Here is a 144,179-nt window from a genome sequence, read left to right as displayed (position 1 = left end):
TTTACGGATGCGGCCGGGTCCGACGGTTTTGGCGCGGTTTTCGGTAATAAGTGGTGTAGGGCTGAGTGGCCCCCCTCTTGGTTCGATAGGGGGTTAGTTAGGAACTTGACGCTGTTGGAGCTTTTTCCGATTATAGTCGCTGTAGAATTGTGGGGCCAGAGCATCAGCAATTGCCGTGTCTGCTTCTGGTCCGATAATATGGCGGTCGTGCAGGCGGTGAACAGCCTATCGTCTTCCTCTTTGGAAGTGTTAGCGCTCTTGAGACATTTGGTTCTTCGCTGCCTGCAGGCCAACATCTTTTTTCGCGCCCGGCATGTTCCGGGCGCCGATAACAACATTGCTGATGCTCTGTCTCGTTCTAATTTTCAGCTGTTTCGCTTGCTACACCCGTCAGCGGAGGAGGAAGGGGAGCCTTGTCCGGAAGCTTTGTGGAATTTGTTGGAGACCGTTTGATGGCGCTTGTGCGGCGGTCGGTTACCCCCGCCACATGGCGGGGTCACACTGCAGCGTGGAACGAGTTTTTGTCTCACTCTGGCGGTTTGGTACCCGCGGAGGATAATGCTTTGTTTCGCCTTATTTTGAGTTTTTTAGAGGTTCTTCGGGAAGGGGGAGTTTCTGCTGCTGTGGCAGCGCGTAGGTTGACCGGTTTAGCATTTGTGCTTAAGCTTCAGGGTCGAGTGGATGTCACCAAACGTTTTGTGGTTAGGCAAATTTTGAAGGGCTGGAGGAAGGAGGCGGGGCGGCGTGACATGCGCCGCCCTGTTTCCTTTCCGTTGCTGCAGAGATTGTTGTCTGCTCTCTCTTTGTTGTGCAGGGACGACAGCGAAGTGCTTCTTTTTCGAGTCGCCTTTTCCCTGGCTTTTTTCTGTGCCTTGAGGATTGGCGAACTCCTTCCGGCCAGTAGATTTTCCGGTGGGGGCTTACAGGTGGGTGATGTCGTCCTTTCTAGCTCGGATGTGCGGATTTGTATTAGGCGGTCCAAGACTGACGTGTATGGCCAGGGTTGTTGGGTTCCGATTCGTCCGACTGGGTCTCCGTTCTGTCCGGTTCAGTTGGTTCGGGAATTCGTCAGTAGCAGGGTTCCATCTCCGTTTTTCTTAGTACATAGCTCTGGCTTGCCTCTCACCCGTTACCAGTTTTCCTCTGTCTTTAAGTCCTCTTTGCAGTCTTTGGGTTTGGACCCCCGTGATTTCGGCACCCATTCCTTCCGCATCGGGGCGGCCACTACGGCCGACCTGTGCGGATTGGACTCGGAGTGTATCAAAAAATTAGGGAGATGGAAATCCGACTGTTTTATGCGTTATGTGCGACCTGACCTTTTGCTTGTTTAATTTTTCCCCATTTTGTTTATTTATGTCTTGCTTTCTGTCCCGTTTTCTTTCAGGTTTTTCCCCGATGTCGGTGTGGATTCTGGGCCACTCCTTCATTTATTGGGCGGAGCGCAGGGCTGCTGTGCGTCCGGTGGGTCCGTCACTCGGGTTTTCCGGTGTCTCGGTACAGTGGTTGGGGATCAGGGGTATGCGGTGGATTAGAGTTCTGGCTGAGGTAGCGAAGATAAGCAGGTCAGTGCCGGGTACGCTGATTCTATTAGTCCATGCTGGGGGTAACGATTTGGGAAAAGTCAAGCTTGGTGAGTTGATTTCGGTAATCAAGCAGGATTTCACTCGCATTGCTGAATATTTTGAACGTGTGATCCCGGTTTGGTCGGAAATTATCCCTAGATCTCACTGGCGAGGCGCTCGTTCCCATAGGGCCTTGGAGCGCTCCCGTAAGCTTTTAAATGTGAGGGTTGCGAAACATGTACGGGCCCTGGGCGGGGTGGCCATTCGTCATTCGGAGTTGGATGGAGACAATAGCAATCTCCTTCTTTCTGATGGGGTTCATTTGAACCCCATAGGTTTGGACATTTTTCTGTCCGGGCTGCAGGACGGCCTTGATAGGGCCCTTCTTTTGGCTGGTGGGGTTGGTCGGGGCCAGTAGTAGGTTCTTTACTCTGTCCCCTCCGTGGCGGGAGTTTGCCACGTCCCGTGGCGAGATGGTCGAGTACGAGGGGCCCGCTGTCCACCTGCGGGCCATAGGAGAGCCGTCATGGAGGAAGTCTTGTTTCCTTTCGTTTGCACTTTAAATAAATCTGTAAATAAAAGCTGTGGCCAACCCACTTTCAAACCATGCCGGAGTCTGGTATGTCTTTGTTGTTTAGTTACACTAAGGGGCGGTATTAAAGGGTAACCTCTAAGGGATCGGTCAGTCTCAGCAGTCTAGTGGCCCTTGCACTGCTTAAGGAAAAGGGGCTAAGACTGCTGTGCTGGGGTTGCTGGGTTACGGTTTTTTGAATTAATACACCCGCCCCTTGTTTTGATGAGGTCATTTGTTTTGGAAATATACTTTATATAATTCGGGGGCACGTGGGTATAGGCCTCTTACCCTTCGTCTTGGTCTGACGTGAGGAAACGCCCGCCCACCCTTGCCCTCGCGGTTTTTTCGGTTTGTTTTGACTATGTTTCTTATTGTCTTAGTTGTCACAGCACGCGGGAGTTTGCCACGTCCCGTGGCGAGATGGTCGAGTACGAGGGGCCCGCTGTCCACCTGCGGGCCATAGGAGAGCCGTCATGGAGGAAGTCTTGTTTCCTTTCGTTTGCACTTTAAATAAATCTGTAAATAAAAGCTGTGGCCAACCCACTTTCAAACCATGCCGGAGTCTGGTATGTCTTTGTTGTTTAGTTACACTAAGGGGCGGTATTAAAGGGTAACCTCTAAGGGATCGGTCAGTCTCAGCAGTCTAGCCTGTCTGAACAGTCTTATAAACTTCTGACCCTCAACTGCTTTCACTTTTACTTCTAACTAATGGATTACAGGAATGTGAACACCAGTTCTAGGAAATAGAAACTGTATTTTCCAGAAATAACAGACCTCATGGATCAGAGGGCAAATGTCCTACATCTTAGTAAGCTTAACTGTGTATAAGACTGTACAATAACCCTGATATTCACCCTTTAACTATCTAAGTTAAGGGGATATTGTCACTCCTTAGGGAGAGACCACCATATAGGTGTGTGGAGACTCATTAAGCCTTTAGCACTCCACTTTGCAAAGGACCATGGGAAGAATATGTAAATCTGTCTTCCATGATGTAATTAGGAAGTCAGATGCTGCCTCTGTATTGCAAACCAATAGAGGGCGCTCATTGGAATGTGCAAGTCTATCTTCCCTGAAGTAGTTGGGAAGACAGAATCTCAGTGATATAGCCCAATAAAGGTTGCTCCCTTTTGCGTCATGCCCGACCTTCCAAGAGGCCTTTATTTTGCAATGATGCTGGGATTATTACCAGGTATAGTCTCTCAATCGAGGACAGCTGTTTCGATGTACTTGCATCTCTTCAGCTCGATGTAGAGAGGACTATAACCTGGTAGAGGTGAGAGGCTTAGACCTCTACCAGGTTATAGTCCTCTCTACATCGAGCTGAAGAGATGCAAGTACATCGAAACAGCTGTCCTCGATTGAGAGACTATACCTGGTAATAATCCCAGCGTCATTGCAAAATAAAGGCCTCTTGGGAGGTCAGGCATGATGCAAAAGGGAGCAACCTTTATTGGGTTATTTCACTGGAATTCTGTCTTCCCAACTACATCAGGGAAGATAGACTTGCACATTCCAGTCAGCGCCCTCTATTGGTTTGCAATACAGAGGCAGCATCTGACTTCCTAATTACATCATGGAAGACAGATTTGCATATTCTTCCCATGGTCTTTAACTATCTAGTAGGGTTGAGCGATCGTGTTCGGAAAAGATCGGATTCCGATCGGCGATCAAGAAAATTTCACGATCGCCATCGGAATTCCGAACACGATCTTTTTATGTGGGATCGAGATCGGTGATTTTTCCCACAAAACATTGCTTAGCCTTCACACTGAGTATACGCTGTATATTCAGTGTGAAGGCTCCGCTGCAGTTCCATAGGAATGAATGGAAGCAGCCGACACACAGCCTTAACCCCCTGCGCGCCGGCTGCCTCCATTCATTCGAATAGAAGGCTAAACTAAATCTCTAGCAGCTACTTACCTCTAGAGATGGCTGCTCCAGTGCCCTCCTTCTTCTTGCCTCGCTGCCCCGCCTCCCAGGTTAGTGTTTAAAGCGCTAGGTAGGCGGGGCTTGTGGCTTAGAGTGTGGGCGGATACAGGGCGGGGAGACGTGACGTCTCCTCTCTCAGTACCCGCCCACACTCTCCTAACCTGCCCACACTCTCCAAACCTGGCAGGGAGGAGGCAGCGAAGGAAGAAAAGCAGCGTGGAGCAGCAGCGAGGCGAAGAATGAAGGCATGGGGCACAGGACCAGCCATCTCTGGAGGTAAGTGGACACCAGGGGCTAGGATTGCTTTTAAAATCCGATATCCGATTAATAAAAAAAAATCCCATTGACTTGCATTGGGATCGGAATTGGGATCGAGATCGGGTTCGAATGAAAAATGATCGGAAATTGGATTTTAAAATCGATCCTGAAAAGTCAAGATTGGCTCAACCCTACTATCTAGCTATCACTAGCTATCACTGTTTCAACAAGGTTCTGGATTTCATTGCAGGGGACCAACAGGTTGCTACTAGAGATGAGCGAGTACTGTTCGAATCAGCCGATCCGAACAGCACGCACCATAGAAATGAATGGATGCACCTGGTACTTCCGCTTTGATGCCGGCCGGCCGCTTAACCCCCAGCGTGCCGGCTACGTCCATTCATTTCTATGCGAGTGTGCTGTTCGGATCGGCTGATCCGAACAGTACTCGCTCATCTCTAGTTGCTACCACCAGGAGTAATTCTAGTTTAGTGATAAGTGACTAAGGCAGGTGTTGGGCACTGAATAACCAAGAAGAGACGAGGTCAGAGGTCAAAGCAGATAGAGTTCATGCAATATGGTGTTAGTGACAATAGGTCAGAAAGAAGTTATCAGAGAGGTCAGAATAGGAGGCACATGTATGTAGTCAGATAGTCAGGCTGAGGTCAGAACCCACAGAAAGCAAATAAATCTTTACACCTTCTCTTTGTTCAGGCACCTTCCCATAGAGGAATACGTCTTATGTACTGTGATAGGGTAGGGACAGATATGGCCTTGCATGCTAGTCCACTCAGATCCATTGGGAGCACCAGCATTATATAACCATTGCTAAGTTACCTTACCATGAAGTGCTATGCTGTGCTCTGTTATGGTTACTGGGAAATGCCAACATGTTAAAGGTGAGTATACAGTGCGTGGTATACCCTTGAGCAGGATGAGGTTAATAGTGTGTGGGGTACACTCTGTTACCATTAGACAAAACCCAAAGATTTCTGGAAGTAGTCGCATTATATAATCATGACGACAATGTAGCAGTCCCATGGATGAACAATTATTTACATTCTATACAAGTCTGACATAGAGCTGTAGGTATGTCTGCTACATCTCTTACAGTCAGTCAGGTCTAGAGATGGGTAAATGGATTTGTTGGAGTTGACCTAAATATTCCAAATAGATTTGTTTTTAAGAAAAATTGAATACTTTGTGATTCATCTCAGACAAACTAAAATGGCTATCGCGACATGCTTTACGTAGTGAAAATTCAGAAGAGACATGTGGATGTGATATCCTGGCTTCACCTAACATCATGTGTCAGCCAATAGTCAGTGGTAGGTGGACACTTTACAGTGCTGATGTGATATACAGTATATAAGGTGCTCTGGAATAGAACACGAGGCATTTCAGTGATGGTGGAAGTAGGGGGATGGATGTCTTATTCATCACAGTATGATATGGAAATTACCGTATATACTCGAGTATAAGCCGACCCGAATATAAGCCGAGGCCCCCAATTTTACCACAAAAAACTGGGAAACTTATTGACTCGAGTATAAGCCGGGGGGGGGGGGGGGGGGAATGCAGCAGCTACTGGAAAATTTCAAAAATTAAAATGGTCGGAGTTTTTGGGTGCAGGAGATGCTGGGTGCTGGGGAAGGGGGTGTTTTGGTTGTCTGTCTGCCCCTTCCCTGAGCTTGAGGACTGAGTTTTTTCCCCCACTTGTAATTCAGCCTGGCTGAATATTGGGTATCTGCAGTGCGCCTATTAACCCCTTTCCGACGGAACAGGAGCACTGCAGATCCCCTATATTCAGTAGACCGGGCACTCTCAGACACAGGGATACCTAATGTGTATGTGTTTCACAGTCATTTTCTACTTTTGCATGTATTTATTGGTGCAAAAAAAAGCGCCAGGGAATGTGGGAGGGGAATCGAGTTTTTAGTCAGTTTACCACGCGGTGTTCGATTCGATTCGAACATTGCGGACAGTGTAATATCCAATCGAACATGTGTTCGATAGAACACTGTTCGCTCATCTCTATTAGAGACCCCACGTTGCAGAAAAGCAATACAGGGACTCACTCTAAAAGGCTACTTCCATCTTGGTCAAACATGGCTGAGATGAGAATACAGCATTACTTCTCCCATCCCCTGGTAGGGGAATTATGTCAGCAGTCGCACGTTTCTGCACTGTTTCCTACAGAGGTAAATGGGGGTTGTGGAAACATAGTAGCACAGTGAGCTATACTGTTTCTGTAACTCCAACACTATGGGACACACAAAAAAGAGCAGAACAACCCTGCCCAGCTGTTGCTATAAGTCTTGCCTGAGGGGTCTTAGGAACAGTTATTCCCATATCACCAGTGATTTTCCAAGTGGTGACGTAGAAGGAAATAAATTCATGTGACATGATGATCCCTGCTCTGAGTTACCTGGGATGACACATGGAATTATATTGCTAAAATTATTTCCGGGAATTATTGTATGTCACATTTTTGCCATGTTTTTCCACATATCACAGCACCCGGTTAACCGTACTCCCTTGGCCAGCAAATTCCCCGGACTTGAACCCAATCGAGAATCTGTGGGACCACCTCGATCAGGTTGTTCGCGCCATGGATGCTCAACCGCGTAACCTAGCGCAGCTGGCCACGGCACTGGAGTCGGCATGGCTCAACATCCCAGTGATATCATCACAACATCCCCTCTCTTCCTGCACGTCTCGCAGCAGTCCACAGCAGTCACAGAGTTCTCCTCAAGCGGAGCTCAGAGGGTTTCATTGATGCCAAAAACACACTTATTATATGGTTTCCCACAGAGTTACTGAGACACTGGAACAATCACAGGCACAGCACAAAAAACAAGTTCAGCAGCAGACCAGCTTGACACCTGCCAAAACGCCAGAGCAACTCCAACAACATGCTCATTATATGGCTTCCCAGTAAGCTGCTGAGATGCCGAAACAATCACAGGCACAGCATGAGGAATAAGTTCAGCAGCAGGACAGTTTAAGAGCTGCCGAAACACCAGAGCAGGCAAAACATCAACGGCAGCAATTTGCTGAATATAGGCGGATCAACAACGCCAATAACCCGCAGACAAAGTCGTGGACAGAGGCTAGTACACCATATACATACATCACTACATGCACATGGTTGAGGGGGGGGGGGGGGTCTTTAGGACATGTTATATGATATGTCCTCATTAGGACTCTGCAGGTTATGCTATCAACAGAGAGGATCAGCCAAACACTTCTAGGCATCCTATTGATGTGGTCTTAGATGCAGAGTTCTCCGTTGCTTTATGGTGATGAGACACATTTGCACTTACACTGATCAGCTCCCCTTCAGGGTCATTGGAAAGTAGGGTTGGGCTATCAGAGTAAGGGTGCATTCACACTGAGTAAATGCTAGCTTATTCTGAACGTAAAACACGTTCAGAATAAGTGGCGTCTAAAGCAGCTCCATTCATTTCTATGGGAGCGGGGATACGAGCGCTCCCCATAGAAATGAATGGGCTGCTTCTTTCACTCCGTGCAGTCCCATTGAAGTGAATGGGGAGTGCTGGCGTGTACGCTCCGGCATGAGCAGAGCTTGCCGTATACGCCGGCACTCCCCATTCACTTCAATGGGACTGCACGGAGTGAAAGAAGCAGCCCATTCATTTCTATGGGGAGCGCTCGTATCCCCGCTCCCATAGAAATGAATGGAGCTGCTTTAGACGCAAACAAGGGGGGAAACTGCTTCAAGTGAAAATGAAAGTAACAGAAGTCAGAGACAACCTGACAGACAAGGAGGGGAAGGAGAGACGTGAAGAGACCCCTCAGTATACAGAAGATCCTGACCCCTCACAGACTAGGAGGAGGAAGAAGGAGAGACGTGGGAGCTCGAGGGGCAAAGACCCCCCCAGTATACAGAAGACCCTGACCCCTCAATGATAGGATCCTCAGGAAAAGACCACAGAGAACCAGGAGGAACAAGCAGGAGGAGCCCGAACACCAGTCAGGGGCCACACAGATAATACAGGAGGTAGAGACAGAGAAGGGGACGACATAGAGACACCTCCAGGTATATCCTGATACAGAGACACCTCCAGGTATATCCTGATACAGACACCTCCGGATATATCCTGATACAGAGACACCTCCGGGTATATCCTGATACAGAGACACCTCCGGGTATATCCTGATACAAAGACACCTCCGGGTATATCCTGATACAGAGACACCTCCAGGTATATCCTGATACAGAGACACCTCAGGGTATATCCTGATACAGAGACACCTCCGGGTATATCCTGATACAGAGACACCTCCGGGTATATCCTGATACAGAGACACCTCCGGGTATATCCTGATACAGAGACACCTCCGGGTATATCCTGATACAGAGACACCACGGGTATATCCTGATACAGAGACACCTCCGGGTATATCCTGATACAGAGACACCTCCGGGTATATCCTGATACAGAGACACCTCCGGGTATATCCTGATACAGAGACACCACGGGTATATCCTGATACAGAGACGCTTCCAGGTATATCCTGATACAGAGACATATCCAGTAGGGTTGAGCCGATCTTGTGATTTCAAGATCAATTTTAAAATCCGATTTCCGATCATTTTCCAGCCGATCTCGATCGTGAAATTTGCTCAATCGCCGATCAGAATCCGATCTTTTCCAATCCCGATCTTCAACCCTAGTCAATGCTTTTCTATGGGAAAAGTCACTTTTGAGGTTGAGCCGATCTTGAGATAACCTCCGATCTCGATCCCACTGGAAAAGATCCCGATCGCTCAACCCTAATCTCCAGGTATATCCTGATACAGAGACATCTCCAGGTATATCCTGATACAGAGACATCTCCAGTTACAGAGGGGGGTGAGATGTCTGGAGATAACAGAGATACAACGCGACCTGCAGGTGAGAGGGAGGAATCACAACCCAAAGATAAGAGTGATAGTGATAGACTGGGTATAGCGCCATCGACAAAAAACATCTATAAAGATAACCATGATACAGCGCCACCTGCAAATAACATGGATACAGCGCCATCTACATCTACAGGTTATATACAGCTAGAGGACACCTGGAGAACAAGGTCCACTGAAGGTAAGGTGTGAATTATATTGAATGCACAGTATATAGATAAGGGTCACACCTTACTTCATACTTTCCACAGCTGCGTACAGTGACTGATATATCTGTTGTGTATATATGTGCTGTAGTTACACCAGTCTTATATTTTACTTGCTGAGCCCAGAGTCTGGTGTATTCCTGATCTACAGACTGCCCCGCCCCCTGCTGCTGATTGACAGCTTTCTCTCTATGTATAGTAATTAGGACAAATCTGTCAATCAGAAGCAGAGGGGTCGGGGGGGGAGGGGAATGGCAACCATGAATATCCCAGAGTGGGCGCAGCATGAAGTAGGTGACAGGCCCCTGTAAAGTAATTGTATAATATGGAACGACCAGCGGGAAAAGGAAAAAAGGATCCGCTCTTACCCATTTCTTCAGGAAAGATGAACTTTATCAGTATCCACATTCCAATAAAACTCATCTTTCCTGAAGAACTGGGTAAGCATGGATCCTTTTTTCCTTTGCGTGCAGGTTGATCCTTATGTCTGGTACAACTTGTAGGCTCCTTCCCTGGCTATAAGGATCCTGCAGCTCAGTCCTGGTTTTCTAATACATCACTGCTCAGTTATTGTTGTCACTCGTCATAACATCTTATGTGAGAGGCCATCTATAACACTTGTGTCTCATGTCACTGTCTGTTCATTTTTCTCATTCAGGATTACGCTATTGTGCAGCTCCATTCTGCCTCAATGTTCTTTTGAGCTTTTACATCAGGATAAATGCTCAATGGCTGATCACAGCATGTAGTATGAAAGATATAAGATTATTAGAATCGCATCACTCAGTGTATACAGTGTATACGCCAATGGTCAATACAGCTGAATAAGGGTGGGGGGTGATCTCTGTAGTGACCATTCCTTCCCCATTGACTTTGTATTAACCTTTGTAATTTGCCTCTTACAAACCAGCGCCATTCTATCTAGGCTGAGTTGATAAGTTTTAATGGACTCTTAAATGTTCCACCTGATAACACAGAGACCGGAAAAAGTACAGAAAAGCAGAAGACACTAATGGAGGGAGCAATGCCATCTCTTACTGCTGAATTGAGGTAAGTAGCCTCCAGTGATCAACCTGGGATTCTAGATATGTTTACCTGCAAAATAGATATAGATCATTCTTTTCGATTTCTGTTGACAACTTTTCTCATTCCACATATTTCATATACATAAAAATTTGAAGGGTTTGATAAAATGACATCATCACTCTACAGTCATCTCAGCTCCCATTATCTATTTATCTATCTATCTATCTATCTATCTATCTATCTATCATCTATCTATCTATCTATCTATCTATCATCTATCTATCTATCTATCTATCTATCTATCTATCTATCTATCTATCTATCATCTATCATCTATCTGTCATCTATCTATCTATCTATCTATCTATCTATCTATCTATCTATATATCTATCATCTATCTATCATCTATCTATCTATCTATCTATCTATCTATCATGTATCTATCTATCTCCTATCTATCTATCTATCTATCTATCTATCTCCTATCTATCTATCTATTATCTATCTATCTATCTATCTATCTATCTATCTATCTATACATACATATATATAATGCCTGGCAGAGTGAATTCAAGGCCGGAAGAGGATGCGGGGAAGCTGCGCAGGGAGAAGAATCCAGCCCGACCCTCACTCATGGACTTGGTAAGTAGAATTTGATCGAAGGTTGCGTACCCCTGAAACAAGCATTTCCCCTCCCATAGACTATAATGGGGTTCAAAACCCGTTCGAACAGTCGAACAGTGTGCGGCTGTTTGAATCGGATTTCGAACCCCGAACATTTTAGTGTTCGCTCATCTCTAATGAAGAGATTACAAACACGATGAGAAAGCGATAAGAGAAGAATGGTGAAAAGGGGAAAAAAGAGAAGTATGGCGAGAAGAGGAAAAGATAAGAATGGTGAGAAAGTTGAGAAGAAAAGGATGGTGAGAAGTGGAGAACAGGAAAAGAGGAGAGAAGGATAATGAGAAGAGGGAAAGATAAGGATGGTAAGGAGGTGAGATGAAGAAAAGAGAAGGCTGGTGAAAAGGAGAGAACAGAAGAGTCAGGTATTGAGGAGGGGAGTAGAAACAAATGCTGAAAGGAGAGAAAAGGAAATTAGGAGAAAAGAAGAAGACATGCAGAGAAGAGATGGATAGTGAGAAGGGGAGAAAAAAAGAAGAAATGAGCGGGAAAATGAGAGATGAAATCAGAGCAAGGAGGTAGAGATGTAGAGGTAATAGAGAATCAGATGTGAAGATGGAGAGGAAGGAAAAGGAAAAAAAGAATAGGGGAGGAAAAATAGGAGAAAGAGGAGACAGAGAAAATAAGGGAATGGCAGAAGAGGAAGAAAAGGGAAGTGAAAAAAGCGAACAAAAGCAGGAGGCATTTAATACTTATACAAATAAAAAAAAATATTTTCTATATTTATATATCTATATTTCATCTGTAACTATTCTCCCTTGCTCCTTATCATTTTTACTTTTACATATTTTTACTCTTCCCTCCAGTATTTTCCCCTTATCTCTTCTACTTCCCTTTCCTTTTAATCTCTGCTTCCTCTTCTCTCCTCCTCTGCTTCCCTCCTTTCCTATTTCTTCCCTCCTCCCCTCCCTTCCATCTTTTACCCTTATCTCTCTTCTATCCTTTCCTTTTAATCTCTGCTTCCTCTTCTCTCCTCCTCTGCTTCCCTCCTTTCCTATTTCTTCCCTCCTCCCCTCCCTTCCATCTTTTACCCTTATCTCTCTTCTATCCTTTCCTTTTTATCTCTGCTTCCTCTTCTCTTTTCTACGACTGTGGAGGATACTGGAGATTGTACAGATTACTGGTGACTGTAGAGGTTACTGGTGACTATGGATTATTCTGGTGGCTTTAAAGCATACCGGTGACTGTCGAGATTACTGATAACTCTGGAGTTTACCATTGAGGTGACTCTGGTATTATGTATATATATATATATTAGTGACTTTAGAGAATACTGTTGACTTTGGAGATTACTGGTGACTATAGAAGATACTGGCGAGTGTAGATTTTACTGGTGACAGTGAAGGTTACTGGTGACTGTAATGGTCATTGTTAACGGTGATGGATATAAGCGACTGTACAGATTACTGGTTATTGTGAAGGATACTGGTGACTGTAGATTACTGGTGATTGTGGAAGATCTGGTGATTGTAGGGGTTACTGTTGACTGTGATGGATACCGTTGACTAGGGGTTACTGGTGACTGTGGTGTATACTGGTACCTGTAGAGGACACTGGGGACTGTGGAGGTTACTGTACCATGTTTGTGATCAGATGTTTCTTCTTTTATATTTCTTAGACAACGCTGTAATATAAAATCTATAGGAATCTTCTACTTGGACCTATATATAGATAAATTTCCACTGGTGGATTATCTGATACATGACATTGCCCCTTGCTCTGTAGTACCGCTCTCAATGGACAATGAAAGAGACTGGAGAAGTGCAGAAAGATTCACTTCAGTCATAATAATCTACACTTCACAAACATCAGCGGCACCAGAGTCATGCCTGAGAAGATTACTGGAACTCTGCACCAGAACACATGGTACGAAACTTCTCTGGCTGCTATAAATGCCCCAAGACCTTTTAAGACAACTAATGTAAGGTGTAAACTTGGATTACACACTCTAAGAATTCACCAGATTTATCAAACAATACTAGACACTTTCATAAATCTGGGGTAGTTTAAAATTGTATAGTCTGAGTTGGCGCTGTCTAGCTTTTAGACAGTATTAGGAAATCTGCATCAATATGTATGACATTACAATAAACCTATCAGTAGGGATGAGTGAATCCGTTCAGCAAGAATGGTATTTGTTAGAAATTTCCCAAATGTTCCCTACTTCGGCAAATCTGTATCTTTTTGGATTAGTCCCACATGAATCCATGAAAATGGTGGCCACCGTTTGGTGACTTGAAGAACTTCTCTCTAATGTCTTGTGGGCGCCTTTCCTCAAGAGCAGCCAATCATGAGGAACTATAGGTTTGAACCTCTGATTAATAAACAGCCTAACCAGTGCTGCTGGCCATAAGTAGTGGCGTTATGATCGCTGCCGCAGGGGGGCCTATGGGTTTATGGGGCCCATGGCCAGCTGGAGATGGCCGGAGCCCTGGTTCACTCTGATAGCGGCTGGGGAAAGCCTAGTTCCCTGATCGCTATACATACTGTTAATGGAAAGGACCCCTGGCATATCGCTGAACCCCTTTCCAATAAAAGCCATCCCAGGCAAGGCGACTCTTCCGTCATGTGACTGAGACCATGCTGGGACATGTGATTAGGCCCCAGCTGTCACATTATAAACTATAAATGATATATCGTATAAAGAAGCAATACATAATACATTATATACGTGAGCAAAACATGATACATAGTGGCGATAAATAATCCATTACTTACACTGTACATTGTATAATCTGAATGTAGAATTTTTGTTTGCTTTGTAAAGGATCAGAAAACATGATATTGGTGAGAATTGATCTGGAAGATACTGAATCAATGGAAAGAAAAAAATCTCAGTGGGGAAGTGGTCAATTATCCCGGTGTCCTCTGGTGACTCTAACCAAGACTGAGTTGGATGTGATGAATAAAGATTCTGTAGAGAAGAGAATGGCAAATAAAGTAACTGAGATGAAGAAGATCCTCCGGCCTGGTAAATGTCAAATATAGTTTTCTGCCTCTTATTTTTGTCTTCATTACGAGGAGCTTTGTTTTGCAGATTATGGTTGGACTATGTAGTGATGTGGACAGGAGAGGACCGGTCTGGTGCTGGGGGTCTAGGAATCATCTATTATATGGGGTTTGCATATTAGCGATCTTTGCAGAAATGAAAGTTCAGTTTGTAACACAGCTATGCTATAGGTCAACGCTCAACTCTTTAAATAGGGCTTGAAATATAAATGGATGCATTTGGGAACCCAAAAAAACGGAAACCTCATCCACTTTAAAAGTGGTTATCCACCCAGTTTCCGGTTTCCTTGCAGTACGTTTCTTTCTGCCTATTTTAAGTGGAATGGGGGAGGGAGTCCCCAAATGCTATTGTCAACCAACCCTTACAATGTTAGTCAAACCAAGTGGAGTCGAAGAACGGAAAACCGAACACGGGTGTGAACCTAGCATAACACATACTATGTAGCACAGAACGGCAGCATACAGTAATGGCAGAGATTCTACACTATACATTATACCCTACACTATATGAAACATTACATAACATTCCTTAAGCAAACAAATCGTGATGGGGATAGGGAGATGGGGAAAGGGTGGGGAATCGCAAGCTTTACTGAAATGCAGATCCCCAAGGGGAGAAGGGGAGGAGAGGGGTATAAATCTTCTTTTTCTTTGATGTCCAGACCTTCCATGATGGAATAATTTCTGAGAAGGTTGAGGATCAGTCTAGGGCAGACCTGGATGGACATCCTATTATAACCAGGCATCCTTAACACAGTTTTAAAGCTGCCAAGCTTCTAGGATACTGGAGAAGGGTAAGGAACCAAAGGTCCACTGGGGAAGAACTGCGCTCACTGGTGTGTGCAGGAAAGAGGTGAACCGGGATCCAGATAAATACGATTTATTGAATGATTTAAAATACAGCATACAAAACGACGCGTTTTGGGCCTAAAACTGGCCCTTTCTCAAGTGCAAAAAAACAAGAGCAGGTCCCGTCAGGTCAGACGCTTCTAGGATAGCCCCAATGCTTAATATCCCAGGGAAATGTTCATGGAGCAGCAATACACATACCTCAGACTGCTCCTGAGAACACTGTCTCTGAATTTATTTTCCAGGCATCCAACAAGTAGATGGTTGCTTCAAAAGGTTTGCCCTTTTTCAGTGCAGAGAAGATAACTGGTGTGGCTGGGTGAGGGGTCTTTCTGGGGTATTTGGGTGTGTGTGTGTGTGTGTGTGGGGGGGGTTGTTCTCCATTTGGAGAATGAAGTAAGCGTAAGTGGTAATTTTTATGATGACTGGCATATTCAATGCCAGTCTTCATATCCACTGCACTGCGCCTCATTTTTTGGGAGGTGGACACTTCTTCTTAACTCAGGTGCACCCTCCACCAGGCCGTGCAACTGCACACTGAAATCTAGGCCAGCTTGTAGATGTAAATAGGTGGAAATGGTAATAAATTTAGAGCACTGCCAACATCATGGCCCAACCATGAATGTGGTGTGGGTAGCACGAGGTAGAAAACGTTGCAAAGTTTTGTGGAAAGCTCGATAACTAACGTACAGGACATGGTGAATCAGCGCAAATGAGTCTTATAATGGTTGTCTGGGTAAAAGGATCAAATTATCTCTTCTTCAAAAAAAAAAGTAGGGAAAGACTCCTTATGTCTACTGGCGCTCTCTATGGGGAGACATAGCGCCCTCCAAACTGGCTTATCATAAATAGCATGGGGTGTGATTAACCCTGTCCTGACCACTGCCATGTACTGCTCAGAACTACAGTACATCAGCAAGGTTATATGTGTTATATTGTAGTGTCTCTTGTACTTATCACTGTTATTTCTTGTTCACAGGTCTATTCCAGCGACCCAGGGTAAGAAATAATACACATGATCTATATACAATATATAAATCATCAGCAATGTGTGAGAAAGAAGGAGGATCCGACATATTGTAGAGAGACTTGTCATATCTATAAATCTCAATGTGTGATGTCAGGAGTCTCCTATCACCTCTAGCTCCCCAGTCACCATATAGGGGTTGGAGTCCCCTGCTGCAATTCCCATGACTCTTAGACTGAATGGGTCAAAGTCAATGCTGCCCCCATTACCTGTGCCACGTACCCCAATAACTAGAGTAACATATAGAGATAAGTCACCCACAAAATTCCAAATAATTACGTGTATTCCCGCACCACAAAAGAGTGGAAATGTCTGACCACTGGGACACCCAGCAATCATGAGAACAGGGTCTGTAAGTGCACCCAAGTACCCATGTGAGTGGTGTGTATGCTCTAGTGTTTCTCAACTTTTTAAAGCGACGTTCCCCCAGTGAGAAAACGTTCCAACCAATGTGTCCCCAAAGTGATCACTACTGCAGACTTTGTGTGAAAACATTATCGAAAAAAACACAATGCGTTTCCACCGCAGCCATTTCAGCATGCAGATGTCCCCCGATGTGCCGCCCATTCATGGGCCATTCTTTGGCTGCTCCTTCATTAAATGAACAGGAGCCACGGAAGCAAGGGCAACAAAATAGGACAGGAATAGGACCTGTTGTATATTTTGTGGCCTGGACTATTGGCCCACACACGTCACCGTGTAATTCATGGTCATGTGTACGGGTATACAAAAATGAATGGGTTTTAGTGTTCTATCCATGAAATACACGGATAGCACACTGAGCTCAGCCATGGTCGTCTGCAACCGGCCTTACACTATGTAATAAGCCAATGTGGGGTTTGTATTGAACTTGTCTGACCTGTAACCACCCGAACCCAAAATAAAATGAATTTTGAGAGGTCCGTCTATCTCTACTCCCAACACTCTGGTAACACTACTGGTATAAAGTATATTGGGTAAGAGAGAGAAGTCAGGACATAGGGTAAGGGGGACACTGTGACTGTATCACCTACGGGCGCACATATACAATATCTGAGCATATGGAGATGGCCATACCTATTGGCTCTTCTCCTGCTCCATAAACTCCTGACCACAGGTGAGACTTGAGGTTCAGTAGGACAGTTTTCCTTTAATCCTATACCCTGTAGGGCTTCTTTAGTATTATTATTCCACAATTATACACTCACTGATAGAAACAACCTTTCTTGTGGTATTTTTACTTCCTTCACTTTAGCAACAAAGAAGACCTGTTGTCGGGATCTTCTCCAGAGATGCAGAGAGTCAGTATTCCTGGCTGGTGACCGCACTCACATCAGATATTTTCAAGGAAAACGTTGTTGAGGTCCAACTCTGTCATATCAGTAATTCAGGGTTCAATCAGTTCTGTGAGGTCGTATCTCAGTGCACATTTGGGATCTTGTATCACAGCAAGACCAGAGGAAGAGTCAATGTGACGGATGTGACTGGTTCTCTGTATGATGAAGAACTGAAGTATCTCTGCTCTAAACTTGGTAAGTGATGGACAATAGTATGGGCTAGAGTGATGATGGTCCTATGTATGTGGATGAGCTGGAACATCTCTACTCCAGTTATAGGAAGAGATGGAGGATTGTGTGGATGAAAGTGATGATCCTGTGTATGATTATAAACTGAGCATCTCTTCTCTAGATTTGGTAAGAGATGGCAGACTGAAAGGATGGGAGTGATGGTCCCATGTATGATGAACTGGGCCACCTTTACAATAGATTTGGATGAGAGCAATGGTACTATGACTTGGCAAAAGATGAAGAAATGTGTCAATGATAAGCATCCACTAATGTCTGAATCGGATATCCTTCATAGAGATTGGTTAACAGTTCGTACCTAGCTAGGTTCGACCCAAATTGTCCAAATTGTTCAGTTTTGTAACAAATGGAGATTTTTCTAGAATGAACCAAAATGGCTGCTGGTTATCGGCCTAGGAGATGATGTCATCATGCTCAGTGTGCCAATGTGACTACCGTGGCCCAATCACAGTCCTCAGATGTGACTCCTAGGGCCCATGACTTCACAGAAGAGCACCAGAATCCTCATGGGGGCCCAAAAAAGATAATGGAAGGGGACCACAATTCTGCCATTGACTTTTGCATTCTTCAGTCAGAAATCACGGTATAAGAGTCAACACTATCATGGATGTGATGGTGGATGAGATAAGTTGGCTAATGCACCCAGTGTGATGGCGGTGACAGGTGAGATGTAATGTGTGGTTATTAATACATCCAATGTGATGGCGGTGACCGGTGAGATGTGATGTGTGGTTATTAATACAACCAAGGTGATGGCGGTGACCGGTGAGATGTAATGTGTGGTTATTAATACATCCAATGTGATGGCGGTGACCGGTGAGATGTGATGTGTGGTTATTAATACATCCAATGTGATGGCGGTGACCGGTGAGATGTGATGTGTGGTTATTAATACAACCAAGGTGATGGCGGTGACCGGTGAGATGTAATGTGTGGTTATTAATACATCCAATGTGATGGCGGTGACCGGTGAGATGTGATGTGTGGTTATTAATACATCCAGTGTGATGGCGGTGACCAGTGATCTGGAATTTCCTCTGTACTTAGGTAAGCAGAATGTCATTGTGGTGATAGATGACTTGGAGAACAGCAGTGACCAACAGAAAATTTCAATCCAGGAGAATCAGCCGAGTATGAGGGAAAAGTCTGGGGATCTATTCCTCATCAGTCAGGAGGAGAAGAAATCAAACTATCAGAGACATCTCCTGGTGAACAGAGAAGTGGAGAGGAAACTGCAAAGTCTAAGAGACATCATTAGAAGGTGGAAAACTGGTAAGATCATCATCTATTACAGGAGATTACAATGTATTTGACATATTTGATCATATCTTCAGAGTGTTGATGGTGACCAGTGAGATGTGATGTGGGGTTATTAGAGATGAGTGAACACCGTTCGATCGAATTGGTATTCGATCGAATATCAGGCTGTTCGATATATTCGATTCCAATCGAATACCACGCGGCAAACGCAGTAAAATTCGTATCCCCTCCCACCTTCTCTGGTGCATTTTTTGCACCAATAACTGCAGGGGAGGTGGGACAGGAACTACGACAACGTAGGCATTGAAAAAAATTTAAAAAAAACCATTGGCTTCCGAAAACATGTGACCTCGGATTTATAAGAATAGCGGCCGCCATCTTCGTTTTATTTTGCGGCTTGGAGACGTAGGGACAGTCATGCTGCTGAGGACTAGATAGGGATTAGCTTCTGCTAGGCAGGGAAAAACCGAAGAACAACAACAGCTCTTTTCAGAGCTATACTGCAGGGAGAGGAGTCGATGTATGCTCAATCCAGCTTTGCACCGTGTGTCCCCCAAATTGCCAAAGTGGGATACACAGCACTTGTCAGGCTATATACGCTCAATCCAGTTTTTAAGGCTGTACCCCCCAAAAGCTAAGTGGTATACAGCAAATCCGTCAGTCCATATACGCTTAATCCAGTTTTTAAAGGTGTGTACCCCCCAAAACCTAAGGGGGATACACAGCAATTCATTCAGGCTATATACGCTCAATCCAGTTTTTAAGGCTGTACCCCCCAAAAGCTAAGTGGTATACAGCAAATCTGTCAGTCCATATACGCTCAATCCAGTTTTTAAAGGTGTGTACCCCCCAAAACCTAAAGGGGATACACAGCAATTCATTCAGGCTATATACACTCAATCCAGTTTTCCACGGTGTGTACCCCCAAAAACCTAAGTGGTATACAGAAAATCTGTGTATAGTATATATACGCTGAATCCAGCTTTACTGGTTGTATTCCTCTCCCAAATAAAAGTGGTATACAGCTAAATATAAAATAGCATCTCTGTTTATGGGCTGAAGCTGAATGGTGGGCCTGACACTGTATATGCTGCTGGGGCAATTGACAACTACAAAAGAGGGGTAAAAGAATTAATCCTGGGGGTGCCTGAATTGGCACTAATGGGCACAAAATAACACCTCTGTTTATGGGCTGAAACAAAAGAATGGGGCATAAACTTGAAATGCAGGGGCCCCAATCTGTCTGTAACTCAAGAGAGCATAGACATGCAGGTTCTATCATGCAGTTAAAAGTTTAAGAGTGGCTCAGCAAGTGACAGTTGGGGTTCATTGTGTACACTCTATGCCACCATGATTTTAAGGAGACATTGAGCCAGGGTTTTTATACTGACTGCTAGATTTGGAGTCGGCAAGGATTTTTTCCCCTGAAATGGGGAAATTGCCATAAGCCTCATGGGGTTTTTGACTTCCCCTGGATCAACACTGTAGGGATTGGAGAGTTATAGGGTTGACTTGATGGACTACCTCATCTACTATGTAACTATGTAACCAAAAAGGCTAACTGCGGGGCGTACTTGCACCCCCTCGCAAACTCACCCAAACCTCAGCTGGGGGAAGTCTCCACTCACCCCAAGAGCCACAGGTCCAACTTCTACACCCAATACGTGTAAGGTGCAAAGGGATCAGAGAGGACAGGGCTGTGGTTGGCCAGGTACTCACGCAACATGCGCCTATACTTTTCAATCCTGATGACACTAGGCCCCTCAGTGGCAGTAGTTTGGGCAGCAGGGGTGGGGGGCATTAACGTGTCCCAGAACTTGGAGAGTGTTTCCCTGGTAGTTGAGGACCAGATGGCAGTTGTTATCCTGTTGGAGGAAATCTCCTTTCTGCCGCCAGCGAGGGGTTAAGGAAACATTTCCATCATATTCTACACCAGTTGCTTGTGGCAATCATTTATGTGATTTTTCCTCTCCCATATCAGAACGAAGGACAAAATTTTTGTCTTATACCAGGGGTCGAGGATTGTAAAAATCCAGTATCCCTAACCTTGGGGGAATTGTGTTTTCTGTTGGCCAAGCTGATGAGCTTCAGCATGACCTGCTGACGTCTCCACACCCCAGTGCTAAAGCACTTACAGGTCGCAGGTGTGGTCGAAGTGGCAGCGGAGGAGTAGGCTTTCAGAGAGGCCCTGCCAGGAATTTTGGGCTGGGAGAGGAGATAGGCCACCCCAGTTGGCACCCCGGGCCCATCCTCAACTACATTCACCCGGCCTGTCATTACAGAGAAGCAGTGTCCCTGACCGCAGGCGCTTGTCCATGCGTCGGTGGTCAAGTGGACCTTACAGCAAAGCACGGAACTCAGGGCCCAACTAATGTTAGGGGACACGTGCTGGCGCAAGGCAGGGACGGCACACCAATAGAGGTAGTGACGGCTAGGGGCATCATAGCAAGGTGCCGCAGCTGCTATCAGGTCACGGAAGGCATGAGTCTCCACTAGCAGGAACGCCAACATCTCCAGGGCCAGCAGTTTTGATATGAGGCCGTTGAAGGATTGGGCATGTGGGGGGGTTGTGCTGTACTTCTGCCTGCAATGAAACGCCTGGGAGATGGGGAATTGCTGGGAAGAGGCGCATGATGGTGCAGGCGAGAGGAGCAGAAGCAGGAAAAGGGGCAGATGAGGGTGAACTCTAAAAAGTGTCAGAGGCAGATATTGAGGTGTCCAGGCTGGTGGTCTGGACTGCATCTCCAGCACTGGAAACTGTGGAAGAGTCAGTGTCAGCGTTTGCTCTCTCCCACTGAGACCAGGGCTTGCCTTCCAAATGACGGCACATGCCAGAGGTGGTAAGGTTGCTCTTTTCAGAGCCTCTACTCAGTTTTGACTTGCAAAGTGTGCAAACCACACTAAATTTGTCCTCCGCGTATACATTGAGAAATCTCCACACCATTGAGGAATGTGGCCTCAATGGGGGAGTTTCTCTCGGATGGCTAGAAGAGGAAACATCTTGGGCCATGCTGGCCCAGGCCTGGCTTCTGTGAAGCAGCTGTCCTGTGCCTGTGGACATGCCTCTGCCTCTAGCCACCTTTTTTGCTGTTGCGCTTGCCTCCACATCTACACTGCTTTCCCCCCTAGACATCATTCCTGTCCATGCCTCTGCTTCTAGCCACCTTTTTTCCTGCTTAGCTTGCCTCCACATCTACACTGCTTTCCCCGCTAGACATCACCCCTGAAAATGTTGGGTCGGTGGCCTCATCGTCCACCAACTCTTCTTCCAATTGCTCACTCTCCTCTTACTGCAAACCGCACAGAACCACAGCTTGCCCTGATGGCAACTGTGTCTCTTCATCAATCATCACTGAGGCCGAGAAACGCCGGTTGCGGTTCCACAACCACAAATTTGGTAGAAAAGGACGGATGCTACAGTATTGGGGCATCAGGACACACAAAGTTGTCTGGTAGCTCCTGGGATTCGGGAAGCGGTTCAACAGAGGGAGAGACAGTAAAAGGACCCAAAAAGAGATCCTGGGAGGGGGCAAGGCTGGGTCGAGTCTGTTAGGAAGATTGGGCATGTTGGGACGAAGGAGGGGCAGACTCTTGGGTATGAACACGACTGCAGGTAGTGGCTGACAGACTGGTGGAAAACAGCTGGAAGCATTATCCACTAGCCGTTGTAATACCTGTTCCTGGTGCTCAGACTAGGTCTGCGTTGTACCCTGTACCCTGATTAATGCAGCTGTCATATCAGGAATTGTGATGAGCGCATGTTAATGTTTCTTTCGGTTTAAAGTTATGTTTCTGTCCATATTAATGTAGAGGAAAGAAGGTTTCCAATTATTTATCCACTTTCATAGAGGTTCTAGTGAGTTTGTAAAGTGTCCAGTGGAAAGGATGGGATAGGATTTCACATAAGTCTGCCACCCATGGGCACTCATGGTGCAGAAACTGAGGGAGCTTACTTTGATGAACCCTTGGGTTTTGAAGATGGAACTCCATCAAAGGTCTCTGCTGCTCACACACCCTGCTCAACATATGGTATATAGGGTTTCGGCGTGTGGTGACCTCGCACAACAGCCGGTGCTTCAGGCAGATGTAGGCATTGCTAGAGTGTATTGAGACTAGCAGCAGCTACTGTAGATTTGCCAAAGTGGGTGCACAAGCGCCGCACTTTAACCAGTAGTTCGTGTAAATTGGGGTACGTTTTTAAAAACCGTTGCACCAATAAGCTAAAAACGTGGGCCAGGCATGGACCTTGTTGGAGGCTGCCAAGCTCCACAGCTGCTACCAGGTTCCGGCCATTATCACACACGAAAAAATGCCTGGGCCCAATTGCAGCGGCGAAAACCACATTGCCATATCATCCAGGATGGCATCCCTCACCTCGGAGGCAGTGTGCTTTCTGTTCCCCAAGCTGATGAACTTCAGCACGGCCTTCTGACGTGTCCCCACGCCAGTGTTGCAGCGTTTCCAGCTCATAGCTGGGGTCGATTTGACGGCGGCGGAGGAGGAGGGTGGTGTTTCAGCACTCCTGCCAGGAATGTTGGGCGGGGAGACAAGGCAGGCTGCCACAGTTTGTGACCCGGTCCCAGTCTCAACTACATTCAGCCAGTGTGCCGCGATTGAGATGTAGCGTCCCTGGCCGCATGCACTTGTCCAAGTTCCAAAGGACTCTGTGTTTAGATTTGGCTCAGTCACAGCTCCAGGACATGCCTTGGAAGGCAAGGTTTCCTTTAGTGGCTCCATCTCAGCAGGATGATGATGGTGAAGCTTGGTTAAATCTGGTGTCGGAAGGGAAAGTGGTTTCTGATCTACATCTAAAGTACTGGAGCATGTTGTTTGGAGTATTAACACCTGATCAGAACCCTGTAGAGGTAATGTAGAGTCCGATATTAGAGGACCATTACCAGTTGTAGTGGTTGCAACAAATTCTCCCCCTTTGCGGTCTTCTAAATAAAAGTTACCCCCAGGACTTGATGCCAAAATGTTATCAATTTCCCAATCAAAATCAAGGTCAATGTCTGGGTCCTCAGTCCAATCCACTGCATCAATCCAACACAATGAGAATGATGGTTCGGGAACCACTGTTTTAGGGGCAAAGAGTTTTAATGGGGCTAACACTGCTGGTGCAAGGTTTTACTCACTGCAAGGGCCAAAAACACTGCTGGTGCAAGGCTCTACTCACCCAAAGGGCAAAAAACTCTGCTGGTGGAAGGCTGAACTAAGTTAAAGGGCCTAAAACTCTGCTGGTAAAAGGCTGAAGTCACCTCAAGGGCCCCAATCTCTGCTGGTAGCTCAGCTTAAGAGCCTCTAACTTAATTTGGAAGGGCTCACGTTAAGGGCAAGAAAAGTGAATTTTGGAAGGTCTTACCACATCACATACACACACATCCACAATGACAGTTCAGGGTGGGTACTGTTGGATTTCCTATTGCCTATTCCATCTGTGGTTGTCATGAGCAACATGATTTAAAGGGGTGCTTGGTAATGTTTCTTTAGCTTAAAATTTGGGTTTCTGTCCATCCAATTGGGGAAGAAAAAAGGTTTCCAGGTATTTTTCCACTTTTTTGAGTGTGGAAAGTGTGTAGTTGATAAGCTGTGATGTTGGGGTTAAAATTGTGACTTGGGCTTGTTAGATGCCCCCAGCCATGCTTCCCCTGCTGTCCCAGTTGCATTTCAGAGGTGTTGTCATCATTTCCTGAGGTGTTATAGTAGATTTGGTGACCCTCCTGAGGTGAATTGTGGGTTCCCCTGAAACAAACGTTTTTTCCCAATAGACTATAATGGGGTTTGATAGTCGTTCGAATAGTCGAATATTGAGGGGCTATTTGAAACGAATATCGAATATTTCACTGTTCGCTCCTCTCTAGTGGTTATTAATACATTCAATGTGATGATGGTGACCGTGAGATGAGATATGTGATATGCGGTTATTAATACATCCAGTATGATGGCAGTGACCCATCAAATTTCCTCTGTACCTAGATAAGTGAAATGTTGTGATAGATGATTTGTAGGACAGTAGTGACCAACAAAAAATTTCAATCCTAGAGCATCAGACAAGTATCAGGGCAAAGGCCCAAGATTCATCTCTCATCAAACAGAAGGAGAAGACATCCAATGATCAGAGACGGTTCACTGTGAACACAGAAAAAGGGAAAAGGAGACCGCAGGGGATTGGAGAAAAATCAGAAAACGTTAGAAAATGGAAAACTGGTAAGATCATCATCTGTTACTGAATATTACAAAATATTTACTGACATATAGTGTTTCTAATTTCTGTGGCATTACATAAGACTGCAAAGAGTTATCACTATAACATAGTCAGTGGCGTAACTACCGCTGAGGCAGCAGAGGCAGCTGCCACAGGGCCCGACACGTCAGGGGGCATGTCAATTTTTTATTTTTTTTTTAACTTCTGCAAGAATGGGATAACTTGAAACTTTTTTTTTTTTTTTTTTGGGTGTGGGGGGGGGGGGGGGAAGAGGACATCTCCTGAGGCCAGGGCATCTCCGCTGTTAACTCTTACAGTGGAGATGCCGAAGCTCGCTATTACATACCCGGCATCCGAACCCTCCGAGTCAGAGGCAGAGTACTGGAAAGCGAACACCCCGCAAAGGCTAATGACCTATTCACCACGGTACAGCCTGTAAGACCGTCTTTCCAGTACTCAGCCAGGAGCGTGACGAGCATGACCTGCCCCGGTGTCTGTATGCTGCGTCGGAGGGCCGGGTATGTAATAGCGAGCTTCGGCATCTCCGCTGTAAGAGTTATCAGCGGGGATGCCCTGGCCTCAGGAGATGTCCTCTCCCCCCCCCCCCCCAAAAAAAAAAAAGGGTCAAGTTAGCCCCCGGCCCCATACCTTTAAAGTTGCAGGCCGGCTCCTGCGCGACGAGCTTGCAGGAACCGACCTGTTCAGATGACAGCCGGGAGCCTAATGAAGGATCCCAGGCCTGTCATCGCTATATTACTATTGCAGCTGGTCTCTATGACCAACCGCAATAGTAATGTATAGAATCTCCCATAGACGACAATACACTTGTATTGCCGTCTATGGGACTTGCAATCAAATGATTGCAGGTTCAAGTCCCTGGGGGGGGGGGAGTTTTAAAAAAATAAAATAAATAAAGGTACTTTTCAGTTATCAGGCCACTAAGGGACATAATACTGTGTGCAGGGGCCACTAATGGACATAATACTGTGTGCAGGGGCCACTAAGGGACATAATACTGTGTGCAGGGGCCACTAAGGGACAGCGCGGAGGAATGCGGAGGAGGGAGTCGGTCGAGGTCTTCGGTGTCGGTCGGGAAGGGGGGGGGGCCCTGTCAAAAGTTCAGCACGGGGCCCCGCCATTCCTAGTTACGCCACTGAACATAGTACCGAATTGTTATACCTTGTACTCAGACTCTGTGATTCTGCAACACTGAATATCACCGATGTTAAACTCATGGTTAGTATTAGTTGTCAGTTGTCATTGTTAGTTTTATGAATTTCCAATTGAAGAGCAAGGAAGAGTTGCAATTTTTCCATCTACACCGATAAAATTGTAACTTAAGTGTGCTAAAAAAAAAAAAAAAAAGAATCCTACAATTACACCCAAGGAAGTAGACTTTTTGCATTTTAACCCCTATAAATTCCACAGCTATCCACCTCTCTCAGGGATGGAGAAAATGAATGGAGATCTAGTCTTCCAGTTGTTACATTCTGACATTCCCCTAATAAAGTGTATGTGGTCAGTCTACCATCACAGTGTTTTTCATTCTGTAGCTACACTTTCACTAAGTGACTCCATACTCCTACTCTGTAGGCGTCATCTCAAATACAATAATTTAAGAACCTTTTGCTATAAATTGGAAATATATTGTCATCTTGAAGTACTTTCCTCTCCACATAAATCATGCGGACACCGTAGGGAATGACAGAGACAGTGAGTCCTAATGTTCGACCGAACACTAGTCCCTACCTACTTGCCTCAACGAACCTAGACGGTAGAGGACAACTTGCCTCAACGAACCTAGACGGTAGAGGACAACTGGGCGACAGTCACTTCCGTCAATACAAATGTAAACACAAAACTAGTAGTGAAGAGAGCCAAGGGTCAGAACCAATCGGGCAGCATAGTACGAAACCCGAACAAGAGGAAAGGTCAAAAGGAAATACCAAGGTCGGAAATATATCAGTAACAGATAATAGTGAGCACGCTCAGAGAAGCTAATAGCAAGCATCAAAGAGAGGGCTAGAAAACTAAATAAAGGAAATCCATTCTAGGCCCCAATGGCAAAGAGCAATGTCAATCAAATCACCACTATATAGCTATAACTCTTTAGTAACCAAATGAACTAATAGCACTAGCCGGACTGACACACAGCTGCGTACTGTGTGGAGGCTACTGTTGAATATATAATACTATGTGGGGGCCCCTGTGGAGCATGGGGGCTACTGTTGAGTATATAATACTATGTAGGGGCCACTGTGGAGCATATAATACTGTGTGTGGGCTACTGTTGAGTATATAATACTATGTGGGGGGCCACTGTGGAGCATATAATACTGTGTGTGGGCTAATGTTGAGTATATAATACTATGTGGGGGCCCCTGTGGAGCATATAATACTGTGTGAGGGCTACTGTTGAGTATATAATACTATGTGGGGGCCCCTGTGGAGCATATAATACTGTGTGGGGGCTACTGTTGAGTATATAATACTATGTGGGGGCCACTGTGGAGCATATAATACTGTATATATATATATATATATATATATATATATATATATATATATAAAATGTATATAACATATTTAAATAATAGCAACAATAATTCAACAACAATATTGATGATGATGATGATAGTAATAATAATAATAATACTAATAATAATACTCATCATTAGAGATGAGCGAACACTAAAATGTTCGAGGTTCGAAATTCGATTCGAACAGCCGCTCACTGTTCGAGTGTTCGAATGGGTTTCGAACCCCATTATAGTCTATGGGGAACATAAACTCGTTAAGGGGGAAACCCAAATTCGTGTCTGGAGGGTCACCAAGTCCACTATGACACCCCAGGAAATGATACCAACACCCTGGAATGACACTGGGACAGCAGGGGAAGCATGTCTGGGGGCATAAAAGTCACTTTATTTCATGGAAATCCCTGTCAGTTTGCGATTTTCGCAAGCTAACTTTTCCCCATAGAAATGCATTGGCCAGTGCTGATTGGCCAGAGTACGGAACTCGACCAATCAGCGCTGGCTCTGCTGGAGGAGGCGGAGTCTAAGATAGCTCCACACCAGTCTCCATTCAGGTCCGACCTTAGACTCCGCCTCCTCCGGCAGAGCCAGCGCTGATTGGCCGAAGGCTGGCCAATGCATTCCTATGCGAATGCAGACTTAGCAGTGCTGAGTCAGTTTTGCTCAACTACACATCTGATGCACACTCGGCACTGCTACATCAGATGTAGCAATCTGATGTAGCAGAGCCGAGGGTGCACTAGAACCCCTGTGCAAACTCAGTTCACGCTAATAGAATGCATTGGCCAGCGCTGATTGGCCAATGCATTCTATTAGCCCGATGAAGTAGAGCTGAATGTGTGTGCTAAGCACACACATTCAGCACTGCTTCATCAAGCCAATACAATGCATTAGCCAGTGCTGATTGGCCAGAGTACGGAATTCGGCCAATCAGCGCTGGCTCTGCTGGAGGAGGCGGAGTCTAAGGTCGCTCCACACCAGTCTCCATTCAGGTCCGACCTTAGACTCCGCCTCCTCCGGCAGAGCCAGCGCTGATTGGCCGAAGGCTGGCCAATGCATTCCTATGCGAATGCAGACTTAGCAGTGCTGAGTCAGTTTTGCTCAACTACACATCTGATGCACACTCGGCACTGCTACATCAGATGTAGCAATCTGATGTAGCAGAGCCGAGGGTGCACTAGAACCCCTGTGCAAACTCAGTTCACGCTAATAGAATGCATTGGCCAGCGCTGATTGGCCAATGCATTCTATTAGCCCGATGAAGTAGAGCTGAATGTGTGTGCTAAGCACACACATTCAGCACTGCTTCATCAAGCCAATACAATGCATTAGCCAGTGCTGATTGGCCAGAGTACGGAATTCGGCCAATCAGCGCTGGCTCTGCTGGAGGAGGCGGAGTCTAAGGTCGGACCTGAATGGAGACTGGTGTGGAGCGATCTTAGACTCCGCCTCCTCCAGCAGAGCCAGCGCTGATTGGCCGAATTCCGTACTCTGGCCAATCAGCACTGGCTAATGCATTGTATTGGCGTGATGAAGCAGTGCTGAATGTGTGTGCTTAGCACACACATTCAGCTCTACTTCATCGGGCTAATAGAATGCATTGGCCAGCGCTGATTGGCCGAATTCCGTACTCTGGCCAATCAGTGCTGGCCAATGCATTCTATTAGCTTGATGAAGCAGAGTGTGCACAAGGGTTCAAGCGCACCCTCGGCTCTGATGTAGGAGAGCCGAGGGTGCACTTGAACCCTTGTGCAGCCTCGGCTCTGCTACATCAGAGCCGAGGGTGCGCTTGAACCCTTGTGCACACTCTGCTTCATCAAGCTAATAGAATGCATTGGCCAGCGCTGATTGGCCAATGTATTCTATTAGCCTGATGAAGTAGAGCTGAATGTGTGTGCTAAGCACACACATTCAGCTCTACTTCATCGGGCTAATAGAATGCATTGGCCAGCGCTGATTGGCCAGAGTACGGAACTCGACCAATCAGCGCTGGCTCTGCTGGAGGAGGCGGAGTCTAAGATCGCTCCACACCAGTCTCCATTCAGGTCCGACCTTAGACTCCGCCTCCTCCAGCAGAGCCAGCGCTGATTGGCCGAATTCCGTACTCTGGCCAATCAGCACTGGCTAATGCATTGTATTGGCTTGATGAAGCAGTGCTGAATGTGTGTGCTTAGCACACACATTCAGCTCTACTTCATCGGGCTAATAGAATGCATTGGCCAATCAGCGCTGGCCAATGCATTCTATTAGCGTGAACTGAGTTTGCACAGGGGTTCTAGTGCAGCCTCGGCTCTGCTACATCAGATTGCTACATCTGATGTAGCAGTGCCGAGTGTGCATCAGATGTGTAGTTGAGCAAAACTGACTCAGCACTGCTAAGTCTCTGCATTCGCATAGGAATGCATTGGCCAGCCTTCGGCCAATCAGCGCTGGCTCTGCCGGAGGAGGCGGAGTCTAAGGTCGGACCTGAATGGAGACTGGTGTGGAGCGATCTTAGACTCCGCCTCCTCCAGCAGAGCCAGCGCTGATTGGTCGAGTTCCGTACTCTGGCCAATCAGCGCTGGCCAATGCATTCTATTAGCCCGATGAAGTAGAGCTGAATGTGTGTGCTTAGCACACACATTCAGCTCTACTTCATCAGGCTAATAGAATACATTGGCCAATCAGCGCTGGCCAATGCATTCTATTAGCTTGATGAAGCAGAGTGTGCACAAGGGTTCAAGCGCACCCTCGGCTCTGATGTAGCAGAGCTGAGGGTGCACAAGGGTTCAAGTGCACCCTCGGCTCTCCTACATCAGAGCCGAGGGTGCGCTTGAACCCTTGTGCAGCCTCGGCTCTGCTACATCAGAGCCGAGGGTGCGCTTGAACCCTTGTGCACACTCTGCTTCATCAAGCTAATACAATGCATTGGCCAGCACTGATTGGCCAGAGTACGGAATTCGGCCAATCAGCGCTGGCCAATGCATCCCTATGGGAAAAAGTTTATCTCACAAAAATCACAATTACACACCCGATAGAGCCCCAAAAAGTTATTTTTAATAACATTCCCCCCTAAATAAAGGTTATCCCTAGCTATCCCTGCCTGTACAGCTATCCCTGTCTCATAGTCACAAAGTTCACATTCTCATATGACCCGGATTTGAAATCCACTATTCGTCTAAAATGGAGGTCACCTGATTTCGGCAGCCAATGACTTTTTCCAATTTTTTTCAATGCCCCCGGTGTCGTAGTTCCTGTCCCACCTCCCCTGCGCTGTTATTGGTGCAAAAAAGGCGCCAGGGAAGGTGGGAGGGGAATCGAATTTTGGCGCACTTTACCACGTGGTGTTCGATTCGATTCGAACATGGCGAACACCCTGATATCCGATCGAACATGTGTTCGATAGAACACTGTTCGCTCATCTCTACTCATCATCATCATCATAATAATAAATTAATAACAATGGAGATCTAGGTCCCAGCAAGATCATGTCATCTCCTCATAGATCCCTTTGTATTTCCTTTCGCTGATTCATCAATGATCTATAACTTGTATCTTGTCTTCTTATATTTTAGGTCTACATTTACAGTTCTCCTCTCTACCCTGGGTGAGTATACTTGATCTAAACTCTCCAGTATCTTTGCATTATACATAGATTAAGTACAATCATCCAGGTCTACAGTATTTTGATTTGTAAAGTGCTATGGAATATGTTGGCGCTATATAAATACAGTTTATTATTATGTTATGTGTGTACTGATACCTGTCCTTAGATATAGCAGAGTTACTTTACATGTTGTAGTGCACTGTGGTAACTGCCATAAAGCCTTTGTCTATAGATATGAGTGGTGTCACCATTGTGATCGTGGACACTGTGGGCCACACAATGGGAAATGCTGTGTGGAGAGTTTTTTCTTTAGTCTTCTTGTGTTGGTCCATGAGAATAAGGACAAATGATGGTGATGATGAGGATGATAATGATAATAATGACCATGATTATGGGACAACTAATTCCATAAGACCATTAATGGAGCAGACAGTGAAGATAACATAGAGGATGAGGAAGGTGACATTGTTGGCAATGGATAATAATAGTGTATACTAATGACACTGATGAGAGTAGATGGTGATGATGATGGTGCTGTAGTTATCATCATCTTCATCATCTCATCATATATAGATCTCTTCACCTTCATTATCCTTGTTCCATTGGGGAGGGGGTTGTTAGGTCCAATGAGTGGTTTTGGTTCTACTTCATCACCTACTCATGGGTACATTAGTACTACATCTATATTGGGTTTATACTTATTCATTTCTCTTTCTTATCAGTCCCGCAAAAAGTCTGTTGGGATCTTCTCCAGATCCTCAGAAAGTGAATACTCCTGGCTGAAGAGGCTGCTAGAATCAGAGGATCTCAGGAACCACGTCAAACATGTCCAGGCCCATTATGTTTCCAATTCATTCTCTAAGTTCTGCAATGACGTGTCTCAGTGCGAATTTGGGATTCTGTATCACACCAAGAACAGAGGGAGAATCAATGTGACGGATGTGACGGACTCTCTGTATAATGAGGAGTTGAAGCATCTCTCCTCTGTGCTTGGTAAGCAATGGAGGATGAGAGTGATGATGTTATGTACGATGAGCTGGACCATAACATAATAGATGGGATGCACACCATGTAGAACAGCATTGTATGATTTATTTCCGTAAGACGTTATGATTGGAGTATCACGAGAGTCCACCCTGTGCTTAGATCGCTCAACCAGTTGTTGCCCTAGAAATCCCGTAATGCTTCCGTCAAGAAAAATCTGTGTATTCAGCATATAAAATAAACATTTTAAATGGAAGGTTATAGAGGGAGATTTATTAAGATTGGAGATTAAGATTACACCAGTCTTAATTGATTCTCTTAGGACATTAACAGTTTTCGAAAACCCCTCCAAGCGTTGTAGTTTGGCCGCGGCAGAAACACAGCGGGGAAAAAAAATGCGCCTTTTTATAATCCCTGCAAAGTGGATGAGTTTCTAGCAAATTTTATCCACATATTGCAGGAAAATACCCGCAGCAGACACATTGCAATTTCCAAAACCTTTGCATTTTTGGAAATCACAGCATGTCAATTATATCTATGGAAAGCGTGAAGTTCAAAGAGGAAACCTCTGTGGACTTTCTGTGAAACGCGTTGTCGAGATAAAACGTGATACATTGCCACCACAATCTTTCCCGCAGCGCTTTTATTTTGCGGCCTGCTACGTGGAGCCTTAGCCTAAAGATCTCCACATGTGGTCTGAGCTGTAGTAATTCTCTTTTGGGATCCCATACAGGAAAGAAGAACGTGGTTGTGGTGATTGATGATCTGGAGGACGCCAGTGATCTAGCAAAGGAAAGAATCCTCAGCCATCAGCCCAGCATACGGGAACTTGCTCAAGATCTAATTCTTGTGATGTCATCAGAGGAGAAGATGAGGGCAAAGAAAGATGCCATAAAAAATCTCTTTACGGACAACAAGCAATAGGTCAACAAGACACAAGACTCACCATAGTCCAGCCATATCTAAATATTGTATTTGAGAACAGGTGGCAACATCAGCTCAGGCCTGGTTCACATCTGCATTCGGTAATCCATTCGGAGTCTGCATGGGGACCTCCCGAACAGACTATCAAACGCATTGAGATGCTTCATGCAGTGAAACAACATGGACCCCACAACACGTTTGGTAATCCGTTCGGAGTCTGCATGGGGACCCCCCAAATGGAATGCCAAATGCATTGGCAAGCGGTGAGCTTATGAAAGCACATGGATCTTATAGATTATAATGGGGTCAGTGTGCTTTCCACGCGGTGTCCACACGAGTCATGCGGACAGGAAAGTAGATCATAAAGTACTTTTCTGTCTGCATGTTCCATGCGGACACCGCACGGAAAGTACACGGACCACATTATAGTTGATGAGATCCATGTGCTTTCATAAGCTCACCGCTTGCCAATGCGTTTGGTATTCCGTTCGGGGGGTCCCCATGCAGACTCCCCAAACAGATTACCGAATGCAGAAGTGAACCAGGCCTCAGATCACGACATACATGGTGATAGACTTCTCAGACAGGTCTCCTTTGTTAGATTTTGGCTTTATATGATGAGGTACACACACTTTAAAGAAATTCACCTTCCAATGGTCCATGAAAGTACCTGTGCTGAAATCTTCACCTGCACTGAAAAATCCATGCTCTTCCTCATGCCCAATTCAACAAAGTTTTGAAGGCAGGGTAAAAAAGAAAAAAAGCTGCAAATAAGTGTTTAGGTCAATTTTTATGGTAAACATAATTTTTTTAAAAAAACTGGTAATTTTTTTTAATTTTTTTTGAAATATTCCATACTGCAGTACTCATATTAGCCACTAAGCCATGTAATATGTCTTCTAAAGGAGATTTATTTGCGGAAGTCACCTCACTTACTGCATACAATATGTCAGTGACTAGTTCAGGTTTCTTCCCAGGAGCTCCACAGTTGTGTTTTTTGGCATGTTAGACCACCGATTTGGATCGCTGCTTACAATACAGATTCGCTTTATTGTAACAAATATCTATATATATCCAGTAATAAATCTTGTATATTGGATGGTGTAGTCCATAGGATTATTTTTGACTACTAGAATATCATGGAATGAACGAACAAATGAATATGTGGATGGAGTCATCACAAAATAGTATATTATAGTGTTAATATAGACAATATTATAGATCAAACTGGTGAGAATGTATCAAGACTAGCATTTCCTCCTTCAGTTTTAATTCATTCCCTCTGGAGAAGAGCCTCCGACAATTGTTGCCCACCTTAGGAGGTCCCAGGCACAAAAATTGAAATCTATGACAGACGGGACAGGCGCCAGTTTATTGACCTCAGTTACAGTAAATCTGTCAGGGTGACGGGTCCTGACCCAGCCCTCATTGATAGCCAACTCTTTGCTAAAAAGTGGCTAGCTGGTTAGAAAAAGGGGAAAAGTAGTGATTTTTTGGTCCAAATTTCCATGCACCGGTGTCACTTTTTCCCCCAAAACATGGCCTGCTTATTTTAGTAAATTCACCTATTGTTACTATTGATAACTGTACACATAATAACTGATAACTGCAAGTGTTGGTGGCAGGCATGTTTCGGTTAGGGGGTCAAGACCCCCAAGTTATGTTGTCGTAGGTCTAATTAAGAGTTAGGATATATTGAGCACGGGAAACACCACAACAGACACGGCTGTCTCTTTCAAGTGCTTCGTTTATTGTAAGGCACAGTGCATATTTATAGTCACAAGCAAGCTGCAAGACATTTGTCCTTATTTGGTCATGTTAAGATCATCGTGCCCTTAACTTGTAGTTTCTCCAGTTGAAAACTAGTTTGAACCATTTTGAACCAGTACTTATTTATCTCTTAAAGCTGATGACCTTTGTACACAGTTCTTATATTTTGTTTAACCCTTCACATTTCCGCTGGTGCTGGTAGCAGAATCTACATATGGTCATTCATTAGTTTGGACGTTTATAGCAAGAACTGCTTGCTGTGGATTCCTGCTATTTTTTTTTTTGGGGGGGGGACCCCAGAGAAAAGCTCTTTTGGACGTATATAGCAAAAACTGCCTGCTGTGGATTCCTGCTATTTTTTTGGGGGGATCCCAGAGAAAGGGTGCATTCACACTGAGTAAACGCTAGCTTATTTTGTAGAGTAAAATTACACTTGTAAATTTTGCTATCCCATTGACTTCAATGATATTTTTTTACAAGTGTAAAAATACGCCTGTAAAAAATACGCCTGTAAAAAATACGCCTGTAAAAAATACGCCTGTAAAAAATACGCCTGTAAAATGTCATTGAAGTCAATGGGATAGCAAAATTTACAAGTGTAATTTTACTCTACAAAATAAGCTAGCGTTTACTCAGTGTGAATTCACCCAAAAGCTGTTTGTCACGTATATGGCAACAAGTAACTGTTCTGTATCCCTGTTTTCCACCGTCCGTGGAAAGCTCCACTCCTCTCCCTGCAGTGTATAGCTCTGAGAAGAGCTGTTGTTGTTCTTCGGTTTTTCCCTGCCCATTAGAGATGAGTGAGCAGTACTCGATCAAGTAGGTATTCTATCGAATACTACGGTATTCAAAATACTCGTACTCGATTGAATACTACTAGCTGTTCGAAGTTAAGATTCGATGCAGAACCAGCGTTGATTGGCAGAATGCTATACATTGCCAATCAACGCTGGTTCTTCTCTTACCTTTAGAAGTCTTCTCCCTGCACAGCGTCCCCGCGTCCTCTTCCGGCTCTGAATTCACTCTGCCAGGCATCGGGCCTGGGCAGAGCCGACTGCGCATGTCCGCTTGTAGTGCGGGCATGCGAGGTCGGCTCTGCCCAGGCCCGATGCCTAGCAGAGTGAATTCAAGGCCGGAAGAGGACGTGGGGACGCTGCGCAGGGAAAAGAATCCAGCCCGACCCTCACTCATGGACTTGGTAAGTAGAATTTGATCGAATGTTGCATACCCCTGAAACGAGCATTTCCCCCCATAGACTATAATGGGGTTCGAAACCCGTTCGAACAGTCAAACAGTGTGCGGCTGTTCGAATCGGATTTCGAAACCCTGAACATTTTAGTGTTCACTCATCTCTACTGCCTATCTGAAGCTAATGCCTATCTAGCCCTCAGCAGATCTCTCTCCCTATCCCTGACTGCAAAAATGGTGAATACGGCAGACGCCATTCTTATAAATGGCAGGTGACATGTTTTTGGCAGCCAATGGGTTTTTTCAATTTTTTTCACTGCCTCCGTTGTTGTAGTTCCTGTCCCACCTCCCCTGCACAGTTATTGGTGCAAAAAACGTGCCAGGGAAGGTGGGAGGGGATAGGAATTTTTACTGCGTATGCCACGTGGTATTCGATTGGGAACGAATACCTCGAATGGCCTGATATTCGATCTCTAATTATAACAAATAGACACAGATCAGCCTATAAGATAGAATTATCGTAGAATTTACTAGAAATCAAATGTAGCAAATGTTACAGAAAAAGAAGAATTCTCAGAACTGGAGGAAACTTACTACCTGTGTAAAAGATGTCAATTATTAATACATTACATAACATCAAAATTTTGATTTATTCTTTTTTTTTTTTTTTAACTATGTCATTGGTTTATCTGTGACTCAGTTCGGGACAGTAACACAACACTCTGTGCTATTCACATAGATTTTAAGATATAAGACACTTGTTTGACTCAAGTTCCCTTATCCTTCTTTCTGCCTCTCTTCTCCTTTCTTCTTCCACTCTTCTTTTCTTTACTTCCTCTTCTATTCTCATTTCTTCTTCCTCTCTTGTTCTCTTTTCTGCCTCTCTTCTTATTTGTTGCTCTTTATTCTTCTGGTCAGCCATGTGGACATAATCCAGCAGGAACTTCTTCCTCCGCACCCAGTCTTCCCGGGGGTTTCTTTTCTGTCCCAGGCGAAATTTAGCATCGATCAATGCTTTGTGAATAATCATCAGGATATCTCGGGTTCTTCCCTGAGTCTTGATATGATCGTCCTTGGTGTAGTTCTCTATAGATATAATAACCTCAGCCCCTATGAGCCGGAACGCCTTTTCAATCTTTAGAAAATCTCCACTTTTTTTTTTGGTGATGACAATGATGGGGAAGACTCCTACAAGAGACAAATATAACATCAGATGCGTGATACAATTTACTAAGTAGATGATATACAGGACAGGACTGCATGTGATGTGTGCTACAACTTACTGTATCCAATATATATTAGATGAGATACAGGACATGGTGACTTGTTCACACCATATCAGTGCACACAAGCTTCCTATCTTTCTCATCACCTGTCGGTGCCTGCTATATAGTAATTTTACCCCCTTTTATACCAAAGCCTTCCCTGTGGGAATAAATGTATGATACTCAGACTGCCAGCCATCAAAGAAATTCTTTTAAGAATGGCCTCTGGTTAAAAAGCCAGTTGCCATTTCTGAAGTGGAGCACACTGTGTGGGGTGGGCATAACGGGGCATTATAGTGTATAGGGGATCAAGAATGAAAATTATACTGTGTGGTGGCTTAAGGGGCCATTATCTCTGCTCTCTAGTGAGCTCTGCTATGGACCCTCTCCAGTTTGCCGGTCATCTGGCAACTGTGAGTCCTCCACAAGAAAATGGCGCTCGGGCATGCTTACTGTTCATTTCCCTACCACCATGAATACAGACGCTGGAGGCGGTTACTCGCAAGGAGGAGGAGGACTTATAGAGCACAAGCAACAGAGGTGGGCGTGAGGAAGGTATGATGCTCAGGGGTGCACAGAAGGCCCAGGGTGCACAGAGGGACTCATTAGCATATCAGTTTTACCAATTAGCAGCACCTGAATAGCCTTTTTTAAAGGCTATTCAGGCATATGATTATCTAAAATTGCCAAAATCTAATGATAGAGCCCCTTTAAAGGATTATCTTATTTTATCATTATGAGTTACTCCAAACCAAGCATAGTGCAATTATGGTTCATCTTGGAGGTCCTTGTGCAAAACCACAAACTTTAGAATGGCCCCTTAAGCCTCCCCCCACATGACATAATGTCTGTTCTTGTCCCCTACATGCTGTAATGTCCAGATATGCTCATCCCATACATTATGAATGACCCTTTGTGACCTCATTTTAAAAGGACAGCTATTATACTAGTAAATCATGGCCGTACTTTTTTTGTAAATCTTCTGGGATTTTGGTGCATTGTTAGGTGACACCAGCAAGACACAGTTTTGGGGAGCCTTCCCATGGAGTAAACGCGCGTGTATTTTTGCAAAATACGCCTGTAAGAAGTCATTGAAGTCAATGGGAGTCTTATTTTTACACGTGTATTTTGCAAAAATACACGTGCATTTACTCCGTGTGAAGGCTCCCTTAGATACATTTTAGGACAGTTATCCAAATCTTGCCACAAATTTGGGGATTTTGGTACAAACCTAGGAAAACGGTATATTTGTGCATTAGGAACAATGTATACCAAACAGAATGGAAGACCTTCATAGATATGTCTAAGTTAAAGAATGGGATTCATATATTCAGGCAGTAGAAACGTAGACAGTATAGATAAATATGGGCCATTATATACGTGCATCCATTCAGTAATATAATACCTGTCATGTTCACGCAATTAATCAAAAAATTCTTCACGTCTTCGCTTTCAGCTCTTGGCAGGGTATTTGGAGATATCAATATCAAAAGAAATAAATCAATAAAAATTAACAAAAAATGATGGCAAATCCTAACCCCAGCAAGAGACCCTACCTGAGAGATTGTAGTGTCATACAGGTACACACATATGTGCAAGCACACACATGAAGACCCACTACTTACACGCATAGAGGAACACTCGCAAGCGTGCTCGCTTTTGTATACTCCCTACATACACACACAAATCACATACTCTAGTGGAAAATATGACCATGTCCATATCAGACGTAATAAATCTGGTAAAATTTGTGTTTTTTTTAATAACTTTATGAATCACAGTGACCAACGAACAATAGAAATGTGATGGAAAAGAAATCTTAGGACTTAGGGCTAGTTCACACGTAGGCAAAGGGGCGGATTTTGACAGCGGATTTCGCTTCAAAATCCGACCCTTTACAATGGTGGTCTATGTAGACCACATGCCCTTTCTTCAGGCGGAAGCCGCACGGGCTCAGCTGCCCGGCAGCTCCCTCCTATGTCAGCTATGTCAGATGGTCGCGGCAGGCGGGTTTTGACAAGAGAGAGACGCGGCTCACCGCGTCTCTCTCGGTGTCAAAACCCATGCGGGCAGTTCACGTGTGAACTGACCCTTATGCAGACAAATGGTGTTATCGTTTTTGTGTTTTCCATGTCCGCATGGAATGAGATAGCACTTGGTTCCTCTGCAAGTGATTGGCATCATATACACTTAATTATTTTCTGCAGGAGACAAGGATATGTCAATGTGTATTCCAAGATAAGATACCTACCTAAGAGTCTGAGCTCCACCATGGTCAGAATTGGCTCAGCTGGCTAAATGACCTGATTTCAGTATCTTCCGGAATAAGTTTGCTGCTTTATGCCTAAACCCAAATCCAGTTTGGAGACCCAGATTCCAAGCATTATATTGATCTATGATGCTTGGTGTCCCTGCCTCCCTGAAGATCCACCATCCCTTACTGTGTATAGTATGGGGCAGTAGAGGCACAGGGAAGCAGAGACTCCAAGCATCGTAGATTATGATTCTTGAAGTTTGAGCCTCTAGAATGGGTTTGGGCTGGGAAATCCGAACAATACATGACATGGAATTTATGGCCCATATTTCACCATGTGCAGGAGACCGTGTACATGAAGACTCTGTAGCCTAGTGAGTATAGGACAGCAGCTAAATACTAAACAACTCTGCAAACCCATATAATCTCCTTATTCTACAGAGATCCCTGCTCACCTGTATACTAGAATGGGGACAATCAAGTCGGAGTAGTTCGGATTCAGTTCAGCATCTTCCACCTTGCTCATCATGGCTGAGTAGTTATCTGACCACTCGACAACCTGACCGATGGGGATGAAGTTTCCTGTAACGAGAAGAACATCAGTAAATATCTCACGGGTAGATGAGTGCAGTAAAGATCCGGGTTATATCACAAGGCAGTGGCGTAACTAGGAATGGCGGGGCGAACTTTTGTCATGGGGCCCCCCCGACACCGAAGATCTCGACCGAGTCCCTCCTACGCATTCCTGTGCGCTCTATTATGTTCCATAGTGGCCCCTGCACACAGTATTATGTCCCTTAGAGGCCCCTGCACACAGTATTATGTCCCATAGTGGCCCCTGCACACAGTATTATGTCCCTTAGAGGCCCCTGCACACAGTATTATGTCCCTTAGAGGCCCCTGCACACAGTATTATACCCAATAGTGGCCCCTACAGGAATAAATACTGTCACGTCACCGCTGACCGCTATACCAGGACAAATTGTGGATAAAAAATCTGGTCATGTGTATTACAATTTAGTAACTCCATGTGCCTCATATTAACAGCAGTTAACCCCATCATGTCCCTCACATTAACCCCTGTGTGCCTCACCATAAGAGTTACTGATATGTGAGAGACATGGAGGTAATAATAAAGTATCTTCATTATTATTACCCCCATATGTCTCACACATCAGTAACTCTTATGGTGAGGCACACAGGGGTTAATGTGAGGGAGATGATGGGGTTAACTGCTATTAATATGAGGCACATGGAGTTACTAAAACACAAGTAATCACCCCATATGCCTGACATTAATAAGTAACCCCAGTACGTACCTGTGTAGCTTTAGTTTCATTTTCCTTCTTCCTTTCTTCCTCCAGTGCAGGACGGCAGGAGCTCGGCAGGGATAAGCCCCGCCTCCTCCTCTCATTGGTGGGCAGAGGACAGCAGAGAAAGGGAGGGGGGAGAGAGGGAGAGCGTCCTGAAGCGCTGACAGGAGCCAGACCTACATGCAGCTCCTGTGTCTCAGCCGTTGCTGCAGCTTCGGGGCCCCCTGTTGGTGGAAAGTATTCCACCAACAGGGGGCCCCGATCATTATACTCGGGGGTCTGAAAAGACCTCCGAGAATAATGATAGCAGCGGTAGCAGCTGTCACCGGGCCCCTGATGTCCCGGGCCCTGTGGCAGCTGCTACCGCTGCTATGGTGGTAGTTACGTCACTGTCACAAGGTTTAGTTCTGTCTGGGATGCTGGAGGAGAAAGTGGAAGGGCATAACCCCTAAATATATACAGGAAAGAAGGACGACATAGGGATACCCCAGAATATCAAAAGTGGAGGTTGAGGGTCACCTGGGTAATAGTGACTACAGCACAATACATTGTCCCTTACCCTTTAATAAGACATTTAGTGCAGGAGGTACAAAACATTAAAAATCAGGAAGACCATAAATTGAGGCAGTGTCCTAAAAAACCTTAGGTCTGACAGAATCTGAGATTTTGGGGGTTCACCACCCATCATAATTATATTCTGGAGTTTCTATAGGACACTAGTACTATAAGGCAACAGTGATAACCACTAAGCCACCATGCTACCTGCACATGGACATTAGCTTCTCCCTATACCATCACCTTATGCTATACCTATCACCTCTGTCATATGATGCTTGAAACAAAGTCTATTATAGAGTTTTCTACTCATGTTAATATTTTTAGGGTTACTTACCCAGCTGGGCGTACATTTCCGCTCTCTGAAAGCTGTTCATGGTGATGTACCCTCTGTTGTCCACTATGGTGATGTTTTTTGTGAGTTCATAAGCTTTTCTTGCCATGGTCATGGCTCCTCCACCTACTTTTTCTCCAGCATTAGCACATGGTTTAAATGTTTCACCCTTTTCCACTACATATTTACAGGAGTTGATGAAGGAAGATTTGCCATGACCGGTGTAACCGAAGAGCTGCAGGAGGACCCGGGAGTATCCCTGGTCACCATGAGGACCATCATCCAGGGTGAAGTTCAGGATAAAGTCTTGCAGTTGGAAGTTGTCCATTTCTTTATGGTGTCTTCCAGTCTTCCGCTCATTTATACCTTTTCGCAGTACGCTTATCTTCCATTTTATGACTAGGACTCAAGGGTGAGCTATAAATCTCTGATAACAAATAGGCTGCATTGAAGCAAAAGGGTCTACAAAGTGATCCTAGAATTGTTCTTTCAATTGCAAAAATACAAGCCATGACCCCGTAGTACAATGTGACATCATCTAAATCCTTAACTGTTATATTTTTAGATGATAGAATGATTTTTTGATCAAATCTTGAGATGAAGCTTGACTTATAACTGGCTGATGCATCTAAATATTAGAGATGAGCGAACTTTTCAAGGTTTGATTTGGGTTTGGGGTCAGTTTGAACAAGTTTGCTATGAACAGGAAGTGCAATTTTTTAAAATTTGCTTTATAAAGTTGTGTCTAACCCTCTGAGAGCTCATGAGACTGTTTCTATGGGTATGTTGACATGGCGGAAGCCTTTTCCACTGTGCGAATTTTCCACGCGACTAGCCGCGACGGGATTCTGACTAGTGCACCAGCATCGTGCCGCAGCCTCCCGCGCCTGATTAGACCTGAATGAATGGGCCTAGTTGGGAGTGAGTCTCACGACGCGGAATCCACGGGAAGAAAGATCATGTCGCTTCTTTTTCCCACTAGCTAAAAAAAATCGCTACCTAGGAAAAAAAAAGCGAGCGGCTCCCATTCAAAGGAATGAGTGCCTTTTTTTTGCAGGTGGATTTTGAGGCAGATTTCTCTAAATTTTGCATTTTACATGTCTCATTGGTGTTAATTTCCATTACCCACTGTATTTCAATAACCGATCCGAACAGCACGCTCCCATAGAAATGAATGGAAGCACCTGGCACGTACGCTTTGCCGGCGGCCGGTCGCTTAACCCCCCCGCGTGCCGCCCGCTTCCATTCATTTCTATGCGAGCGTGCTGTGAGCGTGCTGTTCGGAACGGCTGTTGCGAACAGTGTTCGCTCATCTCTAAAAATGACATAAAACCATGGGACAGTTTTAACCCCCTCTGAAATGTGTCAAAGGTGGTCATAAGTTTATACTCCCACATTCTCCTGTCTCTCTTCGATTTGAAATTCCTCCTTAACACCCAAATATTATGATTTTGATTGCAGAAGTGTTTTTGCAGCGGGAGGTCCATTCTTTGCTCTGTAGTCGTGTGAGTTCACCCGCATTCTGAGTGTCTGCCCTGTCTCCCCTACATAAAGACCCCCAGTGGGACACTTAGTACATATTATTAAATACATCACATTGAGTGTGCCGTAAGTGAAGGTACCTGGGATCTTGTAGTCCTGATTAGAGTTGGGATCTTTATTTTATCGGTAGTCAGTATGTGCGGGCAGGTTTTTCACTTTTTCTGTCTGCACGGAAATGTTCTGGTTGTAGGTGGAGGTGACAGTGGCCTCCTGATGGTCATATTTATGCTGGTTGTAGTTGTATCATTTTTGTTAGCCATTAAAAAGGTATCAACTAATGAAGACTCAACCTTTCTATTTCATATCCACTGGCTAATACGGTACAAAGCTACATTTTTCCTGATGGGAATTTCAACTATTCTTATGTGCTAAGAATGTCCTCCTGGGCCAGCAATGAAATAATCTTCTGCTTTAACACTACTTGAAAAATTACTGAAATTCCACCTTGTATACACTGTCTACCAATAAGTATGTGGACCCCTGTGGTAGAATAGAGAAACAACATTTATTCATATCCAATAGTTGGTAGAACCCAGCAGATGCTTCCTTACAGATGGGATTGAGTGACACAATACTCCCGGGTGCCTGGTGACACTCCTGGTGTATGTGAGCCATTGGTTGGGTGCGGTTTCTCTGCCCAGCGCTCGTCGGTCTCTATCTCCCAGTTTCGGGGGTCTGCCGACTCGGGGCACATTCCGACAATCACTGTTCACCTTCCACTGTTAAATCACATAGGCCACTATTGATTTTGGGTAATTCAGTTCTCTTGCTATGTCCCTTAAAGATCAACCATTTCTGTGGCACCCCACGATTACCACTTTCTCGAAATCGGACAACTCAGCACTTCGTGGCATCTTGAATTCAACTAATGCCAATGGGTCCTCTTTCCTGTAAATTGTCAGCTCTTATGGGCAGAGTCATCTCTCCTATAGATTGTCAGTTCTTATGGTCAGGGTCTTCTCTCCTGTACAGTTTAAACTCTTATGGGCAGGGTCCTCTCTTGTAGATCGCCAGCTCTTTTGGGAAAGAACCTAATTGTTTTATTTTATTAATTTAATTTTAGAATTTAATTTAATCTTACTTCATTGTTAGGGCTCGTTCACATCTGCGCCCGGTCTCCGTAATGCAGGTTTCCGTTTCCTGCATAAAACAGAGCAGGAGACGGAAACCTGCAGGAGGCTTTCTCACCCATTCATTTGAATGGGTGAGAAAGCTGTCCGGCCGTGAGCGGCGGTGAGCGTTTTGCGCTCTCCGCCGCGAAACCGGGTTTTTTAATCCGGACACAGAGTCGGACATGCAGTAGTCTGTGTCCGGATTAAAAAATCCGGTTTCGCGGCAGAGAGCATAAAACGCTCACCACCGCTCATGGCCGGACCCGGTCTGTGCTTTCCGTCTTCTGGCATGCAGACGACGGAAAGCACAGAACGGAGACCCTGAACGCAGGTGTGAACCTAGCGTAATTTCCCCAATTGTAAAGCCTTACAGAATATGTGGGCGCTATATAAATAAAGATTATTTTTCCCTGAAGATACAATTATTACCTTCATTTTATCTTGAGTACAAGGAGTAGTGATAAACAAGATAAGGACATCTACTGGAAGCCAAATATGATGGAAACAAAAGTGAAACTATTGAAGTTATCTGAAAAGATAAAAGTTTAGAGATATAAACAATGAATGATCAATTTAATCAGAGGTAAAAAAGGTGAATAGTCAGGTCTCTGTATCAGGACATCATGTTAGCCCCTGTGTCTCCTCTTTTCACTCAATTTTTTTTGTAAAAGGGAGACCTAGAATAGCACATAGTAAAAATAATTTATTTTTCTACATAGTCTCCTAACAAGTCTATACATTTAGTTCATTTCTTTTCTACACTTAGAATTCCCTTAGAAAAAAATTCTTGATCTTGACCCTCAAAAAAATCCCCAACAGCGGCTATCACGTCGCTATCGTCGTCAAATTTCTTGCCCCGGAGGTGTTCCTTGAGCGGTGAAAAGAGAAAGAAGTCACTGGGCTAGATCTGGCGAATAGGGGGGGGGGGGGGGTTCCACCAGTTCAAAGCCCGCTTTTTGGACGCCAGCCACGGCAACTGCAGCTTTGTGAGTCGGCGCGTTGTCTTGGTGAAACAGCACTCCAGCCCGCAGTTTGCCGAGCCTTTTCTCTTTGATAGCCTCCCTCAATCTTCTTATTTGTACTGCGTAGTAGGAGCCTGTAATAGTGGCTCCCGTCTCCAAATAGTTCACCATAATAATTCCTTTAGCGTCCCAAAAAACGGATGCCATAACCTTCCCTGCTGAGCTTGACACTTTGAATTTCTTCGGTGTCGGTTTGTTGGCTCGTTTCCATGTCATCGAATGTTGTTTAGTTTCGGGATCAAAGTGGTGGATCCAGGTCTCGTCCATGGTCACAAAACATGAAAAAAAATTCTCCTGGTCTGCTTGGAACTTTTCGAGATTTGCTCTTGAAATGTCGACTCGTTTCTTCTTTTGCTCGTCGGTTAACATTCTCGGCACCCAAGAGGACAATTTATTTTTATTTTTGTGTGCACTAGAAATAACCGATTATCATTACTTTTGGATCACCCCTCGTATAAAGCTATTTATTCGTTAAGTTGGATCCAAGCAGTTAACCCTATTAAACTCTCATCGAATGTTGAGATAGAACAAAAGCTTATGCTGGGGAGTATAATGCACTGTCTGGGGCTACTAAGGGGTAGTATACTGTGTGGGCCACTGTGCAGTATTATGCTGTGTTGGGGTTCTGGGGAGCATATTATACTGTGTGGAGCCTTATATACCATGTGGGACTATTATGGGAAACTCAGGGGAGCATTTTATACTGTACGGGGACACTGTGGAGCATTATATACAATGTGGGGAAACTGTGCAGGGCTCAGGGGAACATTTTATACTGTGGATCATTATATACCATGTGGAGCATTATATTGTGGGGGAGGGGCTCCAAATTCTTGTGGGGAAGGGAACAGAGGGTAGAGTAGAGGGGAGTGTTAGTAGTGGGAAAAGAGAAAGAGATGGGGCTCCAATGGTATGTAAGAGTATATATATATATATATATATATATATATATATATATATATATATATATATATATAGAGAGAGAGAGAGAGAGAGAGAGAGAGAGAGAGAGAGAGAGAGAGAGAGAGAGAGAGATTATTTTGCATTAAACCAGGGGTTCCAATTTTTTAGGTTACGGTGGGTGTGCAATGTATCAAATCTAGCTACTTGGTTCACTTTATTCTTTCACTCAATTACTAACACTGTCAGCTGTAGTAAAAGTTGGGGGATTAATGCCTTTGCCACAGCGAGAAGTTGATAAATGAGATGCTGGGAGAATGATCTAGCAAAGACTAGTATGTTCGGTTATATACAAAGGAAGAAAATCGTCCTTTTTTTTTTCATACAATATTTTTATTAGGTTAGTAACGCTTTAGTTTTGACCCCCTCAATCTGGATAAGAATTTTTCTCAATATCGCAGATGTTCTGCACAAGTTTTTTGGAGGAGCAGTTGCCCAATGCTTCTCAAATTCAGATAAGTCCTTCCTGAGGGCTGTGTTCTTCTCCAATCTTGATAAGCAAAATTGTAAAAGGCTGATATGTAACCCAGAGGGCTTGGGGGTCGGAATGAGCTCCAAAATGTTGGTTATAGGTATCAAAGTACCGTTAGACGTAATGTCTACTAGTCTTAATTTGTCCAGCGGGGTCCAAAGATATCGAGTAGGGGAATGTGAAAGTTTAATAAGGTAAGGGGTCAAACTGACTGGTAGGAGTGGAGAAGGGAAGGGAGCAAGATCTTCAGACATGTTCCTCCAAACCTCAGAACTGCGAGTTGGGGAGCCCACAAAGCCAGTTTCGTGAAGAGTGGATGAAGATCACCCGGTCCAGAGAGGGTTTTATATAGCTTAATCCACCAAGCCAGTTGCACTGCTTTATAATAGTTCTGGACGTCAGGCAGACCAATCCCTCCAATGTGTTTGTGTTTGACAAGCTGAGACCAGGATATTAACGGTCTTTTGTGGTTCCATAAGAAGGAAGAGAAGATACTGCGAGCACTTCTCAAAAAGGAGGGAGGCAAAAATATTGCTAACATAGACATTCTGTATAGTAGTTTGGGCAGCACATATGTTGAGATTAAGTTTTTTCCTCCTAGCCATGATATTGGCAGTTTAGTGTAGGACTCCAGTAATATTTTTAGCTCCTTAAGTAACGGTACAAAATTTGTATCATACAGTAAGGTATTGTCTTTGGTAAGAAATATTCCTAAATAATTGATATGGATAGTCACCCAAGCAAATGGAGGTGCTTGCTTAAAGAAAGCTAATTTCTGTTTGTGACAGATTAATGGGTAGTATTTCAGATTTTTCAAAGTTAACTTTAGAATTGGATAAGATTCCATATTCATCAATTAGCGCACTAAGTGCTAGCCGGCTGTCTCTGGGTGAGGTCAGTACAAAAAGTGTGTCATCAGCAAATACTGTTGCATAGACAGTTTGGTTACCAAGTGATACTCCTTTAATATCGGGTTTTGTCGGACAGATTGCAGGAAGGTTTCTAATGCAAGTACAAATAGGCTTGGTGATAATGGGCAGCCTTGGCGTGTACCATTGTAATTATAAAATTTTTCTGAGAAGGTCACATTAATCTAAATGGACGCATGGGGGCTACCATAGAGTATGAAAACAGCTTCAATAAAGGCTGGGGGGAGCCACATTTTTTAGAGTTCTAAGAAATGTCCCGTCTATGCAATCAAACGCTTGTTTATTGTTAGAAAACAAAATAAACATAATTGCTTATCCCTGCCAGGTGCAATTATTACCTTTAGTAATCTTGAGTACAAGGAGTAGTGATAAGATAATGATATTTACTGGAAGCCAAATATGATGAAAACACAAGTGAAACTATTGTAGTTATTTGAAAAGATAAAACTTTAGAGACCTTGAAAAATGACCTTTATAACTAGAGATGAGCGAGTAGTACTCGATCGAGTAGGTGTTCGATAGAATACTACGGTATTCGAAATACTCGTACTCGATCGAATACTACTAGCTGTTCGAAGTTAAGATTCGATGCAGAACCAGCGTTGATTGGCAAAATGCTATACATTGGCAATCAACGCTGGTTCTTCTCCTACCTTTAGAAGTCTTCTCCCTGCGCAGCTTCCCCGCGGCGTCTTCCGGCTCTGCATTCACTCTGCCAGCCATCGGGCCTGGGCAGAGCCGACTGCGCATGTCCGCTTGTAGTGCGCGCATGCGCAGTCAGCTCTGCCCAGGCCCGATGCCTAGCAGAGTGAATTCAAGGCCGGAAGAGGACGCGGGGACGCTGCGCAGGGAGAAGAATCCAGCCCAAACCTCACTCATGGACTTGGTAAGTAGAATTTGATCGAATGTTGCCTACCCCTGAAACGAGCATTTCCCCCCATAGACTATAATGGGGCTCGAAACCCGTCGAACAGTGAGCGGCTGTTCGAATCGGATTTCGAACCCCGAACATTTTAGTGTTTGCTTATCTCTAGTTATAACCTTTGATCAAAGCTAAGGCCCCACAGCAAAAAAAAAAAAAAAAAAAAAAATTATGCAGAAAAAATCGTGGTGGAAAAGCTTCATATTTCTTTCTGCAGTGTTTTTCATTGCGTTTTCACAGAATTCTCTGCGTCTTTCTGCCCTTATGATACCTATACGCTAGCGTTTCTGCAGTTATAATTGACATGCTACGGCCCCACTTGCGGAAACGCAGCTTTTTTTTGTTGCAGATTTTGTTGCGTTTTTTTTGAGTCAAAACCAGGAGTGGATTGAGCAGAAGGGAGAAGTATAAGGCCCATGGGGCAAGAAGGGGCGGATTTTGGCATGGAATCCACCCCTCACAATGGTGGTCTATGTTGACTGCTAGCATTCTTTTTACCGCTAGCGGTAGTGGAAAAAAAGAAACGAGCTGCACTTTCTTCAGGCGGATTCCATGGAATCACTGAATCAGCTGCGGTGTCCACCTCATGGCAGCACCCTCCGGACTAGGCTCATTCATTTGGGCCTAATCCGGAGCGGAAAGCCGCAATGGGATGACGTGCACTGCACCAGCATCCCATCATGGCAACCGCAACCGAATATGCTCACACGTATTTACGTGTGAGATTATCCTAAGAGTTTCCTATATATTTCACGTTCCTCTTGTGGCCATTCTTGGCTCAAAAACACGCAACAAAAAAAGCTGCGTTCCCGCGACGAGGGGCCTTAGCCTAAGGCTTTATTTACATGACCACGTCAATTTCTTAGAGGTGAAAGGGCACCAATCCATTTTGCATACATTCAGCATTTGTTCCACGTCAGTCTGTCTGATTTTGAAGGCCACATTTTAGAGGGCATCAATCTGTTTTTATGTCTGTTAAAAATGGACCCATTGCTTTCTATTGGGTTCGGGCTTCTCTGAAAATACAGTAATAAAAGACATGATTAAACTTAATTGAAAAAGACAATAATAGACAGTACCGCGCAACACCTAGCGCATTATCCTTTGTAGGTAATTCCACACAAAACAAAGGAGACCAATAAAATAATCACCTTTTAGGTGAGAATAGACATTCACCTCAAAATGGTAGGGATAAAAAGCAGCCAGGATCAACGTGCTAGCACGTCATAAACTAAAATAATAAGGACCATCCAATCCACAGAATATAAATATGGAAAAGAAAGATATCGGATCCGCGCTTACCCTCACACCAGTATTTTATTCAGCCTTAAAAGTACACAACATGTTTCGGGATTGAAACCATCCCTTTCTCAAGTGTCCGTTCCGTTACAATCAAAAGAACAAGTAGCAAATGCACAATATATAGGGATGAAACCTATATCGGCGTGCACGTGGATTGTGTCTTGGCGTGCGCTGTAGAATGGCTAACGGCATTGAACAAACCATATACAAGGTGAGATCCAGTAGAGAGCCAATGGCTGTGATGTATATCATGTTTAAGGTATGTTGATTATTTATTTTACTGGCATTTTTATATGTTAATTGAGTGGGAGTGTCAATTTTTTTTGTTGCAGATTTTGTTGCAGTTTTTTTGAGTCAAAGCCGGGAGTGGATTAAGCAGAAGGGAGAAGCATAAGGCCCCGTTCACACGGGGCAAGAGGGGGCGGATTTTGGCATGGAATCCACATCATAATCCGCCCCCTCACAATGGTGGTCTATGTTGACTGCTAGCGTTCTTTTTTCCGCTAGCAGCATGTTGCCGCTAGTGGAAAAAAAGAAATGAGCTACACTTTCTTCAGGCGGATTCCACGAAATCACTGAATCAGCCGCGGTGTCCACCTCGCGGCAGCACCCTCCGGACTAGGCCCATTCATTTGGGCCTAATCCGGATCTGAAAGTCGCGACGGGACACCGTTAATGACTACCGCAACGGAATATGCTCACACGTATTTGCGTGTGAGCTTAGCCTAAGAATTTCCTATTGGGTTCTATCTATTGGGTTTGGGCGTCTGTGAAAATACAGTAACAAAAGACATGATTAAACTTAATAACTTGGGTAAGATGGCTGCAATAATAAACATGTACACAAAACAGAATAAAAAAAATAAAAAAAAAACAAAAACAAACTGCAATCACACAATAAAAAAAAATGATCAATTTCAATATATGGTTGTAATAAATAAATTAAAAAAATTATATGTATTGTTAGGGTCTGGGGTTGCTAGGTGGGGTGGCATAGACACACAAGTACAGTTTCTTTTAGTCCAAAACAAAGGTAGAGTTTTATGTTTACTCAAAAATATAGTGCAGCAACAAAAGGAAACAATACAAAAATAAATCCCTGCCCGGCTAGGCTCTAACTAAACATAGAATAGGTTACCTCACCTAGAATCACAGAAATCCAAAAGCCAGTAGGATCATTCAGGACACAGCTCCAAGAATATGACCTCTCTGTCAGCTCTCCAGCCAAGCTCTGCCAAAGTGTTGCTGCTGGAGCTGGCTTCTTAAGACTCCTTGACTCTCTGCAGCTGAGTCACTGCTGGAACATCCCCAAAGTGTGGACTGGAGCGGGGGTGGAATGACAGGTACCACTACCAATCCTACCTGTCATTCCTAAAAAGCCAGTTCCGTACTTAGTATTTACCAAAATGCTCAGCAGACGAAAGTTGTATGCTGAGAACAAACATTCCTGGAGTTTTCTCATCTCACCGATCTGAGTAGTCTGGTTGAGATGTACACCCCCTCCATTACCTGACCAACCATGGGCATTTGTGGCCATCATACAATGCACCCTTGACAGGGCATCAGCATTTCCCAATTATTTCTACATCAAACACAAAATTTTGCAGAGTCAGGAACCATCGGGTAACCCTAGCATTTCTGTCCTTATTAAGTTTCATCCATGTAAGGGGAGCATGGTCAGTGATCAATTTAAACTTTCTCCCCAGGAGGTAATACCTCAGAGCATCCAGCGCCCACTTAATGGCCAAATATTCCCTCTCTACAATGGCGTAGTTTTTCTCAGCGGGGACAGCTTCCTGCTCAGGTACATTACTCATACCTCCCAACTTTTGAAGAACCAAAAGAGGGACAAAATGTGCAAATTTAGCCCCACCCACTTTTGTGTTGACTCCGCCCACTCGTTAATTTTTCATGTGCCCGCACACAGTATAATCCTCCTACAGTCACCCGTAAATTATATGTCCCCCCTCTATCTCTCCCCCAGTTTCATATACACCCTTCATCTGCCCCCAGTTTCATGTTCCCCTTCCATCTCTGCCCCCAGTTTCATGTCCCCACATCTCTGCCCCCAGTTTCATGTCCCCTCCATCTCTGCCCCCAGATTCATGTCCCTCCATCTCTGCCCCCAGATTCATGTCCCCTCCATCTCTGTCCCCAGTGTCATGCCGTCCTCTCCATCTCTGCCCCCAGTGTCATGCCGTCCTCTCCATCTCTGCCCCCAGTGTCATGTCCCCACATCTCTGCCCCCAGTTTCATGTCCCCTCCATCTCTGCCCCCAGATTCATGTCCCTCCATCTCTGCCACCAGATTCATGCCCCCACATCTCTGCCCCCAGTTTCATGTCCCCTCCATCTCTGCCCCAGATTCATGTCCCTCCATCTCTGCCCCCAGATTCATGCCCCCCTCCATCTCTGCCCCAGATTCATGTCCCCACATCTCTGCCCCCAGTTTCATGTCCCCTCCATCTCTGCCCCCAGATTCATGTCCCTCCATCTCTGCCCCCAGATTCATGCCCCCCCTCCATCTCTGCCCCAGATTCATGTCCCCCCATCTCTGCCCTCACATTCATGTCCTCTCCATCTCTGTCCCCAGTGTCATGCCGTCCTCTCCATCTCTGCCCCCAGTGTCATGCCGTCCTCTCCATCTCTGCGCCCAGTGTCATGCCGTCCTCTCCATCTCTGCCCCCAGTGTCATGCCGTCCTCTCCATCTCTGCCCCCAGTGTCATGCCGTCCTCTCCATCTCTGCCCCCAGTGTCATGCCGTCCTCTCCATCTCTGCCCCAGTGTCATGCCGTCCTCTCCTTCATCTGCCCCCAGTTTCACGTTCCACCTCCACATTACACTTACCGTCTCCTCCGCTCCCTCGCCGCTCTTTGCGCCTCTCTCGCTGACACATATGCGGCTGAAGCAAGGAGCTGACACCGGTCAGCTCCTCGCTTCACTGCTGCACGCCTCTCTCGCTGACACATATGCGGCTGAAGCGAGAAGCTGACCTGTGTCAGCTCCTCGCTTCGCCGCTGCCGCCGGCTACTGGATTGTAGACGCGATGTGTATTTGTGTAAATGTAAACCAATTTTACTTTTTTGTCCATGAACTACTTATAGATTACACTGGAAAGAGGGGAGAAGGGTTGCACTATGTTAGTGACGGCGAACCTATGGCACGCTTGCCAGAGAGGGCACGCAGAGCCCTCTATGCTGGCATGCGTGCATTCACCCGAATCGCTCACTAACGGGGAACCCGGTACTGGATCCCCGTTGGTGAGCAATTACTGCCTTCAGTTGTATGTGCAAATGCACATACAGCTGAAAGCTGTCAGTTTAGGCCGCAGATCGCGCAACTTCGGCCTACACCGATTACAGAGTTTGACCTCTGCCCCAACGCAGGCACGATGACGTGAGTCATCAGCGCCCGCAATCAAAAGGAGGTGGAAACCGATGGCTCTTCATGGGTGAGAGTGTGAGAGTGAGTGTGTGTGTCAGTCAGTCAAACTGAAGAATGTACTGAGGAGCATATAATACTGTGTGTGTTTGGAGGGGGTACTGAAGAGCATACAATACTGGGGGAGTGTACTGAGTAGCATATAATACTATGTATGTTTGGAGGGGTACTGAGGAGCATATAATACTGGGGAAGCGTCCTGAGTAGCATATAATACTGTGTGTGGGGGTACTGAGGAGCATATAATACTGGGGGTTGAATTGATAAGCATATAATACTGTGTGTGGATGCCACTGTAGAGCATATAATCCTGTGGGGGGCTACTATGGAGCGTATAATACTGTGTGGGGGGCCTACTGTGGAGCATATAATACTGTAGGGGAGGGGCACTGTGGAGCATATAATACTGTTTGGGGTCCCTTCACTATTTATATCACACAGTATCTGTTTTATAGCAGACATGATATTAGTACAGGATATAAGAACATTGCACGGTCACTATAAAACCTGTGCGATGTAAACAGTGAACATTAATTGTTCAAAGTACTAAATGCAGAGACCTTTACCTCTCAGTACAAAGTTGTTCATATTATTGAAAGCTCTGTAAAGCCACATTCATATGACTGTAATTTGTGGATACACACAGTATTAAGTTTAAATTGCTGTGTTGGCACTTCACGATAATTTAGTGGATTTTGGGTTGCATTTTGGGTACTCGGTCTCTAAATGGTTCGTCATCACTGTACTACGTTGTTAATTGGGTGTAAATGTTTTATATGTTGGCGTCAGGGGCATACATTTTAATTTTTGACAAAAAATAGTTACAAAAATAGTAATGGTTATAATAGTTGTGATAATATGTATTGAATATGTAAAATCAATAAAAATGTTGAAATGAAAAGAAAAGAAAAAAGTTGTTGTTCACATCAGTGTTACGACAAATTAGTAAAATGCCAAAATAATAAAAATGTAAAGTGGAAAAAAAGATTTACTGTAGCTCTGAGAATGTCAATTACAGTGTGATACTGAAAATTTACTTTAGCATAACCAACAATTCAACATATTTTCCGCGAGCGAAGCTGCGCATATTCTACTAATATATATATATATATATATATATATATATATATATATATATATATATCTCCGCGTCTTCTCCGCGCCACCGTTCGCCTACAAACCCGGTTCTTGTTGGTATGCAAATTAGCTCTCTCGCAGCACTGGGGGCGGGCCCCAGCACTCAAACAGCACTGGGGACAGCCCCAATGCTGTGAGATAACTCTCTCCAGTGCCACCTCCATCTTCATCAGCAGCCTCCTCTTAAACCTCTTCTTACTGCTAGGCCTCGGGCAAAGCAGACTGCGCATGCCCATAGGCCACGAGAAAGTGGCTGCTTGCACAGTATTGTAAGTGGCCATTTTCTCGGGGCCTGCGGGCATGCACAGTCTGCTCTGCCCGAGGCCTAGAAGTTACAAGCCACCGCCGGAAGAAGAGGCTGAAGATGACGCTGCTGTTTGAACACTGGGGCCCGCCCCCAGTGCTGCGAGAGAGCTAATTTGCATACCGACAAGAATCGGGATTGTAGGCGAATGGTGGCGTGGAGAAGACAATGAAAGGTAGGAGAAGAATAGCCTTTCTTAAGGCTATTCCGACGTGGTACCTAGAAAAAATGTCGTCTGAATGATAGGATCCCTTTAAACTCCCAGGCACCTCGGTCAAAGATGACCAAAACGCCATTTTACCAGCTGCGCGTGGGCACCACCATTTTCCTGTGGGTCACTGGCACCCAGAGAAAGCTACGGGGCCAGCATCCAGTTGTCATGACTGCTGGGAGCCTTGTTAAAGAGGACCTTTCATGGTTTAGAGCACATGCAGTTCTATATACCGCTGGAAAGCCAACAGTGCGCTGAATTCAGCGCACTGTCGGCTTTCCCGTTCTGTGCCCCGGGTTAAGAGCTATCGGTCCCGGTACCGTAGTTCTTCACAGTCAGAAGGGCGTTTCTGACACTCTGTCAGGAACGTCCTTCTTCACAGCAGCGCCTATAGCACTGTACAGTGTGAGTGGGGAGTAACGCCCCCTCCCTCTGCTCACAGTGCTTGTCCATAGATGAGTGTTATCAGGAGGGGAGGGGACGTTCCCAGTACAGCTCTATAGACACTTCTGTGAAGAAGGATGTTCCTGACAGACTGTTAGGAACGCCCTTCTGACTGTGAAGAGCTACAGTACCGGCACTGCTAGCTCTTCACCCAGGGCACAGAACGGGAAAGCCGATGAATTCAGCTCACTGTTGGCTTTCCAGCAGTATATAAAACTGCAAGTGCCCAAATCCATGAAAGGTCCTCTTTAAAGGGATTCTACCATTAAAACTCTTTTTTTTCTAGGTAACACGTCGGAATAGCCTTTAGAAAGGCTATTTGTCTCCTACCTTTGGAAGTGATCTCCGCCGTGCTGTTTGTACCGGTATGCTAATTAGTTCTCTCGCTGCGATGGGGGCGTCCCCCAGTGCAGGAGATGCGATGGGGGCGTCCCCATTGCTGCTCGAAAACCGACTCCAGTGCCGCCTCTGTCTTCTTCTGCATCCTCCCCTTCCTTCGTCGGCTTGACGTCGGATGTCTGCGCAGTACGCTCTGTTCGGTGAACTTTGCCAAACGTACTGCGCACGCCCGCGGCCATAGTACCGACACCACAAGTTCGCCGAACAGAGCGTACTGCGCAGGCGTCCGACGTCAAGCCCGAAGAAGGAAGGGGAGGATGCAGAAGACAGAGGCGGTGCTGGAGTCGGTTTTCGAGCAGCAATGGGAACGCCCCCATCGCTACGAGAGAACTAATTAGCATACTGGTACAAACCGGTATTTCGAACGAACAGCGCGGTGGATATCACTTCCAAAGGGAGGAGACGAATAGCCTTTCTAAAGGCTATCCCGACGTGTTACCTAGAAAAAAAAGAGTTTTAATAGTAGAATCCCTTTAAGGCTGCCAAGTGTAGCCCTAGGAACAAATTGCTTACTGCAGCGTACTATTACAGTGTAGGGCAAGAAGAAGTTAATTGCTGGCTGGTTTTATGAGGGGGCATCTCCAAAAAAAAAGGGTCCTCTTTGATAATTCTGTATGTTTCTAAGTATTTTATTGTGTACAGGGGTATATATAGGTCTTGTGCACCTGATTTATAAAGGGTCACAAGCCACTAGTTTGGCCCCATACTGCGGAAAAGACTGCAGGGGAAACACATTGCATTTTTTTCTGCGGCGTTTTTCATTGTGTTCTCACTTTTATCTTCTGTTCTCCTTTCCCTATTCTTTCCCCTCTTCTCTGTTTTCCTCTCCCTTCCCTCCTCTCCTCTATACTTCTCTACTTCTAATCCTCAATTCTATTTTCATCTCCTCTTTCCCCCCCACTCTCTTCTTCTCTCCTCGTCTTCCCTCCTCCTCTATGAGCTCCGCTCCCCTCCCCTCCTCCCCTGTGACTCATTCTCACAAATTCTTAACAAGTGAAAGTGAAACAAACTGAAGCAGCTGTCTGATAGTCGGGACCGAGGCTGTAGGTAGGTAAGATTTACTGGAAAACTGCACTTTATAGTGTTAATAGAGTCTCAGCGCTGCAAGTATTTACTCCAGAGAATATCAAAGAGAATTTAAGATCAGAGAAGTCAAGGAATATTTCAGTGCAAGAAGACACACTGCTTGTTTTCTCGAGAGATTCAGAGTGACTTCCTTCCGATGATGGTGTCAGATTGATCAAAGGTAAACATTTATGTAATGCGGAACCGTTACCTACAAATCCCTGGGAGTCCTCTTGGGGACCCCTGAACGGAAACTTATATGCATTAAAAAGCGGTTAGCTAAGAAACCACAAGGACCCCATAGACTATAATGGGATCAGTCTGGTGTCCGCACTAAACATGCAGAGAGAAAAGTGCTACTTTCAGATGTGAACTGGGCCTTAAATGTTGTTTGTTATGTTCTTTGTATATTAATATCATTATCTTATATTATGTTGTAATGTTTTATAATTTTATTAATGCAAGGTTATACAGGATAAGTAATGTAATGTATGTACACAGTGACTGTACCAGCAGAATAGTGAGCACAGCTCTGGGGTATAATACAGGATGTAACTCAGGATCAGTACAGGATAAGTAATGTAATGTATGTACACAGTATCTGCACCAGCAGAATAGTGAGCGCAGCTCTGGAGTATAATACAGGATATAATTCGGGATCAGTACAGGATAAGTAATGTAGTGTATGTACACAGTGACTGCACCAGCAGAATAGTGAGCGCAGCTCTGGAGTATAATACAGGATGTAAGTCAGGATCAGTACAGGATAAGTAATGTAATGTATGTACACAGTGACTGTACCAGCAGCATAGTGAGTGCAGCTCTGGAGTATAATACAGGATGTAACTCAGGATCAGTACAGGATAAGTAATGTAATGTATGTACACAGTGACTGCACCAGCAGAATAGTGAGTGCAGCTCTGGAGTATAATACAGGATGTAACTCAGGATCAGTACAGGATAAGTAATGTAATGTATGTACACAGTGACTGTACCAGCAGAATAGTGAGCGCAGCTCTGGAGTATAATACAGGATGTAACTCAGGATCAGTACAGGATAAGTAATGTATGTACACAGTGACTGCACCAGAAGAATAGTGAGCGCAGCTCTGGAGTATAATACAGGATGTAACTCAGGATCAGTACAGGATAAGTAATGTAATGTATGTACACAGTGACTGTACCAGCAGAATAGTTAATATCACAGCCCATATGAGTCCAAGGAAGCTGAAAGGTTTATTGTATATCCGGTTACTACAATAAGCCATTAAAGTCTATGGAATGGAATGCTCAGTGAGTGTCTCTCATTGCATTGTCACCTCAGTATATGGTATATATAATCACCAATAACTGGAACCAATAATCTGCACAACACGGCAATATGAGGGGTAAATAGACAAAGGAAGGGTGAAGGTGAACTGCCAGGCTCTTGTAATTTGTTATTTTTCTTTCATATAGAGTATCATATGTATTCTATCTTATTTATTATTTTACAGATTAGAGAACAGAGAACAGATTTCATCCACGGTAATTTGCCATTAGTGGAACTGAATGCACGCGCTTCGTCACCTCAAAGAATCCAGAAAACAGTAAGTTACACAAATAAAACACAAAAGATGTAATTAAGTGAACCCTAAAGTAACAGCCATATTTCTTTCAACTACAGAAGCGCTAGAAAAGTGACCAAATCCAGATTCAGAAGTTGTCTCTACTAAAGAAACTGTTAAAACAGGTACACATTCTTAGTGAGAACTAAGAAACAGTAGAAATGCAAGACTCCAAAGCTAAACAAAAAGTCTCTGACTGTCCAAGGTCACAGAAATCTGATACAGTAAGTCAATCAGAAGCTGGAGCCTCACTAGAAGAGAAAATATCAACTGTGCTAGAAGAAATACAGGAAAGGCAAGAAACAACAGAGAAACAGGGTGATCCAAGAACAGCAGAGGAGAAACCATCAGCAGTGACTGATCAGAAACAGGGTGATCCAAGAACAGCAGAGGAGAAACCATCAGCAGTGACTGATCAGAAACAGTCTGATCCAGAGACATCAGAGGAGAAATCATCAGCAGTGACTGTAGAAAAACAAGGTGATCTGAATACATCAGAAGAGAAACCTTCAGCAGTGACTGCAGAGAAACAGGGTAATATAGGGACAGCAAGGTTGAAACATTCAGCAGGGACTACAGAGAAACACTCTTATCTAGAGACAGCAGAGGAGAAACTATCAGAATTGACTACCAAGAAGTCAGGTGAACAATTGACAGCCGAGGGGAAACCATCAGCAGTAGCTGCAGAGAAACAGGAAGATCCAGAGACATCAGAGGAGAAACCATCAGCCGTGACTGAACAGAAACAGCCTGATCCAGAGACATCAGAGGAGAAACCATCAGAAGTGACTGAACAGAAACAGCCTGATCCAGAGACATCAGAGGAGAAACCATCAGAAGTGAATGAACACAAACAGCCTGATCCAGAGACATCAGAGGAGAAACCATCAGTAGTGACTGAACAGAAACAGCCTGATCCAGAGACATCAGAGGAGAAACCATCAGAAGTGACTGAACAGAAACAGCCTGATCCAGAGACATCAGAGGAGAAACCATCAGAAGTGACTGAACAGAAACAGCCTGATCCAGAGACATCAGAGGAGAAACCATCAGAAGTGACTGAACATAAAGAGCCTGATCCAGAGACATCAGAGGAGAAACCATCAGTAGTGACTTCAGAGACACATGGTGATCTAGTGATATTGGAGCCACCATCATGGATGATGTAAGTATAAATTACTAGAGGGAGGACCCGGCTTCGCACGGGTATATTACATTTTATGTTTGTGTAGTGGCCCCATAAGAAATGTCCAGTTTTGCACTGGTGTATTTTGTATGTGGTTTGTGTGTATGTCCATAAGCGTCATGTGATTATGTGTATCTCATTTTGGATATCAGTGAAAAACCTGTGATCAGTTGTTATGGATATCCTGGAGTAAAGCTGTATCTAATCCTTCCCCATGCAGTACTGTGTTTAGACGCAAGTATCTAATCCTTGTTGGTGTGGTACTGTGTACAGATGTGTGTATCTAATCCTCCGGTAAATGAAACCGTGTGCAGACGTGCATATCTAATCTTACAGCATGTGGTACTATGTGCAGACGCGTGTATCTAATCCTCTGGCGTGTGGTACTGTGTGCAGACAGGTGTATCTAATCCCTGGCGTGAGGTACTGTGTGCAGATGCGCGTATCTAATCCTCCCCGTGTGGTACTGTCTGCTGAGATGCGTATCTAATTATCTGGCATGTGGTACTGTGTGCAGATGCATGTATCTAATCCTCCAAAGTGTGGTACTGTATTCAGACGCATGTATCTAATCCTCCCCTGTGTGGTATTGTGTGAAGAGGCGCGTATCTAATCCTTTGGCGTGTGGAACTGTGTGTAGACGCGCGTATCTAATCCTACAGCATGTGGTACTGTGTGCAGATGTGTGTATCTAATCTTATGGTGTGTGGAACTGTGTGCAGACGTGCGTATCTAATCCTCTGGACTGTGGAACTGTATGTAGATGCGTGTATCTAATCCTACGGCATGTGGTACTCTGGGCAGACGTGTGTATCTAATCCTATGGCGTGTACAACTGTGTGAAGACACATGTATCTAATCCTCCCCTGTGTGGTATTGTGTGAAGAGGTGCGTATCAAATCCTATGGCGTGTGGAACAGTGTGTAGACGCGCGTATCCAATCCCCCGGCATGTGGTACTGTGTGCAGACGCGCGTATCTAATCCTATGGCATGTGGTACTGTGTGTAGACACGCGTATCCAATCCCCCGGCATGTGGTACTGCGTGTAGACGTGCGTATCTAATCCTCCCCCGTGTGGTACTGTGTGCAGACGCGCGTATCTAATCCTCCCCCGTGTGATACTGTGTGCGGAAATGCGTATCTAATTCTCTGGCTTGTGGTACGGTGTCCAGAGGCATGTATCTAATCCTCCAAAGTGTGGTACTGTGTGCACACACAGGTATCTAATCCTTCCTTGTGTGGTATTGTGTGAAGAGGCGCGTATCTAATCCTTCGGTGTGTGGAACTATGTGTAGACGGGCGTATCCAATCCTATGGCATGTGGTACTGTGTGTAGACGCGCGTATCTAATCCTCCCCGTGTGATACTGTGTGCTGAGACGCGTATCTAATTCTCTGGCTTGTGGTACTGTGTGCAGAGGCATGCATCTAATCCTCCAAAGTGTGGTACTGTGTGCACACACACGTATCTAATACTCCCCTGTGTGGTATTGTGTGAAGAGGCACATATCTAATCCCTCCGCTTGTGGAACTATGTGTAGACTCGCGTATCTAATCCTACTGCATGTGGTACTGTGTGCAGACGCGTGTATCTAATTCTATGGCGTGTACAACTGTGTGCAGACGCGCGTATCTAATCCTCTGGAGTGTGGAACTGTATGTAGACGCGTGTATCTAATCCTACGGCATGTGGTACTCTGTGCAAACGTGTGTATCTAATCCTATGGCGTGTACAAATGTGTGCAGATGCGCGTATCTAATCCTCTGGAGTGTGGAACTGTGTGTAGATGCGCGTATCTAATCCTACGGCAAGTGGTACTGTGTGCAGACACTCGTATCTAATGCTACGACATGTGGTACTGTGTGTAGACCCGCGTATCTAATCCTACGGCATGAGTTACTGTGTGCAGACGCGTGTATCTAATCCTATGGCGTGTACAACTGTGTGAAGACACGTGTATCTAATCCTCCCGTGTGGTATTGTGTGAAGAGGCGTGTATCTAATCCTATGGCGTGTGGAACTGTGTGTAGACGCGCGTATCCAATCCCCCAGCATGTGGTACTGTGTGCAGACGCGCGTATCTAATCCTATGGCATGTGGTACTGTGTGTAGACGCGCGTATCTAATCCTCCCCCGTGTGGTACTGTGTGCAGACGCGCGTATCTAATCCTCCCCCGTGTGATACTGTGGGCGGAGACGCGTATCTAATTCTCTGGCTTGTGGTACTGTGTGCAGAGGCATGTATCTAATCCTCCAAAGTGTGGTACTGTGTGCACACACACGTATCTAATCCTCCCTTGTGTGGTATTGTGTGAAGAGGCGCGTATCTAATCCTTCGGCGTGTGGAACTATGTGTAGACGTGTGTATCTAATCCTACGGCATGTGGTACTCTGTGCAGACGCGTGTATCTAATCCTATGGCGTGTACAAATGTGTGCAGATGCGCGTATCTAATCCTCTGGAGTGTGGAACTGTATGTAGACGCCTGTATCTAATCCTTCGGCATGTGGAACCGTGTGCAGAAGTGCGTATTTAATCCTCTGGTTTGTGGGACTGTGTGCAGACGTGTGTATCTAATCCTCTGGCTTGTGATACTGTCTGCTGATCTGTGTATCTAATCCTCTGATGCGTGTATCTCAGTTTGGATATCAGTGTTGTATTGTGCATGTGGAGTGACCGTGTGTATTGCAGTTGGAATATGAGTGAAAGTCTTGCAGGTTTGTATTGGCTAAGGGGGGGGGGGGGCACTGTGTTTGGAATGCTGTATCTCAGCAACGGTGCATCCGAGCGAGTTGGAGTCTCATCTTAAACCTTCCCGGATACCTGAAGTATCTCTGTACCAAATTTGGTGAAGATCGGTCCAGTCGTTTGGTTCGCATTAGAGTACAGACAGACAGACAGACAGACAGACAGAAATTCATTTTTATAATATAGGGAGATTACATTTTTGCTTGTGATCTTCTGTACTAGGAATAAAGATCAAAATCAGGTAAAATCCATTTTTAAGCTGGCAAAATAAATACCATGGAAAAACATATTTTCAATAATAATGCTTTCAGAAATAGAAGAGTTAATTGTTTTTGTTTTGTTTTTGTTTTTTAATGAAGAAAAGAGAAATGTAAATCCCATCAATATTTGGTGTGATCTATGCCCTTTGCCTCTTCTAGGTACAGATAGTTTTTGGCCATCTTGGAGATCTAAGCCCAGATCTTCTGTGGATGTAGGCTTACTCCAGTCCTTCTGTCTCGTCATGTCATCCCAGACAGACTGGATGATATTGAGCTCAGGGCTGTATCTGTGGGGCTGTATCATCACTTCCAGGGCTCCTCCTCCAAACGGCAAAGGTCACATATACATATATACAAATGTTGATGGGATTTCTCTTTTCTTCATTCATTTCCTAAAATAAATTATTAACCCTTCTATTTCAGAAAGCATTCTTATTAGGGTTGAGTGATCGTGTTTGGAAAAATCGGATTCCGATCGGCGATCGAGAAAATTTCACGATCGCGATCGGAATTCCGAATACGATCTTTTTAGGTGGGATCGAGATCGGTAGTATTCCCCACAATGCCTTCACACTGAGTATATAGCGTATACTCAGTGTGAAGGCTCCGCTGTGGTTCCATAGGAATGAATGGAAGCAGCCGGCACACAGCCTTAACCCCCTGCGCGCCGGCTGCCTCCATTCATTCTAATGGGAGACTAAAGTAACATCTCTAGTAGCTACTTACCTCCAGAGATGGCTGCTCCGCTGCTCTTCGCCTCGCTGCCGCTCCAGCTGCAGTCTTCTTCGCCTCGCTGCCCCCTGCCTCCCAGGTTAGACAGTGTGGGCAGGTTAGATGAGTGTGGGCGGGTACAGGGCGGGGAGACGTGACGTCTCCCCTCCCAGTACCCGCCCACACTCTCCTAACCTGACAGGGAGGGGGCAGCGAGGTGAAGAACAGCAGAGCAACCATCTCTGGAGGTAAGTGGACACCAGGGTGGACTAAGTAGCCAGAGGATTTAAAAAAAAATCCTCTGGCTACTTAGTGATTCACTACACAGCGTGGATTCTAACAATTGTTAGATTCCATGCTGTATAGTGAATAGGATTGCTTTTAAAATCCGATCTCTGATTAATTAAAAAATCCCATTTACTTGCATTGGGATCGGAATTGGGATCGAGATCGGGTTCGAATGAAAAATGATCGGAAATCAGATTTTAAAATCGATCCTGAAAAGTCAAGATCGGCTCAACCCCAATTCTTATTGTGCAGAATTAGTCATATCTGCCTAGATTATTATTATATATTTTGTTTCCTCCTCATTCCTATCATCAGATTTATTAACAGATTTAACAGGATCTTTAGCAGAAGGTAAAAGTGTCAATAACTCAATAAAATTGTAGCACCTTATTTTTTTTTTCTTTAAAGGGATTCCATCATTGGAATCCATTTTTCAGGTAATATCACGTCAGAATAGCCTTAAGAAAGGCTATTCGTCCCCTACCTTTATATTTCTGCTCTTCGCCGCCGTTCCGTCGATATACCGGTTTTTCCCGGTATAAAAATGAGTCTCCAGACAGCAGAAGGGTCGTCCCCTGTGCTGCTTGAAAATTCTCCAGTGATGCCTCCATCTTCTACAGCTGCACTTCTCTGCTGAATCCTTCATGTAGTCTTCTTCTGGCAAGCCTGCATTCAGAATCTAAATTCCGCACATATACAGTCAACTCTGTCATCGGGCACCCCAATGTTGCCTGAAGACTCTTCAACAAGCCCTCCATTTTTCACTGCCGTGTCCTTCCTGTAGTCTCCTTCCAGCGAGCCTGCGTTCAGAATCTAAATTCCATGCATGCGCAGTCAACTCCACCATCGGGCTGCGCATGTCTGTTTGGCCATTTTACTGTGGCCGCTTACATGAGCGTACTGTGCCTGTAAGCAGCCACTGTAAAATAGCCGAACATACATTCACAGTCTGCTCTGCCCGATGGCAGAGTTGACTGCACATGCGCGGAATTTAGATTCCAAATGCAGGCTTGCCGGAAGAAGACTACATGAAGGATTCAGCAGAGAAGTGCAGCTGTAGAAGATGGAGGCATCACTGGAGAATTTTCAAGCAGCACAGGGGACGACCCTTGTGCTGTCTGGAGACCCATTGGCCTAATGGGAAAAATGGTACATCAACGGAACGGTGGCGTGGAGCAGAAATATAAAGGTAGGGGATGAATAGACTTTATTAAGGCTATTCAGACATTATGTATGCTGGTTGAATTCCCGCTCATCATTGTTTCACCAATCAGAGGGTCCTTGTGCACCTCGAGAACTTGGAGAATCTTCCACAAAAGAAAAGTTCCCCTGTATGAGTGGCACGGAGGCTCAGTAGTTAGCACTATTGCTTTGCAGCACAGGAGTCCTAGGTTTTATAATCCTACCAAGGCTAACACCTGCAAGGAGTTTGTATTTTGGGGTTTTCTGCAGGAGCTCGGCTTTCCTCCTACTCTACAAAGACATACTGATAGGGAATTTATATTATGTGCCCTATATGGAACACTGTTGACAAAATCTGTAAAGTGCTACGGCTCATTATAGTTGCAGCTTAGTAATCAAACTTCTTTCTTGTAAGGAGCCATACATCTGTGTGATCATCACATGATCATAGACCTTATATCACATGACCATGGACCTTATATCACATGACCATAGACCTTGTATCATATGACCATAGACCTTATATCACATGACCATAGACCTTATATCACATGACCATGGACCTTATATCACATGACCATGGACCTTATATCACATGACCATAGACCTTATATCACATGACCATGGACCTTATATCACATGACCATAGACCTTGTATCATATGACCATAGACCTTATATCACATGACCATAGACCTTGTATCACATGACCATGGACCTTATATCACATGACCATAGACCTTGTATCATATGACCATAGACCTTATATCACATGACCATGGACCTTGTATCATATGACCATGACCTTGTATCACATGACCATAGACCTTGTATCACATGACCATGGACCTTGTATCACATGACTATGGACCTTGTATCACATGACCATGGACCTAGTATCATATGACCATGGACCTTGTATCACATGACCATGGACCTTGTATCACATGACCATGGACCTTGTATCATATGACTATGGACCTTATATCACATGGCCATGGACTCATTTTTATCCAGTGAATAAGAAGAATGAATGACTGTAAGCAATTGATACAGAAAGTATATTGGGAAATCGTTTTTCTGTGTATCCTTTACTGATATTCCATGTATGGGGGGGCCCTGTCACAGATAATCCTTCCATTTATACTGTACATTTGGCATGAGACCATGTGTGTGTAAATAAAGGACGAGGGATTCCAGGTATCATTTACCATCATTTATCATTTTAGAAAATTTTGATAAAAAATTAGCTCATTAACGCATTGTGATTCCTATGAGGCTTGCTCCATCATATTGTATATGCATATTGTATATACCAGTCCTCATACATCTTACCAGGATGTTTTTTTTCTTACACAGGCAATTTTGGAACATCTGCTCTAATATATTTCCCAGGAGCAGTAACTCAGTGTACGTATTTTCCAATGATACATTTCCATAGTAGACACAGTAGTTTTCTCTTGTACATTCTCAGTGAAGATGATACATAATAACCTGTAAGACGTTGTCCAGGACTTATCTGAAGTGTCTCTTTGCAGGACAATTTCTTCCAACTCTGAAATGTTTGTGTTTTATTACAGACCTGATCCTCATGGTAAGGACACAAAAAGATCTGAGATCAGAAAGATCACTGTTGGGGGTACGTATTTCTTATAGTAGAGATGATAGGTGGAGTAGTCCAGCACAGCTAATATGCCTCTATACCAGTCCAGATACAATATTGGTGGTCAGTAATTTACAAATAAGTAGAAAAGAATTGTGTCTGCATTACACACTGGTACCATACATATTAAATACCATCGGTGTCAAAATCTTAGACATCTCTGAACCAAGCGGAAATGATTCAGGGAATAAACAGACTGAACATAATCAGGATACACCAGCCATGTGATGGAAGCACATATGGGTGCTGCAGGCTTTCTTCTCCTAACATGTCTGCACTGCCTGGGCCTCTCACAGTATAATATGCTCCACAGTGGCTCCCACAAAGTATAATATGCTCCACAATGGAACCAACACAGTGTAACATGATCCACAGTGGCCTACACGCAGTATAATATGCCTGGTGCCATTATTATACACTGGAGTCTCCTCAGTGAATAATAATCAGGGGCCCAGAGGAGGATATGGAAAATAAATACTTATACTCACCTTCCCTCACCTCTCCTGGTCATCCTTGATCCATCCAGCTTTCGTCAGCATCCTCCTCAGTCCTCTTCTGCCAGTGACTGAGGTCACGTGCCTCAGATGTCACTGCTGTGTCCTCTGATTAGCTTAATGATAACAGCGCGCCTCACTTGACCTCTGGGATATGTGACCTCCGTCACAAGCCAGAAATGACCCAAAGAGGATGCTGGGGATTGACGGAAACCCAGGAGAAGTGAGCATAAGGGTTTGTTATTTTTAATCACCTACCCTGGCAGTATCTCTATGTGTATAGAGATCAGGGAACCAGGCTTTCCTCGGTCACTATCATGATGCTATGGGGCCCCAGCCATCTCCAGCTGGCCACAGGCCAGTACCACGTCAGGCAACCCTGGTCCTGCCTCCTGTGGCCCTATATAGTGTGCACATAATCCTTCCTGTGCACACACACTACCTCCTGTAGTATTCACTAAATACTTACATACTGTACACACATACTGTAGTATTGACTCCATACACTGCTCAGATATTTGCTCCACATAGTGGTCATGTAATACCTGCTGTAGGTATAAGGTGCACACATACCAGACATTACAGCTCTGACGTTCAGAGTCTCAGAGTTTCTAGCGGCCATAGCCTCCTTTCTCTCCTCCCGCTTTCTCAAACTCAACAAGGAGAAAATGGAGTTCTTTATCTTCGTCCCACCTCGTATGGCCCCTCTATCTGACCCATCTATCAAAGTTAATGGAACCACACTTACTCCATTCCCACGGATCTGTTGCCTTGGGATAAACTTGGACTCTGACCTATCCTTCAAGTCACACATCCAAACCCTCAATACCTCCTGCTGCCTCCAACTCTAGAACATACATCGGATCATACACCTTCTTCACCTCCAGTCCACCTTAAACTAAGTTGTTTGCTTTATTCACCTCTCCACCCATTTTCCATTGGCTGTTCTCCTTTGCCAATACCTTCATTGGTTACCCGTTACCCAGCAAATAGAGTTGAAAATACTAACACTGACATACAAAGCCATCCACAACCTGTCCCCTCCATATATCTCTGACCTAATCTCCCGCTACCTGCCCACACGTAACCTCAGATCCTCCAAAGACCTCCTACTCCGCTCTGCTCTCATCTGTTCCTCACACAACCATCTCCAAGATTTCTCCCATGCATCCCCCATATTCTGGAACTCCTTACCAAGACACATAAGACTGACCCCCACAATCACAGACTTCAAGAAGGCCCTGAAGACTCTCCTATTCAGGAAGGCCTACAACCTCCAATAACGCTACTCACTACTGCCATCACACCGCCATCTGATCAGTCTCTAACCCTCTTCCCCCATAGATTATAAGCCCTGGCGGGCAGGGCCCTCTATCCCAGTCAATGTGCCAGTTGGTCATTGTTAGTATTATATTTGTTTGTATATTTTGTGTGCAGTATGTAAACTCCCAAATGTAAAGCACCCTGGAATTAATATAATAATGTACATGTAAGGATTGGCGTCAGGGTCAGGAAGTGCAAAGTGACACAGCTGGGAAAGCAACACTGTGCAACTAATGACAAAAGGGGTCGTAGGCCCTGCAGCTATAACTATGCTGTAATATCTGAGATGAGGCAGACCAATGCACTTCCTAATTGAAGTGCGCCTACCACGGCTCCTAACCTTCTATCCGGCGGCTAGGATAAGGGGAGAGGAGGCCCTGAAAGTCCTAGGGACTGGAGTCACGGGGTCACACCTAAACAGAAAGCACAGTGTAACTGCAATGCAAAACAAAAGACTAAACAGCATGGAACCAGGGAGGACCACAAGTCCCAGCAAGATACAGAAGAGAAGGCGAGGTCAGACGAGCAAGAGGTCAAGCCAGGAGATATAATAAAGGTACCGAATCAAAAGACAAGGGATAGTCAAAAATACAAGCCGGGTCAAAAATAACCAAGAAACATATGGAATACAAACAGACAGGGAATAAGACTGAGCAGGGGGACCAGGAAACCCAAAGTGAATGGCTGGCAAGGATCCATGCCTGGGTGGGGTTTAAATAGCAGCAGAGAACACACCTGATGGCTAACGGCATGGAGACTGAAGGCAAGGAAAAGATTAACCCTTAATGACCTAAGCACACCCAATAGAACTCCTAACACGTCTCCCAGGGAGACACCGCGCAGCAAGGAGACCGCGGCGACTCCGTATCCTGACAGTACAGCACCATGGAATTATTATAATGTACAGTACCATGGAATTAATATAATAATGTACAGCACCATGGAATTAATATAAGGGAGCCTTATGCTTGCTTTTTCTGAACGTAAAAATCGTTCAGAGTGAGCAGCGTAAAAAACATCCCATTGACTTGAATGGGTGCTGGCATACGCCCGCTCCCCATTGAAATCAATGGGAGGCTTTTTTACCTGTTGCTTTCAATGTGATACGTGCATGTGCCGGCACCCATTCATGTCAATGGGATCTGTTTTTTACGCCGCTCACTCTAAACGATTTTTACATTCAGAATGAGCGAGCGTAAACTCCATGTGAAGGCTCCCTAATAATGTACAGCCCCATGAAATTAATATAATAATGCACAGCACCCGGGAAATAATATAATAACGTACAGCACCATGGAAATAATATAATAATTTACATCTCCATGGAATTAATATAATAATGTACGGAGCACTATGGAATTAATATAATAATGTACAACACCTTGGAATTAATATAATAATATACAGCACCATGGAATTAATATAATAATGTACAGCACAATGGAATTAATATAATAATGTACAACACCATGGAATTAATATAATAATGTACAGCCCAATGGAATTAATATAATAATGTATAGCACCATGGAATTAATATAATAATGTACAGCACCATGGAATTAATATAATAATGTACAGCACCATGGAATTAATATTATAATGTACAGCACCATGGAAGTAATATAATAATGTACAGCACCATGGAATTAATATAATAATGTACAGCACCATGGAATTAATATAATAATGTACAGCCCAATGGAATTAATATAATAATGTACAGTACCAGGGAATTAATATAATAATGTACAGTACCATGGAATTAATATAATAATGTACAGCCCAATGGAATAATATAATAATGTACAGCACCATGGAATTAATATAATAATGTACAGCCCAATGGAATAATATAATAATGTACAGCAGCATGGAATAATATAATAATGTACAGCACCGTGGAAACACCGTGGTGCTAAATAAATAAATAAATAATAACAAAAATAATAAACCTATAAGAAGTTCTCATCATTTACAACTTTCCATCTTTGTTTTGTCTTTAGAGGATGAGAATGACGTGCCTGCTGGAGCGACTGCACCAGAGATAACCTCAAATGAAGGAAAACTGAGCAGCATCCAGAGAATACTCACATGTAAATCCTGTCACCTGTCTTTGTATTTCTATCCATTACTAGTCTACATTACATACTCTAATTTTAATTACTTTTTTTTTCTTTTCTTTTTTTTCATTAAAGCTACATGGAGTACATATCTTCTTTCTTGGGTAAGGATCTACATCTTGTAATGTTACCTCTGTCTGTGTCTTCTCTTGCTGCATTTTCTTACATATAACTTCTGTTAGATGAATGTGTAGAATATCAAGTGACTGGAAAAATCCTATCTAATGTTGACAAGACACAAGCAGAGTCCTCCTGTACTGTGGCAATGTCATGTTATCCCCACAGGACAGGGGATAATTGTCTCATCAATGGAGACCCGATGGCCGGTCCCCCAGTGATCAGGAGGACAGGGGACCAACGGTACCCCAAAGGCCTTGTGAATGGAGCACCAGTGTGTTTTTGCTTCATGGATTTGTACACCTGGTTCATTTTGGGCGGAACTTGTTCAAAACCAACTGGAAGTGATACTATTATACTCTTGGGTCTCTTCAGGCCCTACAGTATAATAAGTGGCCCAGGGGAAGTGCAGCAACATAATAAATATACTCACCTTGCTTCACATCTTCTTGGCTGCCTCCCGGTGTTTGGCGTCCCTCGGCAAGGACCTCCTTGCTTACTTCACATGCATCATAATGCTTTAACGCAAGAAACTCCAGATTATAATAGAGGTTTGTGGATGACAAACCCTAAAAAGTTTTCGATTTAAGTCTAGCCTGAAACTTTTGGTATGTGCAGGTCGAATATGGTTCAGTGTAAAGGGATTCTATCATTAGAATCCCACTTTAAGCTAAACTCACATTGGATTAGTCTTAAGAAAGGCTATTCTTCCCCTACCTTTAGATGTCTTCTCCGCACTCCTTAGTTATCCTGGTTTTCATATATATGCTAATCAGTTTCTCATAGCACTGGGGGCGGTCCTCAGTGCTGCAAAAAATAAAAAAATGCAGTGCCGCATTCTTCTTCCTTTTCCCTGTTTGCCTCCTTCGCCTCTACTTCCTTGTCCCATCATGTCTTCTTCAAAAAGCGCCGTCATTTTCCTGTGGCCAAATGGGAAAGAAGAGGAAGAGGCGACGGCCAAGAAGAAAGCGATGCTGGATAGCTTTCTCGCAGCACTGTGGATGCCCCCAGTGCTGTTTGAGCATTGGAGACCGCCCCCAGTGCTGCAAGAAAACTAATTAGCCTATGGATGAAAACCAGAATATCTAAAGAACGGCGGCGTGGAGAAAACATCTAAAGGTAGGGGAAGAATAGCCTTTCTTAAGGCTATGCTGTCATGGGTTTAGCTTAAAACGGGATTCTAATGATGGAACCCCTTTAAACCAGTTTGCTCATTTTTATTTGGTGCCAGAAAGGGCCGTATACCAAAGATGTGCCACATTAACACCCATCTACACCAAAAAACTAGGGTAGATGGGATTAGTAAATTCCCCCCCGTGTCAGCAGCAATCATCTAGTGATCTAGTTATATTGGAGTTTCAATAGACTCCATGATATATCATTCCAGTAGGCCGATAATTCCTTTGTATTGGGCATTGTACACGTATATTACATGTACAGTATAAATAATCATGAAACTTTCTGCTTCTGTTCAGTTGTGCAGACCTTCTGGAGAGGGGTGGTTGATCTCCTGATAGACGTCCTCGATCGCCCTGTCCCGTTTTCCCCTGAAGTTTGTTTATTTGGTGTATTGGATGAGGAGTTGTGGCAGCATCACACCCGGATTTTTCTTCGGGAATGTCTGTTCTATGCCAGGAAGGCCATCGCCCTGCGGTGGATGGCCCCGCGCCCCCCATCAGTATCTCAATGGCGGAGGCTGGTCAATTCTATTCTTCCATTTAACCAGATTATATATAAAGGTAGGGGCTGCCCCCAAAAATTCACCAAGGTGTGGGGAGCATGGTGTGATTCTCCTAATACCCAACACTCTGCCTCCTCGATGCGCTCAGCACTAGGCGCCTTCACATAGTAAGATGGTTACCCACCGGATGATGCTGTACTCCCCCTTGTCTGGACTGCTTTACTCTCTGTTCCGTCTTTTGTAGGCGGGGTGGGTTTAGCCTGGGTCGGGATGGCGGTGTGGTGGATCTTTGTTTGTTTAGACTTTTTTCCTTTTCATTGTATTTTATTTTGTATGTTTTGATTATGTGTACTCCTGAGTGTATTGTTTCATTGTTACATCTTTTTCAATAAAACGAGTTTAAACTTTCTGCTTCTATGTGAAATTAGTTCTCTTCTTTAATGTAGCATTTCTCAAATCTGCTGTACGGTTGTCCCCTGAGCTATAATACTGCCTTATTCATGAGAATATAAGCTTTATTGCTAGTCATCAACTGCTATAATACAAGCTATTGTTGTAATGATATACTTTATCCCCTGTCTTTTAATATCACTGATTTTATTTATATTCATGTTTTCTAGGTTCAGAATAAACACAAAGTTGGGATATTTTCAAGGTCATCAGAGACTGACTATCAATGGCTGAAAACCAAACTGGAATCTGGATCCTTCCGGAATGTCATAGAGAGCGTCCAACCATGTTATATTACCAACAATGGATACTTGAAATTCATGGAGGACGTGTCTCGGTGCACATTTGGGATTCTGTATCACACAAAGAACAGAGGAAGGGTCAATATCACTAATGTCACCGACTCTCTGTACGATGAGGAGCTAGAGTATATGTTTGTGAAGCTAGGTAAGTGATAGACCGAGATCGCTGTATGTTTTATTGCTGCATTACTATGTGTTTTTTTTCACATTTATAATATTCAAGGGAATTATAGGTTTAAAGGGGTTTTTCAAGAAATCTTCAACTGGAGACCTACCCATCGTCCATTGTAGATCCTTGATAGTTGAACACCCAGGACCCCCACAGATCAGATGTATGAAGCAGGAGCGGCACTCCGAGCTCCACTTCTCCTTACGTTCATTGGTCACATGGCTACATGCAGCTCAAACTAATTAAGGATGCTCAGATTAAGGATGCTTTAGGGTCCATTCACACGGAGTAACGTGCCGCGTGATGTGGCACGTATACGGCGTGTGAGACTTTGAGCGCCGTATACGCTCCCATTGATTTCAATGGGAGCCTGGATCGTATACGCCGCGTTATTTTGTGGCTGTGATTTTGGGTTAATGTATTCTAAAAAACGGTCGTGTGAAGATAATTTTTCATGGTTGTTTGCATAAGGCCTTATTATTCCTTTTACACCACATAAATATGATATACAAAGTCCAGTAACATAAAGGGAGATACTGGTGACATATTTTAGGGATGTCCAGATCCACAGGTCTTTTCAGGCTTCCCTGGTTTGCAGCACCCAGTATGACACCATCTGTATTATATTACACTATATGGAGGTGAATTTTAACTTGTCTTTTGCAGGGAAAACCAATGTGATTGTGATTATTGATGATCTGAATGATGACAGTGACCATGAGAAAGAGCGAATTCTGCAGAATCAGCCAAACATCAGGGATCAGGCCCAGGATCTGTTCTTATTCACTACCGCAGACCATCAAAAGTGACAGCAGCGAGAGGTAAAAGTACAATTATTGGCTTTGCAGAGAATGACATGTACAGTAATGGTATCTGTAAACCAACCCAAAAAATACTATCCAGGAAAAGTCCTCGTCTTTAGGCAAATCCCACACTGTGATTGAATGGTACGAATGGCACATGCATGACATCCTTGTGCTGACCAGTGATCTACCTATACCTCCGTGGCTCCATACACTGAAACCAGAGGAATTTGAGGCGGTCATCTGCCCCAGATTACTTTTAATTTTCTGCTTTTCTGTTTTATAGATAGGTTCCTAGGAGCCCTGAAAGTGTCATACACTATGTTTTATAGATAGGTTCCTAGGAGTCCGGACAGTATTATACACTATGTTTTATAGATAGGTTCCTAGGACCTCTGACAGTGTTCTACACTATGTATTATAGATAGGTTCCTAGGAGCCCTGACAGTGTACTACACTATGCTTTATAGATAGGTTCCTAGGAGCCCTGACAGTGTACTACACTATGCTTTATAGATAGGTTCCTAGGAGCCCTGACAGTGTACTACACTATGCTTTATAGATAAGTACCTTGGAGTCCTAAGAGTGATTTACACTATGTTTTCTAGATAGGTTCCTAGGAGTCCTGACAGTGTTCTACACTATGTTTTATAGATAGGTTCCTAGGAGCCCTGACAGTGTTCTACACTATGTATTATAGATAGGTTCCTAGGAGCTCTGACAGTGTTCTACACTATGTATTATAGATAGGTTCCTAGGAGCCCTGACAGTGTTCTACACTATGCTTTATAGATAGGTTCCTAGGAGCCCTGACAGTGTTCTACACTATGTATTATAGATAGGTTCCTAGGAGCCCTGACAGTGTTCTACACTATGTTTTATAGATAGGTTCCTAGGAGCTCTGACAGTGTTCTACACTATGTATTATAGATAGGTTCCTAGGAGCCCTGACAGTGTTCTACACTATGCTTTATAGATAGGTTCCTAGGAGCCCTGACAGTGTTCTACACTATGTATTATAGATAGGTTCCTAGGAACTCTGACAGTGTTCTACACTATGTATTATAGATAGGTTCCTAGGAGCCCTGACAGTGTACTACACTATGCTTTATAGATAGGTTCCTAGGAGCCCTGACAGTGTCATACACTATGTTTTATAGATAGGTTCCTAGGATCCCTGACAGTGTACTACACTATGCTTTATAGATAGGTACCTTGGAGTCTTAAGAGTGATTTACACTATGTTTTCTAGATAGGTTGCTAGGATTCCTAAGAATATTCTACACTGTTTTATAGATAAGTTCCTAGGATTCCTAAGAATATTCTACACGATGTTTTATAGATAGGTTCCTAGGAGCCCCGAGAGTGTTCTACACTATATTTTAAGCCAAGTTACTCTCCTGTTTGTACCAAACTCATTTGAACCCACTACAGAGGGCACCATACATAAGGCCTTCATCTTTCACTAATGACTTGACCATACATGAGGATTTGCTCCCTAACTACAGAGGGCACCATACAGTAGATTATGTTAATTGCCTTTTGGGTGTATTTGTGTATAAACTGAGATATAGGTGACATCTGCTTGTGCCCCTATTCTCATGTATGACTTTATATAACTTACATATTTATTTTCCCCTGTTCTCTTTCATTACAGATGGATCAGATGGACAGAGACTCCATCACTATGAGGAATTCATAGATGTCTGTTATGATATACGCCCTCATTGATGTATACTACATGTACATATGTGGCGTTCTTTAGGTTGGGGCCCATGTTGAGCAAAATAAAGGCTGTGCTTTCAAAATCCGTCACATTTTTGTAAATCGCACCATGTCCATTATAGCTACAGAAACACTGGCGTTTTCCATATAGGTATAATAGAGGCAGAAAGTCTGCAGAAAATTGCATTTCCATCATGTTTTTTTCCACAGCACTTTTTGGCTGCTGCTCGCTCCATGGGGTCTTAGCCTTAAAGAGTATCCTGTTATTCATGGGCATTAGAGATGAGCGAACAGTGTTCTATCGAACACATGTTCGATCGGATATCAGGGTGTTCGCCATGTTCGAATCGAATCGAACACCGCGTGGTAAAGTGCGCCAAAATTCGATTCCCCTCCCACCTTCCCTGGCGCCTTTTTTGCACCAATAACAGCGCAGGGGAGGTGGGACAGGAACTATGACACCGGGGGCATTTAAAAAAATTGGAAAAAGTCATTGGCTGCCGAAATCAGGTGACCTCCATTTTAGACGAATAGTGGATTTCAAATCCGGGTCATATGAGAATGTGAACTTTGTGACTATGAGACAGGGATAGCTGTACAGGCAGGGATAGCTAGGGAGAACCTTTATTTAGGGGGGAATGTTATTAAAAATAACTTTTTGGGGCTCTATCGGGTGTGTAATTGTGATTTTTGTGAGATAAACTTTTTCCCATAGGGATGCATTGGCCAGCGCTGATTGGCCGAATTCCGTACTCTGGCCAATCAGTGCTGGCCAATGCATTGTATTAGCTTGATGAAGCAGAGTGTGCACAAGGGTTCAAGCGCACCCTCGGCTCTGATGTAGCAGAGCCGAGGCTGCACAAGGGTTCAAGCGCACCCTCGGCTCTGATGTAGGAGAGCCGAGGGTGCACTTGAACCCTCACTCTGCTTCATCAAGCTAATAGAATGCATTGGCCAGCGCTGATTGGCCAATGTATTCTATTAGCCTGATGAAGTAGAGCTGAATGTGTGTGCTAAGCACACACATTCAGCTCTACTTCATCGGGCTAATAGAATGCATTGGCCAGCGCTGATTGGCCAGAGTACGGAACTCGACCAATCAGCGCTGGCTCTGCTGGAGGAGGCGGAGTCTAAGATCGCTCCACACCAGTCTCCATTCAGGTCCGACCTTAGACTCCGCCTCCTCCGGCAGAGCCAGCGCTGATTGGCCGAAGGCTGGCCAATGCATTCCTATGCGAATGCAGAGACTTAGCAGTGCTGAGTCAGTTTTGCTCAACTACACATCTGATGCACACTCGGCACTGCTACATCAGATGTAGCAATCTGATGTAGCAGAGCCGAGGGTGCACTAGAACCCCTGTGCAAACTCAGTTCACGCTAATAGAATGCATTGGCCAGCGCTGATTGGCCAATGCATTCTATTAGCCCGATGAAGTAGAGCTGAATGTGTGTGCTAAGCACACACATTCAGCACTGCTTCATCACGCCAATACAATGCATTAGCCAGTGCTGATTGGCCAGAGTACGGAATTCGGCCAATCAGCGCTGGCTCTGCTGGAGGAGGCGGAGTTTAAGGTCGGACCTGAATGGAGACTGGTGTGGAGCGATCTTAGACTCCGCCTCCTCCAGCAGAGCCAGCGCTGATTGGTCGAGTTCCGTACTCTGGCCAATCAGCACTGGCTAATGCATTGTATTGGCTTGATGAAGCAGTGCTGAATGTGTGTGCTTAGCACACACATTCAGCTCTACTTCATCGGGCTAATAGAATGCATTGGCCAGCGCTGATTGGCCGAATTCCGTACTCTGGCCAATCAGCACTGGCTAATGCATTGTATTGGCGTGATGAAGCAGTGCTGAATGTGTGTGCTTAGCACACACATTCAGCTCTACTTCATCGGGCTAATAGAATGCATTGGCCAGCGCTGATTGGCCAGAGTACGGAATTCGGCCAATCAGCGCTGGCTCTGCTGGAGGAGGCGGAGTCTAAGGTCGGACCTGAATGGAGACTGGTGTGGAGCGATCTTAGACTCCGCCTCCTCCAGCAGAGCCAGCGCTGATTGGTCGAGTTCCGTACTCTGGCCAATCAGCACTGGCTAATGCATTGTATTGGCGTGATGAAGCAGTGCTGAATGTGTGTGCTTAGCACACACATTCAGCTCTACTTCATCGGGCTAATAGAATGCATTGGCCAGCGCTGATTGGCCAGAGTACGGAATTCGGCCAATCAGCGCTGGCTCTGCTGGAGGAGGCGGAGTCTAAGATCGCTCCACACCAGTCTCCATTCAGGTCCGACCTTAGACTCCGCCTCCTCCAGCAGAGCCAGCGCTGATTGGCCGAATTCCGTACTCTGGCCAATCAGCACTGGCTAATGCATTGTATTGGCGTGATGAAGCAGTGCTGAATGAGTGTGCTTAGCACACACATTCAGCTCTACTTCATCGGGCTAATAGAATGCATTGGCCAATCAGCGCTGGCCAATGCATTCTATTAGCGTGAACTGAGTTTGCACAGGGGTTCTAGTGCACCCTCGGCTCTGCTACATCAGATTGCTACATCTGATGTAGCAGTGCCGAGTGTGCATCAGATGTGTAGTTGAGCAAAACTGACTCAGCACTGCTAAGTCTCTGCATTCGCATAGGAATGCATTGGCCAGCCTTCGGCCAATCAGCGCTGGCTCTGCCGGAGGAGGCGGAGTCTAAGGTCGGACCTGAATGGAGACTGGTGTGGAGCGATCTTAGACTCCGCCTCCTCCAGCAGAGCCAGCGCTGATTGGTCGAGTTCCGTACTCTGGCCAATCAGCACTGGCCAATGCATTTCTATGGGGAAAAGTTAGCTTGCGAAAATCGCAAACTGACAGGGATTTCCATGAAATAAAGTGACTTTTATGCCCCCAGACATGCTTCCCCTGCTGTCCCAGTGTCATTCCAGGGTGTTGGTATCATTGCCTGGGGTGTCATAGTGGACTTGGTGACCCTCCAGACACGAATTTGGGTTTCCCCCTTAACGAGTTTATGTTCCCCATAGACTATAATGGGGTTCGAAACCCATTCGAACACTCGAACAGTGAGCGGCTGTTCGAATCGAATTTCGAACCTCGAACATTTTAGTGTTCGCTCATCTCTAATGGGCATGTGTTGAGATGAGTGGTGACATAGGCTCACGTATTGTATTGTATTGTTTCTGGATATCATCAAAGCATGAAGTCTTTAAAAGGACACCCCACCCAAAACTAACGTTTCCAGTGTGCTTCATTATAGTATTGGATGTGTCACTATGTCAGCTGCTTTTTTTCTCTCTATATACTGTAAAACAGACATAGAAAGTTGTTTTTTTTGTTAATAATATTCATTAATATTACATATGTATGTGTAAATATTGTGTATAGATGATATTTGATGGCTATTGCACTCACTGTTACTCACTGTTGTGTCTCTTCCCATTGATATAATATGTTTGCCCTTTTCTGAGGGTTGGTGCAGAGATGGTGTACAATACATTTGTAGTAATTCACATTAAGGCCTCGTTCACAACTGCGTTGATATTCCATCTGGGGAAGTCCGCATGGGAACCCCTCGAATGGAATACTGAACGCAACTGCAAGCGGTGTGCCAGTGAAAGCACACGGACCTCATAGACTATAATAGGGTCCGTGTGCTTGCCGCCAGATCTCCACAGGGATCATGTGGACAGGAAAGTAGTTCACAATCTACTTTCCTGTCCGCATGATTCATGCGGGCAGCACGCAGCAAGTACACGGATCCCATTATAGTCTATGGGGTCCGTGTGCTTTTACTGCACACTGCTTGCAATTGCGTTTGGTACTCCATTCAAGGCGTCCCCCTGCGGACTCCTCCGGACAAAATACTAACGCAGATATGAATGAAGGGTAAAAAAAAAATCAGGGGGCACTGATTATTTTTTATTTATATAGCACCATTAATTCCATGGTGCTTTACATTTGGGGGTTTACATACAATACACAAAATATACAGGTAGATGTAATACTAACAATGACCGACTGGCACGGTGGGGTAGAGGGCCCTGCCCCCGAGGGCTTACAATTGTTGTTGGTAATGCTGCTCAATTGCAAAACCACATGGTATTGTTTCAACTTGGACCCACAGAGTAAGGATGAAGGAGAAGGAAGATTGTGATGCCCTGATGAAGATTGTGGTGGGAAAGGAGTATCTACAGGATGGACCCTGTATAGTGCTGGAACTGGTCCTGCACAATCGGAGTAGAACTAGGCCCTGTCTTCGCTGTGTTTCTGGATGGTGGCCATTGCCACTAAAAACATTAAAATGCACATGTCTGTGTAGACCACACTGCAATAACAGTTTCGCTACAGAGACCACAAAACGCTCACGGGCGGACACTGAATGCCGGTTTTCCTGTTGGCAGAAGACGGAAACAAATGGAGATCAGGCGCTGGTGTGAACCCGCCCTTACTTGTCGCTGATAAACTCCTTTTTCTGTTCCTATTGTATTACTGACCTCTGACCTCTGGTTTACCTTGGACTATTTTCCTGTAATGCATTGCTCGACTTTACCGAAACTTTACCTTGGCTATCTTACTTCCCTTTGTTGCTGTTTGTCTTGTCTGCGTTCTGTGACATCATTTATATCTAGGTAGGGTTTGCCGTCCAGTTGTCGCCTGTCACTTAGGACAGGATAGGCAAGTAGAAAGCGACAGGGGGTTCAGCTTAGGACTCACTGTCTTGTTGTGCCCCTCCCCCAGGGTTCACCAGCAGCTACTAGGGAATTGCTCCTCTAGCAATTGCTTTAAAGGAATACATCTTTATTAGAGATGAGCGAGTAGTACTCGATCGAGTAGGTATTCAATCGAATACTACGGTACTCGAAATACTCGTACTTGATCGAACACTACTAGCTGTTCGATGTTAAGATTCGATGCAGAACCAGAGTTGATTGGCAGAATGCTATACAGTCGGCCAATCAATGCTGGTTCTTCTCCTACCTTTAGAAGTCTTCTCCGTGCAGCTTCCACCGGCGTCTTCTGGGTCTGAATTCACTCTGCCAGGCATCGGGCCTGGGCAGAGCCAACTGCGCATGTCTGCTTGTAGTGCGAGCATGCGCAGTTGGCTCTGCCCAGGCCCAATGCCTAGCAGAGTGAATTCAAGGCCGGAAGAGGACGTGGAGACGCTGTGCAGGGAAAAGAATCCAGCCCGAACCTCACTCATGGACTTGGTAAGTAGAATTTGATCGAATGTTGCCTACCCCTGAAACGAGCATTTCCCCCCATAGACTATAATAGGGTTCGAAACCCATTCGAACAGTCGAACAGTGGGCGGCTGCTCGAATCAGATTTCGAACCCCAAACATTTTAGTGTTCGCTCATCTCTAATCTTTATTAATGACATAAAATATACAAACAGATCAGGAAAAAAAATGAGGATGAGACATAACCACAAAATAATGTCCATCAAAAAGGTCATAAAGAGTCACAGATAAATAAGAATAAAATTAAAGCCAATCTCCCCATGTAACCCCATAAGTACATAGGGCATAGAGCAAATATCATGATGTGCCATTAGCCCAGAAGTGCAATATCACAAAGACCAATAATCCAATAAATATTGCCGAAATGTTCTCCATCCAGACCAGAAGAGATGGACCCAGCCCCTGGCCTTAGTTATACTCATGTTATACATCTGTGACTCTTTATGACCTTTTGTAATGTTCATTATTTTATGCTTGTGTATGGTCAATCACAAGCCCGGAGAAAAAAACAAAAACCTGAAATTCTAATTTTTTAATTTTTTTTAAAGATTAGTTTATTCTAGACTGTATATTGGATGAACACACCAAACACATTCTGAAATAATGGAGATTGTTTATTAGATTAGCAGACGCTGCAAAACATTTAAATGCTTAAGCAATGAATATTTTGTTCAGATTAGCGACACGGAGCTGACAGATTATTAACTCATCCAAGAAAAAAATAATAAAATTGTCAGTGTATTTGCTTGATTCTCATTTCTCTTAGGCCTGGTTCACATCTGCGTTCGGTAATCCATTCGGGGAGTCCACATGGGGACCCCCCGAACGGACTAGCGAACACATTGGCAAGTGGTAAGCTTATGAAAGCACATGGACCCCCATAATAGACTCGTTGAGACATCGTACGGAAAGCACACGGACCCCATTATAGTCTATAGGGTCCATGTGCTTTCACTGCTCACCGCTTATCAATGTGTTCGGTAGTCCATTCGGGGGTCCCCATGCGGATTCCCCAAACAGACTACCGAATGGGGCCTAAGTCATCTAATTATTGCTGGAATTGCTATAGCTTTTTTTGAACTGTGCTCCATTTACCTCACCTAAAGACTAACAATGAACGTACAAGCTTTTTATTCTCCATATGACATCAGCGCTGTATTGTTCACTTACCACTATCTATTGCCGAAGAATAGGGTTGAGCCGATCTTGACTTTTCAGGATCGATTTTAAAATCCGATTTCTGATCATTTTTCATTCGAACCCGATCTTGATCCCAATTCCGATCCCCATGCAAGTCAATGGGATTTTTTTTATTAATCGGAGATCGGATTTTAAAAACAATCCTATTCACTATACAGCATGGAATCTAAGAATTGTTAGAATCCACGCTGTGTAGTGAATCACTAAGTAGCCAGAGGATTTTTTTTAATCCTCTGGCTACTTAGTCCCCCCTGGTGTCCACTTACCTGCAGAGATGGCTGGTCCGCTGCTCTTCGCTTTGCTGCCGGTCCAGCTGCCGTCTTCTCCGCCTCGCTGCCCCCTCCCTGCCAGGTTAGGAGAGTGTGGGCGGGTTAGGAGAGTGTGAGTGGGTACTGGGAGGGGAGATGTCACGTCTCCCTGCCCTGTACCCGCCCACACTCTCCTAACCCGCCCACAATCTCCTAACCTGGCAGGGAGGGGGCAGCGAGTAGAAGAAGATGGCAGCTGGACCGGCAGCGAAGCGAAGAGCAACGGAGCAGCGAACCAGCCATCTCTGGAGGTAAATAGCTTTAGTCTCCCATTAGAATGAATGGAGGCAGCCGGCGTGCAGGGGGTTAAGGCTGTGTGCCGGCTGCTTCCATTCATTCCTATGGAACCGCAGCGAAGCCTTCACACTGAGTATACACTATATACTCAGTGTGAAGGCATTGTGGGAAAAGATCACTGATTTTTGATCCCACATAAACAGATCGTATTCAGAATTCCGATCGCAATCGTGAAATTTTCTCGATCGCCGATCGGAATCCGATTTTTTCCGAACACGATCGCTCAACCCTACCGAAGAACTGTCAGGTGGTGCTACAACATCACAGGGATTCACAGTGTCTGAGTCATACACACACGTCTCCTCTGTGTTTCTTGGTCAAACCCGTGTGGCGGCCATTTTCTCATAGCAAGGCCATTTTTGCTTGTCAGAAATGAATCGTCATTTTTTGGTTTCATTAAAAACCAAACAATTCTGAATATACAGGCCAATATGGTTCCTTATGAAACAGCTTTCAGAACTCTAATAACAATCCCTATACAAGACTGTGCCAACCTAACTACCTCGATCTCCACACTACTTCCCCCTTCTTCCGGGGGGCCATTTGGCCCTCCTTAAGGTTTCTTACAGGCCTTTTGCCTGTTCGTCACTCCTTCTTATGATAACTCTCACCGTTGGAGCAACACTACACAGCGATGGTGAGGGACCACAATGGGAGATGGGTGCCATACCACGGATGCACCAAACAGTTCATCTACATATGAATAGAAAATTGGAAAATTTCAAAAACAGTCATGTGAATGGCTCCATTGAGTATAATGGGCCTTTGTGACGTCCATAAGGATCGGTTGTGCGAAAAAGTAAATGAGTGCAAATTAGTGGTGCAACATAGCAGGTGAGCAAGAAATGCAGTCAGGCAATTCTAAATCTACTAGAACTTTACATCTTTCGGTAATTTTGACATAATTTTTCTCCAATTTTATTGTCGCAAAATACACCATTAAATTTGTAGCATCAATATGGGTCAGCCGAACCATGTCCAAAACTTCCACCAACTGTTTTTTTGTTCATTTTTCTTCTTTTCTTGCTCCGTTATCCATTGCTTCTTTTCCTTTTCTAGATCAGCCTGGTGTACATAATTCTGCAGGAACTTCTTGTGCTTCAGCCAGTCTTGCCGGGGGTTTCTTTCATTGTTCAGGCAGAGCGTGACATCTGTCAGCACTTTGTCAATAATCATCAGGATGTCTTCGGTTTTACCCTGAGTTGTTTCATGATCTGCTCTAGTGTAGTTTTCTATAAAACTAATAACCTTGGCTCCCATATTCGTGAATATTATGTTTATGTCATTGACAACACCACTGTTTCTAAAGGTTACCACCACAATGGGGAAGACTCCTGCAATAGACAAAGATAAGAGTAGATGTGTGATGTGTATGATACAAGCTCATAATGTACCGTTGAAATTGCTTAGTGGATGAATTACAGCATTCATGTGATATGTTCTTTATTTATCCATAGGCTTGAGAAAGAACTCATTGTGAGTAGGAATATCGCAAATGGATTTTGATCAGCCTATTTTTTTTCCCTGCTGAATAGGTAAAGCCTGGTGCAGTGGCGTAACTAGGCATGGCAGGGCCCCGAGGCGAACTTTTGACATGGGGCCCCCCCAACCGACACCATAGTGGCCCCTGCACACAGTATTATCCCTGATAGTGGCCCCTGCACACAGTATTATCCCCCATAGTGGCCCCTGCACACAGTATTATGCCCCATAGTGGTCCCTGCACACAGTATTATCCCCCATAGTGGCCCCTGCACACAGTATTATCCCCCATAGTGGCCCCTGCACACAGTATTATCTCCCATAGTGGCCCCTGCACACAGTATTATCCCCCATAGTGGCCCCTGCACACAGTATTATAACCCATAGTGGCCCCTGCACACAGTATTATAACCCATAGTGGCCCCTGCACACAGTATTATGTCCCATAGTGGCCCCTGCACACAGTATTATCCCCCATAGTGGCTCCTGCACACAGTATTATCCCCCATAGTGTCCCCTGCACACAGTATTATCCCCCATAGTGTCCCCTGCATACAGTATTATAGCCCATAGTGGACACCCATATACAATTATTATACTCTGAGGTCTTTTCAGACCCCAGAGTATAATAATCGGAGACCCGGGGGAATAAAAACATAAAAATTACTGTTTCTTACCTGTCCCCGGCTCCTATGCTGTCTTCTCCGCTGTCGTCCTTCTTCTATTACGTTGGACGTCACATGACCCGGGATGCAGGCCGGGTTCATGTGACGTCAGAGACGTCAGACAAGTAGGAAGGAGGTCGGGAAGGATCGTGGAGAGGTAAGTAACAGTGTTTGTTACGTTCCCTTACCTCTCCTGGTCCGCCGATCATTATACTCGGGGGTCTGAAAAGATCCCTGAGTATAATGATAGCAGCGGTAGCGGCTGTCACCGGGCCCCTAATGTCCCGGGCCCTGTGGCAGCTGCCTCCGCTGTAGAGGTTAGGACTCTGGACATCTTCAAGTTCACCAAATATCAGTCTAGGAACTCCCTGAAAACTGACAGATGGATCCCTCATTTAGACCTCTTAATCTTGTGGTTTCATAACACTTTGTTCATGTAAATATCTTAATATCTTGGTTGAAGTTTGTTGCTCATATTATGGCCTGAACATTGTGCAGCGACCCGGAATCCAAGCATCATAGTCATCTATGAGATGGTGTCTTTTTCTCCTCACCAGACTTCTAGCCTGTACTGTAATCGTGTTTTCAGTATGGGATTGTATTCCTTCGGGGAGGCAGTGATTTCTAGAATCAGAGATAACTGATCCTGGGAATCAGGGCCCTTGCACAGTGCTGGCCAGTCAGCCATATGAAAACAGCCCTAACAGCATAATATTGTCTGTGATATTGGGGTGGTAAGGGTGACGGACAAGTTCTATAAATGTCATTACTAGAGTAATAATTATAGGATGCATTTGCACCATCTAATCTTACAATTTGTGATTTACTCCCTGTGAGCTCCCTTTGCTTTGTCTCCAAAGCAATTACAACTAATGAAATGATGGCAAGGAATCTTTTTAGACCCCAGAGTATAATAGGTGGAGGTTCAGGGGAGGCATAAAAAAACAAACATTTTTATTCACCTCTTTTGGGCCTCTCTCTTGGTTTCTTCAGTCATGTCATGTGCCCGTGGTCACCACTAGGGCAAAAACACATCAATGACACTCGGCGAGCTTATGTCACCACTTTAGCCTAAGAGGTGGAGCTTGATGTGGAGGCCAAGAGAGAGTATTAGAGACCAAGGGGAGGCCCAAAAAAGGCAAGGAAAGGTGAGTATAAATTTTTATTTGTCACACTTCCCCCGGGTCTCCACCAAATATACTGTGGGGTTTGAAAAGATTCCAGAATACGATAATGTCACTTTCCCTCTGACATAACTTTGGCTGTGTTTGCCTCATACAGCTAGAAATTGGATAGATGAGTTTCTAGGAGCCCTGACAGTGTTATACACTATGATTTATAGATAGGTTCCTAGGAGCCCTGACAGTGTTATACACTATGTTTTATAGATAGGTTCCTAGGAGCCCTGACAGTGTTATACACTATGATTTATAGATAGGTTCCTAGGAGCCCTGACAGTGTTATACACTATGTTTTATAGATAGGTTCCTAGGAGCCCTGACAGTGTTATACACTATGATTTATAGATAGGTTCCTAGGATCCCTGACAGTGTTCTACACTATGTTTTATAGATAGGTTCTTAGGAGCCCTGACAGTGTTCTACACTATGTTTTATAGATAGGTTCCGAGGAGTCCTAAGAGTATTCTACACTATGTTTTATAGATAGGTTCCTAGGAGCCCTGACTGTGTTCTACACTATGTTTTATAGATGGGTTCCTAGGAGCCCTGACTTTGTTCTACACTATGTTTTATAGATAGAGTCATAAGAGTCCTGACAGTGTCATATGCTATATTTTATAGATATAGTCTTAGGTGTCCTGACAATGTCATACACTATGGGAGGTTTTTTTTTTTTTTAATCAATGGGCTTTTTATTAAGACTAGATTCCTGTCTGCAATATACATATTTATATTAGACATCTCTGCTACTTGCCCTCTATACATGGAGCCTTCATTCGATAATACATACCTGTCATTTTCATGCAGTTCTCCATAAATGTCTTGAGTTCTTCCTTTTCATCACTTATTAGTTTATGGCTGGCTCTGAAAAAGTTAAATCCGAAACAAATCAAAAAACTGATGGAAAAGAATAACCCCGACAGGAAGTTATACCTGAGAGATTGTAAAGTAATATTGTGGTATAATATTGTAGTATCAGTGACCTTTATGCTTTTTATACTCCTACATTCAGGCCAGGGCATCACAGGACGTAAATGCCGTGATTTGCCCGTGGGAAAAATTGCAACGTTTTACAGTACAGACAAAGTGGATAGGATTCTAGTGAATCCCATGCCCACTTTGCAGTAAAAAATGCCATGTTTATTTGCTGCGATTTCTAAAACCAGCGCAGTTGGCCCTTTTCACAGTGTTTGGTTAGTAATTTGCATCAGGGTCTAGCAGCCAAGAACCCGGAGTGGAGACATCATAAGATAGAATGGAAAAAGACAGTTGGGGTGCATGACTATAAAAGTGGCCTAGAAGAGCCCTGTGGCTAATCCCGCCAACCTCTTTCACCCCCCTTTTACCTTCCCATTAACGACACTGAGACGTGGGTTGGAAGAAAAGGCCACACCTTAAATTTCACCAACAATTACCATATCAGTTAATTAACATATGAAACAACATGTTAACATAACGACATTTGCAAATAATTTACATACCCCTTAAACAACCCATTCCCATAACAAGAATCTCCTCTCTTCCTCAAAGGAGGGGCCTCTGAAGGCACCAACACCAAGACACAGCCACAACCCCCAATTATTACCCCCGGCCGTGATCCACCTAGCCCAAAGGCACCGCCATTGGAGGGCAAGTCCGTCCTGTATACCCTTATCACAGGACTTGACACCAAACTGGATCCCCAACCAGTAACCATCCTACCGAGTGGGTGAAGATGACCCCTTAGTCCTCCACCACCGTAGTACCTCCAAAGACCCCTCCTGTGCACGCCACCGTGACATGAGACTACCACCGTTCCATAAGGGAGGGTGGGCGGGACAAGTTACTCCTTCAAACTCCTGTAGCTAACTGACATCTTCTGTTTGTTAAACATAAGTTATAACCCCACCTCTCGTCCCCTATCTGACCCCTCCTTGCCCTCTTCACTACCCCTTTGTGTCCGTTGGGGCTTTCTCTCTGGTTTGCGGTGAACTTGTGTTGTATTGCATGGTCACTTGGTCCTGTAAGAGGACTGCACAGAAATACTGTATAGTATGGAAGTTAATTACTAGAGATGAGCGAACAGTGTTCTATCGAACTCATGTTCGATCGGATATTAGGCTGTTCGGCATGTTCGAATCGAATCGAACACCGCGTGGTAAAGTGCGCCATTACTCGATTCCCCTCCCACCTTCCCTGGCGCCTTTTTTGCTCCAATAACAGCGCAGGGTAGGTGGGACAGGAACTACGACACCGGTGACGTTGAAAAAAGTAGGCAAAACCCATTGGCTGCCGAAAACATGTGACCTCTAATTTAAAAGAACAGCGACGCCCAGGTTCGCGTCATTCTGAGCTTGCAATTCACCGAGGACGGAGGTTTCCGTCCATTTAGCTAGGGGTTAGATTCTGGGTAGGCAGGGACAGGCTAGGATAGGAAGGAGAAGACAACCAACAGCTCTTATAAGAGCTAAATTCCAGGGAGAAGCTTGTCAGTGTAACGTGGCACTGACGGGCTCAATCACCGCAACCCAGCTTTCCCAGGATCCTGAATGGAATACACTGACAGTGTATTCCCATATACCCAATATATACACCCCAAATCCCTGTTACAATGGTGTGCCCCCCCACCTTCACCCCAGAAATACCCTGCAAGTCCCCTAGCAATAGAATTGGGGCTATATACACCCACTATTTTTGCTACTGCCATATAGTGCCATTGTCTCACTGGGAATTCAAAGAATATATTGGGGTTACAAATACCCTCATTTCTTGCTACTGGTATATAGTGCCATTGTCTGACTGGGAATTCAAAGAATATATTGGGGTTACAAATACCCTCATTTCTTGCTACTGGTATATAGTGCCATTGTCTGACTGGGAATTCAAAGAATATATTGGGGTTACAAATACCCTCATTTCTTGCTACTGGTATATAGTGCCATTGTCTGACTGGGAATTCAAAGAATATATTGGGGTTATAAATACCCTCATTTCTTGCTACTGGTATATAGTGCCATTGTCTGACTGGGAATTCAAAGAATATATTGGGGTTACAAATACCCTCATTTCTTGCTACTGGTATATAGTGCCATTGTCTGACTGGGAATTCAAAGAATATATTGGGGTTACAAATACCCTCATTTCTTGCTACTGGTATATAGTGGCATTGTCTGACTGGGAATTCAAAGAATATATTGGGGTTATAAATACCCTCATTTCTTGCTACTGGTATATAGTGCCATTGTCTGACTGGGAATTCCAATAATATATTGGGTTTACAAAAACCTCATTTCTTGCTACTGGTATATAGTGCCATTGTCTGACTGGGAATTCAAAGAATATATTGGGGTTACAAATACCCTCATTTCTTGCTACTGGTATATAGTGCCATTGTCTGACTGGGAATTCAAAGAATATATTGGGGTTACAAATACCCTCATTTCTTGCTACTGGTATATAGTGCCAGTTTCTGACTGGTAATTCAAAGAATATATTGGGGTTATAAATACCCTCATTTCTTGCTACTGGTATATAGTGCCATTGTCTGACTGGGAATTCAAAGAATATATTGGGGTTACAAATACCCTCATTTCTTGCTACTGGTATATAGTGCCATTGTCTGACTGGGAATTCAAAGAATATATTGGGGTTACAAATACCCTCATTTCTTGCTACTGGTATATAGTGCCATTGTCTGACTGGGAATTCAAAGAATATATTGGGGATACAAATACCCTCATTTCTTGCTACTGGTATATAGTGCCATTGTCTGACTGGGAATTCAAAGAATATATTGGGGTTACAAATACCCTCATTTCTTGCTACTGGTATATAGTGCCATTGTCTGACTGGGAATTCAAAGAATATATTAGGGTTACAAATACCCTCATTTCTTGCTACTGGTATATAGTGCCATTGTCTGACTGGGAATTCAAAGAATATATTGGGGTTATAAATACCCTCATTTCTTGCTACTGGTATATAGTGCCATTGTCTGACTGGGAATTCAAAGAATATATTGGGGTTACAAATACCCTCATTTCTTGCTACTGGTATATAGTGCCAGTTTCTGACTGGTAATTCAAAGAATATATTGGGGTTACAAATACCCTCATTTCTTGCTACTGGTATATAGTGCCAGTTTCTAACTGGGAATTCAAAATGCGCAAGGCTCCCGGAAAGGGACGTGGACGAGGCCGTGGGCGAGGTCGGGGGAATGGTTCTGGGGAGCAAGGTAGCAGTGAAGCCACAGGGCGTCCCGTGCCTACTCCTGTGGGGCAGCAAGCATTGCGCCACTCCACAGTGCCAGGGTTGCTTGCCACATTAACTAAACTGCAGGGTACAAACCTTAGTAGGCCCGAGAACCAGGAACAGGTCTTGCAATGGCTGTCAGAGAACGCTTACAGCACATTGTCCAGCAGCCAGTCAGACTCTGCCTCCTCTCCTCCTATTACCCAACAGTCTTGTCCTCCTTCCTCCCAAAATTCCCAAGCTTCACAGAACAATAACCCCAACTGTCCCTGCTCCCCAGAGCTGTTCTCCGCTCCTTTCATTGTCCCTCAACCTGCCACTCCACGTCACGATTCCACGAACCTAACAGAGGAGCATCTGTGTCCAGATGCTCAAACACTAGAGTCTCCTCCATCTCCGTTCGATTTGGTGGTGGATGACCAGCAACCCACCCTCATCGACGATGATGTGACGCAGTTGCCGTCAGGGCATCCAGTTGACCGGCGCATTGTGCGGGAGGAGGAGATGAGACAGGAGTTGGAAGAGGAAGTGGTGGATGATGAGGACACTGACCCGACCTGGACAGGGGGGATGTCAAGCGGGGAAAGTAGTGTGGATGTTGAGGCAGGTGCAGCACCAAAAAGGGTAGCTAGAGGCAGAGGCAGAGGTCAGCAGCTTAGGCGAAGCCAGGCCACACCCGGAATCTCCCAAGATGTTCCAGTTCGTACCCAGCCCCGAAAAACTCCCACCTCGAGGGCATGTTTCTCGAAGGTGTGGAGTTTTTTCAAGGAATGCGCCGAGGACAGATATAGTGTTGTCTGCACAATTTGCCTCTCGAAATTGATTAGGGGCTCTGAGAAGAGCAACCTGTCCACCACTTCAATGCGCCGTCATTTGGAATCCAAGCACTGGAATCAGTGGCAGGCAGCAACGGCAGGACAAAGGCCGCCTGCCGTTCACGCCACTGCCACTGCCTCTGCCTCTGCCACTGCCACTGCTGACTGTGCTGGCGATGCACTCCAGAGGATGAGCCAGGACACCACTTCATCTGCCTCCGCCACTTTGTTGACTTCTTCCTCATCCTCCCCTGTTCCTGTCTTATCTCCTTCTCCTGCACCATCAAAGGCACCATCAGGCGCTTCTTTACAACAACCCACCATCTCTCAGACATTGAAGTGGCGGCAGAAATACACTGCTAACCACCCACACGCGCAAGCCTTGAACGCCAACATCGCTAAACTGCTGGCCCAGGAGATGTTGGCGTTCCGGCTTGTTGAAACTCCCGCCTTCCTGGACCTGATGGCAACTGCGGCACCTCACTATGCCGTCCCTAGCCGTCACTACTTCTCCCGGTGTGCCGTCCCCGCCTTGCACCAGCACGTGTCACTCAACATCAGGCGGGCCCTTAGTTCCGCGCTTTGCACAAAGGTCCACTTGACCACCGACGCGTGGACAAGTGCATGCGGACAGGGATGCTACATTTCACTGACGGCACACTGGGTGAATGTAGTTGAGGCTGGGACTGCTTCCCAAACTGGCCCGGTGTACCTCGTCTCCCCGCCTAACATTCCTGGCAGGGACACGAGAAGAACACCCCCCTCCTCCTCCTCCTCCACCGCCTCCTCCTCCGCCACCGCCTCCTCCTCCGCCACTGCCTCCTCCTCCGCTGTTAGATTGACCCCAGCTACGAGTTGGAAACGTTGCAGCACTGGCGTTGGTAGACGTCAGCAGGCTGTGCTGAAGCTGATCAGCTTGGGGGACAGACAGCACACTGCCTCCGAGGTGAGGGATGCTCTCCTCGATGAGACGGCAATATGGTTTGAGCCGCTGCACCTGGGCCCAGGCATGGTCGTTTGTGATAACGGCCGGAACCTGGTAGCAGCTCTGGAGCTTGCCGGACTCCAACATGTTCCATGCCTGGCCCACGTCTTCAACCTAGTGGTGCAACGTTTCCTAAAGAGCTACCCCAATGTTCCAGAGCTACTGGTGAAAGTGCGGCGCATGTGCGCCCACTTTCGCAAGTCGACAGTAGCCGCTGCTAGCTTAAAATCTCTCCAGCAACGCCTGCATGTGCCACAACACCGGCTTTTGTGCGACGTCCCCACACGCTGGAACTCAACGTTTCAGATGTTGAATAGAGTGGTTGAGCAGCAGAGACCTTTGATGGAATACCAGCTACAAAACCCTAGGGTGCCACAAAGTCAGCTGCCTCAGTTTCACATCCATGAGTGGCCATGGATGAGAGACCTTTGTGACATCCTACGGGTCTTTGAGGAGTCCACAAGGAGGGTGAGCTCTGAGGATGCGATGGTGAGCCTTACAATCCTGCTCTTGTGTGTTCTGAGAGAATCCCTGATTGACATCAGGGATAACTCAGGTCACACAGAGGAGTCAGGGATAGCATCCGATCCGTCACAGCTGGAGAGTAGGTCCACACATCTGTCCGCTTCATCGCGTTTAATGGAGGAGGAGGGGGAGGGGGAGGAGTAGGAAGAATTGTCCGATGATGTGATGGTGATACAGGAGGTTTCCGGGCAACTTCGAATCGTCCCATTGTTGCAGCGCGGATGGGTAGACATGGAGGATGAGGAGGAAATGGAGATTGAACTTTCCGGTGGGGCCAGAGGAGTCATGCCAACTAACACTGTGGCAGACATGGCTGAGTTCATGTTGGGGTGCTTTACAACCGACAAGCGTATTGTCAAAATCATGGAGGACAACCAGTACTGGATCTTTGCTATCCTTGACCCCCGGTATAAAAACAACATCTCGTCTTTTATTCCGGTAGAGGGGAGGGCCAATCGCATCAATGTTTGCCACAGGCAATTGGTGCAGAATATGATGGAGATGTTTCCAGCATGTGAGGTTGGCGGCAGGGAGGGCAGTTCCTCCAGTAGGCGACCAAGTTCTCACCGGTCCACACAAACGAGGGGCACACTGTCTAAGGTCTGGGACACCTTGATGGCACCCCCTCGCCAAAGTGCCGCCACGGAGGGTCCTAGTGTCACCAGGCGTGAGAAGTATAGGCGCATGTTGCGGGAATACCTTTCCGACCACAGCCCTGTCCTCTCCGACCCCTCTGCGCCCTACACGTATTGGGTGTCGAAGTTGGACCTGTGGCTTGAACTTGCCCTATATGCCTTGGAGGTGCTGTCCTGTCCTGCCGCCAGCATCCTATCTGAGAGGGTGTTCAGTGCAGCCGGTGGCATCATCACTGACAAGCGCACACGTCTGTCAGCTGAGAGTGCCGACCGGCTCACTTTGATAAAAATGAACCACCACTGGATAGAGCCTTCAATTTTGTGCCCACCTGTGTAAAGCACCCCAACATGAAACTCCATGTCTGTACTCAACCTCTCCAATTCCTCCGCATCCTCATACTCATCCACCATAAGCGTTGCACAATTCTGCTAATACTAGGCTCCCTCCACCCTGATTTCCCCCAACTCTGCTGGTTAGAGGCTCCCTCCACCCTGATTTCCCACAACTCTGCTGGTTAGAGGCTCCCTCCACCCTGCTTTCCCACAACTCTGCTGGTTAGAGGCTCCCTCCACTCTGATTTCCACCAACTCTGCTGGTTAGAGGCTCCCTCCACCCTGCTTTCCCACAACTCTGCTGGTTAGAGGCTCCCTCCACCCTGATTTCCACCAACTCTGCTGGTTAGAGGCTCCCTCCAGCCTGATTTCCCACAACTCTGCTGGTTAGAGGCTCCCTCCACCCTGCTTTCCCACAACTCTGCTGGTTAGAGGCTCCCTCCACTCTGATTTCCACCAACTCTGCTGGTTAGAGGCTCCCTCCACCCTGATTTCCACCAACTCTGCTGGTTAGAGGCTCCCTCCACCCTGCTTTCCCACAACTCTGCTGGTTAGAGGCTCCCTCCACTCTGATTTCCACCAACTCTGCTGGTTAGAGGCTCCCTCCACCCTGATTTCCACCAACTCTGCTGGTTAGAGGCTCCCTCCACCCTGATTTCCCACAACTCTGCTGGTTAGAGGCTCCCTCCACCCTGCTTTCCCACAACTCTGCTGGTTAGAGGCTCCCTCCACTCTGATTTCCACCAACTCTGCTAGTTAGAGGCTCCCTCCACCCTGATTTCCCCCAACTCTGCTGGTTAGAGGCTCCCTCCACCCTGATTTCCACCAACTCTGCTGGTTAGCGGCTCCCTCCACCCTGATTTCCCACAACTCTGCTGGTTAGAGGCTCCCTCCACCCTGCTTTCCCACAACTCTGCTGGTTAGAGGCTCCCTCCACTCTGATTTCCACCAACTCTGCTGGTTAGAGGCTCCCTTCACCCTGATTTCCACCAACTCTGCTGGTTAGAGGCTCCCTCCACCCTGATTTCCACCAACTCTGCTGGTTAGAGGCTCCCTCCAGCCTGATTTCCCACAACTCTGCTGGTTAGAGGCTCCCTCCACCCTGCTTTCCCACAACTCTGCTGGTTAGAGGCTCCCTCCACTCTGATTTCCACCAACTATGCTGGTTAGAGGCTCCCTCCACCCTGATTTCCACCCACTCTGCTGGTTAGAGGCTCCCTCCACCCTGCTTTCCCACAACTCTGCTGGTTAGAGGCTCCCTCCACTCTGATTTCCACCAACTCTGCTGGTTAGAGGCTCCCTCCACCCTGATTTCCACCAACTCTGCTGGTTAGAGGCTCCCTCCACCCTGATTTCCCACAACTCTGCTGGTTAGAGGCTCCCTCCACCCTGCTTTCCCACAACTCTGCTGGTTAGAGGCTCCCTCCACTCTGATTTCCACCAACTCTGCTAGTTAGAGGCTCCCTCCACCCTGATTTCCCCCAACTCTGCTGGTTAGAGGCTCCCTCCACCCTGATTTCCACCAACTCTGCTGGTTAGAGGCTCCCTCCACCCTGATTTCCCACAACTCTGCTGGTTAGAGGCTCCCTCCACCCTGCTTTCCCACAACTCTGCTGGTTAGAGGCTCCCTCCACTCTGATTTCCACCAACTCTGCTGGTTAGAGGCTCCCTCCACCCTGATTTCCACCAACTCTGCTGGTTAGAGGCTCCCTCCACCCTGCTTTCCCACAACTCTGCTGGTTAGAGGCTCCCTCCACCCTGATTTCCACCAACTCTGCTGGTTAGAGGCTCCCTCCACCCTGCTTTCCCACAACTCTGCTGGTTAGAGGCTCCCTCCACCCTGCTTTCCCACAACTCTGCTGGTTAGAGGCTCCCTCCACTCTGATTTCCACCAACTCTGCTGGTTAGAGGCTCCCTCCACCCTGATTTCCACCAACTCTGCTGGTTAGAGGCTCCCTCCACCCTGATTTCCACCAACTCTGCTGGTTAGAGGCTCCCTCCACCCTGATTTCCACCAACTCTGCTGGTTAGAGGCTCCCGCCACCATGAATTGGTCCAAACTGGGCTGGTTAGAGGCTCCCTCCACCATGAACTTCCCATAGCTTGGCTGTTTAGAGGCTCCCTCCACCATGAATTGGTCCAAACTGGGGGTTTTAGAGGCTCCCTCCACCATGAATTTGCCCAAACTGGGTTGGTTAGAGGCTCCCTCCACCATGAATTGGTCCAAACTGGGCTGGTTAGAGGCTCCCTCCACCATGAATTGGTCCAAACGGGTTTTTAGAGGCTCCCTCCACCATGAATTTGCCCAAACTGGGCTGTTTAGAGGCTCCCTCCATCATGAATTGGTCCAAACTGGGCTGGTTAGAGGCTCCCTCCACCATGAATTGGTCCAAACTGGGTTTTTTAGAGGCTCCCTCCACCATGAATTGGTCCAAACTGGGGTTTTTAGAGGCTCCCTCCACCATGAATTGGTCCAAACTGGGCTGTTTAGAGGCTCCCTCCACCATGAATTGGTCCAAACTGGGTTTTTTAGAGGCTCCCTCCACCATGAATTGGTCCAAACTGGGGTTTTTAGAGGCTCCCTCCACTATGAATTGGTCCAAACTGGGCTGGTTAGAGGCTCCCTCCACCATGAATTTGCCCAAACTGGGCTGGTTAGAGGCTCCCTCCACCATGAATTTGCCCAAACTGGGCTGTTTAGAGGCTCCCTCCACCATGAATTTGCCCAAACTGGGCTGTTTAGAGGCTCCCTCCACCATGAATTGGTCCAAACTGGGGTTTTTAGAGGCTCCCTCCACCATGAATTTGCCCAAACTGGGCTGTTTAAAGGCTCCCTCCACCATGAATTGGTCCAAACTGGGGGGTTTAGAGGCTCCCTCCACCATGAATTTGCCCAAACTGGGTTGGTTAGAGGCTCCCTCCATCATGAATTGGTCCAAACTGGGATGGTTAGAGGCTCCCTCCACCATGAATTGGTCCAAACGGGTTTTTAGAAGCTCCCTCCACCATGAATTTGCCCAAAATGGGCTGTTTAGAGGCTCCCTCCATCATGAATTGGTCCAAACTGGGCTGGTTAGAGGCTCCCTCCACCATGAATTGGTCCAAACTGGGTTTTTTAGAGGCTCCCTCCACCATGAATTGGTCCAAACTGGGGTTTTTAGAGGCTCCCTCCACCATGAATTGGTCCAAACTGGGCTGTTTAGAGGCTCCCTCCACCATGAATTGGTCCAAACTGGGTTTTTTAGAGGCTCCCTCCACCATGAATTGGTCCAAACTGGGGTTTTTAGAGGCTCCCTCCACCATGAATTGGTCCAAACTGGGCTGGTTAGAGGCTCCCTCCACCATGAATTTGCCCAAACTGGGCTGGTTAGAGGCTCCCTCCACCATGAATTTGCCCAAACTGGGCTGTTTAGAGGCTCCCTCCACCATGAATTTGCCCAAACTGGGCTGTTTAGAGGCTCCCTCCACCATGAATTGGTCCAAACTGGGGTTTTTAGAGGCTCCCTCCACCATGAATTTGCCCAAACTGGGCTGTTTAGAGGCTCCCTCCATCATGAATTGGTCCAAACTGGGCTGGTTAGAGGCTCCCTCCACCATGAATTGGTCCAAACTGGGTTTTTTAGAGGCTCCCTCCACCATGAATTGGTCCAAACTGGGCTGGTTAGAGGCTCCCTCCACCATGAATTGGTCCAAACTGGGCTGGTTAGAGGCCTTCTCCACCATGAATTTGCCCAAACTGGGCTGTTTAGAGGCTCCCTCCACCATGAATTGGTCCAAACTGGGGTTTTTAGAGGCTCCCTCCACCATGAATTGGTCCAAACTGGGTTTTTTAGAGGCTCCCTCCACCATGAATTGGTCCAAACTGGGCTGGTTAGAGGCTCCCTCCACCATGAATTGGTCCAAACTGGGCTGGTTAGAGGCTCCCTCCACCATGAATTGGTCCAAACTGGGCTGGTTAGAGGCTCCCTCCACCATGAATTAGTCCAAACTGGGGTTTTTAGAGGCTCCCTCCACCATGAATTGGTCCAAACTAGGGTTTTTAGAGGCTCCCTCCACCATGAATTGGTCCAAACTGGGGTTTTTAGAGGCTCCCTCCACCATGAATTTGCCCAAACTCTGCTGGTTAGAGGCTCAATCCACCCTGATTTTCAAAACAAATGTTGGTGCCGACCTCAACTTACTACAAGGGCCAAATTCACTGCTGGTGACAAGCTCTCCTCACTGCAAGTGCCAAATACACATGTTTCAAGGTGTTTTCCTACTGTCAGAGAGGTGGTATTGAGTGTGTAAAGTGTGTAGTTGTTCGGCTGTGATGTTGGGGTAATAGAGGGTCTTTGGTGTGTTAGATGCCCCCAGACATGCTTCCCCTGCTGTCCCAGTGTCATTCCAGAGGTGTTGGCATCATTTCCTGGGGTGTCATAGTGGACTTGGTGACCCTCCAGACACGGATTTGGGTTTCCCCCTTAACGAGTATCTGTTCCCCATAGACTATAATGGGGTTCGAAACCCGTTCGAACACACGAACATTGAGCGGCTGTTCGAATCGAATTTCGAACCTCGAACATTTTAGTGTTCGCTCATCTCTATTAATTACTAATAGTCTCTAGAATCTGTGTGTCTGTGGACCCTCACCTGAAGACTAGAATGGGGACAATGAAGTCAGAGTAGTTTCGATTCAGTTCAGCATTTTCCACCCTGTCCATGATGCCTGAGAAGCTATCCGACCACTCCACTCTCTCACCGATAGGGATGAAGTTTCCTATAAAGAACAGAATATTCAGAAGATAAAAGTGTCAGGTGGCTACAGTAAAGCTCCTGGTTATGTTATTACTCCAGATATCTGCCTGGTTCAGTTCTAGCTGAGTTATTGCTGTTTTTTCCTGAGTAGGGTGAAACAGTCCTAAAAACCCGGCAACCCTGTCAATCAGTTATTTGAAGCAGTAATGGTGATCCATTGAGCTTCTACTTCTACTGATCTACTGTACGTGGTCTGACCACTGCGCAAATCATGGAGCTTCCTGCTCCATTCTGTCTGTATAAACCCCCACTAATCCGCCCACAGCCGTCTTTACCATAGAACCCGTAGCCCACAGCATAGTCGGCCATAGTTGGCTCTTAAGCCACTTGTTTACCTCCCTAATAGAAAGAATCCAATATGGATAGGCTGACAATGCAAAACACGCTATGTCAGTAAAACCTGAGTTATCCATCTGCAGAGCACTGTTTCTGAGTGCTTGCCAATAATCAGTACAGAATAGGGTTAGGCTGAGTTCACATTGGGTATTTGCCTCAAAATCCTGACCAAAAAGATGGCTCCCATTGAAATCAATGGGAGCCGGTCAGGTCTTTTTTCCGGGAGCCGTTTGTTCCCGGAAAAAAGAATGGACATGCTCATTTTTCAGGCCGATTCGCCTAGTGAATCCACCTGAAGACACTCCCTCCTCCCAACTAGGTCCATTCATTGGGCCTAATCCAGAGCGGAGTGAGCAACTGGATGCCGGTGCACTGCACCAGCATCCAGTTGTGGCTACCCGTTTTTTGGCGGGCCTCCACCTCAGTTTCCGGACCAAAAAACCCCATGTGCACTCAGTCTTACTGAATGGCAAGCATAAATACCCTAAAGGCAGCTCAGGAGAGTATGGTTTCTTACTGAAGAGACAAAGGCATAGAAACTGTTATTTTTCAGGCTATATCTCAGGCATTTAATCCAGTAACCAGGATCTGTACTGATAATGGGCAAGAACCTGTGCGGTCTACGGGTGGAGTCTTTGATATCTGCTGCAAATTAGAAATTGTTGAAAGAAAGAATTAGGGCTAGTTCACACAGAGTTTTTTTGCAGGCAGATTTTGACACGGAATCTGCCTCAGAATCTGGCTCCAAAAAATTGACTTCAATGGGAGTCGTTCACTTCCTTTTTCCGCTAGTGTTTTTTTCCCTGAAAAAATGGCGCGGTACTTCCTCCCGAGTAGGTCAATTCATTTGGGCCTAATCCAGAGCCGCAGGAGGTGTTTTTTTGGCCCGGATTCTGATGTGGATTTCCATGTCAAAATACAATCCAAAAAACCCAGTGTGAACTTACCCTTAAAGGGTTTGTCCCATAACAAAGATCCTATCTATACTGCTTGTTAAAGGGGTTGGCCACTTTCAGACCAATATTCACAAACAAATGTATAATAAAAAGATATACAATTTTCCAATATACTTTCTGTATCAATTCCTCATGGTTTTCTAGATCTCTGCTTGCTGTTATTCATTCTGTAACTTCTAGAGGATAAAACTCTGACCATGGTCATGTGATTTACGGCCCATGGTCATGTGATTAGTACACAGGTGCACGGCTGATTACCAGGCAGATGTCTGATTACTGTGCTGTGACTGTAACGAGCGGCACCTGTATACTCATCACATGACCATGGACCGTAAATCACATGACCATGGTCAGAGTTTTATCCTCTAGAAGTAACAGAATGAATGACAGCAAGCCGAAATCTAGAAAACCGAGAGGAATTGATACAGAAAGTATATTGGAAAATTGTATATCTTTTTATTGTACATTTGTTTGTTTTTTTTGTTTTTTTTAATGTAGATTGTGAGCCCCACATAGAGCTCACAATGCACATTTTTCCCTATCAGTATGTCTTTTTTGGAATATGGGATGGAAATCCATGCAAACACGGGGAGAACATACAAACTCCTTGCAGATGGTTTTTTGTCCTTGGCGGGATTTGAACACCAGGACTCCAGCGCTGCAAGGCTGCAGTGCTAACCACTGAGCCACCGTGTGGCCCCTATTGTACATTTGTTTGTCAATATTGGTCTGAAAGTGGCCAACCCCTTTAATGTGGATTTAAGACTTTTCCTAAATACATTGCTTCAGCAAAACTGCTTTGTTTGTCCACTATCTTACTTTATTCACTTCATTGTTGACATTGCGTTTCTTTGGCCCTTGGGATTATCTGCTCATTTCCCCATTTCCCATAGCTGTCTGCTCTCAGGGGGGAGGAAGGGGGGGCTAAGTGTACGGGAGCGAGCCTGTGTCTGTGTTATACAGTGTTAGGGAACCCTGGGACGGGACACAAGAGACAGTGAGCCCTAAGCTGAAGCCCCCAACTGACCCTTCCTATTGCCAGGCCCTATCCTACGTAATAGGCGGCAACCACGAAGATGTTCCCTCCCTGTATAGGTGAGACACAAAACGGAGACAAGACGGACAACAACAAAGAGAGGTCAGCTAGCCAAGGGTCAGTAACAGTCGAGCGATGCAGTGCCAAATCGGAGTCCAAAGAATAGTCAGTGAGGAAAGTCAAAGGTCAAGGATAATAGTGTAAGCAAAAACAGGGACAGTAAAGAGCAAGTATGCACACGGCAATAGCAAGCACTAGTGTGAATGAGAGCCAAGGTTAAATAGGGAGGCAGAACCCGCCCATGGAGTTGACAGGAAGACATATGTCAATCACAGGGCAAGGCCAGATTAACCATTAGAGGAGCAGAGACAAACAAGGGCAGAAGACGGGTGTGGTGCAAATACAATCTCAGAACTAGAGCCGTGCTCACACAGTGCGACCAAAAACTTTAAGCCATGAACCAAACTGCACACGCCCCCTGCGCCGCAGCACGCAAGACACGAACAGGCAGAGATGTTACAGTCTGTAGATGTTCCTGTGTCTGAACCACACATGAGACCTAGCTTCCTGCTCTCAGATAGAGGAGGGGGTAAGTGAGTGCTCTGAGCTGCTTGCATTTCTGAACTCTTTGTCTTAGGGAGGCTTCACACGGAATTCAGCTCTGCTCAATCTGAACGTAAAACTCGTTCAGAATGAGCGCATAAAAAGCAGCTCCCATTCATTTCTATGGGTGCCGGCATTTGCGCGCTACCCATTGAAATGAATGGGAGGCTTTTTACCTATTCATTTCAATTGGTAGTGTGCAAATGCCGGTGCCCATAGAAATGAATGGGAGCTGCTTTTTATGCGCTCATTCTGGACGAGTTTTACGTTCAGATTGAGCAGAGCTGAAATGTATACTTGGGAGATATATGAAGGCTGGGAGACTTGTCTCACCATCTTATTAAAGAATAGAGATGAGCGAACAGCGTTCTATCGAACACATGTTCGATCGGATATCACGCTGTTCGGCATGTTCGATTCGAATCGAACACCGCGTGGTAAACTGACTAAAAACTCGATTCCCCTCCCACCTTCCCTGGCGCCTTTTTTGCACCAATAACAGCGCAGAGGAGGTAGGACAGGAACTATGACAACAGAGACATTGAAAAAAATAGTAAAAACCCATTGGCTGCCGAAAACATGTGACCTCTGATTCAGAAGAACAGCGGCGGCCATCTTCGAGTCAGTCAGAGCTTGCACTTCGTCAGGGATGGAGGTCTCCGTCAATTTAGATAGGGATTAGATTCTGTTAGGCAGGGATAGGAGAGGAGAGGAGAAGAAAACCAACAGCTCTTTTAACAGCTACATTGAAGGGGGAATCAGAAAAAGATTGTCACAGTGTCTACCCACTAACGCTAACGTGGGATTCACAGGCTGCATCAGCGCTATACAGCTCTCCGCGGTGGGGATAATACTAAGTGGGATACACTGAAAGTGTATTCCCACATACTCTATATACCCTTAATCCACGTCCTAACAGTGTACCCCCCGGAACTAACTGGTATACACTGAAATGCTCAGCCCATATACCCTCAATCCACGTTCTAACAGTGTGCCCCCCCACTCCCCGTAGCTAACTGGTATACACCGAAATGCTCAGCCCATAGAATGTGGATTAAGGGTATATAGGGTATGACAGTGTGCCCCCCCCCCCCCCACCACCACCTAACTTGTATACACTGGAATATTCAGAGCATATATGTAGCATCACGGTTGTCACCGTGTGTAATCCCCTTAAAGCAGATTTCCTCTACATACATTCAAAATCCCAGGATAATGAAGCTTCACCCAGGTTGTGACTGTTTTCATTCCTCAAATTATTTGGGGATGCATACACCTGAGATCTTAGCCTATTGCCATATTCACGTGGGTTGTCAGTGTTAATTCTCCAAATTATTTGGGGATACATACATTTAAAATTTCTGGGTATTGGCATATTCACCTGGGTTGTCAGTGTTAATTCCCCAAATTATTTGGGGATAAATACACCCTACATCTCAGGCTCTTTTCATATTCACCCAGGTTCTGAGTGTTAATTCCCCAAATAAATTGGGGCCTGCATACCACCTTAATTTCTTGCTATTGGCATAGACACCCAGGTTCTGAGTGTTAATTCCCCAAATAAATTGGGTCCTACATACACCCTTAATTTCTTGCTATTGGCATATACACCTGGGTTGTCAGTGTTAATCCCCAAATTATTTTGGGATACATGCACCATTAATCTCAGGCTATTGCCATATTCAACCAGGTTTTGAGTGTTAATTCCCCAAAATTATTTGGGGATACATGCACCCTATATCTCAGGATATTGGCATATTCACCTGGATTGTCAGTGTTCATTCCCCAAATTATTTGGGGATACATACATTTTAATTCTCAGGCTAATGAAGCTTCACTAAGGTTGTGACAGTGTGTAACTTCCCCCCCCAAAACCTTGGCATACATACATTCTAATTGTCAGAAGCTTTAGCCAGGTTGTGACGGTGTGTAACCCCACCAACACTAAGTGGGATACACATTAATTGTCAGACTATGTACGCTAAACCCAGCATTCCACGGTGTGTCCCCACAAAACCTAAGTGAGATACACACCAATTGTTAGGCTATGTACGCTCAACCCAAGGGATACAGGTCCAAATTATACACCCAATTAGTGTAATTCGTAGAGGGATCGGAGAGGACAGGTCTGTGGTTGGCCAGGTACTCACGCAACATGCGCCTATACTTTTCCCTCATGATGACACTAGGCCCCTAACTGGCAGTAGTTTGGGCAGGGAGGGGGGGGGGGGACATTAACGTGTACCAGACCTTGTACAGTTTTCCCCTGGTGGTTGTGCAGCGGATGGAAGTTGTGAGCCTCATGGAGGAAATATCCTCTCTGACGCCCAAGAGGGTTTACGGAAACATTTCCATCATATTCTGCACCAGTTGCTTGTGCCAATTTTTTTTCCTCTCCCCTAATATAACAAAGGAACAGACATTTGACCTATACCGGGGGTCGAGGCTTGCTAAAATCCAGTATTATTTGCTCTCCATGATGTGAAGTATGCGTTTGTCTCTTGAAAAGCAACCAGACATCAAGTCAGCCATGTGTGCCAGTGTGTTACTTGGCATGACTTTTCTGCCCCCAACTGTAAGGGTCACTTTCCATTTCCTCCACTTCCCACTCCCCTTCAAACCATCATCAAATGCCACTTCATCCCCATCGTCTTCCTCCACCAGGCAACGGTGCGAAGATGACGCTAGTGTGCTATGAATGTTTTCAGCGTAGCATAGCCTACTTTTCACTTTTGATAAAAGCCACACTTTCACCAGTATATCAGCCACAATGGTGTAGGTTTCAAAGAACCATTGCACCAATGATTTTAAAATGTGGGCCATGTCTGGACCGTGTTTGAGTCTGGAAAACTACATATCTGATACCAGGTTCTTGCCATTATCACAAAACAAAAATTGTCTGGGCCCAGGAGCGGCGGCGGAAACCACATTGCCGTTGCATCGAGGATGGCATCCCTAACCTCATGGGAAGTGTGTTTTCTGTCGGCCAAGCTGAGTTGCTTTAGCACGACCTGTTGTGGTCTCCACACTCCAGTGCTGAAGCACGTTCAGGTCGCAGGTGTGGTCGAGGTTGCAGCACAGTAGGCTTTCAGTCAACCTCTGCCATGAATTTTGGGCTGGTAGAGAAGATAGGCCACCCCAGTTTGCAGCCTGGGCCCATCCATAACTCCATTCAGCCGGCCTGTCATTACTGAGAGGCAGTGTCCCTGACCACAGGTGCTTGACCATGTGTCTGTGGTCAAGTTGAGCTTACAGTAAAGTGCGGAACTCAGGGCCCCACTTATGTTAGGGGACACGTGGTGGCGCAAGGCGGGGATGGCAAACCAACAGAGGTAGTGTCGGCTAGGGCCATCATAGCGAGGTACCGCACCTGCCAGCAGGTCACGGGAGGCCTGAGTCTCCGCAAGCCTGGATGGCTAAATCTCCTGGGCCAGCACTTTTAAGATGAGGTGATTGAAACCTTGGGCATGTGGGTGGGTTGCGCTGTTCTTCTGCCAGCGATAAAAGGCCTGGGAGATGGGGAGTTCCTGGGAAGAGGCACATGATGGCCCAGGCAAAAGGAGTAGTGGCAAGAAAAGTGGAGGATGAGGGGAACTCCCCAAAGTGTCATAGGCAGATTTTGAGGTGTCCAGGCTGGTGGTTTCTCTGGGGTGGCTAAAAGAGTGAACAACTAAGGCCTTGCTGCCTCTGGCCTTGCTTCTGGGATTCACCTGTCCTGTGCCTATGGACATGCCTCTGCCTCTAGCCACCCTCTTTGGTGCTGCACTTCCCTCCACATCTACACTGCTTTCCCCCCTAGACATCACCCCTGTCCATGTTGGGTCATTGGCCTCGTCGTCCACCAATTACAATTGCTCACTCTCCTCTTTCTGCAAACTGCACATAACCATTGCTTGCCCTCATGACTGACTTTGACGAACCCTATGGTTTTGGAGTTGTAACTGCATCAAAGGTCTCTGCTGCTCACACACCCTGCTCAATACATGTTATATAGGGTTTCATCGTGTGGTGACCTCGAAAAAACATCCTGAGCTTTACGTAGATATAGGCATTGCAGGAGTGAATTGAGGCTAGCAGCGGCTAATGTAGACTTGCGAAAGTGGCCCTCCAAGCTCCACACTTTCACGACTAGATCGTCAACATTGGGGTACTTTTTAAAAACCGTTGCAGCACTGAGTTAAAAACGTGGCCCAGGCATGGAACATGTTGCGGGCTGCCAAGCTACAGAGCCGATCCCAGGTTCTGGCCATTATCACACACGAAAACATGCCTGGGCCCTAGGTGCAGTGGCAAAAACCACATTGCCGTGTCATCGAGGATGGCATGCCTCACCTCCTAGGCAGTGTGCTGTCTGGCATCAAAGCTGATGAGCTTCAGCAGGGCCTGCTGACGTCTCCCCACGCCAGTGTTGCAACGTTTCCAGCTCATATCTGGGGTCCACTTAACAGCGGAGGAGGAGGGTGGTGTTTCAGCCCTCCTCCCAGGAATGTTGTGCGGGGAGACAAATCAGTCCACCACAGTTGGCACTCAAGTCCCCGCCTCAAGTACATTCAACCAGTGTGCCAAGATTGAAAGGTAGCGTCCCTGTCCGCATGCACTTGTCCATGCGTAGGTGGTCAAGTGGAACTTTGTGCAAAGTGCTGAACTTAGGGACCACATCATGTTTGGGGAAAAGTGTTGGTGAAAGGTGTGAACGGGCACAGTGAGGTGGCGCAGTAGCCAGCAGGCCCAAAAAGGGCAGAGTGTCCACAAGCCGGGATGCCAACATCTCCTGGGCCAGAAGTTTTAAGATGAGGCCGTTGAAGCCTTTGGCATGTGGGTGGGTTGTGCTGTACTTTAGCCTGAAATGAAAGGCCTGGGAAATGGGGAGTTGCTGGGAAGAGGCGCATGATGGCGCAGGCAAAAGGAGCAGTGGCATTAAAAGTGGAGGATGAGGGTGAACTCCCACAAGTGTCAGAGGAAGATTTAGAGGTGACCTGGATGGTGGTCTGGACTGCAGCGCCAGCACTGTCAACAGTGGGAAAGGCAGTGGCAACAACGCCAGACGACGATTATCCTGCGCTTGCTGTCACCCACTGAGCCCAGTGCTTGCTTTACAAATGACGGCACATGACAGAGGTGGTAAAGTTGCTCAGTTTAGCATTACAAAGTGTGCAAACCACACTCAGTTTGTCCTCCACCTATACATTTACAAATTATCTCCCCCATCGAGGAACATGGCCTCGATGGGGGAATTTTTCTAAGGAGGCTAGAATAGAGAGCATATTGGGCCTTGCTGGGTCAGGCCTAGCTTCTGTCAAGCAGCTGTCCTGTGACTCTGGACATGCCTCTGCCTCTAGCCACCCTCTTTGGTGCTGCACTTCCCTCCACATCTACACTGCTTTCCCCCCTAGACATCACCCCTGTCCATGTTGGGTCATTGGCCTCGTCGTCCACCAATTACAATTGCTCACTCTCCTCTTTCTGCAAACTGCACATAACCATTGCTTGCCCTCATGACTGACTTTGACGAACCCTATGGTTTTGGAGTTGTAACTGCATCAAAGGTCTCTGCTGCTCACACACCCTGCTCAATACATGTTATATAGGGTTTCAGCGTGTGGTGACCTCAAAAAAACATCCTGAGCTTTACGTAGATATAGGCATTGCAGGAGTGAATTGAGGCTAGCAGCGGCTAATGTAGACTTGCGAAAGTGGCCCTCCAAGCTCCACACTTTCACGACTAGATCGTCAACATTGGGGTACTTTTTAAAAACCGTTGCAGCACTGAGTTAAAAACGTGGCCCAGGCATGGAACATGTTGCGGGCTGCCAAGCTACAGAGCCGATCCCAGGTTCTGGCCATTATCACACACGAAAACATGCCTGGGCCCTAGGTGCAGTGGCAAAAACCACATTGCCGTGTCATCGAGGATGGCATGCCTCACCTCCTAGGCAGTGTGCTGTCTGGCATCAAAGCTGATGAGCTTCAGCAGGGCCTGCTGACGTCTCCCCACGCCAGTATTGCAACGTTTCCAGCTCATATCTGGGGTCCACTTAACAGCGGAGGAGGAGGGTGGTGTTTCAGCCCTCCTCCCAGGAATGTTGTGCGGGGAGACAAATCAGTCCACCACAGTTGGCACTCAAGTCCCCGCCTCAAGTACATTCAACCAGTGTGCCAAGATTGAAAGGTAGCGTCCCTGTCCGCATGCACTTGTCCATGCGTAGGTGGTCAAGTGGAACTTTGTGCAAAGTGCTGAACTTAGGGACCACATCATGTTTGGGGAAAAGTGTTGGTGAAAGGTGTGAACGGGCACAGTGAGGTGGCGCAGTAGCCAGCAGGCCCAAAAAGGGCAGAGTGTCCACAAGCCGGGATGCCAACATCTCCTGGGCCAGAAGTTTTAAGATGAGGCCGTTGAAGCCTTTGGCATGTGGGTGGGTTGTGCTGTACTTTAGCCTGAAATGAAAGGCCTGGGAAATGGGGAGTTGCTGGGAAGAGGCGCATGATGGCGCAGGCAAAAGGAGCAGTGGCATTAAAAGTGGAGGATGAGGGTGAACTCCCACAAGTGTCAGAGGAAGATTTAGAGGTGACCTGGATGGTGGTCTGGACTGCAGCGCCAGCACTGTCAACAGTGGGAAAGGCAGTGGCAACAACGCCAGACGACGATTATCCTGCGCTTGCTGTCACCCACTGAGCCCAGTGCTTGCTTTACAAATGACGGCACATGACAGAGGTGGTAAAGTTGCTCAGTTTAGCATTACAAAGTGTGCAAACCACACTCAGTTTGTCCTCCACCTATACATTTACAAATTATCTCCCCCATCGAGGAACATGGCCTCGATGGGGGAATTTTTCTAAGGAGGCTAGAATAGAGAGCATATTGGGCCTTGCTGGGTCAGGCCTAGCTTCTGTCAAGCAGCTGTCCTGTGACTCTGGACATGCCTCTGCCTCTAGCCACCTTTTTCCCTGCTTAGCTTGCTTCCACATCAACGCTGTTTTCCCCGCTAGACATCACCCCTGTCCATGTCTGGTCGGTGGCCTCGTCGGCCACCACCTCCTCTTCCAATTGCTCACTCTCCTCTTACTACAAACCGCACATAACCACAGCCTGCCCTGATGACAACTGTGTCTCGTCCTCAACACTGAGGCAGAGAAACACTGGTTGGGGGGGGCACAACCACAAAATTGAACAGAAATGGCGAATGCTCCCGTGTTTGGCCATCAAGACACACAAAGTCGTCTGGTAGCTCCTGGGATTGGTGAAGTGGTTGGACAGAGTGAGGGACAGTTAAAGGACCTGAAAACATCTCCTGGGAGGGGGGAAATGTGGGATGACTCTCCTGGGAAGATTGGGCATGTTGGGAGGAAGGAGGACCAGACTGTTGGGTAGGAGGAGGAGTTGAGGTAGAGGCTGACCTGCTGGTGGAGAATGTGGTGGAAGCATTATCCACCATCCATTGTAAAACCTGTTCCTGGTGCTTGGGCCTGGTCTGCGTTGTACCTTAATGCCTCTGTCCTATCAGGAATTGTGAGGAGCACATGCTAATCTTTGTTTAGCATAAAATTGGGGTTTCTGTCCATACAATTGGGGAGGAAAGAAGGTTTCCAGGTATTTTTCCACTTTCCATAGAGGTGGTGTTGAGTGTGTAAAGTGTGTAGTTGATAGGCTGTACTAGTGGGGTGATACTGTGACTTGTGCGTTTTTACAATGCTAGTGCAAGGCTCTCCTCACTCCAAGGGCCAAATACAATGCTGGTGCAAGGTTCTATTCAGTGCAAGGGCCCAGTACACTGCTGCTGCAAGGCTCTCCTCACTGCAACGGCCAAATACAATGCTGCTGCAAGGCTGTCCTCACTCCAAGGGCCAAATACCCTGCTGTGACAGGCTGTACTCATTCCATGGGCCAAATACACTGCTGGGTGACAGGCTGTACTCACTTCCAGACAGAAAGAATGTTTAAAGGTGTTTTTCCACTATCTGAAAGGTGGTATTGAGTGTATAAAGGGTGTAGTTGTTAGGCTGTGATAGTGGGGTAGTACAGGGACTTGGGTGTGTTAGGGTCAGTTCACACGTGAAAACCGCCTAGCTTATTTGTGCGAGGTAAAAAACCTCGAGGAGTTTTTTTGACGCTGTTTTTTGCATTCCACGCGGTTTTTGACGAGGTTTTTGACGCGGTTTTCGCTAGCGGTTTTCGCTAGGGTTTTTTTTTCCTATATGTGCTATAGAAACTGCAGGCGAAAACCGCGCGGTTTTTTGCAAAAAACCGCGCGGTTTTGTGTGCAAAAAACCGTGCGGTTTTTTACCGCGCGGTTTTCGCCTCCCATTCACTTCTATGCAATTCTTCAGGCGTTTTCCGCCTGAAGAAAGGTCATGTCGCTTCTTCAGGCGGAAAACGCTAGGAGGAAAAAAAAAGCTAGTGGTCTACATAGACCACCATGTTAAAGGAGAGGTTTTTGAAGCGAATTCCGCTGTCAAAAACCTCCCCTTTGCCCACGTGTGAACTAGCCCTTAGATGCCCCCGGACATGCTTCCCCTGCTGTCCCAGTTGTATTCCAGAGGTGTTGGCATCATTTACTGTGGTGTCATAGTGGACTTGGTGACCCTCCTGAGATGGATTTGGGTTTCCCCCTTAACGAGTATATGTTCCCCATAGACTATAATGGGGTTTGAAACCCGTTTGAATAGTCGAACAGTGAGCAGCTGTCCGAATCGAATTTCGAACCTCGAACATTTTAGTGTTCGCTCATCTCTATTAAAGAACTGTATGTCCGATGCCTAGCTGCATCGGGAGCGCACAGGCGAGGCCAGCGGCATCAAAGCGACGTCATCTCGCTGCTGGCTTTGCATATGAAACCCACCAATTGATGCTGAAAACCAGGACGAAAGAAGTCTTTACAGCAGCGAAGACTGGTGAGCATTGGACAAGGGAATACCCCTTTAAGGTGCTGAATGTTAACTACACGCTCTATCCAACATGATAGTATGGGTTAATCAGCAACCGTGACAAAGCACTGTCTGTCCTGCTCGTGCAGTTTTACCTTCACTTCAATCGCCAGGCAGCAAGATGCATTTAGAGAGAGTAGAAACTGTGTCCACTTGCCGCATTAAGGATATACAATGTGGCTATACCCTGAAAGTTGGCTGCAACAGTCTATTCATGTAACATATTGGCTGTAGTTTTTACTACATTCATTGTCATTGAAGGGAAGGGTCCCAGACAGTGTCTCATTGCTGTCAAGGTCAGACTATGGTTTACTTACCCAATTGTGCATAAATTTCCGCTCTCTGAAAGCTGTTCATTTTTTGGCAGCCTCTGTTGTCCACTATGCAGATGTTCTGTGTGAGGTCGTAGGAATTCCTTACCATGGTCATGACTCCATCTCTTACTCCGGCATCAGCATGGTCTATGAATCTTCCTTCACCCATCGCATACTTACAGGAGTTAATAAAGGCATATTTCCCATGACCATTGTAACCAAAGAGCTGCAGGACGACCCGGGAGTATCCCTGATTCCCATGAGGACCTCCATCCAGGCTGAAGTTGCGGATTCTGTCTCGTAGCTGATGGTTGTCCATCTCTTCTAGGCTGTCTCTTCTCTTTCTGTGGACTGTCTCGGCTATAAACAGTGAAAAAAAAAAAAAAGCCTCTGATAAATTTCTGCTCAACTGCTTTCACTTTCTACCTAGTACATTACAAGAACAGGAACGAGTTCTAGGAAATTGAAAGTGTGGGGGAAGGGGGGGGGGGGGGTTATTTTTCAAGTCCTGCACAATAGAAAACTGGTGTAAAAAAAACCTCCCAAAAATCTCAGAACAGAAGCTGGGGCTCCACTGGGCGTAAACGCCGCGAGCGGAGACGCGGTGGGAAAAATCACGGCGTTGTACAGTGTTGTACAGTGCAGGCAAAGTGGATGTGATTCATGCGAATCCCATCCCCACTTTACGGAAAAGATCGCAGCACGGACACGCTGCGATTTGCAAAGCCTTTGCGGCTTTGTAAATCACAGCATGTCAATTATATCTACGGAAACGCCGGCGGCTTTCCCGTAGATATAATGTTAAGAGAAAGTCAGCAGAGGAAAACTCAGTGAACTTTCTCTTAGGCCGAGGCCCCACTGGGCGCAAACGCCGCAATTTTATTTTATTTCACCTCCCTGGCCTAGTTTAAAAATATTTTTGCTTTAATATCTATGTGAACGTATGACCAGTTTACATCAGTTTTTTGCATCCTTTAAAGTGACTTAGCAGAGACTTGTAACACTGCATATAATGCAGTAATGTTGGGGTGATACTACTTATACCCCAAATCACCCACCCATGCACCCTAGGCTTGCCCATGCCCACCAGATGCCATTGTCCACCTGCCACCAAACTAGGAGAACGACGAGACTCCAAGGACTATTGTACCCTAAACCTATATACCATGCTCCACATGGTATATAATTCTCCACACAGTATAATATGTTCCCCAGAGCCCCAACACAGTATAATGCTGTCCAGAGTCCCCACACAGTATATTACCCCTTAGTGGCCCTACACAGCATAATATGCTCCCCAGCAATCCCACACAACTTAATATAGCCCACACAGTATAAAAGGCTCCCCATAGCACCTCCCCAGTATAATGCTCCAAAGTGGCCCCACACAGTATAATATGTTCCCCACAGTGGCCTAGCATAGTATGAAATGCTCCATAGTCCAGAGCCCACCTCCCACCACAGTATAATGCTCCATAGTGGCCCCCACACAGTATAATATGCTTTACAGTGGTCGCACATAGTACAATAGGCTCCCCCAGGGACTCCTAGTATAAAGCTCCACATTGGCCACACACAGTATAATGCTCCACAGTGGTCCCACACAATATAATATGCTACCCATAGTGGCCCAACACAATGTAACATGGTCCACAGTCGTGCCACATATTATAATATGCTCCACAGTGGTCCATACACAGTATAATATGCTCCACAGTGGTCCCATACAGTATAAAATGCTCCCAAGAAGCCCCACACAATATAATATGCACCATAGTAGCCCTACACAGTATAATAAGTTCCCCACACTGCCCCTCCAGGCTAACTCTCCATAGTGGCCCCATACAGTATAACACCTCCACAGCGGCAGTACACAATATAATTTGCTACCCAGAGGCCCCCTAGTATAAACTGCTCCCCAGAGAGCATAGTATAATGTTCCACACTGACCCCACACTAAATAATGTTCTGCTGCGGAATCCGCGGCAAGTTAGGGCATTAGGCCACTACTAGCTAGCAAGGAAAAAAAGCGAGCGGCTTTCATTGAAGTCAATGGGAGCCATTTTTGGAGGCGGATTTTGAAATGGAACCTGCATCAAAATCCAGTGCCAAACAATTCTGTGTGAATATACCATTACGATTTATTGTTTTCTTTTTTTTGTAACCTCTTCCTGATAATGGAATTTTTTAATTTTTTTTAATTCTTATTTTTGACTCCCCCCCCCCCCTTCCAAACACCATAACTTTTTTTTTATTTTTCTGCTCTTAGGGTCCATTCACACGGAGGAAAATGGTGAGGATTTTGGTGTGAAATTTCAGCGCTGAGAAAAAAAGCCTACCATTGACTTCAATGGGTTCCTTTAGAAAAAGGAATAATAGGGCTGAGGCTGACACAAGTTTCCTCAGATTTTGTAGACTAGAGTTTACACAGTCCAGATTATAGCTACAGAAGAGGGATCTTCACCAGTTAGCTCCCGGCGGGTGACTAATTTGGGGTATATGTATTTACTCAGTTACTGGGCCGCGGTATCCGATAATCAGACGTGGACCTAAGAAACACGTGGCCTGGACATCACATAGCACTGGACTTCATCGGAGGCCTATTCTAATGCAGAAAGGCTCCGGAGAAGTATGGCTGTTATCCCCTTGCAGAGGCGTAACTACCGTAGAGGCAATGGAGGCGGCTGCCACAGGGCCCGGGCCATTACAGGGCCCGGTGACAGCCGCTACCGCTGTTTTTTTTATTAATAGGCCGTTACGGGCCCTATTCACTCGCCAATCCTGGCTGGGCTGGGATCGGTAAGTGACACCACGGGACCCACAAATACTATCATTATACTCGGGGGTCTTTGCAGATCTCCGAGTATAATGATCGGAGGTCCGGAGAGGTAAGAGAACGTAACAAACACTGTTACTTACCTCTCCACGATCCTGCCAGGCCTCCTTCCTGACGTCCTTTCTGACGTGTCTGACATGACATGAACCCGGCCTGCGTCATGTGACGTCTGACGTCATTTCAGAAGGACGGCAGCGGAGAAGACAGCGTAGGAGCCGGGGGACAGGTAAGTAACAGTAATTTTTTATGTTTTTATTCCCCCAGGTCTCCGATTATTATACTCCGGGGTCTGAAAAGACCCCAGAGTATAATAATTGTTTATGGGTGTCCACTATGGGGGATAATACTGTGTGCAGGGGTCACTATGGGGTATAATACTGTGTGTAGGGGCCACTATGGGGGATAATACTGTGTGCAGGGGACACTATGGGGGATAATACTGTGTGCAGGGGCCACTATGGGGGATAATACTGTGTGCAGGGGACACTATGGGGGATAATACTGTGTGCAGGGGACACTATGGGGGATTATACTGTGTGCAGGGGCCACTATGGGGGATAATACTGTGTGCAGGGGCCACTATGGGGGATAATACTGTGTGCAGGGGACACTATTGGAGATGATACTGTGTGCAGGGGCCAGTAAGGGACAAAATACTGTGTGCAGGGGCCAGTAAGGGACATAATACTGTGTGCAGGGGCCAGTAAGGGACATAATACTGTGTGCAGGGGCCAGTAAGGGACATAATACTGTGTGCAGGGGCCAGTAAGGGACATAATACTGTGTGCAGGGGCCACTAAGGGACAAAATAGAGTGCGGAGGAGGGGGCCGGTCGAGGTCTTCAACGTCAGTGTCGGTTGGGGGGGGGGGGGCACCCAAGTTCGCCACAGGGCCCCGCCATTCCCAGTTACACCACTGTCCCCTTGTATGGACTGGTGAAGGGTCTTAGGAGAATCTGTACCTTACATAGGCCGAGAGATTCACTATGCACCGTACACACCGGAAATACAGATTATACAATAGACAGTGATACCCAGTATTGGCACATTGTGAGAAGCATTCTGCCATATGACAATTACTCCTATCATGGCAGGGAGGAGTGTACTGGGACACTGCAATAAGGTGAAGCCGGACTATGAGGATCAACATTTTATTAAAATCCTTGAAGTGGGACTGCAACAAATAAATCATAAACAGATCAGTCCACAAGATATGATCGGTTTATATTTATAAAATGTAGAAGACAAATAACAGGGCGCTATTATCATGGATTTTAAGATATTGAACATTTTTGAAGTTCTTTTACTCTATTTTCTGCATATCTTCTCTTTTCTTCTTCCTCTCTTCTTATTTCTTGTTCTCTCTTCTCCTGGTCAGCCTTGTGTATATATTCCAGCAGGAACTTCTTCCTCCGCACCCAGTCTTCCCGGGCGTTTCTTTCCTGCCCCAGGCGGAATGTGACATCTGTTAGGGCTTTGTGAATAATCATCAGGATATCTCGGGTTCTTCCCTGAGTCTTGATATGATCGTCCTTGGTGTAGTTCTCTACAGATATAATAACCTCAGCACCCATAAGCTGGAATGCCTTTTCAATCAAAATGAAGTCTCCGCTGGTTTTTTTGGTGATGACAATGATGGGGAAGACTCCTACAAGAGATAAAAATATCATCAGACGTGTGACATGTGTGATACAGTTTACTGTGTCCAATATTGAGTAGATGAGATACAGTACAGGACTACATGTAGAGATTGGCAAACCTCAGAAGATTTTAGCTTTGGGTTCAGCCTAAAGTTTTGATTTGGACGTTTGGAACCAGAAGTGAAATTATTATACTGAGGGGTCTCCTCAAACTATAATAGGTGGAGGACTAGGAAGGTGTGAAAAATTAGGTTACACTCTCCTTCTTCACCTCTTCTGGACGTCCTCACTGCATAAGGTGCTCTCTAGAGGCATAGACATCACCTATGTGACTGCTGATGTCCAATTATGGGCCTCATTGGAGACTCCGAGACATGTCACGTTACCGAGGAGGCTGAGAGAGGCCACAAAAGGATCCAGAGAGAGCACCTGATGCAATGAGGAGGCCCAGAGGAGGTGAGGGAAGGTGAATATAACTTCATTTTTTTTACACCTCTCCTGGGCTTCCACCTGTTATACACTGTGGTTTGAGGAGACCCCTCAGTACAATAATTTCACTTCTGGTTCTACCGGAACAAGTTACAAAAACGCAACGTTTTTTGAAATCCTAACATTTTCGCTACGGATGTTTTTCTGCAATGTGTGGATGGGATTAGCCAGAATACCAACCACTTTAGGGTATGCTCACTTGGTGGGAAATGAAAAGTAATTCCTCTTCATTTTCCGACGCTGGCATTATTGCCACTGTCTAACCGTGATGAGATGCTGAGGCAGTGCATCGGCATTTTGTCGTGGCATCCAGCTGCTTATTAGGCCCGGATGAATGGGCCTAATCTGCAGGGAGTCTGGAGCGGCAGTGGTGTCCGTGGCAAGATCGAGCAGGCCGCTTCTTTTTTTCGCGTTCTGCTGCGATCTCTTGTTTTCAATGGGAGGTGGATTCCGGGACAATCGGATTTAAATCCGCCCCCAAATCTGCTGCAAATTCCTCCACATGAACACAGCCTTAAAGGTACTGTAAGACTGAATTCAGACAGGGTTTTTTGGTCCAGAGGCTGCCTCAGATTCCGGACCAAAAAACAGCTACCCGTGCCTGGATGCCGATGCAGTGCACCAACATCCAGTTGCGGCATTCCACTCTGAATTAGGCCCAAATGAATGGGCCTAGTCGGGAGGGAGGCGTTACGAGGCAGATGTCCGCGGCTGAATCCGAAAGAAGAAAAAGCATGTCGGCTGACTGGCTCCCATTGATTCGGCGTCAAAATCCTGACCAAAAAAAAACATCTGAACACAGCCTAAAACACCACCCCCAAATCCCTACGTGGGGCCCCTGCCGCAGATTGATACATTCCCACCATTGGATGCAGTCCCGATAGGCAGCTGTGTAGTTACGCAGAACATTCATTAAGTAACACAATACCTGTCAATTTCACACAGTTATCCATAAATCGTTTCACTTCTAGTTTTTCGTCACTTGTCAGGGAATTTGTGGCACTGGAGAAATAAATATCAAAAGAAATCAATTAATAAAACTGATAAAAAATGATGAAAAAGAATAAACGGTTGTAGTGTAATGCTGCAATGAAATTTTATGCATAGAAAGTCATTGGAAATACATTGGTCTGTGTTGTCTTCTGTGATAAGATATAAGCAGTTTAACCCTTCAGATTGATGCTAGATTCACACTAGCGTTTGGTTTTCCATCCTTCAGGTCTGCTTGGGGACCTGAAAGACTGAAACTGTTAAGACCCAGTCTTTGTAAGCTCAGCCTGTTAGGGTAAGTTCACACAGAGTTTTTGGTCAGGATTTTGAAGCCGCATTCGCCTCAAAATCCTGACCAAAAAGACGGCTCCCATTGAAATCAATGGGAGCCACTCAGGAGCTTTTTCACGGAGCTGGCTTGTGCCGGCTCCCTGAAAAAGAGGCGAGATGCTCATTCTTCAGGTCGTTTCGCCTTGCAATTCGGCCTGAAGACACTCCCTCCTCCAGACTAGGCCCATTCATTGGGCGTAATCCGGAGCAGAGTGCGCGGCTGGATGCTGGTGCAGTGCACCGGCTTTCAGTCGCGGCTACCCAGTTTTAGGAGGCCGCCTCAGGTTCCGATCCAAAAAAACAGTGTGAACTTTCATCAAGACAGATTACCTAGACAGATTACCAGGGCCTGATGTGCCTTATTTTACATACATCCCGGCTCACCTGTATACTAGAATGGGGACAATGAAATCGGAGTAGTTCGGGTTCAGTTCAGCATCTTCCAGCTTGGACATCATGTCTAAGTAGTTATCTGACCACATAACCTCCTCACCAATGGGCATGAAGTTTCCTGAAAAAAGAACACGGGGAGATGTGTCAGTGAAGCTTTTGGTTATATTACAAGGTTCAGTTCTGTCTGAGCTTCAGGAGGAGAAAGTGGAATGAAAAACCAAATGTAGACAGAATTTAATATAAAGCGATGAAGATGACACAGAGGACTGTTCACATACTGCAGTTACCATGGGAAGAAGATGCAAATCTGTCTTCCATGATGTAATTAGGAAGTCAGGTGCCTCAGTGTTGCAAACCAATAGAGGGCGCTCACTGGAATGTGCAAGTCTGTCTTCCCTGATGTAATTAGGAAGACAGAATCTCAGTGATATAGCCCAATAAAGGCTTCTCCCTTTAACATCATGCTCGACCTTCCAAGAGGCCTTTGTTTTGCAATGATGCTGGGATTATTACCAGGTATAGTCTCTCAATCGAGGACAGCAGTTAGTGATGCCACCAGATAGATTTCCCTCTTTTAAAGTAATAATATTAATGTGCACCGAGCAGCCGTGTCAGCATAGCAAGGTCATATAGAGACTGTAGAGCCAGCATAGCAAGGTCATATAGAGACTGTAGAGCCAGCATAGCAAGGTCATATAGAGACTGTAGAACCAGCATAGGAAGGTCATATAGAGACTGTAGAGTCAGCATAGCAAGGTCATATAGAGACTGTAGAGCCAGCATAGGAAGGTCATATAGACTGTAGAGCCAGCATAGCAAGGTCATATAGACTGTAGAGCCAGCATAGCAAGGTCATATAGAGACTGTAGAGCCAGCATAGCAAGGTCATATAGACTGTGGAGCCAGCATAGCAAGGTCATATAGAGATTGTAGAGCCAGCATAGCAGAGTCATATAAAGACTGTAGAGCCAGCATAGCAGAGTCATATAAAGACTGTAGAGCCAGCATAGCAGAGTCATATAAAGACTGTAGAGCCAGCATAGCAAGGTCATATAGACTGTAGAGCCAGCATAGCAAGGTCATATAGAGACTGTAGAGCCAGCATAGCAAGGTCATATAGAGACTGTAGAGCCAGCATAGGAAGGTCATATAGACTGTAGAGCCAGCATAGCAAGGTCATATAGAGACTGTAGAGCCAGCATAGCAAGGTCATATAGACTGTAGAGCCAGCATAGGAAGGTCATATAGACTGTAGATCCAGCATAGGAAGATCATATAGAGACTGTAGAGCCAGCATATCAAGGTCTTATAGAGACTGCAGAGCCAGCATAGCAAGGTCATATAGAGACTGTAGAGCCAGCATAGCAAGGTCATATAGAGACTGTAGAGCCAGCATAGCAAGGTCATATAGACTGTAGAGCCAGCATAGCAAGGTCATATAGAGACTGTAGAGCCAGCATAGCAAGGTCATATAGACTGTAGAGCCAGCATAGGAAGGTCATATAGAGACTGTAGAGCCAGCATATCAAGGTCTTATAGAGACTGCAGAGCCAGCATAGCAAGGTCATATAGAGACTGTAGAGCCAGCATAGCAAGGTCATATAGAGACTGTAGAGCCAGCATAGCAAGGTCATATAGACTGTAGAGCCAGCATAGCAAGGTCATATAGAGACTGTAGAGTCAGCATAGCAAGGTCATATAGAGACTGTAGAGCCAGCATAGCAAGGTCATATAGACTGTAGAGCCAGCATAGCAAGGTCATATAGAGACTGTAGAGCCAGCATATCAAGGTCATATAGATACTGTAGAGCCAGCATAGCAGAGTCATATAAAGACTGTAGAGCCAGCATAGCAAGGTCATATAGACTGTAGAGTCAGCATAAGAAGGTCATATAGACTGTAGAGCCAGCATAGCAAGGTCATATAGAGACTGTAGAGCCAGCATAGCAGAGTCCTATAGAGACTGTAGAGCCAGCATAGCAGAGTCCTATAGAGACTGTAGAGCCAGCATAGCAGAGTCATATAGAGACTGTAGAGTCAGCATAGCAGAGTCATATAGAGACTGTAGAGTCAGCATAGCAGAGTCATATAGAGACTGTAGAGTCAGCATAGCAGAGTCAGATAGATACTGCAGAGCCAGCATAAAAGAGTCATATAGAGACTGTAGAGCCAGCATAGCAGAGTCATATAGAGACTGTAGAGCCAGCATAGCAGAGTCATATAGAGACTGTAGAGCCAGCATAGCAGAGTCATATAGAGACTGTAGAGCCAGCATAGCAGAGTCAAATAGAGACTATAGGACTAGTAAAGCAGAGTCAGGTAGAGAAACTACATAATCACCATATTTACTGCCCATATTACACAGACTCATCAGACATTGAAACTTCTACAAATTATTTTTATTCCAAATTTCTGCTTTTTAAAATATTTTCTTATTAAATTTTTTCTCCTCTGTAATTTCTCTGTTTTTCCTGTGGAGGAAAAATTTCAGCAAAATGGCTTGAGAATCAATAATCAACAATAATTGCGTCTATCGCTTTAAGAGAATATATTCAGGAGAAGCTGATTCATTACAATGTCTTATTGTTCATAAAGTTCTCATAGGTTAGAATCAAAGTCTTTTGATAAGTGTCCCTTTGTACATTCTGTCCCCATAGACTCCTATATTGCCTACGTCTGGGAAACATAGTGATAAGAGTTAGGCCTTATGAAAATGTATTGTGAAACATTTCAAGGTCTACACCTAAGATGGCGGACACGGAAGTCCATGGGATACTCATGTGTTAGCTACGTGCTCGTCATATGTCATTTTGACCAATTATAATTTGCATTCCTATGTGATGTATTTTGTGATGCTTTGCATAAAGCCACTATTCTCCTTTATAATCCTGTGCGCAGCCTCAATAAAACCTGAGCAAATAGTCATGGAGAACACACATGGTGTCCTGATGGTTTTTCTTCCCGAGCTCGATGTAATCAATTAATTTGGACTTCTCCTGACAATCTGAGACTGGAGCCGCTTAGGTTCCAATGACAAATCTGTTATTAGATTATTACTGAAAAGGAACAAGCTCCATTATAAGATGACATGAAGTCCCGAGGACTGGCTGTTACCGACTAGTCATAACCAATAGCTCCTCCAGATACCACCACCACCTCCTGCCATACACGTCACCTGTGTCATATGATTTACAAGGGTTAACAAGGTAAATCATTACTAATGTTTAGATTTGTAATGTCACTCACCCAGTTGGGAGTAAACTTCCGCTCTCTGAAAACTGTTCATGGTGGTGTACCCTCTGTTGTCCACGATGGAGATGTTCTCTGTTAGGTTGTAGGCTTTCCTTAACATAGTCATGGCTCCTCCATCTGTTTTTTCTCCAGCAACAGCATATGGCAAAAACCTTTCTCCATCATCCAGCACGTACTTACAGGAATTAATTAAGGAGGATTTGCCATGACCGGTGTAACCGAAGAGCTGCAGGAGGACTCGGGAGTATCCTTGGTCACCACGAGGGCCTCCAGCCAGGCTGAAGCTGAGAATACTGTTTCGTAGCTGGAAGATGTCCATCTCTTATGTTTGGCTGTCTCTACTTTTCTGTCTTGACTATATAATATCACCCCCCATCCCCCACCTCAGCCAATAGTATTTTTAGCCCTATAATCCTCAAATGCTTTCGCTTTCACATTTTGAGATTTACAGGAATGTGAATGTGAAGTTCTAGGAAATAGAAAGTAAAAGTTTTCTAGGAAAGCTAAACATCATCCATTAGAGAGGATGAGGCTCAATATTCCAGTCCTGGTCACACTGTTGGATCAGTGACAAGGTGTAGGATGGCGCTCTTCCATGTTTTCCATACTTATCGTCATTCACCGCTTTGTCAGCCCATCTATATGTAATGGATAGAATGGCAGCTAGTCTGTAAGGGGTACCCGTGAGCTAGTCATCTGTTACTCTATACCTTGTGTGAGATTCAGGTATTTGTACCACGTACAGTCATGTACAAAAGTTTTAGGCTTATTTCATGAAGTCAACATAGAAAAGAGAAATGTAAATCTCACTAATATTTGGGGTGATCTTTGCCCTTCACCTTCTACAGTGGCCCCTGCAAGCTCTATTATGCCCCAAAGTTGCCCACCCAACCTCTTATGCCCCACAGTTGCCCACCCAACCTTTTATGCCCCCTAGTAGCCTACCCATGAACTATTGTTATATTCTGAAGTCTTTTCAGACCCCTGAGTATAATAATCAGAGACTCAGGGGAGGTGAAGGAACATAATAAACAGTGTAACTCACCTCTACGGGATTTGATGTTACTCCTAGCACAGGCTTCGGGCCTTTATGGTAATGTCCCAGACGTGATGTCCCCATGTGACGTCTGGGAAATTACCATATAGGCCCAAAGCCTGCTAGGAGTAACATTACATCCAGGAGAAGTGAGTTACACTGTTTTTTATATTTCTTCGCCTCCCCTGGGGCTCCGATTATTATACTCCAGGGTCTTTTCAGACCCTGGAGTATAAGAATAGTGGCAGTTGTCAGGGTTCACGAGTCCAGGCCTGCTCACAGCCGCCTTCCTCGTCCTATAGCAGAAGGGGAAGCAGGGGGCGGCCATGAGCAGTCCCGGGGAGGTAGATAAACAGGTCACTACTGGCTGGGGATACTCCATCCGGTAGTGGCCTATTAAACTTAAACAAAAGGTATCTATTTCCGATCCCTTGATGGAGCCCTGCACCGGCGTTGTTGCCTCTTCATTCACCTGCGCAGACGTCTGTGTCTCAGTGCAGCAGGTGTGATGACGTCTTATCATCGCCGCCTGTGCTGAGATGCAGAGGTCTAAGCTAGACCAAGACAGGGCCGCTCAGCGGGATAGTTTAACAAAAAATAAATAAATAAATAAAATGGTAAAATCGCCGCCCTCTCCGAAAGTGCCGCCTAAGGTGGCCGCCTCACCTCACCTCATTAGTGGTGCAGCCTTGCCTTCATGTCAGCCCAGACAGACTGTATGATGTTGAGATCAGGAGCATGATGGCTCGGTGGTTAGCACTGCTGGAGTCCTGGGTTTGGATCCTGTCAAGGACAGCATCTGCAAGGGATTTTGCAGGACTTTGCATTTTTGCCTGGGTTTCCTCCTACGCTCCAGAGACATACTGATAGAGAATGTAGATTGTGAGCCCTATATGGGACAGCAACTGACAATACCTGTAAAGCATTGCAGAATATGATGGCGCTATATAAGTAAACATAGTTAATAATCTTTGGGGGCCATAATTCCAAGACTCTTCCGGCAATGGTCTCACCAAATGTTGATGGGATTTACATTTACAAAACAAAATAAAATAGTCTTTAATTTCTGAAAGCATTCTTACTGTGCTGCATTTTCTCCACCTGCCTAAAACTTTTGCATAACACTGTACATTCAGGTGACTGTGACTAAGAGATGGATAGAAGTAGACACCTAACATATGGCAGATATGGGGTACTTGGAGGCATTGGTCTGGATGTGCAGAGGAATGAAAACTCCTCCAATCCCCTTCACTTCAAGGGGACTCTGCATACAATGTCCTGTCATGGGGCAGAATCAGCTGACAACTGTGGACAGGGTCCTAAATCAGCAGACTTTGAGTAGAGGAGCAAGGAATCACTTTATTTTATGGAGCAGCTACTGCTGGCACCCGACCAGCGGAGGCGGACTATAATGCCAGCACTCTTCCTCAGCTCACTTATATGTACCCTTAATAATAGGTCCTGATGTCCTGCGTTGGATCCCTGTTTTAGACCTGTCTGCACCACAGTCCATCACCTGCCTGGTCAGCTGCTACCAACTCACCACTGGGACCACCCCAGGAGATCTCAGCAGACTCCCCATTACAATGTCCAGATCCCTATATTGTGGTTAAACGGTGAAGACCGGGGAGTCTGTTTAGACAAGGCCTTAGAGGTGGCCTTAAGTCAAACAGGTTTGGTAGCCCCACAGAGGGTCCACAGCCTGCACTGGTGTAATTTGTATATTATTTGTGTGTTCCCATAAGCATCTCAATTCAGATATCAGTGAAAAACCTGCGATCGGTTGTTATCGGTTGATCGTTTGTTGTTTTTTTTTGGCGCCGCCCCCCTGAGGGGCTTGGCTGCCTTGATGCAGTGCTCCAAACTGGGAGCAAACTTTTCTTTCCTTTCTCACTCTTTTCCTCTATATCTTCAAGAATCCTGTAACCAAGCAATCTAGCACTATGAATTTAGCAACTATAAATCGAATGGAAGACCCTGTGGAGTACTTTTTTTCCTTTTGTTTCCTTTGTAAAGCATGGACAATGACAAGACTTGGTTCAGCTGGTTTCCACATGTGCCTGTTACCATCCCCCAGCTAGGACAGCATAGCTCACCATGCGGCATGGAGGAAAACCTACATGGAAGTGTGGACTTCTTCTTCAAGGAGAGGATTTTTGGCGTCAATTGCTGATGTGTGAAGATGCTACAGCTGACTGGTATTTCTTTCTTTTTATTACTGTGGACACGTGGGACTCTGTTACAGCCTGGGAACCATCACCCACCTACCCCAGGAGTTATGGAAGCTTGGCAAGAGAGCAGCACCATGTATACCTGGATGGCTTCAGACTTCCTTGGGGCAGTAGAACACGGGAGGAGGGGGCTTGTGATGAAGGACATTTGGGGCATTTTCTTTTGTGGTTAAAAGGACAATAGTGCTGATACAAGATACCGAACTATCAGCTGTGAGCAGGAGATCTCACCACCTACCAAGAACTACCACATGTTATCATAATAGCTGACTATGTCCCCCACCTCTGCAAAAATTTCTGCTTGTTATATCTAAATGCTGTGACCCCCCTCCTTGTGTCCTACAACCAAGTCGGCTGTATTATTATTATTATTATTATTATTATTATTAACATCAATCCGCACAGAGAACTAAATGATCCTGCAGTGTGTCTGTGTTTCTTTCTTTTTTAGTTGCTATGATTCCTAGGATTTCCCTGCCATGAGCTTGTATGTGTTTTTCTCTCTTGTATACTACTGTACCATCTATGAAACTGTATCACTGAAATTTCCCCATTGTGGGACTATTAAAGGAATATCTTATCTTATCTTATCTTATCTTATGGAGACCTGGAGTAAAGCTGTGTTTATGTGACCTTGTGTAACTGTCATTCACAGCGCCCAGCCCCTTTAAAGCTGACATAAGGCAGTGAAGAAAAATGGCTGGGTTGCTATGGAAACCTGGAGTAAAACTCTAATATATGGTACTCTGTGCAGAGTCATGTATTTAAAGGAATTCTACCATTAAAAAACTTTTTTCTGTGGATAACATGTCGGAATAGCCTTTAGAAAGGCTATTCATCTCCTACCTTTAGATGGGATCTCCGCCACGCCGTTCCTTAGTAATACCGTTTTTTACCGGTATGTAAATTAGTTCCACACGCTGGAGGGTTAGATACACAGGTCAGCGCATAGTATCACACAGCAGAGGATTAGATACACATGTCTGCACACAGTTCTACACACCAGAGGATTAGATGCGCACATTTGCACAAAGTAACACATGCCAAAAGATTAGATACGTGCATCTGCACACAGTCCCACATGCCAGAGGATTAGATACTCGCGTTTGCACAAAGTACCACACACAGATACCGACAGTATCTAATCTGTCGGTGTGTGGTACTTTGTGCAGACGCGAGTATCTAATCCTCTGGCATGTGGGACTGTGTGCAGATGCACGTATCTAATCTTTTGGCGTGTGTTACTTTGTGCAAATGTGCGCATCTAATCCTCTGGTGTGTAGAACTGTGTGCAGACACGTGTATCTAATCCTCTGCTGTGTGATACTATGCGCTGACCTGTGTATCTAACCCTCCAGCGTGTGGTACTTTGTGCAGATGCATGTATCTAATCCTTTGGCATGTGGAACTGTGTGCAGACGCGCATATCTAATCCTCTGACATGTGATACTGTGTGCTGACCTGTGTATGTAATCCTCTGATGCGTATATCTCAGCTTGGATATCAGTGTTGGATTGTACATGTGGAGTGACCGTGTGTATGGCACTTGGAATGTGAGTGAAAGACTTGCAGGTTTGTTGTGGCTAATGGGGGTCAGGGTTTTGGGAAAGCAGTATCTCTGGAACGGTACGTCCGAGTGAGTTGGGTTCTCGTCTTAAACCTTAATGGACACCTTAAGTATCTGTGTGCCAAATTTGGTGAAGATCGGTCCAGTCGTTTGGTCGCGTATAAAGAACAGACAGACAGACAGATAGATAGACAGACAGACAGACAGAAATTCATTTTTATAAGATAGAGAGAGAGAGATACAGGTCATACGTAACTGGGGGCAATGGGCAGAAGCAGAAAATAATAGGAGTCAATACGTGTGTGTGTGTGTGTATAGTACTCCCACCCAGCCCTCTCCTGCTGTATACTGTGCCCAGGAGAAGTCAGTATCACTGTACGCTGTGTCTTCCTTTACTGAGTATTAACCCCTCGACCTCTGGCAGATCTGTATATAATTGACTGGCAGCAGCTGCTTTAACAGCTGAGCCTCTGTATATTGTGTGCCTGGTGCCTCCTTCCTCTCCCGGTCTGAACTACTCCCCCTGTCAGCACTACTATGTGTGCAGCAAAAGCCTTCAACTATGATACAAATATAGATCAACCGTATAAGACATCAGCCAGACATGTCCTGCACCTCTGCACATGTACCACGTGCGCGTGTGTATATATATATATATATATATATATATATATATATATATATATATATATATATATTCTATATATACATACAGAATATATGCAGTAGGTCACTACTAGTGGGTACTACCTTCCTTTATTGCCCCCTCACACTGTAGTCAGTTTTTTTCCCCTACCCACCTTCTACAAGCCATAACTATTTTACTTTTCTGGCCACAGAGCTGTATGAAGGCTTATATTTTGTAGGACAAATTATACTTTCTAATGGTACCATTTACTATTCTATACAATGTACTGGCTATAAGAAGTGCAATTTAGAGTGGGGTAAAATTATTACAGTATTTGCACCATTTCCTTTTGGGTTTAGTTTTTTATGGCTTTGACTGTGCGGTGAAAATGACATATTTGGCGCAATTTCGGCAATACCAAATTTATATGGTTTGTTTTAAGACCTTTATATACTTTCATTCTATATGACTGCTCCATCTACACTGTTATGCTGTAACTATACATCTGTATGACCGCACCATCTATACCAGTATAATATAACTATACATCTGTATGACCGCTCCATCTACACCAGTATAATATAACTATATATCTGTACTAGCTGGTACCCTGCGACTTCGTCTGCGGTGATTGTAGAAGTGGGTAAATACAGGCGTGGGTAAGGTTTTCGTACTGTGTATAAGGTATGGGATATGAAATGTAACTTTGTATCTTGTTTTTGCTGACAATACGTGAGACTTTTGTGTTGAATGCTGCTCTATATTTTACAGCTCAATTTGTCCCAGACACACAGCCGCAAAAACAGGATCTATGTGTATGGGCCCATTGAAATGTACAGGAGCATAGTGTTATCCACAATTGTAGATAAAAGTCTGGCCCTGTGTATGACAGTTTAGTAACTCCATGTGCCTCTTATTAATAGCAATTAACCCCGTCATGTCCCTCACATTAACCCTTGTGTAAGAGTTACTGATATGTGAGAGATTTGGAGGTAATAAATAAGTATCTTCATTATTGAGGTCTTTTATTAGTACCTCCATATGTCTCACATATTAGTAACCTTTATATGAGGCACACAGGGGTTAATGTGAGGGACATGATGGGGTTTATTCCTATTAATGTGAGCCACATGGGGTTACTAACACTAAACTAATAACCCCAAATGCCTGACATTAATGAGAATAGGAACTAAAGGAAGGGACCTGTGTGCTTCTTACTTTCACTTTGCTAGCAGCTTCCTCTCCTCCTCGGGGAAACTTTGCAGGATGCAGACGGCAGGAGCTATCACTATAGCAGGCAGAGACCTGAGCGATTAAGCTCCACCCCCTGGGTTTCCTGCACCCCTCTCATTGGAGGGCAGTGAGAGAAGGGGAGTGTCCTTATGCGTCAGCTCTAGCAGAGCACTGAAGGGACGCTCCGACTTCATTTAACTCTTGCAGGTCCTGTGCTGCTGGCGTGCCAGTGAAATATGGCAGGAGTGCCACTCTTGGCATGTGTGCCAGGGGTTGCCAACCTCTGCTGTAGAGGGTAATATGAATTTTGTGGCTTGCTATGGTCCAAAGTGTGTGACATTGCAGAGATAGTGATGTGAGTTTGGGTTTTGTGGGGGTCCTGGGAAAAACGTATGTGCGCTATTGTGACGAAAAGAAGCCTATTGCGCAATCCAGTGTAGTAACTATGTTTGTGGAAAATTTCAGCCAAATCGGTGGAGCAGGTTTTGTGTGATTGAAGAACAAACATCCAAACACACAAACTTTCACCTTTATAATATTAATAGGATGACCCCATCATGTACACCAGTATGATGTAACTATACATCTTGTGAGAAAGTGACAGGTAAAGTCCTGGAAGGACGCTATATCTCCTCCAGATTCCTCACATATCTGTAGCAAAAACCTCACCTGTGTTTTTTTAACCATTTGTTATCCTACAGCAGGAAGGAGCTCTCATGCACAGGTGGGAGCTGGGGCTTATCATGGCCTTATAAAACCCTATCAAGCCCTCAGTCCTGGGCAGTTCCTGGGAGAGAGAGGAGGTGCCGGGTTCTTTCCTAGCTTGTGAAGACTGGCAAGACTCTAGTGTGAACTGCTGCCAGTGCAGGGTATGTTAATATGGAGTTTTTTTGCAGGCAAATTTTGAGACAGATTCTGCGTCAAAATCCGCCAGCAAAAAAAGGCTTCCGTTCAATTCAATGGGAGCCGCTCACTTTTTTTTCCCACTAGCTAGTAGCAGAAAAAAGAAGCGACGTGACATCTTGTAGCGGATGCCGCGACTGAATCAGCTGCAGCGTCCGTAGCTCGAGATATGTTCAGGCCCATGCATTCAGACCTAATCTGGAGTGGGATCTATATCTTTCACCCAGCCCTCCCCTGTTGTATACCATGCCCAGGAAGTCACTATCACTGTACGCTGTGTACAGTGTCCTTTAGCTCGACCTCTGCCAGATTGCCGCAAAATCACGGCCGCAAAATAGCGCCGCGTATACGGTACCGGCTCCCATTGAAAACAATGGGAGCGTATATGGCCCGCAAAACCTCCCGCGGCGTCTATGTGCCACATTACGTGCCAAAATACATCGTGTGAACCCGGCCTTATAGGTCAGGAGAGTGTGACATTATAGTGAGTATAACATATATCTATATGTCTATATAACACCTCCATCTACATGACTATATACACACAGTGTATGCGGTATACACAGATGATGTCATGGCCACCGCCTCCTTCCTGCACTTGGTCTCTGACTTTGTTTTTCCTTCTCTTTACTTTCAATTTCACTTTTAAGCTGCAAAAACAAAGAACGAATAAGAGAGACGAAGATGGAAGAAAAGGAGCTAAAGAGAGGTGAGTGACCTCATAACTATATACAGAGGAGAGTGACCCCATAAATATATATAGAGGAGAGTGACCCCATAACTATACATAGAGGAGAGTGACCCTATAAATATATATAGAGGAGAGTGACCCCATAACTATACATAGAGGAGAGTGACCCCCTAACTATACATAGAGGTGAGTGACCCCATAACTATACAAAGAGGAGAGTGACCCCCTAACTATACATAGAGGAGAGTGACCCCCTAACTATACATAGAGGAGAGTGACCCCCTAACTATACATAGAGGAGAGTGACCCCATAACTATACAAAGAGGAGAGTGACCCCCCTGACTATACATAGAGGAGAGTGACCCCATAACTATACATAGAGGAGAGTGACCCCATAACTATACATAGAGGAGAGTGACCCCATAACTATACATAGAGGAGAGTGACCCCATAAATATACATAGAGGAGAGTGAACCCCTAATTATACATAGAGGAGAGTGACCCCATAATCATATATAGAGGACAGTGACCCCCTAACTATATATAGAGGTGAGTGACCTCATAACTATGTATATATATATATATATATATATAGAGAGAGAGAGAGAGAGAGAGAGAGAGAGAGAGAGAGAGAGAGAGAGAGAGAGAGATCCCTATACCACTGCTTGTTGTATTAATAGCTTCCTTTTTTCTCTTGGTCACATCTTTACACCATTATTCACATTCAGATATTGATGTGGATGGTGATTTGGATTTAGTTCTGCTCTCCATAACAACATTGCACCAAAGAACATCACGTAATCCAAATGCCTCAGTAGTGCAGCCTCAGGAATTTTCCTATCTATATTGTTATGGGGCTAGAATGTCTCAGTGGTGTAGCCTCAGGCTTTGGGCCTGTAACAGCAGAATTGGAAGAGGGTAAAAGTCTCCCTTCCCATGTTAATATATGATCAAAAATCTGAGCTTATTAAATGTCTTCTTTCTTGTCATTGTCTGTGGAGAAGCGTCTGAAAACGTGATTGAAGAAGAATCGTCAGCGAAACAACCGAAACTCTCAGGTAAGACATCAACGAAGTGAACGGGAAAGAACATGTGGAACCAATGTGGGCCCAAGGAAAGAAGGAAATTGTACAGATTATCTAGATGTACACTCACCGGCCACTTTATTAGGTACACCTGTCCAACTGCTCGTTAACACTTAATTTCTAATCAGCCAATCACATGGCGGCAACTCAGTGCAATTAGGCATGTAGACATGGTCAAGACAATCTCCTGCAGTTCAAACCGAGCATCAGTATGGGGAAGAAAGGTGATTTGAGTGCCTTTGAACGTGGCATGGTTGTTGGTGCCAGAAGGGCTGGTCTGAGTATTTCAGAAACTGCTGATCTACTGGGATTTTCACGCACAACCATCTCTAGGGTTTACAGAGAATGGTCCGAAAAAGAAAAAACATCCAGTGAGCGGCAGTTCTGTGGGCGGAAATGGGTTGTTGATGCCAGCGGTCAGAGGAGAATGGCCAGACTGGTTCGAGCTGATAGAAAGGCAACAATGACTCAAATAGCCACCCGTTACAACCAAGGTAGCCAGAAGAGCATCTCTGAACGCACAGTACGTCGAACTTTGAGGCAGATGGGCTACAGCAGCAGAAGACCACACCGGGTGCCACTCCTTTCAGCTAAGAACAGGAAACTGAGGCTACAATTTGCACAAGCTCATCGAAATTGGACAATTGAAGATTGGAAAAACGTTGCCTGGTCTGATGAGTCTCGATTTCTGCTGCGACATTCGGATGGTAGGGTCAGAATTTGGCGTCAACAACATGAAAGCATGGATCCATCCTGCCTTGTATCAACGGTTCAGGCTGGTGGTGGTGGTGTCATGGTGTGGGGAATATTTTCTTGGCACTCTTTGGGCCCCTTGGTACCAATTGAGCATCGTTGCAATGCCAAAGCCTACCTGAGTATTGTTGCTGACCATGTCCATCCCTTTATGACCACAATGTACCCAACATCTGATGGCTACTTTCAGCAGGATAATGCGCCATGTCATAAAGCTGGAATCATCTCAGACTGGTTTCTTGAACATGACAATGAGTTCACTGTACTCCAATGGCCTCCACAGTCACCAGATCTCAATCCAATAGAGGAGCATCTTTGGGATGTGGTGGAACGGGAGATTCGCATCATGGATGTGCAGCCGACAAATCTGCGGCAACTGTGTGATGCCATCATGTCAATATGGACCAAAATCTCTGAGGAATGCTTCCAGCACCTATGCCAGAATCTATGCCACGAAGAATTGAGGCAGTTCTGAAGGCAAAAGGGGGTCCAATCCGTTACTAGCATGGTGTACCTAATAAAGTGGCCGGTGAGTGTATATAGCTGTGTGATGTGTTCACATTGTATACACTTATCCTACTTCTGGTGGATGCATGACAATAACAAGGGAAGTCCGCCACAGGGAGATATGAGAGGGGTGGGCAAGACAAGGAGAGAAAACTGACTGATTATAACCAGGGTTATATTTGAGGATTTTGGCAACTACCCTCAGAGCTTGGAATGAGAAAAATTGCTGACGATGAGCTAGGACAGTGACAGTGCTGCATGGCCCCCTCCTGCTGGGGTCCAGTGCGAACTGGTGTTAATGGGGTTGTTGGCCTGATTTTTTAAAATCTTGCTCACTGAAATCACTGTGATGCAATTGATTAAAGGGGGAAGAACTTCTCCTGTCACCCCATGGTAACACCAAGCATCGATTTGGGATACCTGGGGTTTGCCTGTTTTGTCAATATTCAAACTAGCTCTTTGGAACAATGAGGATGTTACCATTGCTCTAAAAACTAAGCAACAAAACCCCCATTGCTCCAAAGAGCTTATTTCCATGTTGACTCACAACGGGAAAAGAAAGTTTGATTCAGATGCGCCTAAAATATCTGTATACAGAGCTGGGTGGATATGCTGGGTCCGGTGAACTTAAAGGGGTTGTTTGGGATAACTAGAAATCCCTACACTAGACTAAACACCCTCCCCCTCCTATGACCACCCCAGGGACATTTTCTGATTATCCGGTGAAGATCTGTTTTCCCCATTTTCGGAAATGGATCATCATTTCTACTCTCCTTCCCCTTCATCTGCCCCATTATACTTACCCTCCACCCCTCTTCCTGCGAGATGGCTCCTCCCTCTTATGTAGTTGGGCCCTCTTCTCCAAGCGCTGCTCTGCGCCCCGCTGCCAAAATTCCACCTCTACTGCAAAGCTTCTGCACGCACAGTAGAGGTGGATCATTGCTTAACTAAACTTTTTTTTAAAATTATGTTACGTAGAAAGTAGGAGGGTGTTTAGTGTAGAGATTTCCAGTTATCCTGGACAACCCCTTTAATTCAGACCCCCACCCAACACTGTTAAACTAAGCAGACCCCAACCGTATTTCAAACCACAGTGCAGCCCCATAAAACTGCAGAAGTTTAAATCAAAACCCAGACCTGTCTCTTAAATCTCCCAAATTCCGCCCCCAGATCCACAACAGATTCCACCCTGATTCTGCCTCCCATCGTTTTCGGTAGGAGGCAGAGACTGCGGTAGGACGCGGAAAAAAGCGTTCTGCTAAATCCTTCCACGGATAACGTTTATCTAGGCCTAATCTGCGGCCAAAATCTGCGACGGAATCGTAATGCTCTGCATTGGCATTTCGCTGCAGGGAGCCGGTGGTTAGAAAATAAAGAGGAATCTCTTGTCCACCTGAAATTCCTCTTCATTTTCCATCGTGTGGATGGGCCCTAAAGATTTTACAAATACAGACAGTGTGTGATGGTACGCATCTCACTGGAATGTCATCTCAAGATATATTTGTCAAACCCTGGGCTCCATTTAGATATGTATATAACCAGGTCTACACTCAGAGATGGTCACTCCTCTTGGACGGCGGTGGCTGAACTCCTGTTTTTCTTATTTCTTTTATTCTATAGAAGATGTGAAGGGGAATTTAGATGAAGAGGATGTGAATGACAATGGCTGGGTAGATTTGTCTTCAGAATGTTCTAAACCACAAAGTAAGTGATTTTCTTATGGGAATCTAGAGCGTTACGGCTCTTTTGGAGACCTGAACGGAAACCCATGCGCAAATGTGAACCGAGCCTTAGGCAGATTGGAAACTGATTCTCATCCTGTATCCCAATTATATAGTCCTGTGCAATCGAGGGGAGTGCAAGCGCAATTGTGGAGGGAGCCAAATCTATCTATTATCTATTTATCTATCTATCTATCTATCTATCTATCTATCTATCTATCTATCTATCTATCTATCATCTATCTATCTATCTATCTTAGTCAGTAATATAATAAAATGTATCAGTAAATGTATTTTTATAACCTAGGCTTGGATACAGATTATGAACTTGATGACCCCACAATGTCAGGTAAGTGTATATATTGTAAGACTGATGTATATACTTCTTGATCCATTAACCCTATATGCACTTTATTATGTTCTGCACTTTCTTGTGTATTCTACAGATAACTGGAGGGTTGTGACATGGGAGAAAAAATCATCTAATCTGTCGGTGAGATACCTAATTTTCTAGAATTATCACTGCTGACTATTAGAGATGAGCGAACACTATTCGAAACTGCCGTTTTGAATGGCACACTCCCATAGGAATGAATGGAAACAGCGGGCTCGCAGACTTTGCTGGTGGCTGGCCACTTAACCCCCTGCGTGCTGGCTGCGTCCATTCATTCCTATGGGAGTGTGCTATTCGAAACGGCAGTTTTGAATAGTGTTCGCTCATCTCTATGGACTATCACTGGGTCAGGTTGAGGTGATCTTGAGATTTCAGGATCGATTTCAAAATCCGATTTCTTCTAATTTTCCAGCCGATCCTGATCGCGATCGTGAAATTTGCTCGATCGCCGATTGGGATCCGATCTCTTCCGAACCTGATCGCTCAACCCTAGTCTATGGGAAAAGTCACTTTTTGGGATGAGCCAATCTTGAGATTTCAAAATCCGATTTCAGATCATTTTCCAGCCAATCCCGATCGTGAAATTTGCTCAATTGCCGATCAGGATCCGATCTTTTCTGAACCCGATCACTCAACCCTAACTATCACCAATTATATCACCTATCACCTGACCACCCTGACCATAATCACTACAAGTCCCAGCATTGCTCAGTGTGGACTAGACCGTTACACGTAATCTTCGACTAGGCTCCGTTTCCTTCCTGGCACATCTCATGTTGAGCTCCTTCCATTCTTATAATATTACCATCTTCTTATGAACTGCAGGTTGTGACTAAGGCCTCGTATCCTTGTCATTGGATTAAAGACGTATTAACCTTGCACATCTTCAGTGACTATAAAAGTGATGGAAAAGTCAAAAAATTTCCCATTATTGATGAAGAATATAAGAAGAAGATTTCCTCTTGCTCTTGTGTCTTGTTTTGTCTAGAAAATGATAAATGGGATTCAGAGACGCTGAAAGAAGTGGAGACTTTGTCATCTTATTATGGTAAATCAGTGTTCGTGTGAAGACGTCTATGGTCATATCTGGATATTGTATGTGGAGTGTAACCAATGGCCAAGATACGGAGTACACATCAATGTATAGACCCTTTCATATGAGCCGATGATCATTGCCAAGTGTGAGAACCCAAATGAGGAGACATTCACTTCTTGGCTGATCACACTGAATTTTTGAGTGTATAAAAATGTCCATTGGGTGTTTGGTAATAATTTGGCCCACAAATTTGCTGTTTCTTGGCATACTTGGGCTCACTATTCTTGCCAAACTTACAATTATATTAGAATTCCCATTTGTTACTGTGTTACCTGTAAGTGACAGAATGACTGCTGATATTATTAGTGTTGTCCCCATAATAATCATATTTTCACATTTAAATGGCAGTTTCTGATCAGCATTGGGTCGCTTAATATCCAGAAGTTGCTGAAATTATCTCTAAACATCAGAAAAATGTTGTCCTATAATACATCAAATTGAAAAGATGAAAGTTTCTGAGACTGTTGTTGAATAAATGAGCAAACCAGTTTGTAAAGATCTGGGTTCATTGCAAATTTTCCAAAAACTTCTGGTTTGGTTGAACCCAAAATTTGTAATGTTCACTAGCTACTAGAGATGAGCGAGTAGTATCGATCAAGTAGGTATTCGATCGAATACTATGGTATTCGAAATACTCGTACTCGATCAAGTACCACTTGCTATTCGAATGTAAAAGTTTGATGCAGAACCAGAATTGATTGGCCGAATGCTATACAGTCGGCCAATCAACGCTGGTTCTTCTCCTACCTTTAGAAGTCTTCTCTGTGCAGCTTCCCCGCGGCGTCTTCCGGCTCTGAATTCACTCTGCCAGGCATCGGGCCTGGGCAGAGCCGACTGCGCATGTCTGCTTGTAGTGTGGGCATGCGCAGTCGGCTCTGCCCAGGCCCGATGCCTTGTAGAGTGAATTCAGAGCCGGAAGATTCCGCGGGGACGCTGCGCAGAGAAGACTGCTCGGAGGATCCAGCCCGACCCTCACTCGTGGACTTGGTAAGTATAATTTGATCGAACGTTGCCTACCCCTGAAAAGAGCATTTTCCCCCCATAGACTATAATAGGGTTCGATATTCGATTCGAGTAGTCGAATATTGAGGGGCTACTCGAAACGAATATCGAACCTCGAACATTTTACTGTTCGCTCATCTCTACTAGCTACAAATCATTTACTGTACTCCGGAGTCTCTATAGAATCCAGAGTAAAATATTCGAAGGCCCAGGAGAGATGCAGACAAATAATAAATACTGAAACTCACCTTTTCTCACCTCTTCTTGGCTTCGTTTTGGTATTTTTTCCTGGCATGTTCCAGTCTCTTCTGTGATGTACCAGATCTTAGGGTCACCCTGAGGACTGTGATTGAGCCACAGTGGTCATTTGGGGGTCATCAACGTCATGACACTTGGGTCAAAGCACAACAAGATTGATGCTCCCCACCTGACCACTGAGGTCCTTCACAGTAGACATTGGGCAAGAAGATCAGCTACCAGTCTTTGAAGAAAAGGACGGTATTAGTGGATTTTTCCGCACCTTCTTTGAACTTCTCACTCTGGGGTTTGAGAAGTCTAATAACTGCACATAATATTCACAAAACAAAATTGGCAAGGCTTTCTCATCAGTATTTCTAAATGTTATCTTGTTCTCCTTGACATCCAGCGCTGAAGAAGGTAGTGATCTTACTGGCTGAAGGAACATCAGACAATCATCTTCTTGGAGAGATGAATGCTAAGAGCAGATTTCCAATTCTTAACTTTTCAAATGTCCAAATTGACTGGTACAAAAACAATCTGAAGTTTTACAAAAGCAGGATCGAGGATATGAAAAACTGTCTAAAAGGTAACGTGATCTTATCAGGTCTAATACTGAAGGGTCTACCAGCCTTCTACAGGCTCAAGACATGACATCTACAGGTTATGGGTGTGGGAGTCATTCAAAGCCAAAACTAAATGACTATTTTTTGTATTTTTTTCCAGGTTCCGTTCTCTGGATGGTAAGGAATGGATAAATTATTATAAATTTTTGTAATTCCTATTTTTGTCTGTACCTGAGATAATCTCAACACGTTGTCCACATAATATGTATATATGTTCTATTGTATCTCCTCATCCTTCTTCTCAGCCCTTCAGAAACCTTCATATCTCCCATTGTCTGTATTATATACTACTACTAATGGAGAGGACAAGTCTCAAGTAGGATCATTATTAGAAAGTTACACTATAGGGGAAGTTCAGCCTAACCCTCATCTTCTATGTCTCTCTCTATGCTTCCCTCTATAGACTTCCTGTTTTCCTCAAAGCCATAAGGTTGGAATATATTCAAGATCTGCAGAGAGTGAATTCGAGTGGCTGAAGAGTCTTCTGGAATCTGGATATCTCTCCGATACTGTAGAAAATGTCCGGTCCTGCATTATTTCCAACAGAGGTTTTGAACAGTTCAAGACTGATGTCTCCAATTGTTCTTTTGGAATCCTGTATCACACCAAAAACCGCGGGAGGATCAATATCACGGATGTCACCGATTCTCTCTATAACGTAGAGCTGGACTACATGTCCAGGATGCTAAGTAAGAGGCAATATTCATTACATGCATTTCGAGTGGGGTCTTTTTCTTTAGTGTTTCCTGCTTGGGTTTGATATTTTGGGTGACTAGGAACTTAGGACATTTTCAATTTGGGTCTTTATTAGGACTTTTGGCATTGAATATAGAAACGAATGAAACAGTTTTCAATGATCCAGACTGAGTACAAATTTACCAAATATCTCAGGTTGAGTCGAATTCAGATTTTTGTAGATCCTCACCCACAAATCACTTTTATGCAAAGCAGAGACCAGGGGAGGTGAGTAAGATACTTTTTATTATTTCTCATCTCTCCTGAACTCCATTGTGGCCTCCAGCTCTCCATCGTGGTTCTCTTCCATCATCTTATGACCTTTTGGGTGATGTCACTGCTAAGTCCAACTATAGATCAAGTGCAGTGTACCAACATCATAACACTTGCAGCATCGAAGTCAGTCACAATCCCCTGGGGCTCATGACGTCAACCAGGAAACCAAGACCGATCAGAATATGATAAAAGAGGACCTGATGGAGGGCCAGACTCTGAAGGGAAGCCTGGGAGAGGTAAGGGAAGTATTGAGTTAATGCAGCTCTTACTGTATGTGATCCTTAGCGTAGGGCCCCACTTTGTGGAATTGCAGCATTTTTGTTGCAGATTTTGCTGCAGTTTTATGAGCCAAAGTCAGGAGTGGATTGGATTGGAGTGGATCCACAAAAAATGCTGTGTTTCCGCAAGATGGGGCCTCAAAGGGGATTTAATAGGCTATATAGTATGATAACTTAAGGACTTAAAGCTTTGGTGGATTTATTTCCTTTCTTTTTACTGTAGATGGACATGTGATTGTGGTGGTCGATGACTTACAGTATAGTAATGATGAGGAGAAATCTTGGATCTTCCAGAACCAGCCCAGTATTAAGAAGAAGGCTTTAGACTTGTTCCTGTTCACCACGGATGAGAAAAAGTTTCTAAAACCTCTGAGAGAGATGAGATCCCTGATAACTGGAGGTAAGATGGGTAGTAGTGATGAGGGTTATGTTTTAGTAGGATGATGATACAATATGATGTGATTGATCATTTACAATAGATAACACCAGATTCACATCTGTGACGGAGACTCTGATATCGCCGAAAATCGATGGAGAGAAAAGTTTTGCTCGGAGGACCCTTCTATCCGCCGGTTTCAGTATAAAAACAGAGAAAACCCAATGAACACTGCGGACCTCATTATAGTCTATACCCTGTCTATGTATCCATGGGTAACCTCTGTTTTAGCAGATGGGCTTTCCATCGTTCACGTCCCTCGGTGGATTCGAACGACTGAGAGACCGATGCAAGTGTGATCCTAGCCACAGCCTCAAAAAAGCGGGGTAGAAATTGTAACCATGTTGAGTACTACGACTGGTCAAACTGACTTGCACTGAACCTGGTTTGACCAAATTTCCAAATTGTTCATTTTTTTTACGAAACCAAACGAATAGAGATTTTAGGGAAAAGCAAAACGATTGCCACATTATACTCCAAAAATTTCTGGGTGTTGACATACAATAACCCCTTGTGATTTTGTTTCCGAAAAGTAATAAAATATAATAAAACCAATATCAATATGTTATCAGCATAATTGTATGACCTGGTGAAAAAAAAATGCCATTTTTATTGCATAGTAAAAATAACGATGGAATTGATGGCCTTTTTTTCATATCCACTTAATTTCTAACCTACTGCCCAGAAGTCAGTTCTTACCGAGCTTCCATTCACTGACATGTTCTGGTGTGTACAGACAGATTGACATATATTTTACATCTCACCTTAGTATTTTTCATGATTTTTTTTTCTTTTTCAGAAAATAAATGCACAAGAAAATAATATATAAGACGGATGTGAAAACTTGAAAGAACATTGTAAATGGAAAAAAAAACAATCATTAAGTCCATGGCTTCAGCAACCTAATTAGTGATCTTCACTGGCCCTGCTGCTTAATGTTTTTTGTGTTTAGATGGAACTGCAGCTTTTGGATTCTTTTCAGAATTTTATATTTGTTAATTTTTACATTTTGATTTAAAAATATTTCATTGCGACATCTGCATTTACTATACTACTGTAGCCCACCAGGGAGCATATAACCAGTGCTGTACCAGCTTACCGGGAAGCATATAACCAGTGCTGTACCAACCTACCGGGAAGCATATAACCCATGCTGTACCAGCCTACAAGGAAGCATATATCCAGTGCTGTACCAGCCTACCAGGAAGCATATAACCAGTGCTGTACCAGCCTACTAGGAAGCATATAACCCATGCTGTACCAACCTACCAGGAAGCATATAACCAGTGCTGTACCAGCCTACCAAGAAGCATATAACCCATGCTGTACCAGCCTACCAGGAAGCATATAACCAGTGTTGTACAAGCCTACCAGGAAGCATATAACCAGTGCTGTACCAGCCTACCAGGAAGCATATAACCCATGCTGTACCAGCCTACAAGGAAGCATATATCCAGTGCTGTACCAGCCTACCAGGAAGCATATAACCAGTGCTGTACCAGCCTACTAGGAAGCATATAACCCATGCTGTACCAACCTACCAGGAAGCATATAACCAGTGCTGTACCAGCCTACCAAGAAGCATATAACCCATGCTGTACCAGCCTACCAGGAAGCATATAACCAGTGCTGTACCAGCCTACCAGGAAGCATATAACCAGTGCTGTACCAACCCACCAGGGAACATATGTCTAGTGCTGTGCTTAATACTCACAGGTAGCCTGTCTATAGACCTATTGCATTTATAGTATGTGTTCAATTAAAAAAAAGTGATTAAATGAAATCTCTTGAAAGTCTTGTCTAATTTCTGCAAATTCAATCCCACGAACCAAAAAAGAGACACCCCCTACCAATAGATGGATGTTCTGGAGTTATTGTTCCTTATCAATGAGGAGCAGGGTTATTGGATTTTCAGATCTATACTCATGAGGTCTGCAGGTTGGGGAGTATTATATGGAGCATTGCCAGAAAGTCTTCTTGTGCAGCTGTATCTCTTCAATGAGAACAGTACTCCTGTCCTGAGTAACACAGAGTATACCTTTATATGTTCTACTTTCTTGTCACTAGCATTAACAATTATAGATAAAGGACTAGGATATTGAGATCCACATCCTTTTTTCAGCAAGTGACTTCACATCTGCTACAGATCAGCTCCATTCATTTTGTAGAAGTAATAAAAATAGCAGTAGTAATATTACTCTTGGTAGTAGCAGTGGCAGAGGAAGTCTGATTAGAAGTAAGTAATAGAGGTTGTACTAGTAAAAGTAGTAGTATTAGTAGAGGTAGTATGACTAGAAGTATTACTAGTACTAGTAGTAGAAGTAGTAATAGTGCATGCAGTAGTAGTAAAAGTATAGTAACAGTACGAGTAGTAGAGGTAATATCATTAGAAGTAGTAATAAATTAATCGGAGTAGTAGTAGTAGTATTAGAAGAGATAGTAGGAATAGAAGTAGTAATAAAGTAATTGGAACATTAGTAGTAGTAGTAGTAGTAGTAGTGATACTATAATTAGAGGTAGTTATAGTGCTTGTAGTAGTAATAATAAAAAAAAACCTTGGAATAGTAAAAGTAATAAAGTACTAGTTGTAGTAGAGGTAGTATTACTACAATTAGTACTAATAAAGTAATTGGAATAGTAGTAGTAGTACTGGTAGAGGTAGCGCCATTAGAAGTAGTAATAGTGCTTGTTATAATAGTAGTAATAATAAGTTACTTGGAATAGTAGAAGTAATAAAGTACTTGGATTAGTAGTAGTAGTATGACTAGAAGTAGTAATAATGATTCTAGTAGTAATAATAAAGTAATTGTAATAGTAGTGGTAGCAGTAAAGGTAATATGAATAGAAGTAGTAATAGTGCTTGTAGTAGTAGTAGTAGTAATAATAGGGTCCTTGGAATATTTGTAAGAGTAGTAATCGAGGTAGTATGACTAGAAGTAGTAATAGTGCTTGTAGTAGTAGTAATAATAGTGTCCTTGGAATATTTGTTAGGGCCCATTCACACGGAGTAAATTGCATTGCGGGACGTTTGCGCCGCGATTTTGACGGTGCATGTTTGCGGCGCGTTAACGCTCCATTCCCAGTGAGTAACGCGCCGCGCATTCAGACACGTATACACTTGTCAGAGTTTGAACGCTCAAAACAGATCCCATTCACTTCAATGTGTGCCGGCTCACGCACGCTACACATTGAAATCAATGGGAGGCTTTTTAACCCATTGATTTCAATGTGTAGTGTGTGTGAGCCGGCACACATTGAAGTGAATGAGATCTGTTTTGAGCACTCACACTCTGACATGTGTATACGTGTCTGGATACACAGCACGTTACTCCGTGGGAACGGAGCCTAAGAGTAATAGTCAAGGTAGTATGACTAGAAGTAGTAACAGTGCTTGTAGCAGTAATGATAATAAAGTAATTGGAATAGCAGTAGTAGTAGTAGTAGTAGTAGAAGTAGTAATAGTGCTTGCAGTAGTAGTAGTAAAAATAATAAAGTAGTTGGAGTAGTAGAAGTAATAAAGTGCTTTGAATAGTAGTAGTAGTAGTAGTAGTAGCAGCAGTAACAGTGTCAGTAGTACTAAGAACATCAGTAGCCACAGGAATAGCAATAATAATAGAGGTAATATGGATAGAAGCAATACTATTACTTGAGGTAGTAGTAGTACAAGTGGTGCTGGTAGTGGTAGTGGTAATAGTAATAGTAGTATTAGCAGTGATAGTAGTACTAGTGACGCTGGTAGTGGTAGTAGTAATAGTAGTAATAGTAGTATTAGCAATGATAGTAGTACTAGTGACGCTGGTAGTGGTAGTAGTAATAGTAGTAATAGTAATAGTAGTATTAGCAGTGATAGTAGTACTAATGACGCTGGTAGTGGTAGTAGTAATAGTAGTAATAGTAGTATTAGCAGTGATAGTAGTACTAGTGACGCTGGTAGTGGTAGTAGTAATAGTAGTAATAGTAGTATTAGCAGTGATAGTAGTACTAATGACGCTGGTAGTGGTAGTAGTAATAATAGTAATAGTAGTATTAGCAGTGATAGTAGTACTAGTGACGCTGGTAGTGGTAGTAGTAATAGTAGTAATAGTAATAGTAGTATTAGCAGTGATAGTAGTACTAGTGACGCTGGTAGTGGTAGTAGTAATAGTAGTAATAGTAGTATTAGCAGTGATAGTAGTACTAGTGACGCTGGTAGTGGTAGTAGTAATAGTAGTAATAGTAATAGTAGTATTAGCAGTGATAGTAGTACTAATGACGCTGGTAGTGGTAGTAGTAATAGTAGTAATAGTAATAGTAGTATTAGCAGTGATAGTAGTACTAATGACGCTGGTAGTGGTAGTAGTAATAATAGTAATAGTAGTATTAGCAGTGATAGTAGTACTAATGACGCTGGTAGTGGTAGTAGTAATAATAGTAATAGTAGTATTAGCAGTGATAGTAGTACTAGTGACGCTGGTAGTGGTAGTAGTAATAGTAGTAATAGTAATAGTAGTATTAGCAGTGATAGTAGTACTAGTGACGCTGGTAGTGGTAGTAGTAATAATAGTAATAGTAATAGTAGTATTAGCAGTGATAGTAGTACTAGTGACGCTGGTAGTGGTAGTAGTAATAATAGTAATAGTAATAGTAGTATTAGCAGTGATAGTAGTACTAGTGACGCTGGTAGTGGTAGTAGTGATAGTACCAGTAGTATTAGTAGTGGTAGTAGCAGTAGTGAAAGCCCCGAACTGGTTAAGGAAGGGGCTGTGGACTCATTGGCTATAGTTCTGTTTATTTTCTAAACATGGTGACGTGCTCTGTTTTAAAAGTCCATATAAAAGGGGGCACGTAGGTGGGCTGCTCACCTTCTGCCGTTATGCTGGCGAGAGGTGCACCCACCCACCCTGCCCTTCTGGTTTTGTTTTCGTGGACTGGTTCTTCCTTTCTTTTCCAGGTTTGTTGTCACAGCTGGCGGGGGTCCATGCCCTAATACAAGTGAAAGATTGGACCTACATGCTCGCTGGGTCGCAGCGGAGCGTCCAGGAGGAGGAAGAAGAAGTAGTCGTTGGAGGGGCATGGACGTACATGTTTTTACATATCGGTTTGTTTTGTTTACAATATTTGAATTTGTTATATGTTTGAATAAAGCTGTGGCCTACCCCACTCATACCACAAAGAAGGAGCCATGGTCTTTATTAAGGTTCAGCCCTGGGATGCACGTCACAAGGGGGTAATGGTGGTTAGTATTATATGGGTCCAAGGAGTCTACAGTAGACAGTATATTATTTCCAGAACTGGATGGTTGTTTTTACCATGTAACAAAAAACCAACCACAATTTTAATGGCAAAGCAGAGAATTTACATGACTAGTGACTGGAGAGTATTCAGTGAACACGACGACTAGGAGATTTACTGGAGCTAAGTCCTGTGTACTTTACATATGGAAAACACATGGCTGTCAACATAAGACCTGTGGAAAAAAATGTCTGACATGAGCACGCACAATCCTGCACTTCTAGATACGCGTCCCAGACCATAGAGCCCACCATGTGCTGTACATCATAAATGAGCAGAAGCTAAAACATCATGAGCTCCTCAGGCATCCTGACATATTGTGTGGGGTCTACAAGGGGACCAATATATATATATATATATATATATATATATATATATATATATATATATATATATTTTTTTTATTTTTTTTTTTTTGGGGGGGGAGGGTCACTAATGTGGATTTATACTGTTTGGGGGGACAAAGGGATTAAGTGAAATTGGAAGGGGCCATAGGGGGCATGGACGAGGTATGGCTTCTCATGCACAGGTTTACTGAGGTGTGCTGCAGACTATGACCCTTTCCATGTCTTCTGATAGTTGGAAGGTATGGATATATAGTCCATAGTGATGGGCTCATCCTAACCTGGAGCTTGCAGGTGCAGCTATATCGAGGAGGACTCTCTCAGTCTCGTATGTCACAGCCTTTCTACTGAATATATCTCCTGTGTATATCATATGGACTATATCATGGCTGCCGCCCATAACTATATATAGAGGAGAGTGACCCTATAACTATATATAGAGAAGAGTG

General features: G+C 45.0%; 4 protein-coding genes across 8 annotated transcripts; 3 read left to right on the top strand and 1 right to left on the bottom strand.

Annotated features, from left to right (window-relative positions):
* The first annotated feature begins 18,753 nt into the window (after window positions 1-18,753).
* LOC142217203 (uncharacterized) lies at window positions 18,754-33,143 on the top strand. Its single transcript, XM_075285392.1, has 5 exons — window positions 18,754-18,892; window positions 24,923-25,087; window positions 31,177-31,208; window positions 31,931-32,201; window positions 32,926-33,143. Exons 1-5 carry the CDS (start codon window positions 18,754-18,756, stop codon window positions 33,114-33,116), a joined length of 798 nt encoding a protein of 265 aa, XP_075141493.1. The 3' UTR covers window positions 33,117-33,143.
* A 23,846-nt stretch (window positions 33,144-56,989) lies between these two features.
* Window positions 56,990-75,955, top strand: LOC142217563 (uncharacterized). 3 transcript variants are annotated; one of them, XM_075285853.1, is made up of 10 exons: window positions 56,990-57,042; window positions 58,553-58,645; window positions 58,723-59,828; window positions 66,398-66,448; window positions 66,619-66,677; window positions 70,525-70,614; window positions 70,717-70,745; window positions 73,060-73,336; window positions 74,027-74,181; window positions 75,821-75,955. In XM_075285853.1, the coding sequence occupies exons 3-9, from the start codon at window positions 58,825-58,827 to the stop codon at window positions 74,167-74,169; spliced, it is 1,653 nt and encodes a 550-aa protein (XP_075141954.1). In that variant the 5' UTR covers window positions 56,990-57,042; window positions 58,553-58,645; window positions 58,723-58,824; the 3' UTR covers window positions 74,170-74,181; window positions 75,821-75,955. The 3 variants fall into 3 exon arrangements, with proteins under 3 accessions (XP_075141954.1, XP_075141953.1, XP_075141952.1); XM_075285852.1 differs by having other exon boundaries at window positions 56,995-57,038; XM_075285851.1 differs by having other exon boundaries at window positions 57,007-57,237.
* Window positions 75,956-82,991: 7,036 nt separating this feature from the next.
* Window positions 82,992-121,005, bottom strand: LOC142217577 (uncharacterized). Of its 2 annotated transcripts, none has more exons than XM_075285871.1 (5): window positions 114,892-114,924; window positions 110,753-111,109; window positions 98,418-98,544; window positions 87,053-87,126; window positions 82,992-84,268 (listed from the first exon to the last, which is right to left on the bottom strand). In XM_075285871.1, the coding sequence occupies exons 2-5, from the start codon at window positions 111,066-111,068 to the stop codon at window positions 83,898-83,900; spliced, it is 888 nt and encodes a 295-aa protein (XP_075141972.1). In that variant the 5' UTR covers window positions 111,069-111,109; window positions 114,892-114,924; the 3' UTR covers window positions 82,992-83,897. The 2 variants fall into 2 exon arrangements, with proteins under 2 accessions (XP_075141972.1, XP_075141971.1); XM_075285870.1 differs by lacking the exons at window positions 82,992-84,268; window positions 87,053-87,126; window positions 98,418-98,544 and adding exons at window positions 116,642-116,715; window positions 117,418-117,544; window positions 120,673-121,005 and having other exon boundaries at window positions 110,988-111,109; window positions 114,892-115,232.
* A 7,919-nt stretch (window positions 121,006-128,924) lies between these two features.
* LOC142217614 (uncharacterized) lies at window positions 128,925-139,860 on the top strand. 2 transcript variants are annotated; one of them, XM_075285926.1, is made up of 11 exons: window positions 128,925-128,985; window positions 129,974-130,027; window positions 132,935-133,018; window positions 133,343-133,384; window positions 133,482-133,528; window positions 134,255-134,477; window positions 136,174-136,353; window positions 136,491-136,507; window positions 136,794-137,079; window positions 137,903-138,079; window positions 138,915-139,860. In XM_075285926.1, exons 1-11 carry the CDS (start codon window positions 128,961-128,963, stop codon window positions 138,935-138,937), a joined length of 1,158 nt encoding a protein of 385 aa, XP_075142027.1. In that variant the 5' UTR covers window positions 128,925-128,960; the 3' UTR covers window positions 138,938-139,860. The 2 variants fall into 2 exon arrangements, with proteins under 2 accessions (XP_075142027.1, XP_075142026.1); XM_075285925.1 differs by having other exon boundaries at window positions 128,938-128,985; window positions 129,971-130,027.
* The last annotated feature ends 4,319 nt before the right edge of the window (window positions 139,861-144,179 follow it).

The sequence above is a fragment of the Leptodactylus fuscus genome, chromosome 8 (assembly GCF_031893055.1).
Source record: "Leptodactylus fuscus isolate aLepFus1 chromosome 8, aLepFus1.hap2, whole genome shotgun sequence".
NCBI classification, from domain to species: Eukaryota; Metazoa; Chordata; class Amphibia; order Anura; family Leptodactylidae; genus Leptodactylus; species Leptodactylus fuscus.
The sequence above is the reverse complement of the archived record's forward strand: the minus strand, read 5'-3'. Positions and strand labels throughout refer to the sequence as shown.

Excerpts from the sequence above, each read along its gene's own strand:
- LOC142217203 (XM_075285392.1), top strand. The coding sequence starts at position 18,754 with ATGAGGGAAAAGTCTGGGGATCTATTCCTCATCAGTCAGGAGGAGAAG. Across the intron at positions 25,088-31,176 it reads CGTTAGAAAATGGAAAACTG|GTCTACATTTACAGTTCTCC; the intron begins GTAAGATCATCA and ends CTTATATTTTAG. Across the intron at positions 32,202-32,925 it reads GCATCTCTCCTCTGTGCTTG|GAAAGAAGAACGTGGTTGTG; the intron begins GTAAGCAATGGA and ends GATCCCATACAG.
- LOC142217563 (XM_075285853.1), top strand. The coding sequence starts at position 58,825 with ATGCAAGACTCCAAAGCTAAACAAAAAGTCTCTGACTGTCCAAGGTCA. Across the intron at positions 66,449-66,618 it reads CCCAGGAGCAGTAACTCAGT|ACCTGATCCTCATGGTAAGG; the intron begins GTACGTATTTTC and ends GTTTTATTACAG. Across the intron at positions 70,615-70,716 it reads CATCCAGAGAATACTCACAT|CTACATGGAGTACATATCTT; the intron begins GTAAATCCTGTC and ends TTTTCATTAAAG.
- LOC142217577 (XM_075285870.1), bottom strand. The coding sequence starts at position 120,997 with ATGGACATCTTCCAGCTACGAAACAGTATTCTCAGCTTCAGCCTGGCT. Across the intron at positions 117,545-120,672 it reads GGAAGTTTACTCCCAACTGG|GAAACTTCATGCCCATTGGT; the intron begins GTGAGTGACATT and ends TTCTTTTTTCAG. Across the intron at positions 116,716-117,417 it reads GTCCCCATTCTAGTATACAG|TGCCACAAATTCCCTGACAA; the intron begins GTGAGCCGGGAT and ends TTATTTCTCCAG.
- LOC142217614 (XM_075285925.1), top strand. The coding sequence starts at position 128,961 with ATGGAAGAAAAGGAGCTAAAGAGAG. Across the intron at positions 133,385-133,481 it reads TGATGACCCCACAATGTCAG|ATAACTGGAGGGTTGTGACA; the intron begins GTAAGTGTATAT and ends TGTATTCTACAG. Across the intron at positions 137,080-137,902 it reads CTACATGTCCAGGATGCTAA|ATGGACATGTGATTGTGGTG; the intron begins GTAAGAGGCAAT and ends TTTTTACTGTAG.